General features: G+C 45.4%; 2 protein-coding genes across 2 annotated transcripts; both read left to right on the top strand.

Moving 5' to 3' along the window:
* The first annotated feature begins 35,684 nt into the window (after positions 1-35,684).
* LOC126215108 (uncharacterized) lies at positions 35,685-142,225 on the top strand. The gene is made up of 6 exons (XM_049941763.1): positions 35,685-35,813; positions 72,142-72,336; positions 83,119-83,425; positions 116,652-116,844; positions 130,200-130,350; positions 140,289-142,225. The coding sequence occupies exons 5-6, from the start codon at positions 130,225-130,227 to the stop codon at positions 141,108-141,110; spliced, it is 948 nt and encodes a 315-aa protein (XP_049797720.1). The 5' UTR covers positions 35,685-35,813; positions 72,142-72,336; positions 83,119-83,425; positions 116,652-116,844; positions 130,200-130,224; the 3' UTR covers positions 141,111-142,225.
* On the top strand, positions 47,470-127,534 carry LOC126214961 (platelet glycoprotein V-like). The gene is made up of 5 exons (XM_049941596.1): positions 47,470-47,499; positions 72,142-72,336; positions 83,119-83,429; positions 116,652-116,844; positions 127,463-127,534. Exons 1-5 carry the CDS (start codon positions 47,470-47,472, stop codon positions 127,532-127,534), a joined length of 801 nt encoding a protein of 266 aa, XP_049797553.1.
* Positions 142,226-144,179: the final 1,954 nt, after the last annotated feature.

Raw genomic sequence — 144,179 nt, 5'->3', positions numbered from 1 at the left:
AAATCTCTGGCTGGTCCTTCGTACTGCAACGGTTTCCATTTCTTCACTGTACGGATTAATACTGCAGACAGACGGCGAACTCACGCTATTGACCGACGCGAAGGAATTGCCCCCTTTTTGCAGCGGTGTACCGTAGGTCTCTAGAAGAGCGTAGCGTTGCAAAGGATTGGAAAAGGGCACAGGTCATCCCCGTTTTCAAGAAGGGACGTCGAAAAGATGTGCAGAACTATAGACCAATATCTCTGTCGTCGATCAGTTGTAGAATTTTGGAACACGTATTATGTTCGAGTATAATGACTTTTCTGGAGACTAGAAATCTACTCTGTAAGAATCAGCACGGGTTTCGGAAAAGACGATCGTGTGAAACCCAGCTCGCGGTATTCGTCCACGAGACTCATAGGGCCATAGACACGGGTTCACAGGCAGATGCCGTGTTTCTTGACTTCTGCAAGGCGTTGGATACAGTTCCCCACTGTCGTTTAATGAACAAAGTAAGAGCATACGGACTATCAGACCAATTGTGTGACTGGATTGAATAGTTCCTTGATAACAGAAGGCAGCATGTCATTCTCAATGGAGAGAAGTCTTCCGAAGTAAGAGTGATTTCAGGTGTGCCGCAAGGGAGTGTCGTAGGACCGTTGCTATTCACAATGTGCATAAATGACCTTGTGGATAACATCAGAAGTTGACTGAGGCTTTTTGCGAATGATGCTTTAGTATATCGAGAGGTTGTAACAAAGGAAAATTGTACTGAAATGCATGGGGATCTGCAACGAATTGACGCATTGTGCAGGGAATGGCAATTGAATCTCAATGTAGACAAGTGTAATGTGCTGCGAATACATGGAAAGAAAGATCCTTTATCATTTAGCTACAATATAGCAGGTCAGCAACTGGAAGCAGCCAATTCCATAAATTATCTAGGAGTAGACATTAGGAGTGATTTAAAATGGAATGATCATACAAAGTTGATCGTCGGTAAAGCAGACGCCAGACTGAGATTCATTGCAAGAATCCTAAGGAAATGCCATCCGAAAACAAAGGAAGTAGGTTACAGTAGACTTGTTCGCCCACTGCTTGAATACTGCTCAGCAGTGTGGGATCCGTACCAGATAGTGTTGATAGAGAAGATCCAACGGAGAGCAGCGTGATTTGTTACAGGATCATTTAGTAATCGCGAAACCGTCACGGAGATGATAGATAAACTCCAGTGGAAGACTCTGCAGGAGAGACGCTCAGTAGCTCGGTACGGGCTTTTGTTGAAGTTTCGAGAACATACCTTCACCGAGGAATCAAGCACTATATTGCTCCCTCCTACGTATATCTCGCGAAGAGACCATGAGGATAAAATCAGAGAGATTAGAGCCGACACAGAGGCATACCGACAATCCTTCTTTCCCCGAACTATACGAGACTGGAATAGAAGGGAGAACCGATAGAGGTAGTCAAACTACCCTCCACCACACACCGTCAGGTGGCTTGCGGAGTATGGATGAAGATGCAGATGTAGATGTCCCGTTTCATACGTGCAGTTTGTGTGCGACGGACCGGCGCTCCGTGTGAACGCGTCGGCGTGTGTCGGGGCGTCTGCGGTGACTCACAGCGACTAACTGCGCGGTGGCCACGGTCCGACGCGTGGAAGTGTGGGTCGCAAATTGCTCGCGCTGCAGGCTGGACAGAGGTGACGCACGGCTTTTGCTTCCCTGGTGTTGGCAGCGCCTGTCCACTGTGTGAGAGGCCTAAACCTGGTACGTCTCAATTAAGCCATTATGTTTACAGTAAGACGACAGCCAGTCTGCATGTGCTAAACCAATTACACTACTGGCCATTAAAATTACTACACCCCGAAGATGACGTGCTACAGACGCGAAATTTAACCGACAGGAAAAAGATACTGTGGTATGCAAATGATTAGCTTTTCGGAGCATTCACACAAGGTTGGCGCCAGTGGCGACACCTACAACGTGCTGACATGAGGAAAGTTTCCAACCAATTTCTCATACGCAAACAGCAGTTGACCGGCGTTGCCTGGTGAAACGTTGTTGTGATGCCTCGTGTAAGGAGGAAAAATGCGAACCATCACGTTTCCGACTTTCATAAAGGTCGGATTGTAGCCTGCCGCGATTGCGGTTTATCGTATCGCGACATTGCTGCTCGCGTTGGTCGAGATCCAACGACTGTTAGCAGAATATGGAATCGGTGGGTTCAGCAGAGTAATACGGAACGCCGTGCTGGATCCCAACGGCCTCGTATCACTAGCAGTCCAGATGACAGGCATCTTATCCGCATAGCTGTAACGGATCGTGCAGCCACGTCTCGATCCCTGAGTCATCAGATCGGGATGTTCGCAAGACAATAACCAACTGTACGAACAGTTCGACGACGTTTGCAGCAGCACGGACTATCAGCTCGGAGACCACGGCTACGGTTACCCTTGACGCTGCATCACAGACAGGAGCGCCTGCGATGGTGTACTCAACGACGAACCTGGGTGCACCAATGGAAAAACGTAATTTTTTCGGATGAATCCAGCTTCTGTTTACAGCATCATGATGGTCGCATCCGTGTTTGGCGACATCGTGGTGAACCCACATTGGAAGCGTGTATTCGTCATCGCCATACTGGCGTATCACCCGGCGTGATGGTATGGGGTGCCATTGGTTACACGTCTCGGTCACCTCTTGTTCGCATTGACGGCACTCTGAATAGTGAACTTTTCATTTCAGATGTGTTACGACCCCTGGCTGTACCCCTCATTCGATCCCTGCGAAACCTTACATTTCAGCAGGATAATGCACGACCGCATGTTGCAGGTCCTGTACGGGCCTTTCTGTATACAGAAAATGTTCGACTGCTGCCTTGGCCAGCACATTCTCCAGATCTCTCACCAATTGAAAACGTCGAGTCAAATGTGGACGAGCAACTGCCTCGTCAAAATACGCCAGTCACTACTCTCGATGAACTGTGGCATCGTGTTGAAGCTGCATGGGCAGCTGTGCCTGTACACGCCATCCAAGCTCTTTTTGATTCAACGGCCAGGCGTATCAAGGCCGTTATTGCGGCCAGAGGTGGTTGTTGTGGGTACTGATTTCTCAGCATCTATGCACCCAAATTGCGTGAAAACGTAATCACATGGCAGTTCTAGTATAACATATTTGTCCAATGAATACCCGTTTATTATCTGCATTTCTTCTTGGTGTAGCAATTTTAATTCCCAGTAGTATAATTTACATAGTTCTCCGTCTCTTCTTGGTAGGACAGTTTCATATTTGAGGCTGAATAACAAGTAAACTGTTTTTGTTCTGCTTATTTTTCTTTATTGCTAACTAGTTTTCGTGTTATCGGGCCATCGTCACGAAACAACTGACTAGCGTCCACAAGGTACAGTAGTTCACAGGTAACCAAATATTACACTGAGACGACAAAAGTCACCAGATACCTCCCAATGCCGTGTCGGACCTTGCTTTTTATAGGTGTAGAGCATTAGCTCAACGTGGCGTGGACTGGAGAAGTCGTTGGAAGTTCACTCCAGAAATACTGACCCATGCTGCCTCTACGAGATGCATTCAAGTTCTAAGGCCTCCGATTTTTTTTCTAATTAACTACTCACCCGAAATCGATGAAACTGGCGTTACTTCTCGACGTAATCGCCCTGCAGACGTACACATTTTTCACAACGCTGACGCCATGATCCCATGGCAGCGGCGAAGGCTTCTTTAGGAGTCTGTTTTGACCACTGGAAAATCGCTGAGGCAATAGCAGCACGGCTGGTGAATGTGCGGCCACGGAGAGTGTCTTTCATTGTTGGAAAAAGCCAAAAGTCACTAGGAGCCAGGTCAGGTGAGTAGGGAGCATGAGGAATCACTTCAAAGTTATCACGAAGAAACTGTTGCGTAACGTTAGCTCGATGTGCGGGTGCATTGTCTTGGTGAAACAACACACGCGCAGCCCTTCCCGGACGTTTTTGTTGCAGTGCAGGAAGGAATTTGTTCTTCAAAACATTTTCGTAGGATGCACCTGATACCGTAGTGCCCTTTGGAACGCAATGGGTAAGGATTACGCCCTCGCTGTCCCAGAACATGGACACCATCATTTTTTCAGCACTGGCGGTTACCTGAAATTCTTTTGGTGGCGGTGAATCTGTGTGCTTCCATTGAACTGACTGGCGCTTTGTTTCTGGACTGAAAAATGGCATCCACATCTCATCCATTGCCACAACCAACGAAAAGAAAGTCCCATTCGTGCTGTTGTTGCGCGTCAACATTTCTTGGCAACATGCCACACGGACAGCCGTGTGGTCGTCCGTCTCATTCGTAGCACCCACCTGGATGACACTTTTCGCATTTTCAGGTCGTCATGCAGGATTGTGTGCACAGAACCCACAGAACTGCTAACTCTGGAGGCGATCTGTTCAACAGTCATTCGTCGATCCCCCAAAACAATTCTCTCTACTTTCCCGATCGTGTCGTCAGACCGGCTTGTGTGAGCCCGAGGTTGTTTCGGTTTGTTGTCACATGATGTTCTGCCTTCATTAAACTGTCGCACCCACGAACGCACTTTCGACACATCCATAACTCCATCACCACATGTCTCCTTCAACTGTCGATGAATTTCAATTGGTTTCACACCACGCTAATTCAGAAAACGAATGATTGCTCTGTGTTCAAGTAAGGAAAACGTCGCCATTTTAAGTATTTAAAACAGTTCTCATTCTCGCCACTGGCGGTAAAATTCCATCTGGCGTTTGGTGCTGCCATCTGTGGGACGTATTGGCAATGAACGCGGCCTCATTTTAAAACAATGCTCATGTTTCTATCTCTTTCCAGTCTGGAGGAAAAAAATCGGAGGCCTAAGAACTTGAATGCACCTCGTATAGGCGTCCGCAATTGAGAAAGTGCTGCCGGTGCAGGATTTTCTCCACGAGGTGACCTCTCGATTATGCTCCATAAATATTGTATGGGATTCACGTCTGACAATCTGAGCGGCCAATCATATTCTTCAAACAACTCGCGAATAGTTGTGACGTAAGAATACCATTGAGAATGTTTTAGATGGCGGTGTGTCAGTCAAGCTGGGGCGGGTATGTGCGGCTGTGGGGCGCTCAATTGTGTGGACATCAGAGCCTGTACATAGTCTCAATTTTTACACAGTCCAACTTTGTGCACAGTCCAATACGAGGTGCATTGAAGTTCTAAGGCCTCCGATTTTTTTTCTCCAGACTGGAAAGAGAAACATGAACATTGTTTTAAAATGAGGCCGCGTTCATTGTCAATATGTCCCAGAGATGGCTGCACCGTACAGCAGATGGAATTTTACCGCCAGCGGCGAGAATGAGAACTGTTTTAAATACTTAAATTGGCGACGTTTTCCTTACTTGAACAGCGTGTAATCATTCGTTTTCTGAATTTGCATGGTGTGAAACCAATTGAAATTCATCGACAGTTGGAGGAGACATGTGGTGACGGAGTTATGGATGTGACGAAAGTGCGTTCGTGGGTGCAGCAGTTTAACGAAGGCAGAACATCGTGTGACAACAAACCGAAACAACCTCAGGCTCACACAAGCTGGTCTGACGACGTGATCGAGAAAGTGGAGAGAATTGTTTTGGGGGATCGCCGAATGACTGTTGAACAGATTGCCTCCAGAGTTGGCAGTTCTGTGGGTTCTGTGCACACAATCCTGCATGACGACCTGAAAATGCGAAAAGTGTCATCCAGGTGGGTGCCAGGAATGCTGACGGACGACCACACGGCTGCCCGTGTGGGATGTTGCCGAGCAATGTTGACACGCAACGACAGCACGAATGGGACTTTCTTTTCGTCGGTTGTGACAAAGGATGAGACGTGAATGCCATTTTTCAATCCAGAAACAAAGCGCCAGTCAGCTCAATGGAAGCACACAGATTCACCGCCACCAAAAAAATTTCGGGTAACCGCCAGTGCTGAAAAAATGATGGTGTCCATGTTCTGGGACAGCGAGGGCGTAATCCTTACCCATTGCGTTCCAAAGGGCACTACGGTAACAGATGCATCCTACGAAAATGTTTTGAAGAACAAATTCCTTCCTGCACTGCAACAAAAACGTCCGGAAAGGGCTGCGCGTGTGCTGTTTCACCAAGACAACGCACCCGCACATCGAGCTAACGTTACGCAACAGTTTCTTCGTCATAACAACTTTGAAGTGATTCCTCATGCTCCCTACTCACCTGACCTGGCTCCTTGTGACTTTTGACTTTTTCCAACAATGAAAGACATTCTTCGTAGCCGCACATTCACCAGCCTGTGCTGCTATATCCTCAGCGATTTTCCAGTGGTGAAAACAGACTCCTAAAGAAGCCTTTGCCGCTGCCATGGAATCATGGCGTCAGCGTTGTGAAAAATGCGTACGTCTGCAGGGCGATTACGTCGAGAAGTAACGCCAGTTTCATCGATTTCGGGTGAGTAGTTAATTAGAAAATAATGGGAGGCCTTAGAACTTGAATGCACCTCGTAGAGCCACTGCCTAGAATGATGATGATGATGATGAAATGATGAGGACAACACAAACGCCCAGTCCCAGGGCAGAGAAAAATCCCCAGCCTCGCTGGGAATCGATCCCAGGACTCCGTGATCCAGAGGCAGCAACGCTAGCCCCTAGACCACGAGCTGCGGACTCGAGTAGTTGTGGCCCGGTAACATGGCGCATCGCCGGCCATAAAAATTCCACCGTTGGTTGGGAAAATGAAGTCCATGAATGATTGCAAGTAGCCGAATATAACGTGTTCCAGACAGTAACAGGTTAAGATGGACCAGAGGACAGTATGGAGTGACCATCAGCTTGTGCAGTGCCTTGTGACAACCTGTTGCTGAAAGGCGTTATCGACCAGGTTCGCTAGTTCAAGTGTCGCCCGAGTTAACCTTTCTTACTCATTCAATTTAAATTACCTACGCCTCATTATTGTAAAATTTCATCATTTTTTTATGAATACGCTACCGATTCCGCTATGCACGAAATGTGTGCTAGAGTCTCAACTGATACAGTTGCTCGGAAAATTTCATAGCAGATTATCTCTGTAAATGTATGAGAAACATTAAGAACAGTCTATTTGTCGGCACTTTATGACCGTGTTCCACACGCGTGTTTCACTACGGAAAACAAAGCAGCCTCAGCCACTTTCGTACTGCGTATTAACAACGCGACAATCAGACGCCAACAGCGCAGAGGCTGTGACTATACACGATTTTCGAAATAAAAACTACATAATTAAAGCGTGATTACGAAAAACGTTGATGGTAGCTAATATATTTGGAAAACTCAAAGTTTCAAAAATGGTTCAAATGGCTCTGAGCACTATGGGACTTAACTGCTGTGGTCATCAGTCCCCTATAACTTAGAACTACTTAAACCTAACTAACCTAAGGACATCACACACATCCATGCCCGAGACAGGATTCGAACCTGCGACCGTAGCGGTCGTGCGGTTCCAGACTGTAGCACCTTTAACCGCTCGGCCACTCCGGCCGGCCTCAAAGTTTCATTTAACGTAAATTAGTAATAACATATGTGATACACTAAGCGATAAAAAGTATCCAGACACCTCCAGAAACATACGTTTTTCATACTAGGTGCATTGTGCTGCCACCTACTGCCAGGTACTACGTATCAGCGACCTCAGTAGTCATTAGACATCGTGAGACAGCAGAATGGGGCGCTCCGCGAAACTCGACGACTTCGAACGTGGTCAGGTGATTGGGTGTCACTTGTGTCATACGTCTGTACGCGAGATTTTCACACTCCTAAACATCCCCAGGTCCACTGTTACCGATATGATAGTGCAGTGGAAACGTGAAGGGACACGTACAGCACAAAAGCGTAGAGGCCGACCTCGTCTGTTGACTGACAGAGACCGCCGGCAGTTGAAGAGCGTCGTAATGTGTAATAGGCAGACACCTATCAGGACCATCACACAGGAATTCCAAACTGCATCAGGATACACTGTAAGTGCTATGACAGTTAGGTGGGAGGTGAGAAAACTTGGATTTCACGGTCCAGCGGCTGCTCATAAGCCACACATCACGCTAGTAAGTGCCAAACGACGCCTCGCTTGGTGTAAGGAGCGTAAACATTGGACGATTGAACAGTGGAAAAACGTTGTACGGAGTGACGAATCACGCTACACACTGTGGCCTTCCGATGGCAGGGTGTGGGTATGGCGAATGCCCGGTGAACGTCATCTAAAAAAATGGCTCTGAGCACTATGGGACTTAACATCGGAGGTCATCAGTCCTCTAGAACTTAGAACTACTTAAACCTGACTCATCTAAGGACATCACACACATCCATGCCCGAGGCAGGATTCGAACTTCCGACCATGAACGTTATCTGCCAGCGTTTGTAGTGCCAACAGTAAAATTTGGAGGCGGTGGTGTTACGATGTGGTCGTGTTTTTCATGGAGGGGGCTTGCACCCTTTGTTGTTTTGCGTGCCACTATCACAGAACATGCCTACATTGATGTTTCAAGCACCTCCTTGCTTCCCACTGTTGAAGAGCTATTCGGGGATGGCGATATCATCTTTCAACACCATCTAGCACATATTTATAATGCACGGCCTGTGGCGGAGTGGTTACACGACTATAACATCCTTGAAATGGACTGGCCTGCACAGAGTGCTGACCTGAATCCTATAGAACAAAAATGGTTCAAATGGCTCTGAGCACTATGGGACTTAACTTCTGAGGTCATCAGTCCCCTAGAAGTAAGAACTACTTAAACCTAACTAATCTAAGGACCTCATACACATCCATGTCCGAGGCAGGATTCGAACCTGCGACCGTAGGGGTCGTGCATCTCCAGACTGTAGCCCCAAGAACCGGTCGGCCACTCCGGCCGGCTCCTATAGAACATCTTTGCGATGTTTTGGAACGCCGACTTCGTGTCAGGCCTCATCGGCCGACATCGATACCTCTCTGCAGTGCAGCACCCCGTTAAGAATGGGCTGCCATTGCCCAAGAAACCTTTCATCACCTGATTGAACGTATGCCTGCGAGGGTGGAAGCTGTCATCAAGGCTAAGGGTGGGCCAACACCATATTGAATTCCAGCATTAACGATGGAGGGCGCAACGAACTTGTAAATACTTTTCAGCCAGGTGTCCAGATATTTTTGATCATATAGTGTACATACGTAGTACCTACTTGCAAGTGCGTAACTGCACCAGTGTACGTGTCCTACGGCTTTTGACCAATCATCGCCTTTGTGTTGTTTACATCAGGTTTATTCTTACAAGGGAACCTCCCCATCGCACCCCCCTCAGATTTAATTATAAGTTGGCACAGTGGATAGGCCTTGAAAAACTGAACACAGATCAATCGAGAAAACAGGAAGAAGTTGTGTGGAACTATGAAAAAATAAGCAAAATATACAAACTGAGAAGTCCATGCGCAAGACAGGCATCATCAAGGATACTGTGAGCTCAGGAGTGCCGTGGTCACGTGGTTAGTTTGAGCAGTTGCGGAATGTGAGGTCCTTGGTTCAGATCTTCCCTCGAGTGAGAAGTTTAATTTTTTTTTTCAGACAATTATTATCTGTCCGTCCGTCCGTCCGATGCGAGGTAACTGCGCCGTAGTATGGGGACGCTACACCTAAACAAACATCGAAACATCTAAATCGGGCAAGGTAGAAGAATCTTTTTACCCATTCGCCATGTGTACAAGTTAGGTGGGTCGACAACATATTCCTGTCATGCGACGCACATGGCGTCACCAGTGTCGTATATAACATATAGACGTGTTTTCCTGTGGAGGAATCGGTTGACTTATGACACTGCGATCAAATGTTTTCGGTTCCCATTGGAGAGGCTCGTCCTTTCGTCTACTAATCGCACGGTTTTGCGGTGCGGTCGCAAAACACAGACACTGAACTTATTACAGTGAACAGAGACGTCAATGAACGAACGGACAGATCATAAGTTTGCGAAAATAAAGAAGGTAAATTTTTCACTCGAAGGAAGACTTGAACCAAGGACCTCTCGTTCCGCAGCTGCTCACGCTAACCACGGGACCACGGCGCTCCTGAACTTACATCGTCTTCTTCCTGTTTTCTCGATTGATCTGTGTTCAGTTTTTCAAGGCCTATCCACTGTGCCAACTTGTAACTAAATCTGAGGGGGGCGCGATGGGGAGGTTCCCTTGTTAGGATGGACGGAGTAGGGGAGTGGTGCAGGGTACCCTCCGCCATGCACCGTATGGTGGCTTGCGGAATATTTACGCGTATGTGGCGAAGCCTGGGAGGGTCGCCATTTAGGGCTTCAGAACAGAGTAGCGTACGGCGCAGTACGCCATGTGTGTGTGTGGAGGTGTGGCGTGGACAGGAGAGCAGAGAGGAGAGACAAGTGTCCCACTTGTGCAACAATTAGCGGCAGCGATTGGCCGCTTCCTCGCGCCGCTCCGACTGCCGGTGAGTCGTCGCCGCCTGCCGAGTGTCCACTCGGGCTGCAGTCCGGCACCTCTGTGAACGTGAACGTGTCTGCCGGCAGCGGCGCCAACTCCGAGATCGTGTCCGCGCGACAGTAGTGCGAACGTGTGCGCCCGCCGGCACCTGTGTGAACTGTTCTGTTGACAGTGCCGAGAAACGACTCTGCCGACAGTATTATGACCGTATCAGGTGACAGTGGTACAAATGTATGTGTCTGCTGAAGGCAGTATGGACGTCCCTGTTGAAATTACTATGAAGGTGAGTACCAGCTGGCGGTGATGTGAAAGTGTTTGCTGACTCTGGTACGAATGTATCAGCTGGTAGTGTTAGAAACGTATCAGCTGATAGTGTTATGAATGTATTTGCTGAGAGTGATATAAATACAGACACGCTGAGTCCCGACGGAGGTTCGAGTCCTCCCTAGGGCATGGGTGTGTGTGTTTATCCTTAGGATAATTTAGGTTAAGTAGTGTGCAAGCTTACGGACCGATGAACTTAGCAGTTAAGTCCCATAAAATTTCACATACACAGACACGCGATCACGGCAGTTCTAACTGTACAAATTGGTGTTAAGGGAGGTAGGACGTCAATAGAGCCGACTTGGAGCAGGAGAGGCACCACAGGACATTTTAATTTCCACTGTCTATACTTACAAAAATAAATTCATAAAAATTTGTCAGCATTACCAGGAATGATCCAGGATTCACACTCATAGCAGTGGAAGTTCAAAAACATAGCAATTTTTTTTATTTTCAAGTGAAATTTCATCATTTATCACTTACTATTGGCTGCATTTGTTGCTATAGGTACACTTTTCTTCGTAAGTGAGAGAGATTCTTCCATGAATTTTGCACAAGATAGAAAAAATACTTACAGGTGTATGAAACTCTAGAATTTTCTGGATCTATTAAAAACTGTGGTGAAAATTACGATAATTATCTATAAAATTCGAGTTATCTGTAAACATGAAGTTTACAATGTAAGAGCTCATTTATTTTTTCATAAATTAAATAAATTCAAGAGTTTCATATACATCAAGTATGATTTGTATGCTGTGCAAAATTCATCGAAGAATCTCTCTTATTTACCAAGAAAAGTGTACATAGCAACAAATGCAGCCAATAGTAAGTGAAAAAAATGATGACATTTCACAGGTAAGAAAAATTTATTTTGTTATGTTTTTAAACTTCCACTCCTATGAGTGTGAATCGTGAATCCTTTCTGAGCATGCTGACAAAGTTTTATGAATTTATTTGTAAAAGTATAGACAGTGGAAATTAAAATTTCCTATGGTGCCTCTGCTGCTCCAAGTCGGCTCATTTTAAGTCCTACCCCGCTTAATGTAAAAATCTGGCGACAGTGGTGTGTATGTGAAAGATAAAACTTGTATCACTGTGTTATTTTAGGTGTCTCCTGATGCTTATAGGACACAACGGAAATCTATTAACACTGAAATCTATTGACAACAATAAAGATCTCTCCTGATTAGTAATACGGATTTCTTGGTTAAAGTAGAACAGGTTAATCTGCTGACCATATGGCAAATGGCTCTGTGCACTATGGGACTTAACTTCTGACGTCATCAGTTCCCTAGAACTTACAATTACTTAAACCTACCTAATCTAAGGACAGCACACACATCCATGTCCGAGGCAGGATTCGCACCTGCGATCGTAGCGGTCGCGCGGTTCCACACTGAAGCGCCTAGAACAGCTCGGCCACACAGGCCGGCTATATGGCAAATGTACAGGGCGATTCACGAAGATATGCAAATATTTTAATATGTTACTCTACAAGTACAACTAAAGAAAAAACGGCTGGTCCCGGCGGAGCTTCGAGTCCTCCCTCGGGCATGGGTGTGTTTGTCATTAGGATAATTCAGGTTAAGTAGTGTGTAAGCTTAGGGACTGATGACCTTAGCAGTTAAGTCCCATAAGATTTCACACACATTTTTAAAGAAAAAAGTTCCTGTAAACATAGATCCGCAAATGTTTAGTTACGGCTAATAAAAGATTTAGCCTGAAATTTAGCAGCTTCGGAAACATGAATTCATCGCAGAACTGTCGTTCTATGTCTTTGTGATAAGTCTGAATTAAGTTATGTTATTTAAAAAGTCTCTGTTCCGTTATATCTGGCCTAATACAAGAATCCGATCCAAATTGGTTTGCTTCAACAGCTTAGAGTTATTTGAGATAGTAGGACATCTAGATGCCCAGAAATACGTCCGGAAGTGAGACGACAAACACGGGATGCTGTTGCGATGGCTCTGGCCACATTACCCACACAAGTAGGCGAAAGTGGTCAGTGTGGAATCCTTCAGAAAAATGCATGTACACTCCTGGAAATTGAAATAAGAACACCGTGAATTCATTGTCCCAGGAAGGGGAAACTTTATTGACACATTCCTGGGGTCAGATACATCACATGATCACACTGACAGAACCACAGGCACATAGACACAGGCAACAGAGCATGCACAATGTCGGCACTAGTACAGTGTATATCCACCTTTCGCAGCAATGCAGGCTGCTATTCTCCCATGGAGACGATCGTAGAGATGCTGGATGTAGTCCTGTGGAACGGCTTGCCATGCCATTTCCACCTGGCGCCTCAGTTGGACCAGCGTTCGTGCTGGACGTGCAGACCGCGTGAGACGACGCTTCATCCAGTCCCAAACATGCTCAATGGGGGACAGATCCGGAGATCTTGCTGGCCAGGGTAGTTGACTTACACCTTCTAGAGCACGTTGGGTGGCACGGGATACATGCGGACGTGCATTGTCCTGTTGGAACAGCAAGTTCCCTTGCCGGTCTACGAATGGTAGAACGATGGGTTCGATGACGGTTTGGATGTACCGTGCACTATTCAGTGTCCCCTCGACGATCAGCAGTGGTGTACGGCCAGTGTAGGAGATCGCTCCCCACACCATGATGCCGGGTGTTGGCCCTGTGTGCCTCGGTCGTATGCAGTCCTGATTGTGGCGCTCACCTGCACGGCGCCAAACACGCATACGACCATCATTGGCACCAAGGCAGAAGCGACTCTCATCGCTGAAGACGACACGTCTCCATTCGTCCCTCCATTCACGCCTGTCGCGACACCACTGGAGGCGGGCTGCACGATGTTGGGGCGTGAGCGGAAGACGGCCTAACGGTGTGCGGGACCGTAGCCCAGCTTCATGGAGACGGTTGCGAATGGTCCTCGCCGATACCCCAGGAGCAACAGTGTCCCTAATTTGCTGGGAAGTGGCGGTGCGGTCCCCTACGGCACTGCGTAGGATCCTACGGTCTTGGCGTGCATCCGTGCGTCGCTGCGGTCCGGTCCCAGGTCGACGGGCACGTGCACCTTCCGCCGACCACTGGCGACAACATCGATGTACTGTGGAGACCTCACGCCCCACGTGTTGAGCAATTCGGCGGTACGTCCACCCGGCCTCCCGCATGCCCACTAGACGCCCTCGCTCAAAGTCCGGCAACTGCACATACGGTTCACGTCCACGCTGTCGCGGCATGCTACCAGTGTTAAAGACTGCGATGGAGCCCCGTATGCCACGGCAAACTGGCTGACACTGACGGCGGCGGTGCACAAATGCTGCGCAGCTAGCGCCATTCGACGGCCAACACCGCGGATCCTGGTGTGTCCGCTGTGCCGTGCGTGTGATCATTGCTTGTACAGCCGTCTCGCAGTGTCCGGAGCAAGTATGGTGGGTCTGACACACCGGTGTCAATGTGTTCTTTTTTCCATTTCCAGGAGTGTATTTCCCATTTTTTCAAAAATTGGTTTGTGCTATTACGGACCACGTGAAATAACTTAAGTCCTCTTTCCTTTCTCCTATCTTTCTGTCCCTATGGTTTTTTTTCTTTCTTTTTTTCTCACCTGTCACTGTATTTGTTTTGTCCTGTACAAAGGGAGGAGGATTGTGAAATAGCAATCTGGGACGTACTACCTCAAGTTCAAGTGTGAACTGGCACACACTAATTCCCCAACTGCATTACTTCCCATTTATTAGTTTCTTTTCATCTTAGAATATGTGGTATGTTGCCCTATGATATAGAGATTTAAAATGTGTAAATGGTAAGATCCTACTAGTAACCGTGGTTTCTTGAAAATTCCGTTTCCCTTAGACTGTCCACGTTACGCCACCTTCCCCTACGAATCTACGTCCCGACAGTAATGTCAATGTTCTGCTGACAGTACTGTGAAGACAATATTCGACGGACAGTTGGCCGCGTGGGATTAGCCGAGCGGTCTGGTGTGCTGCAGTCATGGACTGTGCGACTGGTCCCGGCGGAGGTTCGAGTCCTCCCTCGGGCATGGGTGTGTGTGTTTGTCCTTAGGATAACTTAGGTTAAGTAGTGTGTAAGCTTAGGGACTGATGACCTTACCAGTTAAGTCCCATGAGATTTCACACACATTTGAATATTTTGCACGGACAGTTGTACAAACATAACTGGCGTCAGTGGTATAAAAGTGACTACCCACATGTTCAGAAAGAAATGGACTACATTTTTATACTTTTTAGAAAAATTGCATTTGAAAAACAGTCACAGTACATTGTTGATACATTTGCTGACTACTTCTCTACATAGTCTCCATCCCATTAAGTGCATGTGGTGAGCCATGGCACAAGCTTGTTTATGAACTTCTTGAAGAACTCTTTCGCCAGTTGTTTCACCCACTTCAGAATCTCTTTCTTCACCTCGTCATCGGCTGGAAATGTAATTCCACCCACGTCTGCCTTCAGGGAGGCGAAGAACTGATAATCTGAAGGCGCCAAGCGACTAGGTGACTAAGGGTCTGTGAGGCGTTATTGTGCGACAAACACACTTCTCTGGTCAGCTTTCCCCTCTTTTTGTTTTTAATTGTCTCACAGTATCGTTGTGCATTTGTGCACTGATGGTCTCCCACTGACCGAGCGAGGTGGCGCAGTGGAGCACACTGGACTCGCATTCGGGAGGACGACGGTTCAATCCCGTCTCCGGCCATCCTGCTTTAGGTTTTCCGTGATTTCCCTAAATCGTTTCAGGCAAATGCCGGGATGGTTCCTTTGAAAGGGCACGGCCGATTTCCTTCCCAATCCTTCCCTAACCCGAGCTTCCGCTCCGTCTCTAATGACCTCGTTGTCGACGGGACGTTAAACACTAACCACCACCACATGATGGTCTCCCACTGAGGCAGAAATTCGATAAAATGTCTTTTCGATGGCAAGACACTGAGATCGTGAAATTTTTGCCCGAAATTGTGATTTCGAATTTTTTGGTAGATTGGCAATTGATGTAACGACACTGTGACGTCTGTATTTTTCTCTCAGGCGTGTAAAGAGTCACCCACGTATCGTCGCCAGTCACAGTAGAGCTCAGAAAATCCTCACACCTCCAGTCCAGGTAGCTCAAGAAACTGGCGGACTCCAGTGATTCAATCTTTCTCGTGCTGTTGTGTCAGAGGTTTCAAGACATATTGTGCGTACGGGTTCCGATACCCCGGAGTTACTGTGGGTGTCTCGTATAAGAGAGTTATGGAGAGTTGTGGAAACATCGCGGAAACGTCATACATTGTCATTCGGCGGTCTTCGCGAACGTTTTCCTCGATTTTTTTGCACCAATGAAACAGTTCAACATGCAGGGTCTTCCAGTGCTCTGTTCGACACGGACACTTTGTTCCCTCTGCCCTAAACTCGGGACACATCTTAAGTGGGTTAGGACGTCAAACGGGTCGACTTGCAGCAGGACAGGCGCTACAGGACATTTTAATTTCCACTGTCTATACCTTTACAAATACGTTCATAGAATTTTGTCAGCATTAACGATTCAGGATTCACACTCGTAGCAGTGGAAGTTCAAAAACATAGCAAAATAAATTTTTTTTACATGTGAAATTTCATCATTTTTTTCACTTACTATTGGCTGCATTTGTTGCTATAGGTAAACTTTTCTTCATAAGTAAGAGTGATTCTTGGATGAATTTTGCACAGCATACAAACCATACTTACAGCTGTATGAAGCTCTAGACTTCATTTAATTTATGAAAAACTGAGTGAACTGTTACATTTTAAACTTCATGTTTAGAAAAACTCAAATTTAATAGAAAATTATCTCAATTTTTACCACAGTTTTCAATATACTTGGAAAATTCTAGAGTTTTGCGTTAAGGAGTTTGTGTTTAGTAAGCATACCAAGTTTGAAAGTAATAGGATATTTATTTTGGATGTTACATGTACCTAAGTACAGAAACTTGTGTTTTGCGGAAAATGACCGTTAAAGTTTTAGAACTGTGCAGCACCATAAGCAGATCCATTTCATTTTCTAAATCAGTTTCCTTCCTTTTCGCATTCTTGTGATCGACTCTTCTTCATTTTATTACCTTCATAAATGATCTACCTGCTTTGAAAATACGCTGTCTGTCGCATACAAAGCTTTGATGCAGTTCACTCCGGGATTAATTCCCATTTTCTCTGAAACATTTTTTTCTGCTCTGCACACCATCATTAAAACATGAAACTGCATCATAGACGCCAATAGCAAGTGCATTTCTTCCCACAAAAATGGTTTTTGGCAATCTTTCCCATAGAAATTGGTTAAAACTTTCATTTGGGTTATGGGTACCGCCATGAAGACATTTCTTTAACAAATTTTCATTTGCAAGGTCCGTTTGTTTCACGTATGACAACCGCTGACGCAAATATAAACATTCGAATTCTACAGAGCGAACTGACAAGAATACTGTGGAAAGGGGTGTGGCGCTGCATCTTGGTACACTTAAGACTAAATAGTGTGCCTTATAATCTCTCAAATATATATGTTTTACGCATCGACCTATTCAAGAAGATGAACGCTACAAAATAGGCATATTTTTGAAAAATCGAATTTTTTCAAATTTTTGACCTCCTTCTGTTCGTAAAACTTGCACCGTTAACCGCTTGCAGCGGCGGAAAAAAATTCGGTAGGTGTTATTTCTTCCGCGAGTAGGATGCGGGACACAGAACGTGGCTCGCACTTGGCGGTATTTCTTACCGATATCTTCCACGCAACTGAACACCATTGCATCAGTTTATGTACTGCCCCGTCCCTGCGATGCTCTGTCTGGTATGGGGATTCCCCCCTCTACCACTCAGTCTTGCCAACCCTCGAAAAACAAAAAACCACATCTCCTTATGCTCACAGCACACTTAATTTCTGAACGCGCACCGTATTAATCTGCTGACAATACTATGAACATAGGCATCAATTAGCTGCAGCATGAACATAGACATCTTCTAAGAATAGTAGTAATTTATTATTATTATTATTGCTGTTATTATTATTATTACCATTATTTTAATGTTATGACCCATACGGACATAACATCAGGGATGTGTCAGTTACAACTATATGGACGTAATTGCAACACAACATCCAGTCCCTGACCAGAGAAAATTTCAAACCTAACTGGGTATCGAACCGAGGCTCCTCTGGTTAGCAATTCGCCACGCTGACCGTACAGTTACCGAGACAGACAAATATTAATTCAATGGCCAAAACTAATATTAATTTTGTCCATGGACAATAATACACGTGTATCTGTGACTGTAACACGAGGGTTGTTCGGAAAGTAAGGAATGATCGGTAGCGAAATTGAAACCACAGTGAAAATCAGAAACATTTTATTTGCAAGAGTTAGCTACACTTTGCAGATACTTCTCTACATAGTCGCCGCTCCGACTTAGACATTTGTTGAAGTGTTATACCTTCGTCATGGTAGGCAGCCGCCTGTGCTTTCCGACAATTCTCTATGCTGGTCTATAGCGCATAGCCTGTGCCCAGCTGTTGTCTTCGTATGCAGCGTTTCATGTGAACAAAGATGATACTCAGGCCAAGCCAATTAGGGTGGTGTTGTGGGAGATCAAACACTTCCCATCGAAAAGGCTGCAGGAGCGCCTTCGCTGCCCCTGCAGAGTGTGGCTGAGAATAGCTGTGAAGAAGGAAGTGCGTGGCAGTTGTGTTAGGCGGGCTGCATTCATTAAGGCGAAGCCTCTCAGTGGGCTCTCCTACTTGGCGGGAGACATCGTTGTTCTGGGCGCCTTAGTCGCTCACAGTGCGCTCACAACTGAAAAGAGCGTCCTGATGCGGTCGACGGGCATACTAGAGACACTGCCCAAAACGTCTGTGAGCAGCCTCATCGGATTTTCACAGTGGTTTCCATTGCGCGACCGATCGGAACTTACTTCCCAAATAGCCCTCGCATGAAGACAGGTATCTGCATACAACAGTACGCACATATCTGCCACCGAGCGAGGTGGTTCAGTGGTTAGCACACTGGACTCACATTCGGAAAGACGACGGTTCAAACCTGTGTCCACTCGCATTCATTACTTCATTTTCCGTAGACACAAACGGACTGACTAAAAGAAGTATTTCTCGTGGCGTATTAGCACACATTTATCTGTCGACAAAGATTCTCTGTTCATAGATTTTGGAAAGCGTTTCACACGGTTTCCACTGCAGGCTGTTAACAAAGGCCCCACGATATGTCATAGGTCCCCAGCTAATAAGGACTTCATTAGGAAGTGGAGTTTATTATGACAGTTTTTGGGAAGTCTACAAAGGAGTACCGCTCAAGTGTTCGGGATCCGCATCAGGTAAGAAGACGCCAAAGCAATTCAGAAGAGTGCTGCTGGATTCGTCACTGATAGGTTCATTCAACACCCAAGTGCTAGCGACTTGCTTCATGAACTCAAATGGGGTCGCTGGAGGAAACGCGACGTTCTTTTCGCGAAACACTCTTGAGAAATTTTAGAGAACAGGTGTCTGTAACTGACTGCACATCGAACCTACTGCCGGCGATTTACACTTCGTCTAACGACAGCCAATGCAAGATAAGTGAAATTAGGGCTTGGGGCCGGAGGCATATAGGCAGTAGTTTCTCCACTTGCCAGTAGAATAGGAAAGGAAATGACTTGCAGTGTGGGAACAATTTGAATACTGCATTGGCATATGCCGTGCATCTCAAGGGGGGCATATTGAACGCCTATGAAAAGGTATGGAAAAGAACTTTTTCAGTTTTCTGTTCGTTGTATATCAAATGTTTTTTATTGCAGTCTTTGATCACAATATTAAGTGCTTCGACCATGACCGGTTTCACTCAGTAATGACCATCTCCAGATCTATAATATAAAAAATATATAACTAGTGGGCACTATGTCTTTCAAAACAATACAGTATTTCGTATCACGATACACTTTCGTAGAACTAAAATATGGTGTAAAATAGGCCACGTCGTCCACACAGACATTTTTCAACTGACGTTACTGCACAAAACATACTGAAGTACAGTAGCTACCAGAAATACGTTTTCCTATATGCTTCATGGATGTCGCTACTGTGGGCTTAGCTGTATTCTTAATGTATGTAAGAAGAGGAATATGATGAAAATAGAGTACGTAAAGTACATGTAGCCAACTTACAAATTTCGATAAGTATTATAGAAACCAATTGTCAAAGAGGAATACAGCTAAACACAGAAAATTATTTAAAGCAAATACACTTTTATGGTGAATTTACGGTCAAATATGAAATATACGTAATACACTGCCTAAAGCAACCTATAAATTACTTATGACAGATAAATTGTCTATACGACCAAATAACTGTATGGAACAAAATCAATGATCAGCGCCCTCTGTTGGCTTGGCTGCCAGGATGTTACGAAGACATGCAGGGATCGTAAGAACATAACCGCTAGAGAGCTTTTCGTGCATCATGATATGTTTCCCACAGGAAAGGTTTATACAACATATTAACAGTCAATAAATAAGATAATATAGTCTTTTCCGTACAATCCATGAATAAGTAGGATACAATCAGTTACATGATTAGTGCGACGAGTGTATGGAAGTAAGGCAAAATCATACTGTTCTCGACATTAATCAGCAACAAGGCTATAAATAAATAAGCGAGGCATTAAGTGGTTACTCCCTTCTCGACACCCTCATCTAAATCCCTGTCATGGCGCGACAGCACTCTATCCTGTTCAACAACATCCGTTCCCTTCGCGCCAACAAGAACCTCTTCATGCACACTCTTGCAACCCACCACGTGGATGCCTTCCTCCTCACTGAAACCTTCCTCCAACCCCACCACACGTCGCCCTACCTTCTCCACCACTCCAATAATCCCCTCCCGATTGCGCGTGGCGGAGTTGCCATTGGCCACAACCGCCAGATCCCGGTTCGGCTCCAACCTCTCCTTCCCGACCCCACCGAACACCTGATCCTTAGTCTCATCTTCCCCGGCCTTACCGTCACCTGCGCCACCATCTATGTCCACCCTAACGCCCCTATTCCCTTCGACTTCCTCTCCCACATTGATCGTACCTTCTCCTCCTACGTGATCGCCACCGACCTCAACATCCATAGTCGTTCCACCGCCCAGTTACGGCGGTGGCATCGGTTCCTCTCCTGCCTTCAAGGTGACCTCGTCTACATTCCCCAGCACACCTGCCCCGAATCCAACTCCACTCCCGATGTCATCCTCTCCTCCCCCAACCTCCTTGGCCGCATAGCGGTGGATGTCCTGGACGCCATTGGTAGCGACCATCTCCCTGTCCTCCTCACCGTTTCAGACGGTCGTCGCCCCCGCCCCGACCCTCGTAATGACCCTCCCCCGAAGTACGTCCATGATTATTCCCATGCCAACTGGAATGCCTACCGGGATACCCTCTCCACCCAGGTCGAAGGCCACCCCTTCACCTACCACCACTCTGACGATGTTACCCATGCCGCCTCCTTTCTCCAGCAGATCTTGTCTGAGGCCGTGGAGGCCCATGTCCCTACTGTCGCCATCCACCCCCACCGTCCTACCTTACCCCCACAGGCCGTACTCCTCCTCCGTGAATCCCGCCGTCTCTACCGTGCCTTCCTGGACACGCATGACCCGGACACACTACGACGCCACCGGCACCTCCAGTGACACATCCGAAACCTGCTCGCGGCTAAGAAACGCCGGGACTGGTGATAGACATGCACCCATTTAAATGCTACCTTACCTATACACTCGTCCAAGTACTGGTCAGCCTTCCGTCACCTTACCGGAACTAAACCCTTCCCCTACTATCCTCTTCTCCATGATGATCACCCCTTCCGTGACACCCTTAGTAAGGCCAATCACTTCGCCTCCTACCTTTCCGATGTCTTTTCCATCACTGATGATCCCCAGTTCAGTTACTCCCTCTTCCCGGATGTCCACGATCGAACTGACACCACTGTCCCTCCCCTCGCACCTGGTTTGCAGTACTTGGACAACATTGCACACACGGAACTCATTGCCCCCATCACTACACAGGATCTCATTGCTACACTCCGCACAAAACGCAACACCACTCCTGGTCACGATCGTGTCACCTACCGCCACCTTCGTGAAGCTCCTGTCTCTTTCCCCTCCACCCTGGGCAGGCTCTACAATGTAGTCCTGTCCACCGGCTACTACCCTGACCTGTGGAAAACCTCCTGCATCCTGATGTTCCTTAAACCCGGTAAACCGCCGTCCGCCATCTCCTCCTACCGTCCCATCAGCCTTTCCTCGGTCTTCAGCAAGGTCCTGGAATCCATCCTCACCCGACGCATCCACCAGCATCTCCGCCAGCACCGCCTCCTTCCTGTTACCCAGTGTGGCTTTCGACCGTCCTGCTCTTCCGATGACCTTCTCCTCCACCTCACTCATCTCCTTTCCGAACAGCTAAATTCCCGTCGCTCCGCAATCTTCCTCTCCCTGGACCTCGAACGTGCCTATGACCGCGTATGGCATTCCGGTCTCCTCTTCAAGCTCCAAACCTTCGCCCTTCCCATTAACTACGTCCGCCTGATCGGCTCCTTTCTCTCCCACCGTCCTTCCTACGTCATCATCCATAACACGGATTCCTACACCTTTTTTCCCTCCACCAGTGTGCCCCAAGGCTCCGTCCTCTCCCCCCTTCTGTACCTTTTGTATACGGCAGACATGCCGCCGCCGTCACCCCCTGTCCACCTTCTCCAGTTTGCCGATGACACCGCCTTCCTTGCCCTCGCCCCCACCCTGCAGCGTTCCCAATACCTTCTTCAATCCCATCCTGCCCGGTTCACCAGTTGGTGCAACCAGTGGTTGCTCAAGGTCAATCCCTCCAAAACCCAGGCGATCATTATAGGCAAAACCACCCCTTCCTTCCGCCTCCTTAATTTCTATCTCACCATCTATGGCCGTCCTATTGCCCTCACACCCACCCTTAAGTACCTTGGTGTCACCCTTGACCGTCGCCTCTCCTGGACCCCCCCATCTCCGGACAATCCAAGCCAAGGCACGCTCCCGACTCCGTCTCCTCAAGCTCCTTTCCGGCCGTACGTGGGGTCTGGACCCCTTCACCATCCTCCACACCTATAAATACCTCATCCGCCCTATCCTCTGTTATGCCCATCCTGCATGGATCTCTGCCCCCCCCCCCTACCTTTTACAAATCCCTTTACATCCTTGAACACCATGCTCTCCGCCTCGCCTATCCCACCCATCTCCCCTCCCCCATGCGGATCCTGTACGACCTCATTCCGTTCCCCCACCTCCTCCTTTTCCTCGAACGGATACGGATTCTGTACACCTCCCGAAAACTCGATCCTCCTCACCCGCTTGTCTCCCCCATCCTCTCCCACCCCCACCTGCTGCCGCGCCTGTATTCCCACGTCCCACCAGGTCTCCATCTCTCCACCCTCCTTACCCTCTCCCAAGGTGGCTTCCGCCAGCTCCCCCTCCCTGATGATGCCCTCCTCCCCTCCATCTACCCCTCCTACCAACTTTGATCCTCCCTCCCTCTTCCTGTGATTGCTCCTTTGGGCACCCTCCCTCCCTTCTCTCCCTCTTCCCTCCCTCCTCCATTTCTCCACACTCCTCCCCTGGGCTCCCCCTCCCCTGTCCCTCTACTCCTCCTCCCATCTCCTCAGCCATTGGCATCTTTGTTCTCCCCTCTCCCCCCTCACCCTTCTTCCCCTCTTGGCAGGTCCCCGGACACGCACACGCTACGTGGACATTCGCGCGCCGGAGATCATCGCCATCAGTGTCTCGTGTGTGTCGTTGTATTTAGTGTTCAGTGTTCACCGTCACACTCCATCGTTCACCAGTGCCATCGACATCTTCAGTGTTTGTGCGTCGTGTCAACAGTTTGTAGTGTGAATTGTAATCGAATGTGAACGGCTTCATGTTTTGTATGTTCATGTGTCTACTGTTTTTTCCCCGCCGTTTTGTTCCAACTCATGTGTCTTCTCTGTTTTACCATTGTAATATCTTTGGCTGAAGAGCGGCGTATTGTGCTGCTGCCAGCCTACCTGTTTTTATACAGGTATTAAAATCACAATAAAGAAAAAAAAAGTGGTTACTCATTCGAGGGTTGGATTCCCTCACTTCTTCATCAAGTGCTCGCACTGCCTGGGCTACTCTCATGGTGTATCTTCGACATGGAACAGCCCCACCTTTTTCTTGCTGTGTCGTCTGCTCGCCATCCTTACTGCTAGCCGTACGGTCCTCCTCGCCGCCGCCGCCGCCACCTGCAGGTGCTCGCCGCGCCGCCGCCGCCGCCGCCGCCGCCGCCGCCGAAGCCTGGTCGCCGACGTCACCGCCTGCCGCCGCCGCCGCCGGCGCCTCCGCCGCCGCTCGGTTGCCGCCTGCCGGTGCTCGCCGCCGCCGCCGCCGCCGCTGCCGCCACCATCACCGCCATTCTCGCGCGCCGCCGCCATGTCCCAACCCACCACCACTATCATTTTCACCTCTCCCTCCACTGCTCCAACCACCATCACATGGAGCTCATCCTCCACCCTCCTTCCCGTCCTTCCTTCTCTCCCTGTCCACCCCAACCCGGCGCCATTTTCGGCTGTACCTATCCCCAACTCCCCCTCCCCCATCACTGTCGCCCCATCGACAGCTACTGACTTTCTGCCGCTCCCTGCACCGCCTCCGACAGGCTCCAAGCCAGCATGGATTTCGGCTCGACATTCCACAGTCTCTGTGACACCCATGCCCCCTCCCTCTGCGTAATCCGCTGCTCAGGGTGGTACTGCCCCCCGCCATCTCCCCCTGCAACCCATTCCCCAGCTCCACCCTGTCATGACCACGAAACCTTCAAAGCGCCCGAATGGTTGACCCTTCCCCTGACATCTCCTCCAAGAAAACCCCCAATCCCCATGACCCACCCACCCCCATGGACGCGCCCCGACCCCCGCCCCTGCCACGCCCGCCACCCACACGTTTGTCCTCTCCAATCATGACCCTCAATTCCTTGATACCCGCTCCCTCACCCTCGCCATCCAGAAATACTACCCCAATGCCCCCATCTCTCTTCTGATTCCTCGCAAGGACTCGGTCCTCATCAAATCCCCTAATGCCTCCTTCCACACTGATCTCCTCTCCCGCATCCCCCGCATCCAATTTGGCCAATGTGTAACCCTCACCCCTTACCACACCTCGTCCTCTCCCCGTCAGCCTCATCCTCCCCGACGTCCGCCAACCTCTGTGATCACGAAGCTTAGCCCCGTGATCATGGAGGCTGAGGTGTTGGCAGAACTCACCTCAAGCACCTCCCTGTCCGGCCCCAACCTCTCCTTAACAATCCTGCTGGGCATCTCACCCTCAGCCTCTTCTTCCCCACCCTTACCATCACCTGTGCCTCTATTTATGTCTGCCCTCACACCCCCATCCCATAAGATTTCCTGACCCACATTGACCGCACCTTCTCCACCTACGTGATTGCCACCGACCTCAATATCCACAGCCGTGATCCTGCCGACCTCCAGCGGTGGCATCAGTTTCTCACCACCCTCCAGGGAGACCTGAATCCCCTGCCTCAGCACACCTGACCCGAATCCAACACCACTCCCAATGTGGACCTTGCCTCTCCCAACCTCCTTGGGCGCATCACTGCAGATGTCCTTGACCTCATTGGTAGTGACCATGCTCCTGTTCTCCTCACTATCTCTAATGGTCGCCATCCCCACAACGCTCCTCGCCCCGACGTCCCTCCTAAACTTGTCCATGATTACTCCCTTGCCAACTGGGATGCCTACCGGGACTCCATTCACACCCAAGTTGACAGCCACAACCTTACCCTCCAATCTCCTGATGACATCACTCGCACTGCTGCCTTCCTGCACCAGACCTTGTCTGACGCCGTCGCCACCCATATCCCCACCAAATCCATCCACCCTCACCGCCCCGCCCTGCCTCCACAGGCCGTCCTTCTCCTTCGAGAGTCCCGCCGCCGCCTCTACCGCTCTTTTCTCCGCACTCGTGACTGGGATACACTTCCAGCAATTACGACACATCCGCAACCTGCTTACAGCGCAGAAACGCCGTGCCTGGCGCCAGACATGTACACAACTCGCGCTCCCCATAAACTCTTCCAAGTATTGGTCTGCTTTCCACCACCTTACTGGGAACCGCCCCACCCCCCCCCCCCCAGTACCCTCTCCTCCTTGATGACCGTCCCTTTCCTGACAACCTCAGTAAGGCCAACCACTTTGCCTCTCACCTCTCAGATGTTTTTCCATCCCAGATGATCCCCACTGATTATTCCCTCTTCCCTGACGTCATGGACTGTACAAATACCTCTGTTCCTCCCCTTGCTCCTAGCTTCCAGTACTTGGGCCACACACCTCCATCTGAACTCAACACTCCCATCACTACACAGGACATCAGCCTCACACTCCGCACTAAATGCAACACTGCTCCCGGCTACGACTGCATTACCTACCACCACCTCAAACACTGCCCTCCCTCCTCCCTTTCAGTCCTTTCCACCCTCTACAATGTCATCCTTGCCACTGGCTTCTATCCCAACCTGTGGAAAACCTCCCATATCCTGATGTTCTCCAAACCCAACAAGCCTCCATCTGATGCCTCTTCCTATCGTCCTATCTCACATCGGTGTTCAGCAAGCTCTTGGAATCCGTCCTTTCCCGGCGCTACCATCACCACCACTGCCAAAACCATCTCCTCCCCAACGCCCAATGTGGCTTTCGACCTTCCTTCTCTGCTAATGACCGACTCCTCCGCCTCACTCATCTCCTCTCCCTCCAGCTTAACTCCCGTTGCTCCGCCATTTTTGTCTCCCTCGACCTCGAAAAGGCATACGGCCATGTCTGGCATCCCGGTCTCCTGTTTAAACTCCAAACCTACGCCCTTTGTGTCAACTACATCCGTCTGATGGCCTCCTTCCTCTCCCACCGCCCCTCCTATGTTACCATCCATAATGCCAATTTCCACACCTTCTAGCCCCAGGGCTCTGTCCTCTCCCCTCTTCTCTACCTCCTGTGCACGGCAGATATGTCCCAACCCCCTCCCCTCCAGTACACCTCTTGCAATATGCTGATGACGCCCTCGCTCCTACCCTCCAACAGTCCCACCGCCTTCTCCAGAATCACCTTGACCTTTTTGCTGCATGGTGTAACCAGTGGCTCCTGCAAATCAATCCTTCCAAGACTCAGGCAATCATCGTAGGTTGTACCACTCGCTCTTTCTGGCTCCTGTATTTCTCCCTTACTGTCTGCACCCGTCCTGTCCACCTCACCCCCACCCTCACCTACCTTGGCCTCACCATTGACCTTCACCTTACCTGGATCCCTCATCTCCGCTCCATCCAATCCAAAGCCCACAATTGCCTCCAACTCCTCTCTGGCCGGACATGGGGGTTGCACCCCTCTACCATCCTCCACACCTACAAATCCTTAATCCATCCCATCCTCTGTTATGCCAGTCCTGCCTGGATATCTGCCCCCCTCAAATTCTATAAGTCCCTCCAGATCCTTGAGCGTCATGCACTCCGCCTCGCCTTCTGTATATGCCTCCTGTCCCCCACGCGGATCGTCTATGACCTCATTCCTTTCCCCCATCTGCTCCTATTCCTCAAACATATCCGCATCCTCTACACCTCCCGCTGCCTTGATCCCCCTCACCCCCTGGTTGCTCCTCTCCTCTCCCAACCCCACCCCCTGCCACGTCTTCACCGTTGTGTACCCCCTACCCTCCATATCTGCGCCCTTCATCTCCTTTCCCAAGGTGGCTTCCGTCAACTCCCCCTCCCGGATGATGCCCTTTCTCCCTCCATTTATCCCTCCTATCAACTCTGATCCTCACTCCCCCTCCTTTCCTCTGTCCTTTTCCCGGGCTCCCTCTTCCCCCCTTCCATCCTCTTTTTTCCCCACCTCCCCTCTCTCTGCCCCATTCTCTCCCCCGAGTCCTTTTGCATCTCCCTCCTCTGCCTCTTCTCATTTCCTCTCGCGTCTGCCCTGCCCCTCTCCCCCCTTATGAGTCCTCTCCCTCCTTGGTTCCCCCCCTTTTTTTTGCTCTCCTCCCTCCTTGTTTTTCCCCCTCCTCCTGGTCCCCCCTCCCCCCCCCCCATCTGCCTTTGGCTCAGGAGTATCATCTTTGTGCCGCCGTTTTCGTGCAGTGTTTTACAATGAGTGTTTTTACAGTGAATGTTCCGTGTTGTGTCTTTTGGGAAGTGTTGCAAACGGCCATCATACTGTCGATGGGTGTGATTTTTTATCTCTTGCGAACAGAAACCAGACTGTCGCCATGTTTTTTTAATTGTGTGTCTACTATGTTACTTGTTTGATTTCTGTGTATGTTACTAGCATTGCCGACCCCTTTTGATTTCTGTTTTAACTCTCTGCATTTTTCCGCCATTTTACACTTTATGTCACTGTTTTATCGCCTGTTTTTCTTGTTTCTTTTCTTCTTCCGTTTTTAAAAAGTCTGTAGGCTGGAGAGCAGCGTACTAAACTGCTGCCAGCCTGCCCCCTACGGGGGAACTGAAAAGCAATAAAGAAAAAAAAATTGGTTACTCCAGGCGATCATTGTAAGCAAAACCACACCTTCCTTCCGTCTCCTCGATTTCTCTATCACCATTTATGGCCGTCCTATCACTCTCAGTCCCACCCTCATGTATATTGGCGTCACCCTTGACCGTCGCGTCTCCTGGACCCCCCATCTCCGGACAATCCAAGCCAAGGCACGCTCCCGACTCCGTCCCCTCAAGCTCCTTTCTGGCTGCACATGTGGTCTGGACCCTTCCACCATCCTCCACACCTATAAATACCTCATCCGCCCTATCCATTGCTTTGCTCATCCCACCTGGCTCTCCGCCACTGCTACCTTTTACAAATCCCTTCAAATCCTAGAACGCCATGTCCTCCACCTCGCCTATCGCATCCGCCTCCCCTCCCCGAAACGGATTCTATAAGTCCTCATCCTTTTCCCACACCTCATCCTTTTCCTCGAACGGATACGGATCCTCTACACCTCACCCGCTTGTCTCTCCCATCCTCTCCCACCCCCGCTCACTGACGCGCCTGTATTCCCACGTCCCACCCGCTCTCCATCTCTCCACTCTCCATAACCTCGCCCAAGGTGGCTTCCACCAACTCGCCCTCCCTGATGATGCCCTCCTCCTCTCAATCTACTCCTCCTACCAACTTTGATCCTCCCTATCCACCCCTGTGTTTTTTCTCTCCTCTCCCTCCTCCCTTCTTCCTCTCCTCTGGGCCTCCCATAACCCCCCCTACCTTCTTTCCTCCCCCTCCCATCTCCTCTGTCACTGGAGTCTACACCCTCCCCCCTCTCTCTCTCCCTCACCTTTTCCCCTTTCTGGCAGGTCCCTGGTCTCGTACACGTACAGTGAACTTTCGCGCACCAGAGATCATCACCTAGTATTTGCGTGTGCCGCCGTGTTTGTGTTCCAGTGTTCCATCGTTTGTGGTCCAACGTTCGCGTGTGTCATCTCTGTGTGTACCTACATTTCTGAACGTTTTTATTTTGGACTCTGCGCCCGTGAACGGCTCCGTGTGTTTTAATTTTGTACGTCTACGTTTGTGTATCCACCATGTCTGTTCTGCGATTGACTCCTTTTGTATCATTAGTCATATCCGTGGCCGAAGAGCGGCGTAGTATGCCGCTGCTGGCCTACCTATGTCAGGTGTGAAATTAACAGAAAAAAAGTGGTTATCCCAGTATGTTACCATAGTATATGTTCATTAGTTCGTGAAATATAGACATCCCAAATCGGATGATTCATTTGATAACCACTGTATATGGGGTTGTCCATTGATAGTGACCGGGCTAAATATCTCACGAAATAAGCATCAAACGAGAAAACTACAAAGAACGAAAGTTGTCTAGCTTGAAGGGGGAAACCAGATGGCGCTATGATTTGCCCGCTAGATGGTGCTGCCATATGTCAAACGGATATCAACTGCGTTTTTTTTTAATAGGAACCCCCATTTTTATTACATATTCGTGTGGTACGTAAAGAAATATGAATGTTTTAGTTGGACCACTTTTTCGCTTTGTGATAGATGGTGCTGTAATAGTCACAAACGTGTAAGTACATGGTATCACGTAACATTCCGCCAGTGCGGACGGTACTTGCTTTGTGATACATTACCCGTTTTAGAATGGACCATTTACGAATTGCGGAAAAGGTCGTTATCGTGTTCATGTATGGCTATCGTGATAAAAATGCCCAACAGCCGTGTGCTATGTATGCTGCTCGGTAACCTGGACGACATCATCCAAGTGTCCGGACCGTTCGCCGGATAGTTATGTTATTTAAGGAAACAGGAAGTGTTCAGCCACATGTGAAACGTTAACCAGGACCTCCAACAAATGATGATGCCCAAGTAGGTGTTTTAGCTGCTGTCGCGGCTAATCCGCACATCACTAGCAGACAGACTGCGCGAGAATCGGGAATCTCAAAAACGCCGGTGTTGAGAATGCTACAGCAACATCGATTGGACCCGTACCATATTTCTATGAACCAGGAATTGCATGGCGACGACTTTGAACGTCGTGTACAGTTCTGCCACTGGACCCAAGAGAAATTACGGGACGATGACAAATTTTATGCACGTGCTCTATTTAGCGACGAAGCGTCATTCACCAACAGCGGTAACGTAAACCGGCATAATATGCACTATTGGGCAACGGAAAATCCACGATGGCTGCGACAAGTGGAACATCAGCGACCTTGGCGGGTTGCTGTATGGTGTGGCATTACGAGAGGAAGGATAATTGGCCCCCATTTTATCGATGGCAATCTAAATGGTGCAATGTATGCTGAATTCCTACGTAATGTTCTACTGATGTTACTACAAGATATTTCAGTGCATGATAGAATGGCGATGTACTTCCAACATGATGGATGTTTGGCATATAGCTCGCGTGCGGTTGAAGTGGTATTAAATAGCATATTTCATGACAGGTGGATTGGTCTACCGAAGCCCCATACAACGGACCGCAGGATCACCGGATCTGACGTCTCAGGATTTCTTTCTGTGGGGAAAGTTGAAGGATATTTGCTATCGTGATCCATCGAGACCGACTGACAACATGCGTCAGCGCATTGTCAATGGATGTGCGAACATTACGGAAGGCGAACTACTCGCTGTTGAGAGGAATGTCGTTACACGTATTGCCAAATGCATTGAGGTTGACGAACATCATTTTGAGCATTTATTGCATTAATGTGGTATTTACAGGTAATCACGCTGTGACAGCAAGCGTTCTCAGAAATGATAAGTTCACAAAAGTACATGTATCACATTGAAACAACCGAAATAAAATGTTCAAACGTACCTACGTTCTGTATGTTAATTTAAAAAACCTACCTGTTACCAAGTTGTCATCTAAAATTGTGAGCCATACGTTTGTGACTATTACAGGCCATGTATCACAAAGCGAAGAAAGTGGTCCAACTAAAACATTCGTATTTCTTTGGGCACTACACGAATATGTAATAAAAAAATGGGGGTTCCTATTTTTCAAAAAAGCAGTTGATATCCGTTTGACCTATGGCAGCACCATCTAGCGGGCCAACCATAGCGCCATCTGGTTTCCCCCTTCAAGCTAGACAACTTTCGTTGTTTGTAGTTTTTTCGTTTGATGCTTATTTCGTGAGATATTTGGCCCGGTCACGATCAATGGACCATGCTGTATAGCGTGAGTGTATTATTGATACTCTAAACTCAAAAATACGAGATGAATTTTCGGAGGGATGAGGGAGATGTTACTCCCCAGGATAGTATCCCTGGCGGACACTAAAAACTCGTCGAAGTTCTATTTTGCCAGCTCCTGGAAGCCGAACCACATGTTTCAATGGCCAATACACTACCAGGTATGAGGAAAGTGGTGAGCAAGTTGTCGCAAACATGGAAGCTACATCGGGAAACGATCGAGAGCCCAAATTTGCAAAATGGCTCAAATGGCTCTGAGCACTATGCGACTTAACTTCTGAGGTCATCAGTCGCCTAGAACTTAGAACTAATTAAACCTAACTAACCTAAGGACATCACACACACCCATGCCCGAGGCAGGATTCGAACCTGTGACCGTAGTGGTCGCTCGGTTCCAGACCCCAAATTTGCAGGCGAAGCATAATGACATCACGGAAGCAGTGACAAAGCAGTGTTTCGTAAGAAAGGCTAGGTACAACGTAAAAATAAGTATTCAGGTGCCGAGCCTTGAAACGTGAAGTCACTAGAGGAGCTGACAGCGAGGTAAAACAAGGACACAGTAACGTCATAGCGACTCCTACCGCCATAGAGTGCAATGGAAGCGCCATCATAAATACCTCAACCTTGTTAGCAAATGTCTCACTGCTGAGTGCTGACTGTCCAGTGTGTAGTCTCAGCCCATGAGCCAGTTGCAGCTGCAGAGTGACAGGGGAGGCTGTGGAGATCGACCCTCCGCACGCCTGGCCATCCCCTACAGAACCGCAAGGGCACTGCTGGTACCAGCTGCTCTACCAAATTCCGAGGCCACACGGGGTGCGTAGGCAGCCGCCATCCCGCAGGTCTGCTGGGTCGATTCAGGCGCCACATGGACGACGAATGAAGAGAACTCCTTTATTAGTTCGCAGCTATGCCATCTATTTACGCTCCTTCTATAGGACTCAAAACTCCTCTTTTTCGTTTATTCGTCGTGCAAGCTCCAGTGGCATACCTGCTGTACGATTTCCGCATGGAGACCTCCCTCACTCGCGGCCTGGAGCACTTGCTCAGCATACAATGGCCTCAGTGTCCTCATATCTATACAGGCGGTTCTAAATCTGAGGGGGCGTTGGATATGCCCTCTACAGCCCTTCTAGTGGCGCCTGCCAAATGTTTGCGCTTCCACCTTAATCTTCTACCTACACGGCGGAGCTAGGGTACCCGGACATTCAAGTTCGTCCTGATACTTACGGACTCGAAACTGCAAAACCCCACTTTTGATAAACAGACATGTTCTGGACGTCTTGGTGGCCATCAGAGACGTGTAGTCCTTGGCCATTGTCGTTCAGTTACTCTGGATTAAAGGAGCATTACAGAAGGGCAGTTACACCCAATGCCGATCCCTTATAAGGATCTCACACTGACAATACAGTAGGCTGCTTATCACTCTTAGAACTTTGAATGGTATGTCTCTCACCATACTAAGTGTGGCAATACAGCTGAACATTTCTTCTCCACCATGGTTCGCCTCGGTGCAGCTTTGTAGTCATCATGTGACTTCCATCATTTGCATGAGCCTGGGACATAGGAGTTACCCCGAGCACATGTAATGGTTGAAGATTTTCATGTCTGGACATTGTGACAATGACACAACAGCCGTAGTGGATCTAACCACATCACATTGGCATGTTAAAAGTACTCGACGTCACAATCAGACTTGTACATGAAACTGATTGCCAGAGGTTGCCCCCTACCCACCAATGTTCCTGTTTCATTTCACCGTCTTGATAAATATAACTTACTCACAGATTATTTGAAAGTCACTGGCATCCAAATTTAATTCATGAGCTGCTGAGGTCTTCATTTTCACATTGCACCAGCGCAGTTCGTAATTGGGTATGTAATTTTGCGTTTTAATTTGCATACAATCGCCATTTGCACATACAATTTTCATTACTGTTCGCTTGTGCATTTTATGTGACTGTTATCCTAGCGCTATTATTCATACTGTTGGTTGTATTGTATTTGTCATTTTGTGTTTTTCTTTTGCTTTAAGTAAGTCTGTCCGTATGCTACATTTTTCATGTTGTTATATGATGTTATTTGCAGTTTTGCTGTTCAGCTACTGTTGTATTTTTTGTATGTTGTACGGTGTTTGCCCTTTCATGTTTTCTCTTTTACACTAAGAGCATATGTATATTTGACATAATGTTGCTGTATGCTGCTGTTCATCTAACTGCACTTTTATTATATGTAAGGAATGTGCTAGTATGCTAATTTCATAATTTTGTGCTATTTCGCTTTTTGCAATTGTGTTTCTTTGGCACTTTATAAGTTTTGTTGGCTGTGTGGTCCTTGCTCAGGTCAAATGTAAAAGCCATCCTGATAGTTTTCTTTCGCTTTGAAGGACTTTCAGTTTGAATTCGTGAATCAGGTACAAACAGTTAATCGATAATACTATCAGGACATGTTACGACCCTTGTTAGAAAACATGAGAAGGAAACTGCCTGAAATGTGGCGAGACAATTCATGGCTCTTGCATCGCGATAATGCACCCACACATTCATCTACATCTACATCTACATGATTACTCTGCAATTCACATTTAAGTGCATGGCAGAGGCTTCATCGAACCACAATCATACTATCTCTCTACCATTCCACTCCCGAACAGTGCGGGGGAAAAACGAACACCTAAACCTTTCTGTTCGAGCTCTGATTTCTCTTATTTTATTTTGATGACCGTTCCTACCTATGTAGGTTGGGCTCAAAAAAATATTTTCGCATTCGGAAGAGAAAGTTGGTGACTGAAATTTCGTAAATAGATCTCGCCGCGACGAAAAACGTCTTTGCTTTAATGACTTCCATCCCTACTCGCGTATCATATCTGCCACACTCTCTCTCCTATCACGTCATAATACAAAACGAGCTGCCCTTTTTTGCACCCTTTCGATGTCCTCTGTCAATCCCACCTGGTAAGGATCCCACACCGCACAGCAAAATTCTACCAGAGGACGAACGAGTGTAGTGTAAGGTGTCTCTTTAGTGGACTTGTTGCATCTTCTAAGTGTCCTGCCAATGAAACGCAACCTTTGGCTCGCCTTCCCCACAATATTATCTATGTGGTCTTTCCAACTGAAGTTGTTCGTAATTTTAACACCCAGGTACTTAGTTGAATTGACAGCTTTGAGAATTGTACTATTTATCGAGTAATCGAATTCCAACGGATTTCTTTTGGAACTCATGTGGATCACTTCACACTTTTCGTTATTTAGCGTCAACTGCCACCTGCCACACTATACAGCAATTTTTTCTAAATCGCTTTGCAACTGATACTGGTCTTCGGATGACCTTACTAGACGGTAAATTACAGCATCGTTCCCTTCGAGGTGATTCATAATGTTTGAATACAGTATATGCTCGAAAACCCCACTGCAAACCGACGTCAATGATACAGGTCTGTAGTTTAATGGATTACTCCTACTACCCTTCTTAAACACTGGTGCGATCTGCGCAATTTTCCAATCTGTAGGTACAGATCTATCGGTGAGCGAGCGGTTGTATATGATTGGTAAGTAGGGAGCTATTGTATCACCGTAATCTGAAAGGAACCTAATCGGTGCATGGCTATTGCACAAAAACCGAAATCACTGTGCTGCCTGATCCTCTGTATGCTCCAGACCTGGCCCCTGAAGACCTTTTTTTTTATTTCCAAACTTGAAAACCCCCTTGGGAGGACGAAGATTTGCAACTATAGACGAGATAAAAGAAAATTCTCAGACGTCACTTTGCGCGATCCGGCAAGAGGTGTACCAGTACTGCATCCGGAAGTCGAAACGGCGTTGCGGAAGAGAGTATTTCTAAGGAGACCACACAGAATAAGGGAAAGGTAAGTGCAGAAAAATGTTGTGCATAAAGCTCCGGAATTTTTTGAACAGAGCTGGTAGAGCGAATCAGCCACGCGGTGCGGAGTGTCTCGAGTGATGGAACATTTGGCTCCTGTGGCGTTTCGACCCACGCGCTCCTCCTCAGGTGTGGTCAGCCGCGGCCGGGGCGCTGGTGCTGGCGGCGGCCGCGGCGGCGCTGGCGGCGTGCGACGGCGCGGGGGCCACTCCTGCGGGCGGCTGCCCGTGCTTCGTGTTCGGCTGCCTGGCGGACTGCTCGCGCGTCGCGTCCCCCCTGGCGGTGCCCCCCTGCGTGCCCCCCGGCGTCGCGACGCTGCGCCTCTCGTGGCGCGCCGCCCCCCTCGTCGCGCTGCCCGCGGACGCCCTCTCCAGGACGCCGCTGCTGAGGCGCGTCGAGGCGAGGGCGGTCGCCGACCTCGCCACCGTCGACGAGAGCGTCTTCTCCGTCACTCCCCACCTGGAGTACCTGCAGCTCACAGGGAGCAAGGTACGTACAGTTCCCACTTCTGCTCATTCATTTGTCCAACAAGAAGAGAGACCTCTCACTATCCTGAAGCTGCACTTTCAGTATTATGCTGGCCTCCTCATTTCACAACGAGAGGTCTCCAGTGGTCTGATCGACTTCTATACTGCGATATACACTGAAGAACCAAAGAAACTGGTATACCTGCCTAATATAGTATAGGGTCTTCATGAGCAAACAGAAGTGCCACAACACCACGTGGGATGGACTCGACTAATGTCTCAAGTAGTGCTGGAGGCGACTGACGCCATGAATCCTGCAGGGCTGACCATAAATCCGTACGAGAGGATGGAGAACTCTCCTGATTAGCATGTTTGAAGAAACAAAAAATGCTCAATAATGTCCATGTCTGGGGAGTTTGGTGGCCACCAAAAGTATTTACAGTCAGAAGAGTATTCCTGGAGCCACTCTGTAGCAATTCTGGATGTGTGGGATGTCGTATTGTCCTACTGGAATTGCCCAAGTCCGTCGGACTGCACAGTGGACATGAACGGAAGCAGGTGATCAGACAGGATGCTTACGTACGTGTCACTTGTCAAAGTCGTATCTAGGCGTATCTGTTGGCCCATATAACTCCAACTGAACATGTCTCACACCATCATGGAGCCACCACCAGCTTGAACAGTCCCTTGCGGGGCTCATGGCTTCATGGGGCTGTCTCCGCACCCATAGACGTCCATCCACTCGATACTGTGTGAAACGAGACTCGTCCGACCAGGCAACATGCTTCCAGTCATCAACAGTCCAACATCGGTGTTGACGGGCCCAGGCGAGGTGTAAAGTTCTGTGCTGTGCAGTCGTCAGCGGTAGACGAGTGGGATCTTGGCTGCGAAAGTCCATATTGATTTCTTGTTGAATGGCTTGCACGCTGAGAATTGTTGATAGCCTAGCATTTAAATCTGCGGCAATTTGCGGAAGGTTGCACTTGTGTCTCTTCAATCGTCGTCGGTCCCGTTCTTGCGGGATCCTTTCCTGGCCACAGCAATTTCAGAGATATGATGTTTTGCCTTATCCTAAAATCCTCACCTCATCGCTACCTAGGATATGCTGTGTCCTGTCGCTCGTCTGCCGACTATAACACCACGTTCAAACTTATTTAAATCTTGATAACTTGCCACTGTATCAGCAGGAACCGCTCCTACAACTGCATGACACTTGTTGTGTTATATAGGCGTTGCCGACGGCAGGGCCGTTTTATATCTGTTTACATATCTCTGTATTTGAATACCCATGCCTATAACAGTTTTTTGGCTCTTCAGTGTAGGTTACAATTCCATCACACGCATATCCCTTTATTTGAATACCCATGCCTATACCAGTTTTTTGGCGCTTTAGTGTAGGTTAAAATTCCAAGTATCACACGCTGCAACCAGTCAGTAATTGAGGAAAAAATCGAAATTCTGTGTGACACTCAATAGCGTCATAAGAGTTTACTTGTACGGTCTTGTGTTGCCCATTGGATAGCATAACAGCGTCAAATGCACTAAGTTGCGTGTTCCAACCTTGTCCAGTGTTCTAAACTTCTTTTATTTTTAAATCTTTATCAGAATTACTTTGATCATAATTTTTATTCAATTAATTAATGCAAATGTAATCTTTAGTTCCATTCCTTTGTCCCATTATTTTTTTCATAATGTCAACTTCGTTTGTTCTCATTTTGTTGCTATCATTCTTTCTCCGCTTGAAGTATTTGTTCATGTGGTTTTTTTATTAATTTCTTTTGTTTTATCACCCTGTTTATTTGTCGACCTAATGGCGTTCATCTATGTCTCATTTTGCACGAATTTCGTTTTACTTATAAACCCATTTTCCACGCAATTTTCATCGGTATTATTTTGTCCCCAGTGCAACAGATATTTAGGTTATATTTTAAATGTTTGTGTGCTGATTGCTGTTGGTTTCATACCGTTCCACAAATAAAAATAGATTATTTCATCTTTTGTTTTTAGCAGATATATCGGAATTTTTAAGTAATTGAATATTATAATAGACAAATATGAAGAAATTTAGCTGGTACTGAGCAAAGAATAATATAAGGAAGAAATGAACGAAAAACTTCGTATGGTGATTAAACCGATATGACAAAGGAAAAGAAATTTAAGAAAATTACATTTAAACCAATTAATTGAACAACAATTATGATCGAAGTCATTTCGATGAAGATTTCAAAATAAAGGAAACGTTAGTACGTCTGACGAAATTCGAACCCACAATCTCCTGGAGCAGAAGCTCTTATGTTACCCGTTACACCTTGCAACGATACTATTTACTGCACTTTTTTAACGCTATTCAATGTCACACAGAATTCTAATTTTTTTATTTTTTATTTTATTATATTTTTTATTTGCATCATGTTGAGTGGCTCCCAGCGTGTTGTACATGGGATCTTAACCCGCATCACTGTATAGATAGTTTCAAAAAGTCGATCGCACCGCTACTGTGACACTAACAGAGGGGCAGACAGTACGAATAATCCAAGTGCTTGCTGAAACAAACTGAGTAAGTGACTGCCAAAGTTAAATAGCTGTTTATAAATTATGTGTCGTACTGTCTAAACATCTGATACTTTTTTTCCTAATAGCCAATTAGTCCTTGTATAGTAGTATGCATATAGTTGTCTTGAAAGTAGGATATAAGATAAACATCGAGAAAAGCAAAAGGAGGGAAATGGAATGTAGTTGAACTAAATCAGCTGGTGCTAAGGTAATTAGGTAAAGAAATGACCTAAAAGAAGTAGATGAGTTTTCCTATTTGGACAGCAAAATAACTGATGATGGCCGAAGAAGAGAGGATATAAAATCTAGACTGACACTGGCATGAAAACTGTGTCTGAAGAAGCGAAATTTCTTCACTTCGAATACACATTTAAGAGAGGCAGTCTTTTGTGGAATATTTGTGTGGAGTGTAGCCGTGAATGGAAGTGAAATATGGGTGATAAACAGTTTGGACAAGAAGCGAATAAAAGCTTTTAGAATATGGTGCTACAGGAGAATGCTCAAGATTAAATGGCTGTATCACGTAACTAATAGAAGAGTCTGCGGGACAAAAATGTAGGGGAAGACCAAGGAGGAATACAGTAAGCAGTTTCAGAAGGATGTAGGTTGCAGTAGTTATTCAAAAATGAAAAGTCTTGCACAGGATACAGTAGCATGGAGAACGGAATCAAACCAGCCTTGAGACGGAAGATGACAAAAACAATAACAATCCAGTTTTAGGTAGTATATATTATAAAAATATATTATATATAATATATATCATATATATACTTATATAATATATCTTAAGACTTTTTAAACTTGTACTAGTGCAAAAACATTTCATTTGCTGTGTTATGCCTTGAAGACTTTTTGGTACAACACACATGATATACATAGTACAATACATGTCGATTATAAAACAACAATAAGTCAGTATATATAGCGAAATTCATATAACAAGCTGAAAAACGATAGATAAATAGTAAATAAAATTAAAATACCGACACGAAAATACATTGGTGTGGGTCCAAAATGTACAAGAGATTATTCATAGGCACTTTCAATAACCCCCTGACAGCCAGTGTCAGTAGAATCTAAATCACGTCCTTCTACGGTATTTCTTGAAGATAGCCTCCTTGGCAACACGCGTGATGCACATTTTTCAGCCTTTCTTGTCCCCCTCTCTGACCACGCCGTCTTCTTTCTCCGCATCTTCTTCTTCTTACACCCACGGTAACTGCTGCTTGTGAGGGGAATATATTCTTATACAACTCATGACTATGTGGAAGAATGTACTTGTACGTCTTTATAAGATTTTTCCATTTTTCCAATTTTATTGAAAATGCTTCTTGATACAAAGGCTACCGAAGAGATATTGATGGGGCGCTCCTAAAGTCCGCTCCTATGAACTCGAGATCACGGGTTACCGAATATTTGAACTGCAGTATTAGAGGATTTTGTTGGCTAATACTGATACGTCTGGTATTCCTGTGTTGTATTGTATTTCCTTCCGTGTCTGTAGCAACTTCCTCCTATGGTGTAACACAAATGGCTTTAGTAGAAATACAGTGTTGTGCTTTCATTTCCACTACGGAAAACATTCTGCTGAGCTGCTTCACTGCTCCTTTCTGTCGTGGGGAACAAACAGATATTTGAAGTGCGTCTGTGCCTTTTCAGAGAGATCAAACATTTTATCACATTCCGCATATATATATATATATATATATATATATATATATATATATATATATATATATATATATATATACAGGGTGGTCCATTGATCGTGACCGGGCCAAATATCTCACGAAATAAGCGTGAAACGAAAAAAAACTACAAAGAAGAAACTTGTCTAGCTTGGAGGGGGAAACCAGAAGGCGCTATGGTTGTTCCGCTAGATGGCGCTGCCATAGGTCAAACGGATATCAACTGCGTTTTTTTAAATAGGGTTCAAATGGTTCAAATGGCTCTGAGCACTATGGGACTTAACATCTGTGGTCATCAGTCCCGTAGAACTTAGAACTACTTAAACCTAACTAACCTAAGGACATCACACACATCCATGCTTGAGGCAGGATTCGAACCGGCGACCGTAGGAATCACGCGGTTCCGGACTGAGCGCCTAGAACCGCTAGACCGCCGCGGCCGGCTTAAATAGGGAGACGGTCGATGTGGCCAGGCGGTTCTAGGCGCTACAGTCTGGAACCGCGCTGGTTCGAATCCTGCCTCGGGCATGGATGTGTGTGATGTCCTTAGGTTGGTTAGGTTTAAGTAGTTGTAAGTTCTAGGGGACTGATGACCTCAGAAGTTAAGTCCAATAGAGCTCAGAGCCATTTAAAAAGGAACCCCTATTTTTATTACATATTCGTGTAGTCCGTAAAGAAAAATGAATGTTTTAGTTGGACCGCTTGTTTCGCTTTGTGATAGATGGCGCTGCAATAGTCACAAACATATGGCTCACAATTTAGACGAACTGTTAGTAACAGGTAGGTTTTCTTTTTAAATTAAAATACAGAACATAGGTACGTTTGAACATTTTATTTCGTTGTTCCAATGTGATACACGTACCTTTGTGAACTTAGAATTTCTGAGAACGCATGCTGTTACAGCGTGATTACCTGTAAAAAAAATGGTTCAAATGGCTCTGAGCACTATGGGACTTAACTTCTGAGGTCATCAGTCCCCTAGAACTTAGAACTACTCAAACCTAACTAACCTAAGGACATCACACACATCCATGCCCGAGGCAGGATTCGAACCTGCGACCGTAGCGGTCACGCGGTTCCAAACTGAAGCGCTTACAACCGCACGGCCACACCGGCCGGCCGATTACCTGTAAATACCACATTAATGCAATAAATGCTCAAAATGGTGTCCGTCAATCTCAAGCGTTTGGCAATACGTGTAACGACATTCCTCTCAACAGCGAGTAGTTCGGCTTCCTTAATGTGCTCACATCCATTCACAATGCGCTGACGCATATTGTCAGGCGTTGTCGGTGGATCACGATAGCAAATATCCTTCAAATTTCCCCACAGAAAGGAATGCCGGGACGTCAGATCAGATCCGGTGAACGTGCGGGCCACGGAATGGTGCTTCGACGGCCAATCCACCTGTCATGAAATATGCTATTCAGTACCGCTTCAACCGCACGCGAGCTATGTGCCGGACATCCATCAAGTTGGAAGTACATCGCCATTCTGTCATGCAGTGAAACATCTTGTAGTAACATCGGTAGAACATTACGCAGGAAATCGGCATACATTGCACCATTTAGATTGCCATCGATAAAATGGAGGACAGTTAACCTTCCTCCCATAATGACGCACCACACATTAACCCTCCAAGGTCGCTTATGTTCCACTTGTCGCAGCCATCGTGGATTTTCCGTTGCCGAATAGTGCATATTATGCCGATTTACGTTACCGCTGTTGGTGAATGACGCTTCGTCGCTAAATAGAACGCGTGCAAAAAATCTGTCATCGTCCCGTAATTTCTCTTGTGCCCAGTGGTAGAACTGTACACGACTTTCAAAGTCGTCGCCATGCAATTCCTGGTGCATAGAAATATGGTACAGGTGCAATCGATGTTGATGTAGCATTCTCAACACCGACGTTTTTGAGATTCCCGATTCTCGCGCAGTTTGTCTGCTACTGATGTGCGGATTACCAGCGACAGCAGCTAAAACACCTTCTTGGGCATCATCATGGGTTGCAGGTCGTGGTTGACGTCTCACATGTGGCTGAACACTTCCTGTTTCCTTAAACAACGTAACTAACCGGCGAACGGTCCGGACACTTGGATGATGACGTCCAGGATACCGAGCAGCATACATAGCACACGCCCATTGGGCATTTTTATCACAATAGCCATACATCAACACGATATCGACCTTTTCCGCAATTGGTAAACGGCCAATTTTAACACTGGTAATGTATCACGAAGCACATACCGTCCGCACTGGCGTAATGTTACGTGATACCACGTACTTATACGTTTGTGACTACTACAGCGCCATCTATCACAAAGCGAAAAACGTGGTCCAACTAAAACGTTCATATTTCTTTACGTACTACACGAATATGTAATAAAATGGGGGTTCCTATTTTAAAAAACACTTTTGATATATTTTTGACCTATGGCAGCGCCATCTGGTTTCCTTCTTCAAATTAGACGAGTTTCGTTCTTTGCAGTTTTTTTCGTTTGATGCTTATTTCGTGAGATATTTGGCCTGGTCACTATCAATGGACCACCCTATGTATACAGGGTGAGTCACCTAACGCTACCGCTGGATATATTTCGTGTACCACATCAAATACTGACGAATCGATTCCACGGACCGAACGTGAGGAGAGGGGCTAGTGTAATTCGTTAACATAAACCATAAAAAATGCACGGAAGTGTGTTTTTTAACACAAACCTACGTTTTTTAAATGGAACCCCGTTAGTTTTGTTAGCACATCTGAACATACAAACAAATACGTTATCAGTGCCCTTTGTTGCATTGTAAAATGTTAATTACATCCGGAGATATTGTAACCTAAAGTTGACGCTTGAGTACCACTCCTCCGCTGTTCGATCGTGTGTATCGGAGAGCACCGAATTACGTAGGGATCCAAAGGGAACGGTGATGGACCTTAGGTACAGAAGAGACTGGAGCAACACATTACGTCCACATGCTAACACCTTTTTATTGGTCTTTTTCACTGACGCACATGTTCATTACCAAGAGGGGTTAGGTACACGTACACACGTGGTTTCCGTTTTCAATTACGGAGTGGAATAGAGTGTGTCCCCACATGTCAGGCCAATAGATGTTCAATGTGGTGGCCATCATTTGCTGCAAACAATTGCAATCTCTGTCGTAATGAATGTCGTACACGCCGCAGTACATCTGGTGTAATGTCGCCGCAGGCTGCCACAATACGTTGTTTCATATCCTCTGAGGTTGTAGGCACATCACGGTAGACATTCTCCTTTAACGTACCCCACAGAAAGAAGTCCAGAGGTGTAAGATCAGGAGAACGGGCTGGCCAATTTATGCGTCCTCCACGTCCTATGAAACGCCCGTCGAACGTGTACCTCACCCCTCATGGTAATGTACATGTGCGCCAGTGAAAAAGACCAATAAAAAGGTGTTAGCATGTGGACGTAATGTGCTGTTCCAGTCTCTTCTGTACCTAAGGTCCATCACCGTTCCCTTTGGATCCCTACGTAATTCGGTGCTCTCCGATACACACGATCGAACAGCGGAGGAGTGGTACTCAAGCGTCAACTTTAGGTTACAATATCTCCGGATGTAATTATCATTTTACGATGCAACAAACGGCACTGATTACGTATTTGTTTATACGTTCGGATGTGCTAACAAAACTAACGGGTTCCATTTAAAAAAAAGTAGGTTTGTGTTAAAAAACATACTTCCGTGCATTTTTTTATGGTTTATATTAACGAATTACACTAGCCCCTCTCCTCACGTTCTGTCTGTGCAATCGATTCGTCAGTATTTGATGTGGTATACGAAATATATCCAGCGGTAGCGTTAGGTGACTCACCCTATATATATATATATATATATATATATATATATATATATATATATATAGCCACATCCAAGAACCTTCTCATGTACCGTGTCAGTATTCTGATGTTGCTTCGAGATGTACAAGCGGTATTTCAAAATATGGCCAATTTAAAGATGCATAAATACTACTATGAGTACTCGTAAAAGCATACAGTTAGTCTATTTCTGTACTTTCAAAAAAGTGCATACGGTATCTGAACCTTTATTAAAGATACAAGCAAATCTCCTTCTATCCACTATTTCAGTTCTCTTAGTTGTATTCTGAATGCAGTCCGGGCAATGGCTTAGAGCTTAAATTTTATCGTCACAGGGTACAGCAGTATGCATGAAATCGCTTGCTCTTCGTCTACCCAGAACAGATCCTCACTTTGCCTTTCAGAATGTCCATTCAGATCATTTTCCTTATGAAATTCACTTGTACCACTTGTATTTCCACCCCTCAGTTGTACAGAACTTAGCGTACTAACAACTGCGACAACAGTTATTAATTAATTTATTTATTAATGATTAGATGAGGAATGCAACTTTAATGGCAATTTTAAAGCGTCAATAGTAAACTATTGCTTCCATGTGACATGACGAATACTTGTCTCCCGCAGCCAGCAAGATGAAGTTCCAACCATCTTTCATTCTTTTCTCGTAAAGAAGTGAGACCTATCACTAGTTTGAGGCTGAGGTTTCTTAACTCAAAGCACCTCCAACAGCACGAATAATACGAAATTTGTTTATTCAAACTGGCGACAATGGCCGTGTCACGGTCGCCACTTAGAGTTTTCGTGATTATTGCAGCTTCTTCGTCTTATTTAAAAAGCGCATGGAAATGGGACCATTGTTTAATATAGACAAGTTGGATTGGTGAAAGCATCTCGTAGCAAAGTGTAATGACCTTTACCTTTACAAAGTAGTCATCGTATCATTCAGATTAAATAAGCAAGGCAAACGAAAATCTCTAAAGCCAGGTGAGAATCCGATTTTACCTCCTTCCGCATACATGGCCAGGAGCCTAACCTCTAAACTTGTGTGTCAGAGCATTTCTCGCTTCTTCAACATGCACGGACCAGTCGCATTAATCTGACCATCTGTCAAGAGGGTGAATAACCACCTTTTGCAGCATGGATATTCAGGAAGACAGTCAGTGGGCTTCTTGAGGGTACTGACAGGGATATGGAGCCGTGTCAATTCCAGTACCATGTCCAGCTGCAGTAGGTTTCTCAGTCGAGGATCCACGACGTTACGAGTCCGTTTGTGGTGGTCTCACAGATTCTGGACTGGGTTTAAATGCGGGAAGTTTGGTGGCCAGGAGAGTATGGTAAACACACCCTGGTGCTCTTCAACCCACGCCCGTACACCGTGAACAGTGCTACTCTTTGCATTGTTCTGCTGACAGATGCCATTGTGCCAAGGAAAAACAAAGTCCGTGTAGGTGTCGAAATGGTCAAGGATAATTATGTTGACCCACTGTGCCTTCCAGAATGACGAGATCGCCAGGGAATGCCACAAAAACATTCCCCATACCATAACGCTCCCTCCTCCAACGTGCACCCTTCTTCAACATGCACGGACCAGTCGCATTAATCTGATCATCTGTCAAGAGGGTGAATAACCACCTTTTGCAGCATGGATATTCAGGAAGACAGTCAGTGGGTTTCTTGAGGGTACTGACAGGGATATGGAGCCGTGTCAATTCCAGTACCATGTCCAGCTGCAGTAGGTTTCTCAGTCGAGGATCCACGACGTTACGAGACCGTTTGTGGTGGTCTCACAGATTCTGGACTGGGTTTAAATGCGGGAAGTTTGGTGGCCAGGAGAGTATGGTAAACACACCCTGGTGCTCTTCAACCCACGCCCGTACACCGTGAACAGTGCTACTCTTTGCATTGTTCTGCTGACAGATGCCATTGTGCCAAGGAAAAACAAAGCCCGTGTAGGTGTCGAAATGGTCAAGGATAATTATGTTGACCCACTGTGCCTTCCAGAATGACGAGATCGCCAGGGAATGCCACAAAAACATTCCCCATACCATAACGCTCCCTCCTCCAACGTGCACCCTTCTTCAACATGCACGGACCAGTCGCATTAATCTGACCATCTGTCAAGAGGGTGAATAACCACCTTTTGCAGCATGGATATTCACGAAAACAGTCAGTGGGTTTCTTGAGGGTACTGACAGGGATATGGAGCCGTGTCAATTCCAGTACCATGTCCAGCTGCAGTAGGTTTCTCAGTCGAGGATCCACGACGTTACGAGCCCGTTTGTGGTGGTCTCACAGATTCTGGACTGGGTTTAAATGCAGGAAGTTTGGTGGCCAGGAGAGTATGGTAAACACACCCTGGTGCTCTTCAACCCACGCCCGTACACCGTGAACAGTGCTACTCTTTGCATTGTTCTGCTGACAGATGCCATTGTGCCAAGGAAAAACAAAGCCCGTGTAGGTGTCGAAATGGTCAAGGATAATTATGTTGACCCACTGTGCCTTCCAGAATGACGAGATCGCCAGGGAATGCCACAAAAACATTCCCCATACCATAACGCTCCCTCCTCCAACGTGCACCCTTCTTCAACATGCACGGACCAGTCGCATTAATCTGACCATCTGTCAAGAGGGTGAATAACCACCTTTTGCAGCATGGATATTCACGAAAACAGTCAGTGGGTTTCTTGAGGGTACTGACAGGGATATGGAGCCGTGTCAATTCCAGTACCATGTCCAGCTGCAGTAGGTTTCTCAGTCGAGGATCCACGACGTTACGAGCCCGTTTGTGGTGGTCTCACAGATTCTGGACTGGGTTTAAATGCAGGAAGTTTGGTGGCCAGGAGAGTATGGTAAACACACCCTGGTGCTCTTCAACCCACGCCCGTAGACCGTGAACAGTGCTACTCTTTGCATTGTTCTGCTGACAGATGCCATTGTGCCAAGGAAAAACAAAGCCCGTGTAGGTGTCGAAATGGTCAACGATAATTATGTTGACCCACTGTGCCTTCCAGAATGACGAGATCGCCAGGGAATGCCACAAAAACATTCCCCATACCATAACGCTCCCTTCTCCAACGTGCACCCTTCTGACGGTTCTTGCAGGGCCTCGCACACCGAAGACCATGTGAAAAGGCCACCTGTCATCACTCAGTGGAGTCCAGTTGTGATATTGGCGTTCAAGTTCTAGCCCCCATCGCTGATCAAAAGCAGTCAGCAAGCGTGCATGAACCAGACAGAGAACAATACACAGCAACGTTCCGTGAATAGTCATTGAGGAGAGTCTGTTGGTAGTCCCTTGGTTCATCTGAATAACCACTTGCTCAACAGCTGCCCATCAGTTCTCCTGTACACATCTCTGCAGCCGTCGCTCACCTCAGTCACTTGTGTCCCATCGTGCACCGCATTTGCCTCGGCGCCGGTTTTCGATAGCGCCATTTTGCAATGCACTGTATAGTTTAACCACGGCCGCACGCGAACAGTGTACAAACTTAGCCGTTTCTGAAATGCTTCCAGCTTTGGCCCAAAAGCCAATGATCAGGCCCTGTTGGAAGTCGGGTAGATCGCTCCATTTCCGCATTACGACAATGATAGCACTAGAGAAGGTAGAAGACGAGGTACTGGCAGAAGTGAAGCTGTGAGGACGGGGCCTGAGTCGTGCTTGGGTAGCTCAGATGGTAGAGCACTTGTCCGCGAAAAGCAAAGGTGCCGAGTTCGTGTCCCGGTCCGGCACACAGTTTTAATCTGCCAGGAAGTTTCACTGGTAGCACTGTTTTCCGGTTCCACGCGACTGCTAGTGCTCCCACATGCCAGATGTGAGAGGTTATTGCACGTTGACATCGAACGTAGGTGGTGATTGCATTAATGTGACCTGACTGTTTAGAAATAGTGCTAAGACGTACCATAACCTAAACATGAACAGATTCTTCTTGACCTTCAGGTAATATAACTGTGAACTGATTTTCATAAACGTTATACACTCCTGGAAATGGAAAAAAGAACACATTGACACCGGTGTGTCAGACCCACCATACTTGCTCCGGACACTGCGAGAGGGCTGTACAAGCAATGATCACACGCACGGCACAGCGGACACACCAGGAACCGCGGTGTTGGCCGTCGAATCGCGCTAGCTGCGCAGCATTTGTGCACCGCCGCCGTCAGTGTCAGCCAGTTTGCCGTGGCATACGGAGCTCCATCGCAGTCTTTAACACTGGTAGCATGCCGCGACAGCGTGGACGTGAACCGTATGTGCAGTTGACGGACTTTGAGCGAGGGCGTATAGTGGGCATGCGGGAGGCCGGGTGGACGTACCGCCGAATTGCTCAACACGTGGGGCGTGAGGTCTCCACAGTACATCGATGTTGTCGCCAGTGGTCGGCGGAAGGTGCACGTGCCCGTCGACCTGGGACCGGACCGCAGCGACGCACGGATGCACGCCAAGACCGTAGGATCCTACGCAGTGCCGTAGGGGACCGCACCGCCACTTCCCAGCAAATTAGGGACACTGTTGCTCCTGGGGTATCGGCGAGGACCATTCGCAACCGTCTCCATGACTCTGGGCTACGGTCCCACACACCGTTAGGCCGTCTTCCGCTCACGCCCCAACATCGTGCAGCCCGCCTTCAGTGGTGTCGCGACAGGCGTGAATGGAGACGTGTCGTCTTCAGCGATGAGAGTCGCTTCTGCCTTGGTGCCAATGATGGTCGTATGCGTGTTTGGCGCCGTGCAGGTGAGCGCCACAATCAGGACAGCATACGACCGAGGCACACAGGGCCAACACCCGGCATCATGGTGTGGGGAGCGATCTCCTACACTGGCCGTACACCACTGGTGATCGTCGAGGGGACACTGAATAGTGCACGGTACATCCAAACCGTCATCGAACCCATCGTTCTACCATTCCTAGACCGGCAAGGGAACTTGCTGTTCCAACAGGACAATGCACGTCCGCATGTATCCCGTGCCACCCAACGTGCTCTAGAAGGTGTAAGTCAACTACCCTGGCCAGCAAGATCTCCGGATCTGTCGCCCATTGAGCATGTTTGGGACTGGATGAAGCGTCGTCTCACGCGGTCTGCACGTCCAGCACGAACGCTGGTCCAACTGAGGCGCCAGGTGGAAATGGCATGGCAAGCCGTTCCACAGGACTACATCCAGCATCTCTACGATCGTCTCCATGGGAGAATAGCAGCCTGCATTGCTGCGAAAGGTGGATATACACTGTACTAGTGCCGACATTGTGCATGCTCTGTTGCCTGTGTCTATGTGCCTGTGGTTCTGTCAGTGTGATCATGTGATGTATCTGACCCCAGGAATGTGTCAATAAAGTTTCCCCTTCATGGGACAATGAATTCACGGTGTTCTTATTTCAATTTCCAGGAGTGTAGATTATCAGTGAATCTTTCTCTCCTTCTCAGCGTTTTTTGTCAGTACCTTCGTAAGGTAAGAATTACCTGTGTGAGTCCCTGTTCATTTGGCTGGTACATGATCTACAATCTGCAGTTACCCTGGCTTTCACCAGGTGGTCAGAGAAATGTGTACAGGCTTTTCCAGACTTATATTACAACTAATTAGTACAATGTCAAGCATTATCTGCCGTTTTTCATAGACCTTCCAACTCTATGCCCTTCAGCTTAACCCGGAATCAGAGACACATTTAAAATGTTTTTGATATTCAGAAGCTCGTCAGATTCCTACGTATGAATTGCTGTCTCACAATGTTCTTCAAACTGAAGTCTGCGATTTTCTTCTAATAAAATTATTATCTAACGAAATTCTTCCAATCCATCTGTGGCATACAGGGAACCAGTGCTTAACAGTATTGGTTGAAAACAGTCCTGGTTGCAATTTTAGTTTTTTATTTTTCAACTATGCGTTTCACCTCATTTAGGCACCTTCAGGTTGATCTTACTTTGGTATTTCTTAGAACGATCCTTTAGACAGTGTAGCCAAAGGGCATCGTCGAATACATCAGACCAACATCGCGACTTCGTTAAACTCATCTAGAAAGTTTTTACTCAGTTTAACGAAGGCGTTGTTGGCCTGATGTATTCGGCGATGCCATTTGGCTATACTCCCTAAGGGATCGTTCTAAGAAATACCAAATTAACATCAACCTGAAGATTCCTAAATAAGGTATAATAATGTCGTGTGCCTAGGGACCTCCCGTCAGGTAGACCGTTCGCCGGGTGCAAGTCTTTCGAGTTGACGCCACTTCGGCGACTTGCGCGTCGATGGGGATGAAATGATGATGATTAGCAAAACACTACACCAAGTCTCTGAGCGGAGAAAATCTCCGACTCAGCCGGGAATCGAACCCGGGCCCTTAAGATTGACATTCTGTCGCGCTGTCCACTTTTTTTTTTTTTTCTAATGAACCGCTGCAGGAGCAGGACGACGGGTAGGGCAGGGGTCGACACCCGAAGCCTGGCCATCCCGCCGCCACGCCCAAGCAACGTGTTCGAGTTAGTGGATCGAAGGATCAGGAAGAGGATGTAGTGGGTTTGTCGATGTTGTTTTATTTATTTATTTATTTAATTTTTATAACTTTTTTTTGTATTATAGATTTATTTTTGTTTCATTACAAAGAAAGATCCTACAACTGCCGTAGCCGAGCGTCCGAGTCGTCTTCTCGTCTGTTGGGAGGGGTTCCCCCCTATTCCGTCCGTAGAGGATCAATATGCTCCAGGATTCTTCTTCATTTTCAGCGTCTCGTACCCGGAACGCCCCAGTGAGCAGGAGGATCCGCAAATAAGGAACCTAAATAATTTGCGAAACGAGTTTTGTACTTCGGGTGGCGGCTGAAAGCTGCATGTGTCGTCATCAATAGGGACCAAAAATCGAGTGTGCCTTTGGGAGCATCGCAATATATGTAGTAAACGGCCATGACTTTTAGCCAGTTAACGGCGTTCGTTGTGTTTGATGGAAAGTATACGACGTCGGGGGAGATAGACTCCGGCAATCGCCGCAAGAGTAATGCCAGCATGCGCTGCGTCAGTAGCCAGCACTCGCTGGTCGCGGCACACGTCAGACGGTGTGCATCCGAGTCAGCGACTGAGCATGTCGGACACAAGGGGTCGTCCGTCAGATGTATGGAATGTAACCTCTGGCGAGTAGCGAACTTCCCATTCACAACCACGTACCACAATGAACGCACCGTCGTAGGTAGAAAAGGCGTGTGTACCGCTCGCCACACCGCGTTCCAGGCAACTTCAGGATGTCTGTGGGTGACCGTATTTACAGGTTGCCGCTGTCGATAGAGGCGATAATAGTCTTTTGTGGTGGGCTTCCGTGTCGTCGGAAGTTCTGACCGTAAGTAGCTGAAGTCAATAAAGAACTCTCTGATGTGGGTGAGTGCCGGTGAAATGTGTCCTACAGAAACCGGGGGATGCAGAGAGTGTCCACTCAGCTACCGGGGGCGGACCCTAAATAAGGTGAAACGCATAGATCAAAAACAAAAAAACTAAAATTGCAACAAAGACTGTTTTCAACCAATACTATTATCTAACGGGTTAGGATGATGATTGGTTTGCGGGGCGCCCAACATGCGCGATCATCAGCGACCGTACAAAATCCCGATTTTTTCACAGTCCACTCTAGCCACTGTCACGAATAATGAGGTTGATCATCAAACGATGATGACCACATAAACACCCAGTCCCCGGCCAGAGAAATTCCCCAACCAGGTCGGGAATCGAGTCCGAGAACCTGTGATCCAGAGGTAGCAACACTAGCCACTAGACCATGACTCAGCAAGAATTTAATGTTGAGCACTGCAATGCCTGGAATTGATGCTAAACTGAAACAAACGAGGTACAACTGACAAAATCAAATGAGGAAATAGTAAAAACTTACAATCCTTGGAAATAATTTTGTACACTAAGCAATTAAAAATCAATAGTTTAAAAACACGAAACTAATAGTTTCGTTTTCAGATAATTACAAAAGAATGCATTTTCCAGTGCTGGTCTTAGTATCTGATAGTTTTTTTCTTAGGTTGCCACACACACATTAAATAAATATTTTCCTTGTAGGTGGATCGGCAGCTGGGTTGCCACACAGACGTTAAATAAATACTTTCCTTGTAGGTAGATCGGCAGAGGGTAATCAGGTTCAACTGACGCTCCGAAATTTTTCGTGGACATAGAAGAGGGACACAGTGTATGAATATTGTTTTACTGGAAGACGTGATGTAATACATTAAATTCAACAACAGTACCAGATGCCTGGATAAACTGACTAAACCAGAGGTTGTACGGAGTTTCAGGGAGAGCATAAGGGAACAATTGACACGAAATGGGGAAAGAAATACAGTAGAAGAAGAATGGGTAGCTCTGAGGCATGAAGTAGTAAAGGCAGCAGAGGATCAAGTAGGTGAAAAGACGAGGGCTAATAGAAATCCTTGGGTAACAGAAGAAATATTGAATTTAATTGATGAAAGGAGAAAATATAAAAACGCAGTAAATGAAGCAAGCAAAAAAGAATACAAACGTCTCAAAAATGAGATCGACAGGAAGTGCAAAATGGCTAAGCAGGGATGGTTAGAGGACAAATGTAAGGATGTAGAGGCTTATTTCACTAGGGGTAAGATAGATACTGCCTACAGGAAAATTAAAGAGACCTTTGCAGAAAAGAGAACGACTTGTATGAATATCAAGAGCTCAGATGGAAACCCAGTTATAAGCAAAGAAGGGATAGCAGAAAGGTGGAAGGAGTATATAGAGGGTCTATACAAGGGCGATGTACTTGAGGACAATATTATGGAAATGGAAGAGGATGTAGATGAAGATCAAATGTGAGATACGATACTGCGTGAAGAGTTTGACAGAGCACTGAAAGACCTGAGTCGAAACAAGGCCCCCTGAGTAGACAACATTCCATTGGAACTACTGACGGCCTTGGGAGAGCCAGTCCTGACAAAACTCTACCATCTTGTGAGCAAGATATATGAGACAGGTGAAATACCCTCAGACTTCAAGAAGAATATAATAATTCCAATCCCAAAGAAAGCAGGTGTTGACAGATGTGAAAATTACCGAACTATCAGTTTAATAAGTCACAGATGCAAAATACTAACCCGAATTCTTTACAGACGAATGGAAAAACTGATAGAAGCAGACCTCGGGGAAGATCAGTTTGGATTCCACAGAAATGTTGGAACACGTGAGGAAATACCGACCCTACGACTTATCTTAGAAGAAAGGTTAAGGAAAGGCAAACCTACGTTTCTAGCATTTGTAGACTTAGAGAAAGCTTTTGACAATGTTGATTGGAATACCCTCTTTCAAATTATGAAGGTATCAGGGGTAAAATACAGAGAGCGAAAGGCTATTTACAATTTGTACAGAAAGCAGATGGCAGTTATAGGAGTCGAGGGGTATGAAAGGGAAGCAGTGGTTTGGAAGGGAGTGAGACAGGGTTGTTGCCTATCCCCAATGTTATTCAATCTGTATATTGAGTAAGCAGTAAAGGAAACAAAAGAAAAATTCGGAGTAGGAATTAAAATCCATGGAGAAGAAATAAAAGCTTTGAGGTTCGCCGATGACATTGTAATTCTGTCAGAGACAGCAAAGGACTTGGAAGAGCAGTTGAACGGAATGGACAGTATTTTGAAAGGAGGGTATAAGACGAACATCAACAAAAGCAAAACGAGGATCATGGAATGTAGTCGAATTAAGTAGGGCGATGCTGAGGGAATTAGATTAGGAAATGAGACACTTAAGGTAGTAGATGAGTTTTGCTATTTGGGGAGCAAAATAACTGATTGTGGTCGAAGTAGAGAGGATATAAAATGTAGTCTGGCAATGGCAAGGCACATGGTTCTAATGGTTCTAAGCTCTATGGGACTTAACATCTAAGTTCATCAGTCCCCTAGACTTAGTACTATGTAAACCTAAGTAACATCACACACAACCATGCCCGAGGCAGGATTCGAATCTGCGACTGTAGCAGCCGCGGGGCTCTGGACTGAAGCGGCAGTGGCAAGAAAAGTGCTTCTGAAGAAGAGTAATTGTTAACATTGAGTATACCCTTAAGTGTCAGGAAGTCTATTCTGAAAGTATTTGCATGGTAGCCATGTATGGAAGTGAAACATGGACGATGAATATACTAGAAGAGAATAGAGGTTTTCGAAATGTGGTGCAACAGAAGAATGCTGAAGATTAGATGGGTAGATCACGTAACTAATGAGGAGGTACTGAATAAAATTGGGGAGATGAGGAATTTCTGGCACAACTTGACTAGAAGAAGGGATCGGTTGGCAGGACATGTTCTGAGGAATCAAGGGATCACCAATTTAGTATTGGAGTGCAGTGTGGATGGTAAAAATTGTACAGGGAGACCAAGAGATGAATACGCTAAGCAGATTCAGAAGGATGTAGGTTACAGTAGGTACTAACTAGGAGACGAAGAAGCTTGCGCAGGGTAGAGTAGCATGGAGAGCTGCATCAAACCTATCTCTGGACTGAACATCACAACAACAACAGTATATCTGAATATTGCAACCTACATCCACTTGTATCTGTTTAATGTAGTCATTCCTCAGTCTCTTGGTTCAAATGGCTCTGAGCACTATGGCACTTAACATCTGAGGTCATCAGTCCCCTAGAACTTAGAACTACTTAAACCTAACTAACCTAAGGACATCACACCCATCCATGCCCGAGGCAGTATTCGAAACTGTGAGCGTAGGGGTCGCGCTGTTCCGGACTGAGCGCCTAGAATCGCGAGACCACCGCGGCCGGCCCCTCAGTCTCTCTCTGCAGTTTTTTTCCCTCACAGTTCATTCCATCGCCAAACTGACGATCCCTAGGGATCCAAGATGTGTCTTCTCAACCAGTCTCGTGTTTTAGGTACACTACGTTAGCAAATCCTTTTCCTCACAGTTGGAGTTAGTGCCTCTTCGATACTTGTCTACCCATACAATCTTCAGCATATACGAGGTGTGTCTAGAAAAAAACCGGACTAGTACTGGTGAAACAATAAAACGAATGCAATAGGGCTGAAAGTCGCGTGGCCAGTCACGTGACTCTCGCTCCGCCTGCTGCTCGAGTTTCATCTGCCTCCTGCACTCAGTCTGCCCGTGGCGTCTGTTTTAAGTAGTTGACGTTTTGTCTGTGCGTCGGAAAATGTTGAGTGTACAGAAAGAACAGCGTGTTAACATCAAATTTTGTTTCAAACTAGGAAAATCTGCAAGTGAAACGTTTGTAATGTTACAACAAGTGTGCGGCGATGATTGTTTATCGCGAACACAAGTGTTTGAGTGGTTTAAGCGATTTAAAGATGGCCGCGAAGACACCAGTGATGACACTCGCACTGGCAGACCATTGTCAGCAAAAAGTGATGCAAACATTGAAAAAGTCGGTAAACTTGTTCGACAAGATCGCCGTTTAACAATCAGAGCAGTGTCTGAGTTAACAGGAGTTGACAAGGAAAGTGTTAGGCAGATTCTTCATGAAAGTTTCAACATGAATAAAGTGTGTTCAAAAATGGTTCCAAAGCGTCTCACAATTGAACAGAAGGAACGCCGAAGAATGATTTGTTCTGACATCCTGGAAAACATTGAAAGTGATCCCACCTTCTTACAAAATGTTATTACTTGCGATGAATCGTGGTTTTTTACTTACGATCCCGAAACTAAACGCCAATCGATGCATTGGAAAACTCCTGGTTCTCCACGACAAAAAAAAAGCACGAATGTCAAAATCGAAATTCAAGGCAATGATGATTGTTTTTTTTTTGACATCAAAGGGATTGTGCACATTGATTGGGTACCAGAGGGACAAACAGTGAATCAGCATTACTACATTAGCGTCCTGGCTACCCTATGTGAGCGAGTACGGAGAAAACGGAACGATTTGTGGAGAAAAAAGTCACGGATCCTTCACCAAGACAATGCCCCAGCTCACAGTGCGTTGTCAGTGAAGACGTTTTTGGCAAAACACAACATTCCCATCTTAGATCATCCACCCTACTCACCTGATTTGGCCCCCTGTGACTTTTTTCTTTTCCCTAAAGTCAAGTCAGCTTTGAAAGGAACTAGATTTGAGACTGTTGAAGCAGTAAAAGAAAAAGCGACGGAAGTAATGTATGGACTTACCGAAAATGATCTGCAGCATTGCTATGAACAGTGGAAAATTCGTATGGAGCGGTGTAGAGACCGAGGAGGAGAGTACATTGAAGGAGATAACATGAAATTGTAAATAATTGTAAATAAATGTTTTTTCCAGCATCAGTCCGGTTTTTTCTAGCCGCACCTCTTATCTATTGCACCAGACTTCAAAAGTTTTCGTTCTCTCCATTCCTGCAGTGTTTCCTGTTCACGTTTCACTTCCTTACAAGGCTCAACGCTATGCTCCAGGAAAAAAACGTCAGGAATGACATCCTAAGACTTAAGTTTTATGATGATGATGATAATGATGATAATTGGTTTGTGGGGCTCTAAAATGCGCGGTCATCGGCGCCTGTACACTTTCCCAATCTTAACAAAGCCCAGTCTCGCCACTTTTCATGAATGATGACGGAATGATGAGGAAAACACAAACAGCCAGTCCCCGGACAGAGAAAATCCCCAGCCCGACCAGCAATCAAATCCGTAACACCGTGATCCAGAGGTAGCAACGCTAGCCACTGGACCATGAGCTGCAGACCTGAATTTTATGTCTAAAGTATTATGTATCGATGCTACCTGATGGGCCGCATTACGTTGGAACCGCAATTGCAAATTTCTGTTGGATCCCGACAGCGGTCGCGCGGAATCAGCCAGACCCAATGGTGTGCATCCACAGAGCCACACCTCCAGCGGCTCTGTACTTCGGGCGCCTCGATTTAGCATTGGCGTCGGCGGCGATGCGGCGCATTCGCACTCGGAGACTCATTGCTACAAGAAGCTACACAGACACATGCTACTCACGGCTCTCAAATGTGTATTCATACAGGAGAACTATCCAAGGAGATCCGGAGTTCCACACAATAATATCCAAACAGCAGACTCTGTACACAATTTATTAAATTGCCAATACTAAACTCTTTTCAATAACAACAAATTCATATAACTTACAGAACTTAACAAATGGTTAAAAGAGTGAGATTTAAAAACAATAACGGCGGCTTGCCGCCATAAAATCAAATATGGCTCTGAGCACTATGGGACTTAACATCTATGGTCATCAGTCCCCTAGAACTTAGAACTACTTAAACCTAACTAACCTAAGGACATCACACACATCCATGCCCGAGGCAGGACTCGAACCTGCGACCGTAGCAGTCGCGCGGCTCCGGACTGAGCGCCTAGAACCGCTAGACCACCGCGGCCGGCCATAAAATCAAGAACCTTTTTTTACAATAGTGCTTTTAGAGTTTACCCAAAAGAGATAATCCAATAATAAGTTAACTTGGCATTACAATTTAAAATGATTTATATAAAAAAAAGACTTTTAGAAAGATAATGGCGCTTGGCACCGTAAAATGAAAGAAGCGCAACACACAACCAATAAATACAGGGTGATTCAAAAAGAATACCTCAACTTTAAAAATGTGTATTTAATGAAAGAAACATAATATAACCTTCTGTTATACATCATTACAAAGAGTATTTAAAAAGGTTTTTTTTCACTCAAAAACAAGTTCAGAGATGTTCAATATGGCCCCCTCCAGACACTCGAGCAATATCAACCCGATACTCCAACTCGTTCCACACTCTCTGTAGCATATCAGGCAAAAGTTTGGATAGCTGCTGTTATTTCTCGTTTCAAATCATCAATGGTGGCTGGGAGAGGTGGCCGAAACACCATATCCTTAACATACCCCCATAAGAAAAAATCGCAGGGGGTAAGATCAGGGGTTCTTGGAGGCCAGTGATGAAGTGCTCTGTCACAGGCTGCCTGGCGGCCGATCCATCGCCTCGGGTAGTTGACGTTCAGGTGCTTGAACCAATTTCAGACAATAAGGTTTCATAACTAACCTTTTTCGTAGGACTCTCCATACAGTTGATTGTGGAATTTGCAGCTCTCTGCTGGCTCTGCGAGTCGATTTTCCTGGGCTGCGAACAAATGCTTGCTGGATGCGTGCTACATTTTCATCACTCGTTCTCGGCCGTCCAGAACTTTTCCCTTTGCACAAACACCCATTCTCTGTAAACTGTTTATACCAACGTTTAATACACCACCTATCAGGAGGTTTAACACCATACTTCGTTCGAAATGCACGCTGAACATCTGTCGTCGATTCACTTCTGCCGTACTCAATAACACAAAAAGCTTTCTGTTGAGCGGTCGCCATCTTAGCATCAACTGACGCTGACGCCTAGTCAGCAGCGCCTCAAGCGAACAAATGTACAACTAAATGAAACTTTATAGCTCCCTTAATTCGTCGACAGATAGTGCTTAACTCTGCCTTTTGTCGTTGCAGAGTTTTAAATTCCTAAAGTTGTGGTGTTCTTTTTGAATCACCCTGTATAATAACAAAGTAATAATTTGATACAACCAAAGGGCGAGGGCAACTCCCAACGCAATCACAGACGAGCGAGCTCTCAACACTTGGGAGCCTTGCCTCTATAAACGGCCCCAGAAATAAACCGCTGAGAGCTCCCCGACATGCCTACCACAACTGCCCACCACTTACGCACCTTGGTTATGTTCTGTAACACACGACAGATAATATCAACACAAGACAAAAATTCAAAAATACAGTATAACATCCAGACAGCACATGATAACCATAGCGCCGTTAACTCGGGCGCTCTTAAGTACCGGAAGCCAACACACACAAATCTCTATAAACAATTCTCGCTTCTTAAAACGAAACAATAAAAGCCAAGCGCACATGAATAGTCAAACCACAGTCTTAGAAGTGCCTTAACGACACCAAACGCGACTATTCCACCAAGTTAATAATAACACAGTGAGAAAAATACAGAACATACCACTAAATGCTGTTACACAACCAAATTGACGAGATCGTGTTGTTCAGGTCCCAGAAGACAACATATACCAAGCAGCAGTAATTCACTATGTATATACTGTATAAATCCGCCATTCTTAGGCACACTTTACCTAACACATCGAATTCCAAATATACAGCGTGATTCAAAAAGAATACCACAACTTTAGGAATTTAAAACTCTGCAACGACAAAAGGCAGAGCTAAGCACTATCTGTCGGCGAATTAAGGGAGCTATAAAGTTTCATTTAGTTGTACATTTGTTCGCTTGAGGCGCTGCTGACTAGGCGTCAGCGTCAGTTGATGCTAAGATGGCGACCGCTCAACAGAAAGCTTTTTGTGTTATTGAGTACGGCAGAAGTGAATCGACGACAGTTGTTCAGCGTGCATTTCGAACGAAGTATGGTGTTAAACCTCCTGATAGGTGGTGTATTAAACGTTGGTATAAACAGTTTACAGAGAATGGGTGTTTGTGCAAAGGGAAAAGTTCTGGATGGCCGAGAACGAGTGATGAAAATGTAGCACGCATCCAGAAAGCATTTGTTCGCAGCCCAGGAAAATCGACTCGCAGAGCTAGCAGAGAGCTGCAAATTCCACAATCAACTGTATGGGGAGTCCTACGAAAAAGGTTAGTTATGAAACCTTATCGTCTCAAATTGGTTCAAGCAATGTCTGCAGCTGATAAGATTAAAAGAATCGATTTCTGTGATTTTATCCTTGCTCAAATGGAAACAGATGAATCTTTCGTTTCAAAGATTGTGTTTAGTGATGAAGCAACTTTCCACACTAACGGGAAAGTCAACCGTCACAATGTCTGTATACGGGGCACTGAGAATCCGCAGGAAACAACTCAGTATGAACGTGACTCGCCTAAGGTGAACGTTTTCTGTGCCATTTCAGCCAATAAAGTTTTTGGTCCCTTTTTCTTCGAAGGTGCTACTGTAACTGGACTACAGTATCTGGAGATGTTAGAGAATTGGCTGTTCCCTCAGCTCGAACAAGAAGCACAACAATTCATATTTCAGCAGGATGGAGCGCCACCACATTGGCACTTATCTGTCCGTAACTACCTGAATGTCAACTACCCGAGGCGATGGATCGGCCGCCAGGCAGCCCGTGACAGAGCACTTCATCACTGGCCTCCAAGAAGCCCTGATCTTACCCCCTGCGATTTTTTCTTATGGGGGTATGTTAAGGATATGGTGTCTTGGCCACCTCTCCCAGCCACCTTTGATGATTTGAAACGAGAAATAACAGCAGCTATCCAAACTGTTACGCCTGATATGCTGCAGAGAGTGTGGAACGAGTTGGAGTATCTGGTTGATATTGCTCGAGTGTCTGGAGGGGGCCATATTGAACATCTCTGAACTTGTTTTTGAGTGAAAAAAAACCTTTTTAAATACTCTTTGTAATGATGTATTACAGAAGGTTATATTATGTTTCTTTCATTAAATACACATTTTTAAAGTTGTGGTATTCTTTTTGAATCACCCTGTACTACCATACATGAACGCAACTCCGGGCAAGACTCCAGTTGCCGGGCGCTGGTGGCCGAGCGGTTCTGGCGCCATAGTCTGGAACCGCGCGACCGCTACGGTCGCAGGTTCGAATCCTGCCTCGGGCATGGATGTGTGTGTTGTCCTTAGGTTAGTTAGGTTTAAGTAGTTCTAAGATCTAGGGGACTTATGACCTCAGCAGTTGAGTCCCATAGTGCTCAGAGCCATTTGAACCATTTGACTCCAGTTGAGAAAATAAATTAGTATCAACAAATATCATAACGAGCCACACACACACACAGCAAAAACTTCCAACAACGCCGCCCCACATCGGAATGAAGTTCAGAAATCGCTGCTGGAGCTTCCATGGGAAAATCTGAAGAGCCAACCGAGCCCACACCCTAACCTGGCAGACGACTCCAAAATTCAGCAACTAGTCGTCTCCGGGCCTGAGTATCACAGGACCCCACCGGACCTCCACATCGGACAGGCAGGCAGAACAAGTACGCCGACTCCAATTAATCAGCACCGCATGGCCCGCACAGCGGCGAGTCGCCTCCGCCCCAGACCACTCTGCTCATACTGCGGGGCACAACAACCTTAGCGTTAGTCACCAGCAGGTCAGGCAGAGCGAACTTCACGTTATGTGCAGTCCCGGAAAACCAACTACACTCTCGCTTTCCGCCGGCCACCGCAAACACACGCCAGTGACGTCATAGCAAATCACCACCAGAGCGCCACCCGCACCAGGACAGCGAACTATAGTCGATTACAGGGCGAGCTCTGAACAAGATCACAGGATAGCGGCGCGCGCCGTTTCAGGCTCCATCACGACTGTTGTAGTTGTTGTAATTGCTGGACCCTGATTCTTGCCAAGTTGTCTGCAATGAGTTATCATACACTTGGAGAAATACAATTTAAGTACACACTGACCAGCAAGAACATTATGAACACCTGCCTAGTAGATTGTATGTCCACCTTTGGCTCGAATAACAGTAGTGACACGTCATGGCGTGGAAGCAGTGAGGCCTTGGTAGCTCGCTGGACGGATTTGGCATCATATCTGCATACACAAGTCACCTAACTCCTGTAGATTCCGGGAAGGGAAGCAATGAGCTCTGACACCACGTTCAGTTACATCTCAGATGTGTTGAATCAGGTTGAGATCTAGCGAGATGGAGGGCCAACACACCAACTGGAACTCGACACTGTGTTCCTCGAACCACTCCATCACACTCCTGGCCTGGTGACATGACACAATGTTGAAAAATGCCACTACGCTCGGGCGCACGATACTTTTTTAAGCCTGTACTATAGTAAGTTGACGGGCTTCACCTTAAGAGAAAAGGATTTTTGTATAGACGTTGACCGCGTGTACCTGAATGGAGGCAAATCAGACTTACACCCACTCAGTAAGAACAATGATACGTCAAGCAAGTCCGAAATGCAACTACACGTCAGGACGGACCAGAAACAACACAGAAGATGTTACCAATTTGTTAATAATACAGGCGCCAGCCTAATTAGGCATTAACTGAGTTTCCTCCCTGTACAAGTTGATGTACGTTCGAGCATAACAACACGTAGTAACACCGCATAATATGGTAAATTTTAGAACCAGAAAATCTACTGAACTGATAATTTCACTTTCTGTACCAATATGGATAAACCATAAATACACAACATTACACTATAAGGTTTACTACGAAACTTCGTACTGTCTATTGATCTGATTAAAATCGGGCATAGGTTACCCTAGAAATAGCACTTTCGAAACACACACACAATGTCAATTTTGATAAATGTAAAACACTGATAAATTTTGGGTTTTATATTGGCTTTAACTTTACTGGTCTAATCAGTTTAGAACAGTTCAGAATTCAAATGAATAAAAAAAGGGGGGGGCCTGAATCTGTTATGATCACTGTATTGAAACTATTAACTATTGAAAGCATTAAGCACTCAAGATTTCCAGTATATGAATTACTACTCTTTTTATCTTATTTCCTGCTCATTAAAAATACCATTATATCTGCCTCAAAATAATTAAACTTCATTACTAAACCAATTTCAAAATTATCTTCCCACTTTGTCAGACCATTGTTATTTACCTATAGATTCATTAACAAAACAGTTCTTTAAACATCATTCTAACATAGCTAGGTTTGCAAGTAATTATTATTAACATAAACTTTAAATCTTCATTTCGGGACACTCGGATTGCACAACATGTGGAAAGGACCCTGTCTAGGTTAGTGATGAGGATGATTAAATGATAGGACATTTCTGGTAAAAGTTAAGTTGTTATTGAACAGTCAGGAACAAAAGTAACACTGGTCCACACGAATACAGTACTAAAAGATTCAACCTGTTCGTATCGATGCGGTGGTTGGCGGGCGGCGAGATGGCGAGGCGCAAAGCACACATAGAATCACAGCTTTGGCTCTTGATGTATCAGCACTTTGCTTCTTCTTAGCGTCGCAATACTTTTCCATTTAGTGCCTATGGATTATAGCCATGCTGTATAGTCGTCGGAAACGGCACATCCGAGGCTCAATGAAATCACGTTTTCCAGGAGAGCCTCCTCGATCCATAGCGTGTTACTCAGACCGATGCCCAACTCCGACTACTACTGCTGAGCCCGTTATGCCGTGCAGTGCCCGTGTGCATTTTCCCGCGCTCGCCTGCCATCCACCTTTTACCGCTCCCCTACAGACAGGGTATTCACCAAAGGTTTTGCATTTCACATATCCAAATACATTGCCTACGTATGGACCAGGCGCATAATTACAACTTTAACATCTTACAACAGTCTCAACATTTCTTACATTTCCATTTTGTTATAATATTGCTTGCAAATTGACATAAACATTAATATTCACATCGAAAATTGGTTACAGTTCCTTTAACATCATGGCATGAAAAGAAAAAGAAATGAAATCAGAACATCGATTACACTAATTTAACGAAAATCAGAAGAAAAAAATTATTATATGTACAGTTGTTGTTGTTACACTGTCAGGAAACATGATGGTCTTGAGCGGGTGTCTGCAACCAATGCACGATGCTCCTTTGTCGTCATGGTGCCTTATACGATCTCCACTGGACCTATGGATGCCCACATGAATGTTCCCCAGAGCATTATGGAGGCACTGCCAGCTTGTCTCCGTCCTGCAGAAGAGGTGTCAAGGAGCTGTTCCCCTGGAAGACGAGGGATTCGCGACCTACCATCGGCATGGTGGAGAAGGTATTCGGATTCATCAGACCATGCAACCCTCTACCAGTGCGCCAACGTCCAGTGCCGTTTGTCGTACCGCCATTTCAGTCGTAGTTGCTGATGTAGTGTTAACACTGGCACATTCATGGGTCACCAGCTGTGGAAGCCCATCTTTCGGAGTGTTGGGCGCACTGTATGCTCAGACACACTTGTACTCTGCCCAGCATTAAAGCCTGATGTTAGGATCACCCCAGTTCACCACCTGTCCTGTTTTACCAGTCTGCTCAGCCTACGACATCTGACATCTGTAATGAAGGGTGGCCACCCAATGCCATGACGACTGCACGTGATTTCACCTTGGTCTCCCGCCAGTTGAAGACAATCACCACAGCACTCCTCGAACACCTGACAAGTCGTTCGGTTTCCCAAATGTTCGTGCTGAGTGTCCAGTCCATCACAATCTGCCCTCGGTCAGACCAGACTGATCACACTCCTTACCCGTTCTACACATGGACAGCTTGCTCACTGATATCGCATGCACTGTGGGTGTGCCTGGCTAGCAGTCATTCCCTGCCAGGTGACTCCGCAATCGCCTGGACGTCTTAATCGATAGTAGGTCCGTGGTGATAATGTTCTGGCTTATTAGTGTGTCTTCTGTTCGCTGTGTTACTTCCTCACTAATCATTTCTGCTCCTGCTCACCTTTCCTTCGATGACAGTTGCCACACCACTGTACACACCACCACTCCTTACCGCTGCATGCGACGTCATACACAAGAATGTCCTACCCTGTTCTGGCCAGGATCAGTTATTTCTCCGCCTATATGTGAACTTCAAATGGTTCAAATGGCTCTAAGCCCTATGGGACTTAACATCTGAAGTCACCAGTCTCCTAGAACTACGTAAACCTAATCTAACCTAAGGACATCACACACATCCATGCCGGAGGCAGGATTCGAACCTGTGACCGTAGCGGTCACGCGGTTCCAGACTGAAGCGCCTACAACCGCTCCCCCACATCGGCCGCTTAAGATGTGAACTCGCCATTACATTTCTGATGTGTTAACGCAGACAGGCGAAATACCCTCAGACTTCAAGAAGAATATAATAATCCCAAAGAAAGCAGGTGTTGAAAGATCTGAAAATCACCGAACTATCAGTTTAATAAGTCACAGCTGCAAAATACTAACACGAATTCTTTACAGACGAATGGAAAAACTGGTAGAAGCGGACCTCGGGGAAGATCAGTTTGGATTCCGTAGAAATATTGGAACACGTGAGGCAATACTGACCTTACGACTTATCTTAGAAGAAAGATTCAGGAAAGGCAAACCTACGTTTCTAGCGTTTGTAGACTTAGAGAAAGCTTTTGACAATGTTGACTAGAATACTCTCTTTCAAATTCTAAAGGTGGCAGGGGTAAAATACAGCGAGCGAAAGGCTATTTACAATTTGTACAGAAACGAGATGGCAGTTATAAGAGTCGACCGGCATGAAAGGGAAGCAGTGGTTGGGAAAGGAGTGAGACAGGGTTGTAGCCTCTCCCCAGTGTTATTCAATCTGTGTATTGAACAAGCAGTAAAGGAAACAAAAGAAAAATTCGGAGTAGGTATTGAAATCCATGGAGAAGAAATAAAAACTTTGAGCTTCGCCGATGACATTGTAATTCTGTCAGAGACAGCAAAGGCCTTGGAAGAGCAGTTGAACGGAATGGATAGTGTCTTGAAAGGAGGATATAAGATGAACATCAACAAAAGCAAAACGAGGATAATGGAATGTAGTCGAATTAAGTTAGGTGATGCTGAGGGAATTAGATTAGGAAATGAGACACTTAAAGTAATAAAGGAGTTTTGCTATTTGGGGAGCAAAATAACTGATGATGGTCGAAGTAGAGAGGATATAAAATGTAGACTGGCAATGGCAAGGAAAGCGTTTCTGAAGAAGAGAAATTTGTTAACATCGAGTATAGATTTAAGTGTCAGGAAGTCGTTTCTGAAAGTATTTGTATGGAAGTAAAACATGGACGATAAATAGTTTGGACAAGAAGAGAATAGAAGGTTTCGAAATGTGGTGCTACAGAAGAATGCTGAAGATTAGATGGGTAGATCACATAACTAATTAGGAGGTATTGAATAGAATTGGGGAGGAGTTCGTGGCACAACTTGACGAGAAGACGGGACAGGTTGGTCGGATATGTTCTGAGGCATCATGGGATCACAAATTTAGCATTGGTGGGCAGCGTGGAGGGTAAAAATCGTAGAGGGAGACCAAGAGATCAATACACTAAGCAGATTCAGAAGGATGTAGGTTGCAGTAGGTACTGGGAGATGAAGAAACTTGCGCAGGACAGGGTAGTAAGGAGAGCTGCATCAAACCAGTCTCAGGACTGAAGACCAAAACAGCAGCAACGCAGATGGCTGTGCCCTATCTTTGACGTCTTTGAGGAGTTATCTTTCAACAAGATGACGCCACACCGCATGTTCACCGTTCAGTCATGACCTACCTCGGTAGATGAGGTTCTGCACCATTGCCTTCGCCAACACAATTTCCAGACCTCTGACCTCTGTCCGCCGAGAGACTGTCAGGCCAGCTACTGCAGTTGATGAATTCTGGCACAATGCTGGAGCAGCATGGACAGACATCATTGTGTCTATCATACAAGCTCACTTTATCCCGATGTTCAGTGAGATTAGATCAAAACGACTCACAGATTTAGTCATTGCTCACATCTTACGTTATTGTATTCCCAATTTACGTTATCTACTATTATTCCTAGCGTTACAGCTTTAATGGCTATCTGCTAACTTATAGTCGCTTGTCACTTCACAACTATTGTTTGGCCTTCAAACGTGTTTCTGCAATGAGTCTGGATTCGCCTGCTTTTCAGATGGTGCGACGCCCGAATGAGGCGTTCAACACTTAGTGTGTGTGAAGGGCGCAGGTCCTGCTTGAGTTTGATCTGCGGTGTTTTGAGGGTGTGTTTCGTGCCATCATTTCGCCCCATTCATTCAGGTCACTGTGAGTAAGTTCTGTTATGACTGTTTCAAAATTCTCAACGATCAAATGTTGCCCTTTCTTTTATATCTTTGTGATGAATAGCACGTGGATACTCCCATCTTCCAAGATGACAACAGCCATCTTACAAAGTCATAATTCAGTAATTTCGACAACAGACTTAAGCCTATATGGAATGTAGTGAAAGGAGAGACAGAACAGCCAGCCACAGTCCAGGATAACATCACTACCATACTGAACAGAAGGGCTATAAATGATGAATCACTGCTACAAAATATATTTAGTAATCATTTCTTAAATACAGTAGAAAATATGGGGACAAACAATTCAAGAGAACTCATAAAATTCAGTCATATGAATTTATTACAAACTTCTACTTCTGTAATTCAGAAAGTTGTACATTTTCTCAAAAATAAAAGATCATCTGGTGTTGATGGTAATTACAATACAATACTAAAGATTTGTTGCCCATATAATAAGCCTGACCTTATCTGAAATATGTAATGCATTATTAACTCAACGCTTTTTTCAGAGGGACTGAAATTCAACGTTGTCAAAATCCTATTTAACAAAGGTGATAAGATAGATTTCTATAACTGCCATTCTCTTTCACTGCTGTCATCATTTTCCAAACTTTTTAAAAGGTGATGTATTCTAGAACAGTATCTACCCCGAGCATCAATAATATCGTCAGCGAGTCACACTTTGGATTTAAGGAGAGTTGTTGTACTGTGAACACCGTTTACATGTTCACCCGCCAAATCACACGACAATTAAACAATAACATAGCGCCAGTTGCTATTTTGTACGAGCTGTTGTGTGCCTGAATCACAGTATTCTCCTAGACGATTTAATGTTTTGTGGAACTGATAGTATAGCAATAGAATGGACACTGTCATATCTAGCCAAAAGATTGCAGAAAGTTGTAGTTAGTAAATCAACTACACTCCTGGAAATGGAAAAAAGAACACATTGACACCGGTGTGTCAGACCCACCATACTTGCTCCGGACACTGCGAGAGGGCTGTAAAAGCAATGATCACACGCACGGCACAGCGGACACACCAGGAACCGCGGTGTTGGCCGTCGAATGGCGCTAGCTGCGCAGCATTTGTGCACCGCCGCCGTCAGTGTCAGCCAGTTTGCCGTGGCATACGGAGCTCCATCGCAGTCTTTAACACTGGTAGCCTGCCGCGACAGCGTGGACGTGAACCGTATATGCAGTTGACGGACTTTGAGCGAGGGCGTATAGTGGGCATGCGGGAGGCCGGGTGGACGTACCGCCGAATTGCTCAACACGTGGGGAGTGAGGTCTCCACAGTACATCGATGTTGTCGCCAGTGGTCGGCGGAAGGTGCACGTGCCCGTCGACCTGGGACCGGACCGCAGCGACGCACGGATGCACGCCAAGACCGTAGGATCCTACGCAGTGCCGTAGGGGACCGCACCGCCACTTCCCAGCAAATTAGGGACACTGTTGCTCCTGGGGTATCGGCGAGGACCATTCGCTACCGTCTCCATTAAGCCGGGCTACGGTCCCGCACACCGTTAGGCCGTCTTCCGCTCACGCCCCAACATCGTGCAGCCCGCCTCCAGTGGTGTCGCGACAGGCGTGAATGGAGGGACGAATGGAGACGTGTCGTCTTCAGCGATGAGAGTCGCTGCTGCCTTGGTGCCAATGATGGTCGTATGCGTGTTTGGCGCCGTGCAGGTGAGCGCCACAATCAGGACTGCATACGACCGAGGCACACGGGGCCAACACTCGGCATCATGGTGTGGGGAGCGATCTCCTACACTGGCCGTACACCACTGGTGATCGTCGAGGGGACACTGAATAGTGCACGGTACATCCAAACCGTCATCGAACCCATCGTTCTACCATTCCTAGACAGGCAAGGGAACTTGCTGTTCCAACAGGACAATGCACGTCCGCATGTATCCCGTGCCACCCAACGTGCTCTAGAAGGTGTAAGTCAACTACCCTGGCCAGCAAGATCTCCGGATCTGTCCCCCATTGAGCATGTTTGGGACTGGATGAAGCGCCGTCTCACGCGGTCTGCACGTCCAGCACAAACGCTGGTCCAACTGAGGCGCCAGGTGGAAATGGCATGGCAAGCCGTTCCACAGGACTACATCCAGCATCTCTACGATCGTCTCCATGGGAGAATAGCAGCCTGCATTGCTGCGAAAGGTGGATATACACTGTACTAGTGCCGACATTGTGCATGCTCTGTTGCCTGTGTCTATGTGCCTGTGGTTCTGTCAGTGTGATCATGTGATGTATCTGACCCCAGGAATGTGTCAATAAAGTTTCCCCTTCCCGGGACAATGAATTCACGGTGTTCTTATTTCAATTTCCAGGAGTGTAATACAGTCTAGGAACATTAACCTGACTCGGGGCTAATCACATATGGGCTATCCAAGGCTAATTCTTAGGTCTACTATTGTTGCTCAGATACTCAAACGATCTTCCATCTAATATACAACAACGGGGATTAGTTCTTTTGGCAGATGACCGTTGTGTCGCAATCCATCCAAGCATACGTACAGAAGCATAAGAAATAATAAAGAATGTTCTTAAAAGTATTATTGAATGGTTTTCTGTGAATGGTCTCACTCTTAATTTTAAAAAGACCCAACAGATTCTGTTCTGCAAATCTATGGGTACTACACCAATGAGAAGTGTAACTCTTGGTGAGGAAACTTCAAAATTCTTAGGTGTCCATATTGATGGGAGTTTAAATTGGAAAAAACACATTTTGGAACGCCTAAAACAACTTAGGTCAGCCACTTTTACACTTAGAACCAATGAAAATCTTGGGGAGAGGCAAATCAGCAAGTGTATGTACATGCTTTATATACACTCCTAGAAATGGAAAAAAGAACACATTGACACTGGTGTGTCAGACCCACCATACTTGCTCCGGACACTGCGAGAGGGCTGTACAAGCAATGATCACACGCACGGCACAGCGGACACACCAGGAACCGCGGTGTTGGCCGTCGAATGGCGCTAGCTGCGCAGCATTTGTGCACCGCCGCCGTCAGTGTCAGCCAGTTTGCCGTGGCATACGGAGCTCCATCGCAGTCTTTAACACTGGTAGCATGCCGCGACAGCGTGGACGTGAACCGTATGTGCAGTTGACGGACTTTGAGCGAGGGCATATAGTGGGCATGCGGGAGGCCGGGTGGACGTACCGCCGAATTGCTCAAAGGGGGGGGGGTGAGGTCTCCACAGTACATCGATGTTGTCGCCAGTGGTCGGCGGAAGGTGCACGTGCCCGTCGACCTGGGACCGGACCGCAGCGACGCACGGATGCGCGCCAAGACCGTAGGATCCTACGCAGTGCCGTAGGGGACCGCACCGCCACTTCCCAGCAAATTAGGGACACTGTTGCTCCTGGGGTATCGGCGAGGACCATTCGCTACCGTCTCCATGAAGCTGGGCTACGGTCGCGCACACCGTTAGGCCGTCTTCCGCTCACGCCCCAACATCGTGCAGCCCGCCTCCAGTGGTGTCGCGACAGGCGTGAATGGAGGGACGAATGGAGACGTGTCGTCTTCAGCGATGAGAGTCGCTGCTGCCTTGGTGCCAATGATGGTCGTATGCGTGTTTGGCGCCGTGCAGGTGAGCGCCACAATCAGGACTGCATACGACCGAGGCACACAGGGCCAACACCCGGCATCATGGTGTGCGGAGCGATCTCCTACACTGGCCGTACACCACTGGTGATCGTCGAGGGGACACTGAATAGTGCACGGTACATCCAAACCGTCATCGAACCCATCGTTCTACCATTCCTAGACAGGCAAGGGAACTTGCTGTTCCAACAGGACAATGCACGTCCGCATGTATCCCGTGCCACCCAACGTGCTCTAGAAGGTGTACGTCAACTACCCTGGCCAGCAAGATCTCCGGATCTGTCCCCCATTGAGCATGTTTGGGACTGGATGAAGCGCCGTCTCACGCGGTCTGCACGTCCAGCACGAACGCTGGTCCAACTGAGGCGCCAGGTGGAAATGGCATGGCAAGCCGTTCCACAGGACTACATCCAGCATCTCTACGATCGTCTCCATGGGAGAATAGCAGCCTGCATTGCTGCGAAAGGTGGATATACACTGTACTAGTGCCGACATTGTGCATGCTCTGTTGCCTGTGTCTATGTGCCTGTGGTTCTGTCAGTGTGATCATGTGATGTATCTGACCCCAGGAATGTGTCAATAAAGTTTCCCCTTCCCGGGACAATGAATTCACGGTGTTCTTATTTCAATTTCCAGGAGTGTATTTTCATTCAATAACGTCATATGAAATATTGTTCTGGGGTAACTCACTTTTAAGAAAGAAAGTGTTCATTACTCAAAAACGTGCTGTAAAAATAATATATGCTGCTCGTCCACGACCATCTTGTAGACGTTTGATTAAGGAGTTGAGAGGTCTAACTACTGCTTCACACTATATGTATTGCCTCATGAAGTTTGTTGTAAAGAACCCACTACAGTTAAAATGGACGATCATGTACATTATTACAATACCAGAAGGAAAATGACCTTCATTACTCCACAGTAAGGTTGTCATTAGCACAAAAAAGGAGTGCACAATGCAGAAACTAAAATATTTCATCACTTACTCAGTTATACAAAATTTCTGACACAGAGCAAAGTGAAATTTGAAAACAAACTAAAATCTAGTTTCACTCCATAGAAGAATTTCTATTACTGTAATGTGTAATGGGTGGTGGAAATTACTAACGCCATCTTACATTAAAAAACGCTTGTAGAGGTTTAGCATTTAACCATATTTACAAATTAATATGAGATATGAATGTAAAATGAGTCATTCCACATCATGCAAAATGATCCATGCAACAAGAAACTAACTAACCAACCCAGGGCAGCATGCGTACGATCCTGGTCTGATGAACACTCAGGCACCACATTGCATTTATACTAGCCTGCTAAATCACTCGGTCTTAAAATGGTTCAAATGGCCGAGCACTATGGGACTTAACTTCTAAGGTCATCAGTCCCCTAGAACTTAGAACTGCTTAAACCTAACTAACCTAAGGACATCACACGCATCCATGCCAGAAGCAGGATTCGAACCTGCGAGCGTAGAGGCCGCGCGATTCCAGACTGTAGCGCCTAGGACCGCTCGGCCATCCAAGCTGGCCACTGGATCTTAATCTCACATAAAATGTCTGGGGTTATATGGAATATAATAAATCATCCAGTCTTAATCTCATAGAAATTGTCTGTGACTCTGTGGAGCAGTAGCAATGAACATACCTCAATTTGGTATTTTTTGGGACCTATCACCAGCGAATGGTCTCAGCTGGAATCGGCATCCCATGAAATCCTTGTCGAATCGCTTCCGCGCCGAAATGAAGTCCAATCATGGCATGAGGCAGTGTTACACGTTACTAGCTTGATGTCGGCTGGTGATGGCAGATATTTTTGTACGCTGTGGTAAGTTGCTCATCAACTTCTCTGCTTTCGTTGAGGCAGTGACAGTGGCTCACCACGTTCCTCTATAGCATATTTCGCACCACACAGCACTTTTTGGAAGTCAAGGGTTTTTGGGTTTGCTTGCAGGTGTCACAGTTGCTACCAGGCACGTTCGCAGCGAATCGAAACCTGTCAGCGGTGGACCTGAGTGACAACCAGCTGGACGGACTGCCCGCTGAACTGTTCAGACACAACGCGCTGCTCACCCAGCTGAAGCTATCCGGGAACCACATCGAGGCCCTGCACGTGGACACCTTCAAGGCCAACAGGCTGCTCCAGGAGGTAGGTTGTCATCACCATTAGGCGTTACAACCTATTCAGCCATATAAAGAAAGCAGTACGAGGTGTGGCTAGAAAAAAACCAGACTAGTACTGGTGAAACAATAAAACGAATGCAATACGGCTGAAAGTCGCGTGGCCTGTCACGTGACTCTCGCTCCGCCTACTGCTCGAGTTTCATCTGCCTCCTGCACTCAGTCTGCCCGTGGCGTCTGTTTTAAGTAGTTGACGTTTTGTCTGTGCGTCGGAAAATGTTGAGTGTACAGAAAGAACAGCGTGTTAACATCAAATTTTGTTTCAAACTAGGAAAATCTGCAAGTGAAACGTTTGTAATGTTACAACAAGTGTACGGCGATGATTGTTTATCGCGAACACAAGTGTTTGAGTTGTTTAAACGATTTAAAGATGGCCGCGAAGACACCAGTGATGACACTCGCACTGGCAGACCATTGTCAGCAAAAACTGATGCAAACATTGAAAAAATTGGTAAACTTGTTCGACAAGATCGCCGTTTAACAATCAGAGCAGTGTCTGAGTTAACAGGAGTTGACAAGGAAAGTGTTAGGCAGATTCTTCATGAAAGTTTCAACATGAACAAAGTGTGTTCAAAAATGGTTCCAAAGTGTCTCACAATTGAACAGAAGGAACGCCGAAGAATGATTTGTTCTGACATCCTGGAAAACATTGAAAGTGATCCCACCTTCTTACAAAATGTTATTACTTGCGATGAACCGTGGTTTTTTACTTACGATCCCGAAACTAAACGCCAATCGATGCATTGGAAAACTCCTGGTTCTCCACGACAAAAAATGCACGAACGTCAAAATCGAAATTCAAGGCGATGATGATTGTTTTTTTTTTTTACATCAAAGGGATTGTGCACATTGATTGAGTACCAGAGGGACAAACAGTGAATCAGCATTACTACATTAGCGTCCTGGCTACCCTACGTGAGCGAGTACGGAGAAAACGGAGCGATTTGTGGAGAAAAAAGTCATGGATCCTTCACCAAGACAATGCCCCAGCTCACAGTGCGTTGTCAGTGAAGACGTTTTTGGCAAAACACAACATTCCCATCTTAGATCATCCACGCTACTCACCTAATTTGGCCCCCTGTGACTTTTTTCTTTTCCCTAAAGTCAAGTCAGCTTTGAAAGGAACTAGATTTGAGACTGTTGAAGCAGTAAAAGAAAAAGCGACGGAAGTAATGTATGGACTTACCGAAAATGATCTGCAGCATTGCTATGAACAGTGGAAAATTCGTATGGAGCGGTGTAGAGACCGAGGAGGAGAGTACATTGAAGGAGATAACAAGAAATTGTAAATAATTGTAAATAAATGTTTTTTCCACCATCAGTCCGGTTTTTTTCTAGCCACACCTCGTATTTACACTATGTGGTCAAAAGTATCCGGACACTCCTGAAAACATACGTTTTTCATATTAGGTGCATTTAACTTGATTTGGTGCTTTAAACCTGGCAAGGAGATAAAGGACCCCAAAAGCTAAAGACCAGTGTCACTTCTATGCCATCTCTATAAGTTACTGGAGCAGATGATTCTCAACCGAGTGGCAGAAACTATAGATGGAAAGCTCATAAAGGAAGAAGCCGGTTTCAGACCAGGAAGATCTTGTTGTGGGCAAATACTTAATCTGACGCAACATGTAGAAGATGGGATTGAAGAAAAATTAATAACTGGAGCAGCTTTCATAGATCTTACTGCTGCATACGACACGGTAAACCACAGAAAGCTATTGCGCAAATTATATCACCTCACAGGGGACTGTAGGTTGACGATGGTTATTCGTAGTCTTCTGCAGAATCGAAGATTTTATGTCTCCCTAAATGGTAAGAACAGTAGATGGCGACTGCAGAAGAATGGCTTACCACAAGGAAGTGTACTTTTCTCCCATCCTTTATAATGTGTACACTAATGACCAACCTATACCTCAAGATGCAAGACTGTTCGTACAGGGTGTTTGAAAAATGATCGGTATATTTGAAACGGCAATAAAAATTAAACGAGCAGCGATAGAAATACACCGTTTGTTGCAATATGCTTGGGACAATAGTACATTTTTAGGCAGACAAACTTTCGAAATTACAGTAGTTACAATTTTCAACAACAGATGGCGCTGCGGTCTGGGAAACTCTATAGTACGATATTTTCCACATATCCACCATTCGTAGCAATAATATGGCGTAGTCTCTGAATGAAATTACCCGAAACCTTTGACAACGTGTCTGGCGGAATGGCTTCACATGCAGATGAGATGTACTGCTTCAGCTGTTCAATTGTTTCTGGGTTCTGGCGGTACACCTGGTCTTTCAAGTGTCCCCACAGAAAGAAGTCACAGGGGTTCATGTCTGGCGAATAGGGAGGCCAATCCACGCCGCCTCCTGTATGTTTCGGATAGCCCAAAGCAAATTACACGATCATCGAAATATTCATTCAGGAAATTAAAGACGTCGGCCGTGCGATGTGGCCGGGCACCATCTTGCATAAACCACGAGGTGTTCGCAGTGTCGTCTAAGGCAGTTTGTACCGCCACAAATTCACGAAGAATGTCCAGATGGCGTGATGCAGTAATCGTTTCGGATCTCAAAAATTGGCCAATGATTCCTTTGGAAGAAATGGCGGCCCAGACCAGTACTTTTTGAGGATGCAGGGACGATGGGACTGCAACATGGGGCTTTTCGGTTCCCCATATGCGCCAGTTCTGTTTATTGACGAAGCCGTCCAGGTAAAAATAAGCTTCGTCAGTAAACCAAATGCTGCCCACATGCATATCGCCGTCATCAATCCTGTGCACTATATCGTTAGCGAATGTCTCTCGTGCAGCAATGGTAGCGGCGCTGAGGGGTTGCCGCGTTTGAATTTTGTATGGATAGAGGTGTAAACTCTGGCGCCTGAGACGATACGTGGACGTTGGCGTCATGTGGACCGCAGCTGCAACACGGCGAACGGAAACCCGAGGCCGCTGTTGGATCACCTGCTGCACTAGCTGCGCGTTGCCCTCTGTGGTTGCCGTACGCGGTCGCCCTACCTTTCCAGCACGTTCATCCGTCACGTTCCCAGTCCGTTGAAATTTTTCAAACAGATCCTTTATTGTATCGCTTTTCGGTCCTTTGGTTACATTAAACCTCCGTTGAAAACTTCGTCTTGCTGCAACAACACTGTGTTCTAGGCGGTGGAATTCCAACACCAGAAAAATCCTCTGTTCTAAGGAATAAACCATGTTGTCTACAGCACACTTGCACGTTGTGAACAGCACACGCTTACAGCAGAAAGACGACGTACAGAATGGCGCACCCACAGACTGCGTTGTCTTCTATATCTTTCACATCAGTTGCAGCGCCATCTGTTGTTGAAAATTTGTATCTACTGTAATTTCGAAAGTTTGTCCGCCTGAAAATGTACTGTTGTCCCAAGCATATTGCAACAAACGGTGTATTTCTATCGCTGCTCGTTTAGTTTTTATTGCCGTTTCAAATATACCGGTCATTTTTGAAACACCCTGTTTATGCTGATGACACAGCTGTGGTGGTCCGGAGGTCCAAGTTTGATGCAACATCTGGAAATCCCTCTAGAGCGTTTGAAGAACTGGCTCGATACTACGACGCCAATCACCTCAAGCCAAACCCTGACAAAACCCAAGTATGTGCTTTCCATCTGCGCAATAGATATGCTGGAGTTGAGCTCGACGTTACATGGCAAGGTAAGAAGCTAAAGCACTGTCCAACACCTAAATACCTTGGGGTTGTACCTGACAGAACGCTTTCCTTCAAACAGCATTGCCAAAACACCGAGGCTAAAGTCTGCTCCAGGAATAACATCATCCGCAGGCTGACAAACTATGAATGGGGAGCTCATCCATCAGTACTGAGAACATCAGCACTTGCTCTGTGTGTTTCAGCAGCAGACTATGCAGCGCCAGTATGGGAAGCATCTGCACATGCTAAACAGGTTGATGTAAGCGTAAATGAGACAATGTGAATTGTTACAGGCTGTCTCAGACCCACACCAACGGGTAAGTTTTACCTACTTGCTGGAATTGCCCCATCCAAGATCAGAAGGCAGGTGGCAGCAGACGCTGAGAGAACAAAGAAAGATTCTCGACACCCACTGAATGGGCACCTCACTCAGGCTCGGAGGCTTAAGTCTAGAAATAGCTTTATTGCAAGAACCGAGATCCTTGACGGTTCACAGGAAGATAATAGAGTCCGTAAATGGGAGAATGAACAAACCGCACTGCAGATAATACCAAAAGAGCAAATGGCACCTGGAAACAAACTTCCTCATACAGTGTGGAGAACACTAAATAGGCTGAGGGCTGGTGTACCCAGATGCAAAACTAATATGAGCAAGTGGGGACTGCTGACTAACGACGACGTTCTTTGCGGATGCGGAGAGGTACAAGACGAGGCACATCTGCTCGTGTGCCGACTACTGCCGGAGCCCTGCAGTTTTAGTGACCTGCTACAAGCCAACGACAAAGCCGTAGCGGTGGCTAAATATTGGAAAAATAAAATTTGATCTGGACACGGAAAAGTAAAAAAAGTACTAGTTGCATTGACCTGACACCTACTGCTAGCGACCTCAGAGTGATTAGACACCGTGATAGGGCAGAATGGGGCGCTCTGCGGAACTCACGGACTTCCAACGTGGTCAAGTGATTGGGTGTCACTTGTGTCATACGTGTGTACGCGAGATTTCCACACTCCTAAACATCCCAGGGTCCACTGTTTCCGATGTGAAATTGAAGAAGAAACGCGAGGGAACACGTACAGCACAAAAGCGCACAGGCCGACTTCGTCTCTTGACTGACAGAGACCCCCGACAGTTGAAGAGCGTCGTGATGTGTAACAGGCAGACATCTATCCAGACCACCACACAGGAATTACAAACTGCATCAGTATCCACTGCAAGTACTACGACAGTTAGGTAGGAGATGGGAAGACTCGGATTTCATGGTCGAGCGGCTCCTCATAAGCCTCACATCACGCCGGTAATTGGCAAACGACGCATCGCTTGGTATAAGAAACTTAACCTTGGACGATTGAACAGTGGGAAAACGGTGTGTGGAGTGACGAATCACGCTACAAATCGGGCGAACCGATGGCAGGGTGTGGGTATGCCGAATGCCCGGTGAACGTCATTTCCCAGCGTGTGTAGTGCCAACAGTAAAATTCGGAGGCGGGGGTGTTATGGTGTGGTCGTGTTTTTCATGGAGAGGGCTTGCACTTGTTGTTTTGCGTGGCACTACCACAGCACGGGCGTACATTGATGTTCTAAGCGCCTTCTTGCTACCCACTGTTGAAGAGCAGTTCGGGGTTGGCGATTGCATCTTTCAACACGATCGAGCACGTTTTCATAATGCACGGTCTGTGGTGGAGTGGTTGCACGACATTAACATCCCTGTAATGGACTGGCCTGCACAGAGCCCCGACCTGAATCCTATAGAGCAACATTGGGATGTTTTGGAACGCCGATTTCGTACCAGGCCTCACCGATGAACATCGATACCTCTCCTCAGTGCAGCACTCCGTGAAGAATGGGCTGCCACTGCGCAAGAAACCTTCCAGCACCTGACTGAACGTATGCCTGCGAGAAAAGCAGTTGTCATCAAGGCTAAGGGTGGGCCAAGAAAGATGGCTCTGAGCACTATGGGACTTAACATCTGAGGTAATCAGTCCCCTAGAACTTAGAACTACTTAAACCTAACTAACCTAAGGACATCACACACATCCATGCCCGAGGCAGGATTCGAACCTGCGACCGTAGCGGTCGCGCGGTTCTAGACTGTAGCGCCTAGAACCGTTCGGCCACTCCGGCTGGCGGTGGGCCAACATCAAATTGAATTCCAGCATTACCAATGGAGGGCCCCACGAACTTGTAAGTCATTTTCAGCCAGGTCTCCGGATACATTTGATCACATAGTGTACATATGGTTTTAGGTTTCCGAAGATCTCTTCACTCAATATCACATCTATATCTACTACATTCACTGATGTCGCGAAACACTATGATCACAGCCCACTGGGAGTTTAAATGTCACCTGCTGGGTTTATGGGCATCTGAAATAGTAAGGAGGAGATACAAGCAGAGCAGAGACAAATTGGGGAATCATTCCCACGATGATACTGGTTACGGTTAAGGAAATCAGCTGACGTAATCGAAAGTTTTGAAGATGGCTGTGTGGTCAGCGAACCATTACAAAGTAAAATTAAAGCAATAGCAGTGCTCGGCCGCAAAACAGGAGTCTTTTGACCTACGTTTCGGCATTGCTATGAGTGCCTTCATCAGAAGTAAAACACTCAAACTAGCATGATACATATAAAAGTAAAAATCAAGCCAGTTACAAAATTTTTAAAACAGAATCCATAGGAGGCAAGCCACTATGGGGTGTTCACACGCGTCGAGCTACGGCCCATCACTCTGTTATTCTAAACTACGATACAAAGTTCCTTCGGACATGGATGCATGGATGCCAGCGAATTTCAAGTAAAATGTGTCCCCTGTAAGGGGATATACAGGGTGGTCCATGGACGACATCATCCAAGTGTCTGGCCCGTTCGCCAGATAGTTACGTTATTTATGGAAACGAGAAGTGTTCAGACACATGTGAAACGTCAACCACGACCTGCAACAAATGATGATGCCCAAGTAGGTGCTTTAGCTGCTGTCGCGGCTAATCCGCACATCAGTAGCAGACAAATTGCGCGAAAATCGGGAATCTCAAAAACGTCCGTGTTGAGAATGCTACATCAACATCGATTGCATCCGTGCCATATTTCTATGCACCAGGAATTGCATGGCGACGACTTTGAACGTCGTGTACAGTTCTGCCACTGGGCACAAGAGAAATTACGGGACGATGACAGATTTTTTGCACGCGTTCTATTTAGCGACGAAGCGTCATTCACCAACAGCGGTAACGTAAACCGGCATAATATGCACTATTGGGCAACGGAAAATCCACGATGGCTGCGACAAGTGGAACATCAGCGACCTTTGCGGGTTAATGTATGGTGCGGCATTGTGGGAGGAAGGATCATTGGCCCCCATTTTATCGATGGCAATCTAAATGGTGCAATGTACGCTGATTTCCTACGTAATGTTCTACCGATGTTACTACAAGATGTTTCACTGCATGACAGAATGGCGATGTACTTCCAACATGATGGATGTCCGGCACATAGCTCGCGTGCAGTTGAAGCGGTACTGCATAGCATATTTCGCGACAGGTGGATTGGTCGTCGAAGCACCATACCCTGGCCTGCATGTTCACCGTATGTGACGTCCCCGGATTTCTTTCTGTGGGGAAAGTTGAAGGATATTTGCTGTCGTGATCCATCGGCAACGACTGAGAACCTGCGTCAGCGCATTGTCAATGCTTGTGCGAACATTACGGAAGGCGAACTACTCGCTGTTGAGAGGAATGTCGTTACAAGTATTGTCAAATGCATTGATGTTGACGGACATCATTTTGAGCATTTATTGCATTGATGTGGTATTTACTGGTAATCGTGTTGTAACGGCATGCGTTCTCAGAAAGGATAAGTTCACAAAGGTACATGTATCACATTGGAGCAACCGAAATAAAATGTTCAAACGTACCTATGTTCTGTACTTTAATTTTAAAAAAACCTACCTGTTATTAACAGTTCGTCTAAATTGTGAGCCACATGTTTGTGACTATTACAGCGCCATCTGTCACAAAACGAAAAAGGTGGTCCAACTAAAACATTCATATTTCTTTACGTACTACATGAATATGTAATAAAAATGGGGATTCCTATTTCAAAAAACGTAGTTGATATCCATTTGACCTATGGCAGCGCCATCTAGTGGGCCAGCCATAGCGCCATCTGGTTTCCCCCTTTAAGCTAGACAAGTTTCGTTCTTTCTAGTTTTTTCGTTTGACGCTTATTTCGTGAGATATTCGGCCCGGCCACGATCAATAGACCACCCTGTATATAATGGATGCACGAGCGCAGGTTGTAGAGTCGTGGTTCACGAGAAATGGAACTTTGGGTATGACGGTGGGTCGCGCACGGATAGTCAAACGGTAAGGTGACCGCTGCCGATAAACGGGAGATATGGGTTTGAGTCCCGGTGGGACACAAATTTTCATTGTCCTGATTCCATTATATAGCTGATGGTTGTCCATATGCATCCTTGTAATTCTTTCCAGGCCACAATGAATTCTTCTGACCTCGCGTGTCCTTTAACTCGAGGAGGGATAAAAGTGCTTTCCCACACTTTGTATATAAATGTCTTTAGCAGGATACCTATCCATAAGAGGTAACCTCCCATTCCAAAAGAACCCGGAAATTTGTGTATCAGTTTATAAATAAAAGTTTCATTTGATTTTCTTAAATTTTGCAATAAATAATACTTTCCGGTCGTTTAATGTTTTTCTGACACTAACTAGCAATACTCCAGTACCCAAGTATCCCACTAGTTACGTAAGAAAATTGAATATTTTTGTCTCTTCTTCTTCAGCGGACGACTCCAGTCGATATTGATTGCTGAAAGTTTTTCAGGCATTTCTTTTTGGTACGTTAGGAGCGTCTGTCCGACTTCTGTAGTAGTGTGGGGTGGAAATTGTTTCTTGCAGGAGCTAAAATGTACTTGTCAGATCAATCCGTTGTGCAACTCGTCAACATAATACCCACATACTGACAGCCACATGACGCAATTTTGGCCTTATATGTGTCGATGCCATTAACAATTTATCGGCGCCTAAGGCGGACCCTGTGCCTACTAGGCAACAGGACACATGCTGAACCGAGATGACTAAAATGCTAATCATTTCTGGAGAACATACTAATGTACATGTCCTGTGAATATGAATGTCTTGTCAGTAGTCGTCCAAGGTGTTCTGTTTTTCTCATTTTTTTCAAATTTGAGTGTAGAGCCTTCGGCCTTGCCGAAGTGGTAACACCGGTTATCGTCAAGTCACCGAAGTTAAGCGCTGTCGGGCTGGGCTAGCAGGGGGATAGAAAAACAATTAAAATCGCTCAGAAGAGGAAAAGCCGCTGGACCTGATGGGATGCCAGTTCGATTTTACACAGAATACGCGAAGTAACTTGGCCCCCTTCTTGCAGCGGTGTACCGTAGGTCTCTAGAAGAGCGTAGCGTTCCAAAGGATTGGAAAAGGGCACAGGTCATCCCCGTTTTCAAGAAGGGACGTCGAACAGATGTGCAGAACTATAGACCTATATCTCTAACGTCGATCAGTTGTAGAATTTTGGAACACGTATTCTGTTAGAGTATAATGACTTTTCTGGAGACTAGAAATCTATTCTGTAGGAATCAGTATGGGTTTCGAAAAAGACGGTCGTGTGAAACCCAGCTCTCGCTATTCGTCCACGAGACTCAGAGGGCCATAGACACGGGTTCCCAGGTAGATGCCGTGTTTCTTGACTTCCGCAAGGCGTTCGATACAGTTCCCCACAGTCGTTCAATGAACAAAGTAAGAGCATATGGACTATCGGACCAATTGTGTGATTGGATTTAAGAGTTCCTTGATAACAGAACGCAGCATGTCATTCTCAATGGAGAGAAGTTTTCCGAAGTAAGAGTGATTTCAGGTGTGCCGCAGGGGAGTGTCGTAGGACCGTTGCTATTCACAATATGTATAAATGACCTAGTGGATAATATCGGAAGTTCACTGAGGCTTTTTGCGGATGATGCTGTAGTATGTCGAGAGGCTGTGACGATGGAAAATTATACTGAAATGCAGGAGAATCTGCAACGAATTGACGCATCTTGCAGGGAATGGCAATTGAATCTCAATGTAGACAAGTGTAATGTGCTGCGAATACATAGAAAGAAAGATCCCTTATCATTTAGCTACAATATAGCAGGTCAGCAACTGGAAGCAGTTAATTCCATAAATTATCTGGGAGTACATATTAGGAGTGATTTAAAATGGAATGATCATATAAAATTTATCGTCGGTAAAGCAGATGCCAGACTGAGATTCATTGGAAGAATCCTAAGGAAATGAAATCCGAAAACAAAGGACGTAGGTTACAGTGCACTTGTTAGCCCACTTCTTGAATACTGCTCACCGGTGTGGGATAAGTACCAGATAGGGTTGATAGAAGAGATAGAGAAGGCCCAACGGAGAGCAGCGCGCTTCGTTACAGGATCATTTAGTAATCGCGAAAGCGTTACGGAGATGATAGATAAACTCCAGTGGAAGACTCTGCAGGAGAGACGCTGAGTAGCTCGGCACGGTCTTTTGTTGAAGTTTTGAGAACATACCTTCACCGAGGAGTCAAGCAGTATATTGCTCCCTCCTACGTATATCTCGCGAAGAGACCATGAGGATAAAATCAGAGAGATTAGAGCCCGCACAGAGGCATACCGACGATCTTTCTTTTCACGAATAATAAGAGACTGGAATAGAAGGGAGAACCGATAGAGGTACTCAAACTACCCTCCACCACACACCGTCAGGTGGCTTGTGGAGTATGGATGTAGATGTAGATGTGGGACCGACCGGCCGCCGTGTCATCCACAGCCCACTGGCTTCACTGGATGCGGATATGGAGGGGTTCTACCAGCCCTACGTCAGTTTCCGAGACCGAAGCCGCTACTTCTCAATCAAGTAGCTCCTCAGTTTGCCTCACATTGGCCGAGTGCACCCCGCACTGTATTTATATGTGGAGCCTCAATGTTACACTGTGTGTGAACAGATGTTGATCTGTGGACTGCCGTAACTACAGGTACGAGTAACTGGGACTGACACCGGTGCCGCCGCTTTTCCAGCTGGATCTTTCGGACAATCCACTGCTGGAGCTTCCAGCGGGTCTCCTCCAGCACTGCCCGCACCTGCGCTCGCTGAACTTCTCCAGGACGCGCGTCTCGGCACTGCACCGCACGGCGTTCTCCAGGAACGCTGCCCTGGAGTCGCTGGACCTCTCCAGCAACAGCCTCCAGGCGCTCCCTGCGGCGCTGCTGCCCAACCACGGCCGCCTCTCCAGGCTGGACCTGTCCAGCAACCAGCTCCGCTCCATCCCGGAGAAGCTCTTCAGCGCCGCGGGCGGTCTGCGGCTTCTCAACCTCAGCCACAACGGTGGGTCGCTCGCGCATCGCTGCACCGGTTCCATGGTTCGCACAGTGGCCTTTGTCAAAAATAAACATAACGCATTCCACGTATTTAGGCGAAGCACATTCTGTTTCCTTTGATTACTCGACCGCCGACAATAAATGGTGTCGCATCCGTTAAATATCTGGTAGTATGGTATCGAGTTATGTAACACGAAATAATCGCCGATGAGGCAGATGACAGACTGAAATTTATTGGAGGAATCCTCAGTAAATGTAGTCAGCCCATGAAAGAGGTAGCTTGCAAACCACATCTGTAACTGATAGTTGGGTACTGATTCCGTGTCTGAGACGACTACCTGGTAGAAATGATAGAGGAAGCGCGGAAGATACAAAGAAGAACAGCCCGTTTCGTTACAGGTTTGTGTAGGTAGCAAGGTAACTAGCTCCTGGCCAGGATAACTTACTTTCTCTACGTACCTCGCTACTGATGTAATGAGCGTTCTCGTGACTATACTTTGCTCATCGTAAGAATAAACCTGATGTAAACAAACACAAGCGCGATGATTGGTGAGAAGCCGCAGCACACGTACGCTGGTGTTGCTACGCTCTTGGAAGTAGGTCCTACTTGTGTATTAGATGTCTTATTACTAAGTTATGTTGAATGAAACTTTAAGACAATCTAATGTAATAACAGCCATCAACGTTTTTCTTAATGAGGCTTTAGCTGCGTAACGTCTTTCAGAAATTTACAGAAAAAAATCGGCTTTCAAATTTTTCGAGGGACTGTATTTAATATACACTACTGCCCATTAAAATTGCTACACCACGAAGATGATGTGCTACACCAATTGAAGACGCCTGGTCAATGGTGGCCGAGCTACTGGCTCGTCACAATACGCCAGTCACTATTCTTGATGAACTGTGGTATCGTGTTGAAGCTGCATGGGCAGCTGTACCTGTACACGCCATCCAAGCTCTGTTTGACTCAATGCCCAGACGTATCAAGGCCGTTATTACGGCCAGAGGTGGTTGTTCTGGGCACTGATTTCTCAGGACCTATGCACCCAAATAGCGCGAAAATGTAATCACATGTCAGTTGTCGTATGTTTGTCCAATGAATACCCGTTTATCATCTGCATTTCTTCTTGGTGTGGCAATTTTAATGGCCAGTAGTGTATTATTAGACATTCTGTACATCAACAAGCTGGCAGCCTGCGTATCCCTCTCAAATAACTGAAACGAAAACGATGCATGTTAACGCTTGGCTGTAACCACTTTGCTACCAATGTTAACTGCATGTAAGTGGCACAATAAAAGGTGTCCGATAGATCCATCGTTCGGTTTCACCACGTATCGGATTTGTCCGGAACACTTCGTGTCGACTTCCCTGTTTTATTCATTTCTGCAAACGCCAGCAACCTAGCAGTTGTAGGGTCAAAACTGCGTTGCGAAGCTAACCGTTTCAGTTTCTGTTAGCAGCGCCGAGCGCCTATTACGTCAGCATTTCCCCTCACACGTCTTCGCCCGCCGCAAAACCAATCTTGCCATTTAGATTATTGCTCATCAACTTCAGCAACTGTTTTTGAAAAAAGCCGATGTGAAGAATCTAGCGCACTAGTTGCGTTAAAAATTGTGTTTTAACCCAACTGGTGTGCTATTTCTTCATATCGGATATTTTGTTACTCCGTTCGCACCGCCATCCCACAGTGCAATTGGACTTCTTTGCGCCATCTATACTTGCTTCACACTGTCAAATAGATAGACTGGACGTGATAAAAACTGAAAAAGTAGTAAGACTCTCTCACGCAGCGAAAGTAAAACTATGTTCTACTACAATTTCAAGAGAACAACTTCAAATATCTTTCGAAATTGCGGAAAAAGTATGATATAAAATAAAAAAATATCGGCACTCGATATGGCGGTTTCGTTATCGATATTTTTTAGCTCTGACACTGAGATAATACTTTGCCACTTTTTATTTATATCTATTTCATGTACAGAATCTATATTTACACCAGAAAGGAAGGATAGGGATTTGAAATGAAATGTCAGAAGGAAGCAGCATTGGACAAGGTATTAGACAAGGTTATTGCCTTTCCCCGCTGTTATTTAACGTATACCTTGAAGAGATTATTGCAAAAAGCTTAGATGGAAAAAGAGGAACATATATTGGTGGAAAGAGAATAGAATGTACAGGGTGTCCAGAAAAGGACTCCCTGATTTCAAAATTAAATATCTCGAAAACAAAGATCGATAGAGGAATGCAGTAAACGGTATGTTTATTGTGAAAGCTGTAAGAAGTTTATACAGCAGTTTGAAATAATAGTTACAAAAGCTGCTAACAGATGGCTCTGTACGCTGTACAGCTCATATCAGCATACATAAGTGAAATAATCGTATGAAAACAATCTTTGCAAACAGTCACATCACAATGTTTTCAAAATGTTCACCATTGGCACTACAGAGGTGGCGCAAACGAAGAATGAAATTCGCCATCACTTTTCGTAGTGTCTCAACCGAAATTGATTCACATGCCACAGAGATCGCCGATTCAAGCTCGTCCAGCGTGGCGGGATGCTTCGGGTAGACCATGTCTTTCACTGTGCCCCACAAAAAAAGTCACAGGGAGTCAGATCCGGCGAATATGGAGGCCAATCCATGCCTGCACCAGTAAATTTTGGATATTCCAAAGTGATGACTCGATTCCCGAAAGCAAGAAAGCGAAACACTTGTTCGGTCCGATGTGGTCGGTCTCCATCTTGCATAAACCATTCAGTACCTGGTCGATCCTCTAACGCTTGCTGTGTGGCGACAAATTGTTCCAAAATTGCAACGTAACGTGAACCAGTGACCGTTTCTCGAATGAAAAAAGGGTCAATAATGCCTCTGCTGCATACTGCAGCCCACACAGTAACTTTAGGAGAATACAGGGGTTTCGCTTCACACCAATATGGCTTTCCGTAACCCCAAAATCGCCAGTTCTGCTTATTCACGTATCCATTCAGGTGGAAGTGTGCTTCATCTGTAAACCAGATGCAGCCAACATCAAATCCTTCACTATCAATCATTGTGAGCATCTGATTAGCAAAGGCAACCCTTTGTTGCACAGCTCGATCGAGTATGGCCAGGTGCGTTTGAATTTTGAATGGAAACATGTGTAAGCTCTATCTCAGTATTTTCTGCGTGCTGGAACGCTTCAAACCAGTCTCAGATGCAATTCTACTGACGGATGATATTGGATTTCGCTGAATAATTCCAGAAACTGTGGCGATATTTTCAGGCGTAACTGCGGTTTGCTTGCGGCCAACATGCCCCACTAGATCATCAGTTACGCTGCCTGTTCGTTGAAATTTTGCGAAGAGCGTACGAATGGTTTTCGCATCGAGTCCTTTTGGAACATTAAATCGTGCTTGAAAACTTCGCCTTGTTGCCGTAGGACTCTCTTCTAACCTGTGGTACTCTAGCACCAGAAAAACGCGTTGTTCAATGGAGTACACGGTTTTAATCTCTTCCTTCGGTACGCTAACCTCCTTTCACGTTTCAATAGTGGAACTGGTCGCTCTGGGCTTCGGATCACTATTTATACTGGGCATTACGTATGGCGATTACAGCGCCATCTGTTAGCAGCTTTTGTAACTATTATTTCAAACTGCTGTATAAACTTCTTACAGCTTTCACAATAAACATACTGTTTACTGCATTCCTCTATCGATCTTTGTTTTCGAGATATTTAATTTTTAAATCAGGGAGTCCTTTTCTGGACACGCTGTATAAGATTTGCTGATGACATGGTATTAGTGGCAGAAAGTGAGCGGACAGTGAATAACATGCTGAAAGATCTGAATGAAGTTTGTGTGGAATATGGGATGCAAATAAACACAGCAAAAACAAAGAGTATGGTCATCAGTACAAGACGCAGACTGTCCAATATTAAAATAGGACAATCTACCATTAGCCAAGTAAGTGAATTTAAATATCTTGAAAGCACAATAACTGAAGACTTGAGATGTCACCAGGAGGTGAAAACTCGAATTGCCATAGCGAAGGAGGTATTCAACAGAAAGAGGAGACTCTTATGTGGCAAATTAGATAAAGGACTAAGGAATAGGCTTGGCAAATGTTTTGTCTGGAGCGTCGCACTGTATGGGGCAGAAACATGGACGCTGGGACGAGAGGATGAAAAAAGGTTAGAAGCATTTGAGATGTGGATGTGGAGGAGAATGGAAAGAATAAGCTGGATGGAAAGAGTGAGTAATTAAAGAGTATTGGAAAGTGTTGGTGAGAGAAGATGTCTGCTGAAGGTTGTAAGAGAAAGGAAAAAGAACTGGTTGGGGCATTAATTGATAAGGCAGTGCTTGCTAGCAGATGCTTTGGAAGGATTGGTTTGTGGGAGAAGACTGACAAGGGGAAGGCCTCAGACACGGACCCACCGATTCGGCTCAAATTTGGCAGGTCGCTTGTGTAGAACCTAAAACGACGGAATCTAAGATATTTTGGGTCAACACCCCCGCGTTTTTGAGAAAATCATCCCTAAAGGTTATGACGAGCAGCCGACCCAAAATTGGCGGGATCGATAGATAATTGCAAATAAAGCATTTTTCATCATCAGGGATGGAGTCCGAAAACGCATGCTTTTCCAGAAATCGAGCTAAGAAACTTTTACAGCTGCAGCTTCTGTACCCACATGGTAAACGTTTTTCGCTGACAGCACGGATAGCGCAACGGACCGGCTCCGTGTGTTCGGTCAGAGAGCCGGTTGGCCTCTTAAAAAAAAAAAATAAATAAATAAAAAACAAAAAAAAAAAAGAAACTGAGTGGAACTATCAACAAACGAACTTGAACGGATGTCATGTGACGTCCGCAACGACCAAACACAGGCCAAGGTAACTGGCTGGGAATTGCACAATCGCACGGATGCAATAACTATTCACAGCATAATTCATAACCAACTTTCAGCACCGATTTTTCAGGCAATAATATCGTATGCGTGGTACGCATCAAAATTAATTACCGAAAAAGACATATTTTTAAATGTAAACCAAGTTTGTTTTCCGCCAACTCTTCGGAAGGAACAGTGCAGCTGTCGAAAGATTGCATTCATTAGATGTTCTTGGTGCCGTGAGTATAATTGTTTCGAATATTTATATGACATTTATCATCCGTCTAGTTGTTCGAAGAAAAGTGAGGACACGTACCAGTGATTGGAAGAGCGAGTGTAAAGTGGCCTGGAGTAACATTTTAGTTGTTTACTATCCCAAGAGGTTTGAGAAATTTATTTGCCTACCTTATTATTATCATTCCTTATTGATTTACTTACCTTATTAATCCTCCTATCCCTATCAATTGAGATATGGAAACATACAAACGAAAAGAATAACATCCGCTAGGTTTCTTCGAGATTCGAACACGGTTTTTCGCATTCCCAGCCAATTACCTTGGCCGTTACGCTATCGGCGCAGTCGGCGAAAAGCGTTTAACATGTGGGTGCAGAAGCGGCAGTTGTAAAAGTTTTCTTTCCTCGATTTCTGGAAAAGTTTGCGTTTGCGGACCCCATACCTGATTATGAAAAATGCTCTATTTACAATTATCTTTCGATCACTCCAATTTTGAGTCGATTGCTCGTCATAACCTTTAGGGGTGATTTTCTCAAAATTGTGAGGGTGTTGACCCAAAATATCTTAGAGTCCTTCGTTTTAGGTTGTACACAAGCGACCTGCCAAATTTGAGCCGAATCGGTTGGCCGTGTCTGAGGCCTTCCCCTTGTGAGAGGAAGAAGGAGATACAAGATGACAGAAAGGGAAGAGGAAATTATGCAGACCTGAAGAGGATGGCAAAAGACCGAACAGCCGGTATAACTACCATGTGACAACCTGCATTTGGCAGAACACTGATGATGATGATACATCATGCACTACGACTAGCGTCTGCCTTTTGTCCTTAAAGTAAATGCAGTGTCAGGTGAAACAGCGGTACTAGTTTCAAACATGTCGCAGCCAATGGTTAATGGGACATCCTATTTAATATTTTTTCTGTTTGATGATTATGGACTACAAGTTTTCTAACGACTTTTATATTAGCAACAAATAATAACAAAAATAAATAGTTTTCTGATAGTTCTATTTTAATCAGTTCCAACTATATAAAAAAATGAAATAAGGTGTAAAAATATCTATTTCGTTCCTTTGTTAAGAACAGTTCTTTTGTCGCTTCGTGATATTCACAAAAGGTGCTTCAGTTTCCTCGGGGCGACCTTAGTGTCTATCACCAACAATTTCACGTGTCTCACCTGGGTGTCTTCCCCCATGAACCATGGACCTTGCCGTTGGTGGGGACGCTTGCGTGCCTCAGCGATACAGATGGCCGTACCGTAGGTGCAACCACAACGGAGGGGTATCTGTTGAGAGGCCAGACAAACGTGTGGTTCCTGAAGAGGGGCATCAGCCTTTTCAGTAGCTGCAGGGGCAACAGTCTGGATGATTGACTGATCTGGCCTTGTAACATTAACCAAAACGGCCTTGCTGTGCTGGTACTGCGAACGGCTGAAAGCAAGGGGAAACTACAGCCGTAATTTTTCCCGAGGACATGCAGCTTTACTGTATGATTAAATGATGATGGCGTCCTCTTGGGTAAAATATTCCAGAGGTAAAATAGTCCCCCATTCGGATCTCCGGGCGGGGACTACTCAAGAGGACGTCGTTATCAGGAGAAAGAAAACTGGCATTCTACGGATCGGAGCGTGGAATGTCAGATCCCTTAATCGGGCAGGTAGGTTAGAAAATTTAAAAATGGAAATGGATAGGTTCAAGTTAGATATAGTGGGAATTAGTGAAGTTCGGTGGCAGGAGGAACAAGACTTTTGGTCAGGTGATTACAGGGTTATAAATACAAAATCAAATAGGGGTAATGCAGCAGTAGGTTTAATAATGAATAAAAAATAGGAGTGCGGGTTAGCTACTACAAACAGCATAGTGAACGCATTATTGTGGCCAAGATAGACACAAATCCCATGCCTACTACAGTAGTACAAGTTTATATGCCAACTGGGTATGCAGATGATGAAGAAATTGACGAAATGTATGACGAGATAAAAGAAATTATTCAGGTAGTGAAGGGAGACGAAAATTTAATAGTCATGGGTGACTGGAATTCGTCAGTAGGAAAAGGGAGAGAAGGAAACATAGCAGGTGAATATGGATTGGGGGGAAGAAATGAAAGAGGAAGCCGCCTTGTAGAATTTTGCACAGAACATAACTTAATCATAGCTAACACTTGGTTCAAGAATCATAAAAGAAGGTTGTATACCTGGAAGAATCCTGGAGATACTAATAGGTATCAGATAGATTATATAATGGTAAGACAGAGATTTAGGAACCAGGTTTTAAACTGTAAGACATTTCCAGGGGCAGATGTGGATTCTGACCACAATCTATTGGTTATGAACTGCAGATTGACACTGAAGAAACTGCAAAAAGGTGGGAATTTAAGGAGATGGGGCCTGGATAAACTGACTAAACCAGAGGTTGTCGAGAGTTTCAGGGAAAGCTTAGGGGAACAATTGACAGGAATGGGGGAAAGAAATACAGTAGAAGAAGAATGGGTAGCTCTGAGGGATGAAGTAGTGAAGGCAGCAGAGGATAAAGTAGGTAAAAAGACGAGGGCTAATAAAAATCCTTGGGTAACAGAAGAAATATTGAATTTAATTGATGAAAGGAGAAAATATAAAAATGCAGTAAATGAAGCAGGCAAAAGGGAATACAAACGTCTCAAAAATGAGATCGACAGGAAGTGCAAAATGGCTAAGCAGGGATGGCTAGAGGACAAATGTAAGGATGTAGAGGCTTGTCTCACTAGGGGTAAGATAGATACTGCCTCCAGGAAAATTAAAGAGACCTTTGGAGAGAAGAGAACCACATGTATGAATATCAAAAGCTCAGATGGCAACCCAGTTCTAAGCAAAGAAGGGAAGGCAGAAAGGTGGAAGGAGTATATAGAGGGTTTATACAAGGGCGATGTACTTGAGGACAATATTATGGAAATGGAAGAGGATGTAGATGAAGATGAAATGGGAGATAAGATACTGCGTGAAGAGTTTGACAGAGCACTGAAAGACCTGAGTCGAAACAAGGTCACGGGAGTAGACAACATTCCATTAGAACTACTGATGGCCTTGGGAGAGCCAGTCATAACAAAACTCTACCATCTGGTGAGCAAGATGTATGAGACAGGCGAAATACCCAGAGACTTCAAGAAGAATATAATAATTCCAATCCCAAAGAAAGCAGGTGTTGACAGATGTGAAAATTACCGAACTATCAGTTTAATAAGTCGCAGCTGCAAAATACTTTACAGACGAATGGAAAAACTGGTACAAGCGGACCTCGGGGAAGATCAGTTTGGATTCCGTAGAAATGTTGGAACACGTGAGGCAATACTAACCTTACGACTTATCTTAGAAGAAAGATTAAGAAAAGGCAAACCTACGTTTCTAGCATTTGTAGACATGGAGAAAGCTTTTGACAACGTTAACTGGAATACTCTCTTTCAAATTCTGAAGGTGGCAGGGGTAAAATACAGGGAGCGAAAGGCTATTTACAATTTGTACAGAAACCAGATGGCAGTTATAAGAGTCGAGGGGCATGAAAGGGAAGCAGTGGTTGGAAAAGGAGTGAGACAGGGTTGTAGCCTCTCCCCGATGTTATTCAATCTGTATATTGAGCAAGCAGTGGGGGAAACAAAAGAAAAATTCGGAGTAGGTATTAAAATTCATGGAGAAGAAGTAAAAACTTTGAGGTTTGCCGATGACATTGTAATTCTGTCAGAGACAGCAAAGGACTTGGAAGAGCAGTTGAACGGAATGGAGAGTGTCTTGAAAGGAGGATATAAGATGAACATCAACAAAAGCAAAACGAGGATAATGGAATGTAGTCAAATTAAATCGGGTGATGCTGAGGGGATTAGATTAGGAAATGAGACACATAAAGTAGTAAAGGAGTTTTGCTATTTAGGGAGTAAAATAACTGATGATGGTCGAAGTAGAGAGGATATGAAATGTAAACTGGCAATGGCAAGGAAATCGTTTCTGAAGAAGAGAAATTTGTTAACATCGAGTATAGATTTAAGTGTCAGGAAGTCGTTTCTGAAAGTATTTGTATGGAGTGTAGCCATGTATGGAAGTGAAACATGGACGATAACCAGTTTGGACAAGAAGAGAATAGAAGCTTTCGAAATGTGGTGCTACAGAAGAATGCTGAAGATAAGGTGGGTACATCACATAACTAATGAGGAGGTATTGAATAGGATTGGGGAGAAGAGAAGTTTGTGGCACAACTTGACTAGAAGAAGGGAACGGTTGGTAGGACATGTTTTGAGGCATCAAGGGATCACAAATTTAGCATTGGAGGGCAGCGTGGAGGGTAAAAATCGTAGAGGGAGACCAAGAGATGAATACACTAAGCAGATTCAGAAGGCTGTAGGCTGCAGTAGGTACTGGGAGATGAAGAAGCTTGCACAGGATAGAGTGGCATGGAGAGCTGCATCAAACCAGTCTCAGGACTGAAGACCACAACAACAACAACAACAACACCTGGGTGTAAAGTATGTACACCAGAACCTCCAGAGTGTTTACCACGAAGCATTGTTTTGGAGCAAAATCACCACATCCATGGTGGCTACTAACGTTAATGGAGATGTCGAAGTGCACCCTTGATGACCGCATGACGCAAACATCCACGCCTCGCCTAGGTCCCTCAACATTGGTTCAAAAGGCTCTGAGCACTATGGCACTCAACATCTGTGGTCATCAGTCCCCTAGAACTTAGAACTACTTAAACCTAACTAACCTGAGGACATCACACAACACCCAGTCATCACGAGGCAGAGTAAATCCCTGACCCCGCCGGGAATAGAACCCGGGAACCTGGGCGCGGGAAGCGAGAACGCTACCACACCACCACGAGCTGCGTACCCCCCTCAACATTGCCATTGGACTGTTGATCACTGGAAACATGTTGCCTGTCGGGTGACTCTCGTTTCAAATTGTACCGAGTGGATGGACGTGTACGGGTATGGAGAGAACCTCATGAATCCAAGGACGCTGCATGTCAGCAGGGGAATGTTCTAGTTGGTGCAGGCTATGTAATGGTGTTGGCCGTGTGCAGTTGCAGTGATATGCCCTCCCCCCCCCCCCCCCCCACCTCCCTTCGCACGTCTAGATACGACTCTGAAAGGTGATACATACATACGCATCCTGTCCGTTGTGCATTCCGACGGACTTGGGCGATTCCAGCAGGACAATTCGACACCCCACACGTCCAGAATTGCTACATACTGGCTCGAGGAACACCCTTCTGACTTTAAACACTTCCGCTGGCCACCAAAGTCCCCACCCATGAACATTATTGTGCATATCTTTGATGCCTTGAAGCGTGCTGTTCAGTACAGATCTCCACCCATCGTACACTTCGAAACGTCCCCTTAGAAAAATTTTACATGACTGTGCTTAAACTGACGCACAATATTTTTGGCGCAACGCAATCTGACTTTCAAATATCCCTACAAAAGAATGGCCCTGACTAACATTAACCTATACGTTTCACAAATCACTTACCTCACAAAAATCTTCGTTACTCGAACTACTGCAATACAGCGAGCGCCACTACTGCCAGCTAAATAAAAGATTAAAACTACGGAAGGCACTAACTACTGATAGGCATAGTTAGCAAATGAAAAATTTCAATAGAGAACAAACAATGTATTTACCTTAATAGTCATAATATATATAGCAGTTCATGACATCCATTCTTACAAATGTACTGTTTCTGATGCTCTCAAAAATCCGCCATCTCACTTCCCCACATCCACCACTGCTGGTGGCTCACCTCCAACTGCGCAACGCTACGCGCTGTTCACATCCAGCTGCCCAACACTACAATGGCAGACAACAATGCAAACTAGCCACAGACTGCACACAGCACAGCCAGTGATTTTCATACAGAGCGCTACGTAACGTTGCCAATAAGAAAACATAAACAGCCTACTTACAACTTCATCTACGTCTACATCCATACTTAGCAAGCCACATGATGGTATGTGGCGGAGGGTAGTTTGAGTACCTCTATCGGTTCTTCCTTCTGTTCCAGTCTCGTATTGTTCGCGGAAAGAAAGATTGTCGGTATGCCTCTGTGTGGGCTCTAATCTCTCTGATTTTATCCTCATGGTCTCTTCGCCAGATATACGGAGGAGGGAGCAATATACTGCTTGACTCCTCGGTGAAGGTGTGTTCTCGAAACATCAATAAATGCCCGTACCGAGCTACTGAGAGTCTCTCCTGCAGAGACTTCCGCTGGAGTTTATCTATCACCTCCGTAGCGCTTTCGCGATTACTAAATGATCCTGTAACGAAGCGCGCTGCTCTCCGTTGGGCCTTCTCTATCTCTTCTACCAACCCTATCTGGTACTTATTCCACACCGGTGAGCAGTATTCAAGAAGTGGGCGAACAAGTGCACTGTAACCTACGTCCTTTGTTTTCGGATTGCATTTCCTTAGGATTCTTCCAATGAATCTCTGTCTGCCACCTGCTTTACCGACGATAAATTTTATATGGTCATTCCATTTTAAATCACTCCTAATGCCTACTCCCAGATTATTTATGGAATTAACTGCTTCCAGTTGCTGACCTGCAATATTGTAGCTAAATGATAAAGGATCTTTCTTTCTATGTATTCGCAGCATTGAGATTCAGTTTCCATTCCATGCACCATGCATCAATTCATTGCAGATCCTCCTGCAATTCACTACAATTCTCCATTGTTACATACTCTCGATATACTACAGCATCATCCGCAAAAAGCCTCAGTGAACTTCCGATCTTATCCACAAGGTCATTTATATATATTGTGAATAGCAACGGTCCTACGACACTCCCCTGCAGCACACCTGAAATCACTCTTACTTCGGAAGACTCCTCTCCATTGAGAATGACATGCTGCGTTCTGTTATCTAGTAACTCTTCAATCCAATCACACAATTGGTCTGATAGTCCATATGCTCTTACTTTGTTCATTAAACGACTGTGGGGAACTGTATCGAACGCCTTGCGGAAGTCAAGAAACACGGCATCTACCTGGGAACCCGTGTCTATGGCCCTCTGAGTCTCGTGGACGAATAGCGCGAGCTGGGTTTCACACGACCGTCTTTTTCGAAACCCATGCTGATTCCTACAGAGTAGATTTCTAGTCTCCATAAAAGTCATTATACTCGAACATAATACGTGTTCCAAAATTGTACAACTGATCGACGTTAGAGATATAGGTCTATAGTTCTGCACATCTGTTCGACGTCCCTTCTTGAAAACGGGGATGAGTTGTGCCCTTCTCCAATCTTTTGGAACGCTACGCTCTTCTAGAGACTTACGGTACACCGCTGCAACCAGGGGGGCATGTTACTTCGCGTACTCTGTGTAAAATCGAAGTGGTACCCCTTCAGGTCCAGCGGCCTTTCCTCTTTTGAGCGATTTTAATTGTTTTTCTATCATGTCATCTATTTGAATATCTACCATTTTTTCATCTGTGCGACAATCTAGAGATTTATGCACAGCCCTGCAGTATTCATAGTATCAGTTCCCTCCAGCACTTCTTCACACATTATTCGGGTCCATGCCACGTCGTGTTGCAGCACATCTGCATGATCCCAGGGTCTTACACGATATTAGACAGGTTTAGCATTCTCTTTGACTCTTCAGTGTTACTTTTTTTGCATTGAGATGGAGCAGTAAGGGTCTAACCGTTTCGCTATTTCTACACGAGCGGCAATCATTGCATTTAACATCCTCCCTAAAGGCTACACGGAAATGTAGTGATATGGTTCAAATGGCTCTGAGGACTATGGGACTTAACATCTGAGGTCATCAGTCCCCTAGAACGTAGACCTACTTGAACCTAACTAAGCTAAGCACATCACACATATCGATGCCCGAGGCAGGATTCGAACCTGTGACCGTAGCAGTCGCGCGGTTCCAGACTGAAGCGCCTAGAACCGCTCGGCCACTCCGGCCGGCTGTAGTGATATGTTCATCTTGTCTACAGCTGTGTTTTTTTACGCTACTGTAATATCTCGAGGTTGTACCGTGTGTATGACACGGAAACTCGCCGGACACTGAGGGTTTTGTTTTCATCCGCAGATCGGTCCGTGCTGAAACTGGGAGCGGGGTGACTCTTGCTAACCCCTCGGACTGGGGCTCCCACCCTCACGGGAGAAAGTTCACCCTGTAAAATACTGCCGGGCATTAAGACGAAACGGCCCTTAATTGCACCGGAAATTACTCTCTCGCTGCGGAAAATGGACTCTGTGCCGGCGAGGACTCTTCCCGACGCCTGCCATTTCCTTAATTTCCGCGACTTTTCCCCTGCCCTCGCCGTTACTGCGCGGAGGATTATGCGCCGGTCGTCGAGACCCGCTCCATCTTCTCTTGCAGGCCGTGCGTCGGGGCTGCCCCCCAGGGAAAGTTACGCGCGTGTTCCCGATCTAGGGGAATTAAAGGAGCTACTTATGATAAAAGCAAAGTAAAAAACAGGAAAATTAAAAAAAACAGCTGATTGATTATAAATAATAAACAAATTGGCGTAACAAATAATGTTTAGGTGTTTTCTGTAGTATTAGTCATCAAATTTACGAAGGTTGAAGAGTCGCCGGCCGTAGTGACCGAGCGGTTCTAGGCGCTTCAGTCCGGAATCGCGCTACTGTTACTGCCGCAGGTTCGAATCCAGCCTCGGGCATGGATGTGTATGATGTCCTTAGGTTAGTTAGGTTTAAGTAGAATTGGAAGGAAAATCAGCATTGGCCGTATTTTGTTGTTTCATGGCATTTGAATTGTTGCTTAGTGGCATTTTTCGTTATATATTTGACTCCTCAGTTTTAACGTAATATTTTACGTGAATTAACAACGATATACTTCTAACTTCCCACGCCAAATTGTGGGTGCTATGTTTACATTAAGCAACCGTGTATGTTTGATGTCATGTCTGTATGGGTTCTGACCCAGTGCTTATGCGGAAGCGTATAACCATTGTTATAATAATGTTAGCTTGTCCAAAGGGGCAAACGAGAAGTATATCATCATGTCGGTTAAATGTTGTTGTGGTCTTCAGTCCTGAGACTGGTTTGATGCAGCTCTCCATGCTACTCTATCCTGTGCAAGCTTCTTCATCTCCCAGTACCTACTGCAACCTACATCCTTCTGAATCTGCTTAGTGTATGCATCTCTTGGTCTCCCCCTACGATTTTTACCCTCCACGCTGCCCTCCAATACTAAATTGGTGATCCCTTGATGCCTCAGAACATGTCCTACCAACCGATCCCTTCTTCTGGTCAAGTTGTGCCACAAACTCCTCTTCTCCCCAATCCTATTCAGTACCTCCTCATTAGTTATGTGATCTACCCATCTAATCTTCAGCATTCTTCTGTAGCACCACATTTCGAAAGCTTCTATTCTCTTCTTGTCCAAACTATTTATCGTCCATGTTTCACTTCCATACATGGCTACACTCCATACAAATACTTTCAGAAAAGACTTCCTGACACTTAAATCTATACTCGATGTTAACAAATTTCTCTTCTTCAGAAACGCTTTCCTTGCCATTGCCAGTCTACATTTTATATCCTCTCTACTTCGACCATCATCAGTTATTTTGCTCCCCAAATAGCAAAACTCCTTTACTACTTTAAGTGTCTCATTTCCTAATCTAATACCTTCAACATCACCCGACTTAATTCGACTACATTCCATTATCCTCGTTTTGCTTTTGTTGATGTTCATCTTATACCCTCCTTTCAAGACACTGTCCATTCCGTTCAACTGCTCTTCCAAGTCCTTTGCTGTCTCTGACAGAATTACAATGTCATCGGCGAACCTCAAAGTTTTTATTTCTTCTCCATGGATTTTAATACCTACTCCGAATTTTTCTTTTGTTTCCTTTACTGCTTGCTCAATATACAGATTGAATAACATCGGGGAGAGGCTACAACCCTGTCTTACTCCCTTCCCAACCACTGCTTCCCTTTCATGCCCCTCGACTCTTATAACTGCCATCTGGTTTCTGTACAAATTGTAAATAGCCTTTCGCTCCCTGTATTTTACCCCTGCCTCCTTTAGAATTTGAAAGAGAGTATTCCAGTCAACATTGTCAAAAGCTTTCTCTAAGTCTACAAATGCTAGAAACGTAGGTTTGCCTTTCCTTAATCTTTCTTCTAAGATAAGTCGTAAGGTCAGTATTGCCTCACGTGTTCCAATATTTCTACGGAATCCAAACTGATCTTCCCCGAGGTCGGCTTCTACTAGTTTTTCCATTCGTCTGTAAAGAATTCGTGTTAGTATTTTGCAGCTGTGGCTTATTAAACTGATTGTCCGGTAATTCTCACATCTGTCAACACCTGCTTTCTTTGGAATTGGAATTATTATATTCTTCTTGAAGTCTGAGGGTATTTCGCCTGTTTCATACATCTTGCTTACCAGATGGTAGAGTTTCGTCAGGGCTGGCTCTCCCAAAGCCGTCAGTAGTTCCAATGGAATGTTGTCTACTCCGGGGGCCTTGTTTCGACTCAGGTCTTTCAGTGCTCTGTCAAATTCTTCACGCAGTATCGTATCTCCCATTTCATCTTCATCTACATCCTCTTCCATTTCCATAATATTGTCCTCAAGTACATCGCCCTTGTATAGACCCTCTATATACTCCTTCCACCTTTCTGCTTTCCCTTCTTTGCTTAGAACTGGGTTGCCATCTGAGCTCTTGATGTTCATACAAGTGGTTCTCTTATCTCCAAAGGTCTCTTTAATTTTCCTGTAGGCAGTATCTATCTTACCCCTAGTGAGATGAGCCTCTACATCCTTACATTTGTCCTCTAGCCATCCCTGCTTAGCCATTTTGCACTTTCTGTCGATCTCATTTTTGAGACGTTTGTATTCCTTTTTGCCTGCTTCATTTACTGCATTTTTATATTTTCTCCTTTCATCAATTAAATTCAATATTTCTTCTGTTACCCAAGGATTTCTACTAGCCCTCGTCTTTTTACCTACTTGATCCTCTGCTGCCTTCACTACTTCATCCCTCAAAGCTACCCATTCTTCTTCTACTGTATTTCTTTCCCCCATTCTCGTCAATTGTTCCCTTATGCTCTCCCTGAAACTCTGTACAACCTCTGGTTCTTTCAGTTTATCCAGGTCCCATCTCCTTAAATTCCCACCTTTTTGCAGTTTCTTCAGTTAGTCGGTTAAATATGATAATGAAATTGTTTGTCTACACCTTCAAAACTTTTTTGTAATGAATATTGTGTTTCACGGCATTTTAATTATTACGTAATGGCATTTTCGTACTATTACTATTTTTATATATTTGACTCCTTGGTCTTAACGTAACATTATACGTAAATCACAAACGCTGTACTTCTAACTTCCCACGCCAGATGTTTTTTTAAAAAACTGTGTTATCCATCATTACATATTATTCATATACTATTCTTTTTCGTTTGCTTTTTCTCTTTTACTTGTCCTGCACTCTGACAACTTATTATCGATCTGTTTTATGTTTTGTAAGTTGGTTTTTTAAAAACAATACGCCAGTGTAATTTAGATGTTTCCTTCCCCCTTCGTCTGCTATATGTTTTACGTACATTTTAATATGAATTACTTCATGATTCACAAATGCACAAGAGGTATTTTGTGTTAATATCTTGCAAAACCAGTAATATTAACTCTTCACGTGACACATGTCACATAGAGGGCGTTCCAATCCCTGTCATACCGAGGTCTGCTGAACAGGTGCTTGTAAACAGCGGCCTCAGTTTATGTGATGGCTCTAAGCTTGTTGATACCAACGCCTACCAATTTTAATTGTATATTACAGGTATGTCCCTACCAACTGTTATGTTCATACGCAGGTGTAGTAGTGATTTTCTGTTTTATAGTCTCTGATCTTTATGTGAAAATTTTTAACTTCTAGTTAAAATGGTCACTAAGTGACTGAAAATCGATTTAAATGCTGACAATAAAACAACAAAATACGGCCAATGCTGATTTTCCTTCCAATTCTATCCACTATTTGGTCGTGGTGCACACAACACTCCATGGAGTCGCCAGTCAATAAAGTTTTAAGTAGTGCTAAGTCTAGGGGACTGATGACCTCAGATGTTAAGTCCCATAGTGCTTAGAGCCATTTGAACCATTTGAATGAAGAGACATAGCACTTTTTGCAACAGGAACAATGAAGATAAACGAGTATGCAACATCGAAACAGGTACGAATTCGGTGCCAATGCGTGGTTTCAGAGTGGCATATACTGATAAAATTTTCTGGGGCTTCCAAACGTGTCGAGAGCTTGACGGGAGGTTCTAGTAGAGACAGATGAAAAATCGATTTTTTACGTAATTTGTACTCCTCAAGCATATAGATTATGGCTGCAAAAGGTATTTTTGATTGTGAAAGTATTTTAGCACTTACAGCGTGCTGAATGGAGTCGTCCGCCGACCAAAATACACTACTGACCATTAAAATTCCTACACCAAGAAGAAATGCAGATGATAAACGGGTATTCATTGGACAAATGTATTATACTAGAACTGACATGTGATTACATTTCCAAGCAATTTGGGTGCATAGATCCTGAGAAATCAGTACCCAGAACAACCACCTCTGGCCGTAATAACGGCCTAGATACGCCTGGGCATTAAATCAAACAGAGCTTGGATGGCGTGTACAGGTACAGCTGCGCATGCAGCTCCAACACGATACCACAGTTCATGAAAGGTAGTGACTGGCGTATTGTGACGAGCCAGTTGCTCGGCCACCATTGACCAGACGTTTTCAATTGGTGAGAGATCTGGAGAATGTGCTGGCCACGGCAGGAGTCGAACATTTTCTGTATCCAGAAAGGCCTGTACAGGACCTGCAACATGCGGTCGTGCATTATCCTACTGAAATGAAGCGTTTCGCAGGGGTCCAATGAAGGGTAGAGCCACGGGTCGTAACACATCTGAAATGTAGCGTCCATTGTTCAAAGTGCCGTCAATGCGAACAAGAGGTGACCGAGACGTGTAACCAATGGCACCCCATACCATCACGCCGGGTGATACGCCAGTATGGTGATGACGAATACACGCTCCCAATGTGCGTTCACCGCGATGTCGCCAAACACGGATGCGACCATCGTGATGCTGTAAACAGAACCTGGATTCATCCGTAAAAACTACGTTTTGCCATTCGTGCACCCAGGTTCGTCGTTGCGTACACCATCGCAGGCGCTCCTGTCTGTGATGTAGAGTCAAGGGTAACCGCAGCCATGGTCTCCGAGCTGATAGTCCATGGTGCTGCAAACGTCGTCCAACTGTTCGTGCAGACGATTGTTGTCTTGCAAACGTCCCCATCTGTTGACTCAGGGATCGAGACGTGGCTCCACGATCCGTTACAGCCATGTGGATAAGATGCCTGTCATCTCGACTGCTACGAGATACGAGGCCGTTGGGATCCAGCACGGCGTTCCGTATTACCCTCCTGAACCCACCAATTCCATATTCTGCTAACAGTCATTGTATCACGACCAACGCGAGCAGCAATGTCGCGATACAAAAATTGCGAAAAGAAATGTGTGATTTGTGAAAAACTTTCCGTGTATTGTGATGACAAGTGTATCATGTGTTATATAATCGCTAATGTTGCGGAAAAAAGAAGTATAAATGCAGTAAACTCTGTTAATGAAGCCATGTGCTCAGCGTCCACTTCGTTACAAGATCGAACATGTGCAACTAAGGAACTGATAGAAATTAATTACTGCTATTGCAATATGTGTTTAAAGGTGTTTCCTGCATTCAATGCAGGACTGTTTATCATTACAGCTGTACGAATGTTAGCGAAAAGTAAAAAATCTGGCTATGTCGAAGATGCTGTAAACAAGGAAAAGGTCAAACGTTTAACAGTAAAGACGAAGTTATCTCCATAATATTCGACGAGTTTCAACTTCTCAAACATCAATATGATGCATTACTGGAAAAATACCTACAAAGTGAACCTGGAATACATAACACTCGCACTCTTCTTTCTACACTCCTGGAAATGGAAAAAAGAACACATTGACACCGGTGTGTCAGACCCACCATACTTGCTCCGGAAACTGCGAGAGGGCTGTACAAGCAATGATCACACGCACGGCACAGCGGACACACCAGGAACCGCGGTGTTGGCCGTCGAATGGCGCTAGCTGCGCAGCATTTGTGCACCGCCGCCGTCAGTGTCAGCCAGTTTGCCGTGACATACGGAGCTCCATCGCAGTCTTTAACACTGGTAGCATGCCGCGACAGCGTGGCCGTGAAGCGTATGTGCAGTTGACGGACTTTGAGCGAGGGCGTATAGTGGGCATGCGGGAGGCCGGGTGGACGTACCGCCGAATTGCTCAACACGTGGGGCGTGAGGTCTCCACAGTACATCGATGTTGTCGCCAGTGGTCGGCGGAAGGTGCACGTGCCCGTCGACCTGGGACCGGACCGCAGCGACGCACGGATGCACGCCAAGACCGTAGGATCCTACGCAGTGCCGTAGGGGACCGCACCGCCACTTCCCAGCAAATTAGGGACACTGTTGCTCCTGGGGTATCGGCGAGGACCATTCGCAACCGTCTCCATGAAGCTGGGCTACGGTCCCGCACACCGTTAGGCCGTCTTCCGCTCACGCCCCAACATCGTGCAGCCCGCCTCCAGTGGTGTCGCGACAGGCGTGAATGGAGGGACGAATGGAGACGTGTCGTCTTCAGCGATGAGAGTCGCTTCTGCCTTGGTGCCAATGATGGTCGTATGCGTGTTTGGCGCCGTGCAGGTGAGCGCCACAATCAGGACTGCATACGACCGAGGCACACAGGGCCAACACCCGGCATCATGGTGTGGGGGGCGATCTCCTTCACTGGCCGTACACCACTGGTGATCGTCGAGGGGACACTGAATAGTGCACGGTACATCCAAACCGTCATCGAACCCATCGTTCTACCATTCCTAGACCGGCAAGGGAACTTGCTGTTCCAACAGGACAATGCACGTCCGCATGTATCCCGTGCCACCCAACGTGCTCTAGAAGGTGTAAGTCAACTACCCTGGCCAGCAAGATCTCCGGATCTGTCCCCCATTGAGCATGTTTGGGACTGGATGAAGCGTCGTCTCACGCGGTCTGCACGTCCAGCACGAACGCTGGTCCAACTGAGGCGCCAGGTGGAAATGGCATGGCAAGCCGTTCCACAGGACTACATCCAGCATCTCTAGGATCGTCTCCATGGGAGAATAGCAGCCTTCATTGCTGCGAAAGGTGGATATACACTGTACTAGTGCCGACATTGTGCATGCTCTGTTGCCTGTGTCTATGTGCCTGTGGTTCTGTCAGTGTGATCATGTGATGTATCTGACCCCAGGAATGTGTCAATAAAGTTTCCCCTTCCTGGGACAATGAATTCACGGTGTTCTTATTTCAATTTCCAGGAGTGTAATTCAAAACAAAATGCAGTAACTAATAGTGCTGCAGTGCACAATTTGAAACCAGCAACCGTTAGCGTCAATATGCGGCCAAAAAACAATACTGCTGCAAAAAAAGGCGCAACAGAACGGAGTGGAACGTCCCTCAACTGCACGAAAACAGTTACTGGTAGTCAAATGATTCAGATCAAGCATAAAAACAATATACTGCTGTTATCTGATAGTCATGGGCGTGGGTGTGCATCACCCTTAAATGCATCTTTCAATTACAGCACGTCAGCAGTAGTAAAACCAAATGCATGCTTTGAAAATGTTGTCAGGGAAGCAGTCGAGCTCTCCAAGGGCTTCACTTCGGACGACTTAGTGGGAGTTATTGGAGGTTTTAATGACAGTAACAGAAGCACAGCAGTTTTTGAAACGAGTGTACAAAGATGTATTTCAAGAATGCGTCGTACTAGGCTGCTACTGTGTACAATCCCATAAAGATATGGTAAGCCAGAAAACAACTATATGGTGTACAATCTTAACTGTATTACAATGGACCTGGCATCTCCATGTACAAACGTCACTGTAATCGACTTGAACCAACTTCTACATGGAGAAGACTACACAAAACATGGGATGCGTCTCAACGCAAAAGGAAAACAGAAAGTGTGCGAAACTATCGCTACTTCTGCTAGGTGCACACGGAGGGCAACATTGACAAAGGTATTTTTTTCCTCTTGAATTGCAGCTATCATGCAATCACGTTAACGTAATGCAGCATCCCTGGTCCATAACATTATCGCTGTCGCTACAACACTCTGCCATCGCCACTGATATCTCATGCGTAGTAATAAACATGCAACATAAAATATAACAACAATGAATATATATTTAATTGCAAATGGTTCAAATGGCTCTGAGCACTATGGGACTTAACATCTGAGGTCATCAGTTCCATAGACTAAGAACTACTTAAACCTAACTAACCTAAAGACATCACATACATCCATGTCCGAGGCAGGATTCGAACCTGTGACCGTAGCAACAGCGCGGTTCGGGACTGAAGCGCCTAGTACCGCTCGGCCACAGTGGCCGGCATTTAAATGCAAATTCACGAAATTTACATAGGTTATCGCAGGAAAATACATTTAATGAACAGTTAGATATTTTGATGGGTCGAAACGTGTAGTAGATCAAAGTGGCATATAACAAGATCAAGTATACTACCCGATTAAAAATACCCGGTGAGCTGTCAGTAGACCTTAATATCGGATATGTCCACTCTTCACCTTTATGAAGGCTTTAAAACTTTTGGGGACACTTTCAATAAAGTGTTTGAATATCTGTGGAAGAATGGAAGCCCATTCTCCCTCAAGAACCCAAACGTTTACATTAGGGTCTTGAGCGAAGTCGACATTCTTATTCATCTCAAAGATGTTCTGTTGGGTTCAGTTCGGTACGTTGGGCAGATCAGTCCATTTCAGGAATGTTATTTTACACAATCCAGATGCTGCTTTACGACATGGTGCATATGCATACTTATTAAAACACTCGCAGTCCACGAACTGTTTCTTTGCATCAACTTCACTAGTCCTGTCTTCCTCAGTTACGTGAAATATTACGATATATTGATAATTTTTACTTTTTGGGCCATCTGACTACAACTGAATGAAACGCAATTTTCGTGCCATACGCTTTTCGCCTTTATTCTCTTCAAGGCATCTTCAGTGACTTGGAATATGTACATATTTTACTATTTAGTTTGCAGTAGGTACATTGCCCTAAAATGTAAACTAAATAGTAATATATGTACATTTCCAAGCCACTGACGATGCCTTGCAGAGAATATAGGCGAAACGCGTACGGCACGAAAATTGTGTTTCATTCAGTTGTCTCTATTGAGATGCAGTCAGACGGTCCAAAAAGTAAAAATTATCTACATACAGTAATGTTTCTTTGCTGTGTGCAGTACGGAATGCTGTAAATTGTGTTCATATCCTTCCATATTTAGCGTTTTCTTAACTTTCCTCAGTAAACTGCTGTCATATGATGACACCAGTTTTGGGATAGGGTGTTCATATGATAAACAGAAGTGACACTGTTATCCAGTTCACTTCTCAGTCGAGAAGAAAGTCACCAGAAACTGTCAGCGCACCAACTACACATATAAACATAAGTGAAACCATTATCCGGTCCACTTCCCAGCAAAGAAGAAAGTCTCCAGGAACTGTCAGCACATCATCTACACATATAAGTGTCATGTTGTCATCTCCAGGTCAAGTGGGTCAGTTAAACGGAAGTTATCAGTCAGTGAATAAGAACATTCAAAGAGCAGATGATTTAAATGTAAGTGTTCAGCCAGTGAGTGTAAGCAATCAAGTTGTAAAAGTGAGAAAAGCAAGTACTTAAGACATGAGTGAAAACAAACAAGCTACTGTACGTGCATCTTCTAGAGTAAGAAAAGTTCCACAGAGGAGCAGTGATTTTTTATGGATGGCACCAGGGAAATCATCTACATCTACATTTATACTCCGCAAGCCACCCAACGGTGTGTGGCGGAGGGCACTTTACGTGCCACTGTCATTACCTCCCTTTCCTGTTCCAGTCGCGTATGGTTCGCGGGAAGAACGACTGTCTGAAAGCCTCCGTGGGCGCTCTCATCTCTCTAATTTTACATTCGTGATCTCCTAGGGAGGTATAAGTAGGGGGAAGCAATATATTCGATACCTCATCCAGAAACGCACCCTCTCGAATCCTGGACAGCAAGCTACACCGCTCTTGCAGAGTCTGCCACTTGAGTTTGTTAAAGATCTCCGTAACGCTATCACGGTTACCAAATAACCCTGTGACGAAACACGCCGCTCTTCTTTGGATCTTCTCTATCTCCTCCATCAACCCGATCTGGTACGGATCCCACACTGATGAGCAATGCTCAAGTGTAGGTCGAACGAGTGTTTTGTAAGCCACCTCCTTTGTTGATGGACTACATTTTCTAAGGACTCTTCCAATGAATCTCAACCTGGTACCCGCCTTACCAACAATTAATTTTATATGATCGTTCCCCTTCAAATCGTTCCGCACGCATACTCCCAGATATTTTACAGAAGTAACTGCTACCAGTGTTTGTTCCGCTATCATATAATCATACAATAAAGGATCGTTCTTTCTATGTATTCGCAATATATTACATTTGTCTATGTTAAGGGTCAGTTACCACTCCCTGCACCAAGTGCCTATCCGCCATCTCCATCTCGTCATCATCTGGATCCAACACGATCAAGAAACTAGCCAGAGATGTAAGTACACAATCAACAAGTGACAGAAGAATGTACAAGCAAAGTGAACAAGCTGATATATTGCTACAGAGTAATCCAGACCTACCCCTTTGTGAGGATGATTCATTATTATTTGTACATATAAATACCAGGTCATTAAGAAACAAAACTGATGACCTGAGTTTTTTGGTAGGACTGAACAAGAATATTATATTATGTATCAATGAACAATGGTTTAGTGAAGACCAACTGCAGTTATATGTACCCCCAGGCTTTGATTTAGTAACGGGTTATTGTAGACCAACACACAACTATGTGGGAGCCTCTATATATGTTAGTAGTGGTATAGACTTGGATTACAGCGCCCTTACAAGGGGAGGCCGCCAATTGTGAAATTCAAATTCGATTCATACTGCGCATAATAAAAGCTCATGGCCAGAGGTGTAATGTGGCAATGCACCAAGATGCACTTCTCAGCCGTTGTCGAGAAAATCGACAGTTAAAAGAAACCGTTGTGGTGAAATACTCTCTACGATGAATAGTTTTCTACAGCGTCGTGGCGCAGCGGTAAGCACTAGGGTTCGTAATCCGAAGGTCGCCGGATCGAATCTCGCGCTATGCAATTTTTTTTATTATTAGTTTTTTGTATAATTCAAATATATATATATATATATATATATATATATATATATATATATATACTATTAATGAATTGCTTATGCATGTTGGTGAAGGCGGATCGCTCTCCAATTGTACCGGCCCAATTTTTCCGTTTTTTTAACAGGGTGTACCAAAGCTCTCCCGTCCGCACTGATTTTCGACGATGTTATAAGTTGCGCTAGGGACCGCATCTACCTTCTTTCGAAGTTAGCAGGCAACTACGCTGTTATGCGGCTGCTCGTTTCGGCCCATTCAACATCTGTCCTTCAAGTGTAACGAGCGAGTAACGGAGTTTATATTTCATACCTGCCACAGCGAATTTGTGTTCGTGGGGTCTCTATTCTAATTTGAACGTTTGACTTACGCTATACGTATTCGTTTCGCAATATCGTTTCTACGTCTTCCGTTAACTATACGTGGTTAACATATGAAGACAATTAATAACATTTGTGAAATACAACTTTGTTTGCGGAAAACGTAATGATGTTCGAAGTCGCCAGTTTTTCCACGACAAACGACTTTCAACAACTTATTATATGCATAATTGTTGCAACTGATTGTGTGTGTGTGTGTGTGTGTGTGTGTGTGTGTGTGTGTGTGTGTGTGTGTGTATACACACATTTGAATTACAAAAAGCAAATACTAAAAAAAAAAGTTGCATGGTGCGAGACTCGAACCGGCGACCTTCGGGTTACAAACCCGAGCGCTTACCGCTGCGCCACGACGCTGTGGAAAATCATTAATCGTAGAGTGTATTTCACCGCAACGGTTTCTTTTAACTGTCGATTTTCTCGACAACGGCTGAGAAGTGCATCTTGGTGCTTTGCCACATTACACATCTGGCCATGAGCTTTTATTATGCGCAGTATGAATCGAATCTGAATTTCACAATTGGCGGCCTCCCCTTGTTAGTGTTAATGATTACTGTATAGAAAATGTACTGGAAATAGCAGCAATGTTACTGCCCATGTTAAAACTCATGATTGTGTCTGTATACCGCACACCTGATAATGATGTTGAAGTATTCGCACAGACCTTACAGAAACTGGTACTACACCTCGATAAGTGGGCTAAATATAGGATTTTAATTTTTGGTGACACAAATATTGATATAAGGCAGAACACACCGAAACAACTTAATCTTCTGAATATGCTAAGATCACATGACCTGCACTGCATTAATGAAAACCCAACAAGACAGTCTGCCTGCCTTGATAATGTAATCACAAATGTTGAGACAAATCAGTATGAACTAGGGCTATTCAATACTCACTCTTTATCAGACCATAAAGGTATTTGGTTAAAATTTATAACAAAAGAGCCAGCATCTGTCTCAAATAAAATTAAGTACATTAGGCTTTTGAATGAAGAGAACGTTGATAACTACAGAACACAAATAAAGATGACAAATTGGAATTACATTCTGCTGGAAAGTAATCATATTGAAAAAGCGTTTAAATTATTCATTAGTGCATTGTCAGATGCATTTAAAACTTGCTGCCCTAAAGTAATGAGAAAAAATAAGGCAACTATGAGGAAACATGGTCTCACATCAGTGCATAACTGGTTCACACCTGACCTACAAAGGCTCAGAACTCTGTTAATGATTTCCTGTGACAAATCAAAAAATAGTGAAGCCAAAAAAGCAAACTACATAAGTTTGAGGAACAAATACAAGGCAGAAATTAGATTAAGCAAATGCAAGGCAAATGATGATTATATTAATAAGTCCCAAAATAAATGCAAAGCAGCCTGGACTGTTATCAAGACTCATGTGGGTAGAAATAAAGATGTTAACAAAAATAATTCATGGGATGCTTGTATCACACCGGATGATTTCAACACCTTCTTCATTAATGCTGCCAGTGTGAGTGACAGTGCTGCAAATGAACATATCCATAAATGTGACAATAACCATATCTCAAGTAATGGAAATTCATTTCTACAAAATTTTGAGGAAATGGTTCCTGTGTTTAAATGGAAACAAGTAAAAGTAACAGATATTAAAACTGCAATAGCAAAATTAAGTTACTCAAAATCAGAAGACATTTATGGTCTCTCCAATATTGTGATAAAAAAATAGCAGATGTAATAGTACATCCACTCTGTTCTCTTATGAACCGGATGTTTGTCAGTGGATATTACCCTTCATCCTTAAAAATGGCAATCGTTACTCCACTGCACAAGAAAGGTGACAAGTCTTGTCCTAATAATTACTGTCCAATCTCCCTTGTACCCATCATATCAAAAGTAGTATTGCATACAGCTCCAAATCAGTCAACATCTGTCTGTGAATAATATTGTTAGTGACTCTCTGTATGGCTTCAGGTTCGGCCTGTCAACGGGAAAAGCAGTTGAAGATGTTGTTTCATATATATTGTCATCATTCGAATCAGGATTATCAGTTAATGCCACTCTTGTGGACCTCAGCAAGGCATTTGACTCTGTCAGTCACAGGATACTACTAGAAAAACTGCTCTGCTATGGTATTAGAGGCTCAGAACTATCTCTGATCAGATCCTATCTGTGTGACAGAAAACAAATTGTGCATTTTAACAATTTGAGGTCAAATGTCTTGTGTACCACAAGGCTCTGTGTTTGGACCTTTATTTTTTATAATATATGTAAATGACTTTCCCAGCACCATGTTGCGTAAATCCACACTCTATGCAGGTGTTACAACTTTTGTTACAGCAGGGAAAAATTTAGGAAAATTAAACGAGGAAAGTGAGGCTCATCTCAGAGCAGCCATCAAGTGGTTCCAACTCAATGACTTGCATATAAATCATGATAAAACTGTAAATATTCTCTTTAGCTTGTGTGTTAAGAGTGATAAGATTGATTGTGTCTCAGCTAAACTACTTGGGATCCATCTTCACTCAAAATTAACGTGGAAGAGTCATACCGATTATATTTTTACTAAGTTAGCACGTGTGACATATTTGTTAGGTAAACTAAGGTCATGTGTTAGTGGTAAGTTATTACTCAATGCATACTATGCCTTTTTCCACATCCATTTAACATATGCCACTTTGTTGTGGGGAAACTCACCTGGAGCAAAACAAGTTTTCATTTGGCAAAAGAAGGCAGTCAGATGCATCCATGGAGTCATAAATAACGAGTCTTGTAGACCATATTTCAAAAATCTAAAAATACTAACAGTTGCAGCCCTCTTTATACTAAGTTGTCTGATACACACAAAAGAAAACCAACACAGTCACAAACTACGACAATCTATCCATCACCATGACACATGTATAAAACGGCAAATGAGATCCCAGTTGCTAGACTAAAGAAAACTCAAGATAGTTACAGGTACATGGGAGTAAAACTATTTAACATGTTGCCAATAGAGGCACATAATGTGTCACTGAATGAGTTTAAAAGTGTCACAGAGAAATGGCTTAGAGAAAAAGTTTTTTATACAATAGAAGAGTTTATAATGTGCACTAAAGATGATCTTGATCGTTACAGCTTAGACTAATGTCCTCCTGCACTTTATGAGATCCATGAAAATGAACGTTTTGAGTTTTTTAAAATTTAAAATCAGACCATTGCAGATGAACAAGTTATGCAGTTCAGTGAACAGAAAGTTAGCATATGTTGCAATATCACTGCCAGGTGTTTTTTCGACAAAAAGATCTGTAAAGAGAGTAAATTTGGCAGTAGCTTTTGTACAGAGTGAAGGGTCATTAATACAAATAAGAATGAGCAAGGGGCCAAGCACAGAACTTTGCGGCACCCCTGTACTTACTGTTCCCCAACCAGATGAGGCTATTGTGCCATCTCTGTAATTAAACGATGCCCTCCGCTTTCTGTCAGTTGAGTATGATCGAAGCCACATACCCATTGTGCCACTTAAAACCCCAGAATACAATTTATCCCTTAATAAGGCTCTACTGCATTTATAAGTGGTTTGTACTTTTTTTTCTGAGGACCACGTTCCAATTGCAGTTCTTCATTCTTTGTTCTTTCTTTTTCTTCCAGTAAGCTTTCATCTGTACACTATGTTTCTTCTTTCTGTCTTCAGACCGTTTTGAACCAGTCTTTCTAGCTACGCTGTCTTGGAATCCTTCCATTTTCAGTACTTCTTCCCGAAAGGCTTCTCTATTGTTTAAATTTTCGGTTCTTATATTTATTTCTAAATCCTTTTTACCTCTTTGACCCAGCTTGTTGTGGACTTCTTACCCCATAAATATTTGAATATCTTATTAGTTAACCTTGCCTTAGAACTATATGGCTAAAAAGCATGTCTCCTTTTTCTCATTAAGTTTCAGATATTTAATTTTTTTGGTATACACTCCTGGAAATTGAAATAAGAACACCGTGAATTCATTGTCCCAGGAAGGGGAAACTTTATTGACACATTCCTGGGGTCAGATACATCACATGATCACACTGACAGAACCACAGGCACATAGACACAGGCAACAAAGCATGCACAATGTCGGCACTAGTACAGTGTATATCCACCTTTCGCAGCAATGCAGGCTGCTATTCTCCCATGGAGACGATCGTAGGGATGCTGGATGTAGTCCTGTGGAACGGCTTGCCATGCCATTTCCACCTGGCGCCTCAGTTGGACCAGCGTTCGTGCTGGACGTGCAGACCGCGTGAGACGACGCTTCATCCAGTCCCAAACATGCTCAATGGGGGACAGATCCGGAGATCTTGCTGGCCAGGGTAGTTGACTTACACCTTCTAGAGCACGTTGGGTGGCACGGGATACATGCGGACGTGCATTGTCCTGTTGGAACAGCAAGTTCCCTTGCCGGTCTAGGAATGGTAGAACGATGGGTTCGATGACGGTTTGGATGTACCGTGCACTATTCAGTGTCCCCTCGACGATCACCAGTGGTGTACGGCCAGTGTAGGAGATCGCTCCCCACACCATGATGCCGGGTGTTGGCCCTGTGTGCCTCGGTCGTATGCAGTCCTGATTGTGGCGCTCACCTGCACGGCGCCAAACACGCATACGACCATCATTGGCACCAAGGCAGAAGCGACTCTCATCGCCGAAGACGACACGTCTCCATTCGTCCCTCCATTCACGCCTGTCGCGACACCACTGGAGGCGGGCTGCACGATGTTGGGGCGTGAGCGGAAGACGGCCTAACGGTGTGCGGGACCGTAGCCCAGCTTCATGGAGACGGTTGCGAATGGTCCTCGCCGATACCCCAGGAGCAACAGTGTCCCTAATTTGCTGGGAAGTGGCGGTGCGGTCCCCTACGGCACTGCGTAGGATCCTACGGTCTTGGCGTGCATCCGTGCGTCGCTGCGGTCCGGTCCCAGGTCGACGGGCACGTGCACCTTCCGCCGACCACTGGCGACAACATCGATGTACTGTGGAGACCTCGCGCCCCACGTGTTGAGCAATTCGGCGGTACGTCCACCCGGCCTCCCGCATGCCCACTATACGCCCTCGCTCAAAGTCCGTCAACTGCACATACGGTTCACGTCCACGCTGTCGCGGCATGCTACCAGTGTTAAAGACTGCGATGGAGCTCCGTATGCCACGGCAAACTGGCTGACACTGACGGCGGCGGTACACAAATGCTGCGCAGCTAGCGCCATTCGACGGCCAACACCGCGGTTCCTGGTGTGTCCGCTGTGCCGTGCGTGTGATCATTGCTTGTACAGCCCTCTCGCAGTGTCCGGAGCAAGTATGGTGGGTCTGACACACCGGTGTCAATGTGTTCTTTTTTCCATTTCCAGGAGTGTATTTCAGCATTACTTCTTAATTTCCAGCCTTTTGCTCCATTTTGTGGTCCTAATATTTTCCTTATAATTCACATTTCTAGTACTTCTAATTTATCTAAATTACAGTTTCATGTCAGGCATTCGCTGGCATATAGGGGTTCTCGTTTCACTGCTGTGCTGTTTTGCCTTATTTTTGCATTTTTGGATAGGCAACATTTCACTGTATTTTTGCATTTTTAATTAGGACCTAGCTTTCGGCCTTTTATGCCATTTTCAAGTGACTGAGTTCATGTCATTAACATATGTTTAAACCTGGGTCATAATTAAACAAACAACAATATAATGAAACAGTTGTGTGTTCGTATAAAAAGTATTGTATGACTGTTCCTCAAAAACATCAAAAACTATTATAGAGCTCCTTCGTGATACCACATGCTCCCCCTGTTTTATGCAAACTTTCCTCTATTGCAGATTTTTCCAAAGCATTTTCTATAATTATCTCCCCTGAATATTTGAATTTGTTTATCCTCTCTATTGGGCTAGTATCTATTTTCAGGAGTTTTGGAGTATGCTTAACGTTTGTTACAAATTTTGTTTCTCTGCAGAGGTTCTTAAACCAGTTTTTCTGGCTATTTCTTCCAGGAGATTTATTTATGTTACAGCAGACGCCACATTTTCGGAAAGTATAGTAAAATCGGCTTAAAATGCAAGGCAGTTGATTTCGACCTCTCTTCTTCCTCTTCCTAACCTTATAGGCGAGGTGTTGAGTTCAGTAAGTTTTTCTGTTTTCTCCAACACAGCATGTTTTTATCAATGGAGAGACATCTACAGACGTTAAGGTAACCTCTGGCGTGCCACAGGGGAGTGTTATGGGACCATTGCTTTTCACAATATATATAAATGACCTAGTAGATAGTGTCGGAAGTTCCATGCGGCTTTTCGCGGATGATGCTGTAGTATACAGAGAAGTTGCAGCATTAGAAAATTGTAGCGAAATGCAGGAAGATCTGCAGCGGATAGGCACTTGGTGCAGGGAGTGGCAACTGTCCCTTAACATAGACAAATGTAATGTATTGCGAATACATAGAAAGAAGGATCCTTTATTGTATGATTATATGATAGCGGAACAAACACTGGTAGCAGTTACTTCTGTAAAATATCTGGGAGTATGCGTGCGGAACGATTTGAAGTGGAATGATCATATAAAATTAATTGTTGGTAAGGCGGGTACCAGGTTGAGATTCATTGGGAGAGTGCTTAGAAAATGTAGTCCAGCAACAAAGGAGGTGGCTTACAAAACACTCGTTCGACCTATACTTGAGTATTGCTAATCAGTGTGGGATCCGTACCAGATCGGGTTGACGGAGGAGATAGAGAAGATCCAAAGAAGAGCGGCGCGTTTCGTCACAGGGTTATTTGGTAACCGTGATAGCGTTACGGAGATGTTTAATAAACTCAAGTGGCAGACTCTGCAAGAGAGGCGCTCTGCATCGCGGTGTAGCTTGCTCGCAGGTTTCGAGAGGGTGCGTTTCTGGATGAGGTATCGAGTATATTGCTTCCCCCTACTTATACCTCCCGAGGAGATCACGAATGTAAAATTAGAGAGATTAGAGCGCGCACGGAGGCTTTCAGACAGTCGTTCTTCCCGCGAACCATACGCGACTGGAACAGGAAAGGGAGGTAATGACAGTGGCACGTAAAGTGCCCTCCGCCACACACCGTTGGGTGGCTTGCGGAGTATGAATGTAGATGTAGATGTAGATGTATTAAGAAGAACTGGGGATAGGCCGTGACCTTATTGTATGCTCGTTTTTCTTTTTCTTTTTTTTTTTTTCTTCGTTAAATGCTGCGAAATTTATCTCATAAATTTTATTTTACAGGCGGTATCTATAACTATTTCACGGATTAGGATCGCAGGTTTAGACTTTAAGCCAAATTCTCGATTTATTTTCTCTATAGTTTCTCTGTCAACAGAATCAAAAAACTTTTTGAAATCCACAAACATTACAAAGTCGTATAAATTAAGTCAACTGTGGTGAATTGCTGAGTTGAGATTAAATATTTGTTCTGAGCTTGACCTTCCTAAAACTACCTTGATATTCCACTAACTGACTCTATTGTTGATGGTATTCTGATTAATAAAATCTTGGAAAATACTTTACACACTACTGGCAGAAAAGAGATTCCGCTGTAGTTGTTTACATCTGTTGGTTACCTTTTTTGAGGAGTTACTGTATCAAGGCTGATTTCCATTCCTCTGGGATTTTTTATGTTTTCCAGATTTCTTAAAAAGAGTAAATTTAACTCATTTGCTATATTTGGCCAGGGCCACTTCAAAAGTTCAGCTCTAACAGAATCTTTTCTACAAGCTATTTTGTTTTGAGAGTTTTAATTACTCCTTCAATATCTTCTATAGTGGTAGTAAATCTTCTTCCAAAATTTCTTTAATATCTAAGAATTCCAATTTATGATTAAGTTCAGGACAGTTTAGAAGCTGATGCCAATATCGTACTAGTATTTCAAAATTTTTAGTGTTGCTTGACGAATTTTTTGCTGTTTCCATTTTGTATTTGTTTTCAACCCACTTCGTTTAAAGATAAAACTACTTTTATAGGGTTGAAAAAATATTTTTAATTATACTCGATTTTTTCAGTTCTTAGCAACGCGGAAATTATTAATCCTACTGGAAAAGTGAATAACACGTGTTTTGTACGAAATGTAATTTCTAGAAGCAGCAGTTTTTTGGGTTGTTAGGGATAATCATGAAACAGTGACCTTTATACGCACCTCCTCCCCAACGATCACACCCCACAGGTCAGGATTTTTAGTGCGTCATTCATAATGTTCCCTACTAGTACTGTGTAAAAATTTACGACTGCACGATTCTTTCCCCTAATCCATCTTACCTCGTCTTCGTTGGCCAGACCGAAATTATGGTGCCTTTTTTCAGGAAACGCATTTCAGCCTCTCATCTCTTCACAGACACCCCTCGAGCGTGGTCGCACTAACGGTGTGGATATTTACTGTACCTTTTGTGACTGTGAACATTTCAGATGTGCACCATGTGAACGTGAGTAGACTATATGTTGCAGGTAGAAGCCGCATGACGTTCTATGACGTCACTCTGCCCTCAGATGTGCACTTCTTGCCGCCTGGAACCCTCCGGAGGACTCCAGAGCTGCAGGTGCTGGATGTTTCCTGGAACCAGCTGCGTACCCTGCCCAGGGAGTTGCTATGGTGGGCTCCAGCGCTGGAAGAGCTTCGTCTCGCTGGAAACCGTATTTCCAGTGTGCACCCGGAGACACTTTCTGGGAATCCCAGGCTCAGGTACAGTACAAAACGACCTCGCCAGTCCAGGCCATACCACATCTACATCCGCATGTATACCTACATATACATCTACATCCACATGTATACCTACATATACACCCACATCCACATCATCTGTGAGGTTCATCAGTGGTAAGACGCCAGAGTCATAAACGGGAGGACGGTGTTTCAAATCCCAAACCAGCCACCCTGATTCAATATTACCGTGATTTCTGTAAGTTGCTGAAGGCACAAGCCAGCATGGCCTCATTGAGAGGGCGTGGCCGGTTTGGTTCCCTGTGATTTCCTAATCCGAGCTGTCATCAATGAAATATTGACCCTAATCTTCATTCTACATCTATATAAATGTACATGTATGGACGACATAGTAATAAGCATGCCCTGCGAGGAGAAACAACTGAAAGATCTGAAAGCAAATAAGTCACCAGGTCTGGATGGAATCCCACTTCGACTTTACAAAGAGTACTCTATGGCAGCCTCTCCTTACCTAGCTTACATTTATCGCGAATCTCTCGCCCAGCACAAAAACCCAAGCGGCTGGAAAAAAGCGCAGGTGACACCAGTATATGAGAAAGGTAAAAGAGAGGATCCGAAAAATTACAGACCAATATCCCTAACTTTTGTTTGCTTCAGAATCCTTGACCATATTTTCAGTTGGAGTACCATAAACTTTCTTGAGACTGCGCTCATGTCCACGAATAAACATCACTGTAGGAAACATCGCTCGTGCGGAACTCAGCTTGCCTTTTTTCACATAATACACTGACAACTGTGGATGAACGGTAGCAGGGAGATTCCATATTTCTAGATTTCCAGAAAGCATTTTACACGGTGCCCCACTCCAGGCTGCTATCTAAGGAATGAGCATATGGAATAAACTCACAGATATGTGAGTGGATGAAAGACTTCTTAAGGGGCTCCGGAAAGGCTCAAAATCATGAAAAGTTCAATTTTTACTTTTTTGCGTTTTCTGAATCTGCACACTATTACCTTTTAATAGATATATAATTTATTCAATTCCGAAGACTACAACTATTTTTAAATTTTTTTTGAAATGTGTTCTACATGGGCGTGACCTACTGTGGCGCTGTTAAACTGCTGTCAAATGGTGTTATTATTAACGTCCGTGTTCATCAGGTACATTTTAGTGATGTGAGATAAAGTATGTGTTGTGGCTAACCTGTGATGGTTCAATATATATCGCTGGTGTGATTGTCGATTGTTTCATGTTTATTTACTCTGTCGTTATCTCGAAAATATTCGTAATTAATTCTGTTTCTTGAGTCTCTGTTTTGTTGAAGTATAATAATGAGTAAAAGTAAAGTTATTAGAAATCCTCTGAAGGCTTTTAAGAAAAGGAGAAATGTTGGAAAGCCAAAGGTATGTGTTATTACTGTAAACAATAAAGACGATGAAAATCCGCAACATAGTTTGTGTCCCAAAGAAGAAGACAGTTGGTGTAAATATAACAAAGGATTGCTAACTGGTGAAGTGTACACTCATAAGCATATTCTGCCTCATGCCATAATGGAGGTGATAAAACCTATTTTCAGAGACTTAGCAGCACCTGAACTGTTGAAAAAGTGTATTCACGGAAAAACTCAAAACCCCAATGAAAGTGTAAATAGTGTTATATGGTCGAGAATCCCCAAGACTGTATTTGTTGGAATAGAAACACTTCACTTTGGTGTGTATGATGCTGTTGCGACTTTCAGCGATGGCAACATTGTAAGGTGCAAAGGTATTTAGAAATATGGGAATGAAGATAGGTTCTAACATGGTACGAGCGATGCTTGCTTTAGACAAGGAACGCCTTCGGGCTGTAGACAGGGCTGTAAAGAGTCTAGAAATACAAACAAGAGTAAACAGGAGGAGGAACAAGAGGAAGCTGTAGGAGGAGTTTGCAGAGGATGAAGATAATCCATCCTATGGACCTGGAATGCACTAAAAAGTTAATCCAATCTTTGTCGCTCGATTCCCAAAACTTTTATTTTCTCATACTAATTACATGTTTTCTAAGGATCTTCCAAACATATTTGTTTCAAACTTTCAGTAAATGTTACACAGTACCTTCTGCATAATTTAACACAGCCTTTTTCCAAAAAACTGTATATTTTTGAATATATAATTAAAAAATTGCAAAAAAATGTTGTGAATTTTCATTACAATTGAAAAAAAATCATCTTTAATAACTGAGCTAAAATTTTGTAAAATCCCTGTGTTAAGTTGTAACCCATATTCCAATAAATAATCTGTAAAAAGTTCAACTTCCTACCTCAAATACTTTGTGAGGAAAGATGTAATTTATAAGCGTTATTTTAACATTGCAAGTGTAGGGCGTTCCGGAGCCCCTTAAATAATAGAACCCCGACGTCAGGGAAATGTAATATGACCACTATTATACTCTATACACACAAATGACCTGGCGGACGGGGTAGGCGGCAATCTGCTGTTGTTTGCTGATGATGCCGTGATGTACTGTAAGGTGTTGAGATTGAGTAGTACGTATGATGAAGGGCAGCTAGCCCTAAATGTGGAAAAATGTAACTTAATCCGGATGAATAGGAAGAGCAGACCTGTAATGTTCGGATGGAGTATCACCAGTGTCCTGCTTGACACAGTCAAATCGTTTAAATACGAGGGCAGTTCAATAAGTAATGCAACACATTTTTTTTCTCGGCCAATTTTGGTTGAAAAAACCGGAAATTTCTTGTGGAATATTTTCAAACATTCCCGCTTCGTCTCGTATAGTTTCATTGACTTCCGACAGGTGGCAGCGCTGTACAGAGCTGTTAAAATGGCGTCTGTAACGGATGTGCGTAGCAAACAACGGGCAGTGATCGAGTTTCTTTTGGCGGAAAACCAGGGCATCTCAGATATTCATAGGCGCTTGCAGAATGTCTACGGTGATCTGGCAGTGGACAAAAGCACGGTGAGTCGTTGGGCAAAGCGTGTGTCATCATCGCCGCAAGGTCAAGCGAGACTGTCTGATCTCCCGCGTGCGGGCCGGCCGTGCACAGCTGTGACTCCTGCAATGGCGGAGAGTGCGAACACACTCGTTCGAGATGATCGACGGATCACCATCAAACAACTCAGTGCTCAACTTGACATCTCTGTTGGTAGTGCTGTCACAATTGTTCACCAGTTGGGATATTCAAAGGTTTGTTCCCGCTGGGTCCCTCGTTGTCTAACCGAACACCATAAAGAGCAAAGGAGAACCATCTGTGCGGAATTGCTTGCTCGTCATGTGGCTGAGGGTGACAATTTCTTGTCAAAGATTGTTACAGGCGATGAAACACGGGTTCATCACTTCGAACCTGAAACAAAACGGCAATCAATGGAGTGGCGCCACACCCACTCCCCTACCAAGAAAAAGTTTAAAGCCATACCCTCAGCCGGTAAAGTCATGGTTACAGTCTTCTGGGACGCTGAAGGGGTTATTCTGTTCGATGTCCTTCCCCATGGTCAAACGATCAACTCTGAAGTGTATTGTGCTACTCTTCAGAAATTGAAGAAACGACTTCAGCGTGTTCGTAGGCACAAAAATCAGAACGAACTTCTCCTTCTTCATGACAACGCAAGACCTCACACAAGTCTTCGCACCCGAGAGGAGCTAACAAAACTTCAGTGGACTTTTCTTCCTCATGCACCCTACAGCCCCGATCTCGCACCGTCGGATTTCCATATGTTTGACCCAATGAAGGACGCAATCCGTGGGAGGCACTACGCGGATGATGAAGAAGTTATTGATGCAGTACGACGTTGGCTCCGACATCGACCAGTGGAATGGTACCGTGCAGGCATACAGGCCCTCATTTCAAGGTGGCGTAAGGCCGTAGCATTGAATGGAGATTACGTTGAAAAATAGTGTTGTGTAGCTAAAAGATTGGGGAATAACCTGGTGCATTTCAATGCTGAATAAAACAACCCCTGTTTCAGAAAAAAAATGTGTTGCATTACTTATTGAACTGCCCTCGTATCTGGGCGTTACGCTACAAAGTGTTATGAGGTGGAACGGGTGGTAGGAAATGTGAATTTTCGACTTTGGTTCATTGGAAGAATTTTAGGGAAGAGTAGTTTACATGCAAAAGAGGTGGCATGTAGAATGCTGGAGTGAGCTATTCTTGAGTACTCCTCAAGTGTTTGGCATCCGTACTAGTCGGATTGAAGGCAGACATTGAAGCAATTCAGAGGGCGGCTGATACATTTGTTATCGATAGTTTCGAACAACACGTAAATGTTATGGAGATGCTTCGCGAACTCAAATGGGAATCCCTGGAGAGGGCGCGACGTTCTTTTCGATAATATTTAGAGAAACGGCATTTGAGGCTGACTATCGAACGATTCGACTCACACCAGCGTGCACAGCGCGTAAGGACCACGAAGATAAGATGAGAGAAATTAGGGTTCATATGGAAGTACAGGGTGATTCAAAAAGAATACCACAACTTTAGGAATTTAAAACTCTGCAACGATAAAAGGCAGAGCTAAGCACTATCTGTCGGCGAATTAAGGGAGCTATAAAGTTTCATTTAGTTGTACATTTGTTCGCTTGAGGCGCTACTGACTAGGCGTCAGCGTCAGTTGATGCTAAGATGGCGACCGCTCAACAGAAAGCTTTTTGTGTTATTGAGTACGGCAGAAGTGAATCGACGACCGTTGTTCAGCGTGCATTTCGAACGAAGTATGGTGTTAAACCTCCTGATAGGTGGTGTATTAAACGTTGGTATAAACAGTTTACAGAGAATGGGTGTTTGTGCAAAGGGAAAAGTTCTGGACGGCCGAGAACGAGTGATGAAAATGTAGCACGCATCCAGCAAGCATTTGTTCGCAACCCAGGAAAATCGACTCGCAGAGCTAGCAGAGAGCTGCAAATTCCACAATCAACTGTATGGAGAGTCCTACGAAAAACGTTAGTTATGAAACCTGAACGTCAACTACCCGAGGCGATGGATCGGCCGCCAGGCAGCCCGTGACAGAGCACTTCATCACTGGCCTCCAAGAAGCCCTGATCTTACCCCCTGCGATTTTTTCTTATGGGGGTATGTTAAGGATATGGTGTTTTGGCCACCTCTCCCAGCCACCATTGATGATTTGAAACGAGAAATAACAGCAGCTATCCAAACTGTTACGCCTGATATGCTACAGAGAGTGTGGAACGAGTTGGAGTATCGGGTTGATATTGCTCGTGTGTCTGGAGGGGGCCATATTGAACATCTCTGAACTTGTTTTTGAGTGAAAAAAAAACCTTTTTAAATACTCTTTGTAATTATGTATAACAGAAGGTTATATTATGTTTCTTTCATTAAATACACATTTTTAAAGTTGTGGTATTCTTTTTGAATCACCCTGTATTTGCGAGTAGAACAGTGGGACAACCGCGATTCGTACCTGAACACACTAGAGCCCCATTTACCACAAGTCCGCGCTTTCCGGTCATGGTACTATCCCAAACGCAGCCGCCTGAGTTGTGGTGTTAACGTCAGCCTATGCATGGGACGGTATTTCCCTGGCCCGCCAGCTGCTAGTCTCTGAGCAAAGATGCTGAATGTCAGAGTGTTGCTGGGTGTCCATTGGTTGTTCCCTGACGGCCGGCGCAGATGAAAGGGCACTACGATCTGCTTGGCGCACAGCACAGTGATCCTTCCTTGAGGTGGTCAGACGCGCTCGGCTTGCATCATATTCCCATCATGTCCAGCACTGTGCCAGTATCACATCCGAATGTCCCACAAAACTGGATATTCCACCATTCGACCGGCTGGCCGAATGGAGATCCGCTATGACACCCCTTTCAGACCTCCGTCAGGTGCTGATAAAGCTGTCTCAAAATCAGTATAGGGGATCCCCACCTACTTCACACTGATCACTCAACATACTTATATCGTCTACCAGGCCTGTTAATGATACTAAAAGCTAACAACACTAACGCATCCTGATACCTGTTCTACCTACGACAGAGAACTGTGACCCCAATCATTTACATACTCGCCAATGGTATGTACCTACGAGATTATGTTCACATCCGATCACACCTTCTGGGTGCTCCCCTACTCTTGTCAGCCAATGCAAAATTTCTATCCACATTTTCCATATCCTCCAACACTCACTTGGAAATGACCCTCTCCCGTGCAATGCAGCGTCATCACCATACATACACTATGTGAGCAAAATACCCAAACACTTGGCTGAAAGCGATGTAGTTCGTGGCGCCCTCCATCGGTACTGCTGGAATTAAATATGGTTCAAAATGGTTGAAACGGCTCTGAGCACTATGGGACTTAACATCTGAGGTCATCAGTCCCCTAGAACTACTTAAACCTAACTAACCTAAGGACATCACATAGATCCATACCCAAGGCAGGATTCGACCCTGCTACCGTAGCAGCAGCGCGGTTCCTGACTGAAGCACCTAGAACCGCTCGGCCACCGCGGCCGGATAATTCAATATGGTTTTGGCCCACCATTAGCCTTGATGACAGCTTCCACTCTCGCAGGCATACAGTCAGTCCGGTGCTGGAAGGTTTCTCGGGGAAGTGCAGCCCATTTTTCACAGAGGTATCGATGCCGGTCGGTGAGGCCTGGCACGAAGTCGGCATTCCAAAACACCCCAAAGGTGTTCTATAGGATTCAGGACAACACTGTGCAGGCCAGTCCATTACGGGGATGTTATTGTCGTGTAACCACTCCGCCACAGGCCGTGCATTATGAACAGGTGCTCGATTGTGTTGAAAGATGCAGTCGCCACCCCCGAATTGCTCTTGAACAGTGGGAAGCAAGAAGGTGCTTAAAACATCAATGTAAGCCGATGCTGTGATAGTGGCACGCAAAACAACAAGGGGTGCAAGCCTCCTCCGTGAAAAACACGACCGCACCATAACACCACCGCCTCCGAATTTTACTGTTGGCACTACACACCCTGGCACAAGACGTTCAACGCGCATTCGCCATACCCACAGCCTGCCATCGGATCGCCACATTGTGTACCGTGATTCGTCACTCCACACAACATTTTTCCACTGTTCAGTCGTCCAATGTTTACGCTCCTTACACCAAGCGAGGCGTCGTCTGCGATTTACCGGGGTGATGTGTGGCTTATGAGCAGCCGCTCGACCATGAAATCCGAGTTTTCCCACCTCCCACCTAACTGTCGCAGTACTTGCAGTGGATCCTGATGCAGTCTGGAATCCCTGTGTCAAGGTCTGGATAGGTGTCTGCCTCTTACACCTCACGACCCTCTTCAACGGTCGGCAGTCTCTGTCATTCAACAGACGAGGTCGGCGTGTACGCTTTTATGGTGTACGTGCCCCTTCATATTTCCACATCACTGTCACATCAGAAACAGCGGACGTAGGAATGTTGAGGAGTGTGGAAATCTCGCGTACAGACTTATGACAGAAGTGACACCCAATCAGCTGACCACGTTCGAAGTCCGTCTACGATGTCTAATGACTACTGAGGTCGCTGATACAGAGTACCTGGCAGTAGGTGGCAGCACAATGGACCTAATATCAAAAACGTATATTTTTGGAGGTATCCCGATACTTCTGATCACATAGTGTACTCCGCAACCACCATACAGTGCATAGCGAAGTGTACCTTGTATCACAGCTAGCCATTCCGTTTCCTGTACCAACCGCAATCGTGTTGTAGCTGAAAGACTGATTGTCACGCTTCGAGGCTGCAATTGACGACCAGGAAACCAGTGCCGTCAGTAATGTTTGGAAATGTATTGTTTACTGTAAACAGAACAGTGAAGATATTAAAAATCCTTGAGGCACATCAGCAGCTGAGAGGAAAATGGCAGTTGTGACGTGTAAGCTCGTTGTATGCGAGGAAGTGTATTCAGGCACAACAGCAGCTTGCGATCTTCTCACAATGTACTAATTGAATTTGGTAGCGCGTATTTACAACAATGTCCTTGATGAAAATAGTACTGATAAAATAAAAATCAAATAATTAGAGTGAATAAATAGTAAATGCTTCCAGTTTCTCATTATAGGCATGTAACTACTATTGTACAGGGTGATTCAAAAAGAATACCACAACTTTAGGATTTTAAAACTCTGCAACGACAAAAGGCAGAGCTAACCACTATCTGTCGGCGAATTAAGGGAGCTATAAAGTTTCATTTAGTTGTACATTTGTTCGCTTGAGGCGCTGTTGACTAGGCGTCAGCGTCAGTTGATGCTAAGATGGCGACCGCTCAACAGAAAGCTTTTTGTGTTATTGAGTACGGCAGAAGTGAATCTACGACAGTTGTTCAGCGTGCATTTCGAACGAAGTATGGTGTGAAACCTCCTGATAGGTGGTGTATTAAACGTTGGTATAAACAGTTTACAGAGAATGGGTGTTTGTGCAAAGGGAAAAGTTCTGGACGGCCGAGAACGAGTGATGAAAATGTAGCACGCATCCAGCAAGCATTTGTTCGCAACCCAGGAAAATCGACTCGCAGAGCTAGCAGAGAGCTGCAAATTCCACAATCAACTGTATGGAGAGTCCTACGAAAAACGTTAGTTATGAAACCTGAACGTCAACTACCCGAGGCGATGGATCGGCCGCCAGGCAGCCCGTGACAGAGCACTTCATCACTGGCCTCCAAGAAGCCCTGATCTTACCCCCTGCGATTTTTTCTTATGGGGGTATGTTAAGGATATGGTGTTTTGGCCACCTCTCCCAGCCACCATTGATGATTTGAAACGAGAAATAACAGCAGCTATCCAAACTGTTACGCCTGATATGCTACAGAGAGTGTGGAACGAGTTGGAGTATCGGGTTGATATTGCTCGTGTGTCTGGAGGGGGCCATATTGAACATCTCTGAACTTGTTTTTGAGTGAAAAAAAAACCTTTTTAAATACTCTTTGTAATGATGTATAACAGAAGGTTACATTATGTTTCTTTCATTAAATACACATTTTTAAAATTGTGGTATTCTTTTTGAATCACCCTGTATTTAAACTTGACATCCTTGGTATGAGCTATGTCCACTGAATGGCTTAACCTTTGTACAGGTTTAGTCACCATCAATTCTATAAAGCTGTATGAAACATTCAGAACAAATGTCGAAACGGAATTATCATTAGGGATGTTATACCAGAGTCAAGGTAGCCCCTGATGGCCGGCAACCCATATAACACCACAAAAGACAAGGTTGTCTATGCCCAAGGCGAACCCAAAAGGACCATGGTAAACACCGACTATTTACCTACAAGATAATGGAAACAGACATGCCGAGCTCTACTTCCTGCAAGGGGAGCTCGAGCCACGGCCTGCAGGAAGTGTCACTATGGCTAAACCTGACTGACCGGAGACAACTATTTAGGAGCTAGAACCAGGCCCGAAGTTCAGTTCATGCCGGATATCGAGCTCGTGTACTGCGACCGTTGAAGTTTACGTCTTCGTCTCGGAATTGGACTGTTACTAGTGTGTGAGTGTGTTACAACGAATCTTTGTTGAAAATTAGAAGTGAACTTTTGTTTGCCTCAATTAGGAGACTTTTTTCGTTCTTGTTACCTTTAGTTTGTCTGATCAGTCATCAACCTTGTGAACTTACATCAATAAAAGTTGTGTTTGTGAAAAGCTGCGAATTGTCAGTCACAACAAGGGGTTATAGGTTATTTCGCTCTGTCGTCTTCAGTCCCGAGCACATATTAAAATGTTAGTGAGTTACTGGGAGCTAATGCTAGTCAACAATAAATAACCCTCAAAAAATTGAAAGCATAGTGAATTTTTTATAGATGGTATCATACGTGATACCTTAGGACCTGAGCAGAACAATTACACACGCAATTTGGCAGCTTTTTGTTATACACATTACACAGATTCCTCATATTTCCCATGGATTTCAAAGTAGGTCACAATACATGCTTGGTATTAAAACTGTAAGTAATTGTAAGTAAACAGTTTGAAATACTTTAAAAAATGACCACAGATAATTTTTTTCAAAATATTTCTGCTTTTCGTTGAATTACTACACGGATGGTATTAAGTCACCACTACTTGTCCCAGTTTATTTTTGTCTTATTTTTTGTGGACTGTATAAAGCAATTTCTGTCAGTGGTGAAGCAAAGGAACACTTTTTACTGTTCGACTGTACACAGGTAAGGCCTCTAAAGTCTTCTGCCTGACACTTTGACCTGCTCTTCTCAACATGCCAGTGAAGCCCGGTAATCAAGTTAAGCAAAAATATTACTGCACATCCACTGACGTAAACGAAGTTGGCACTGAGACCTGAGGTATCATATCTGATACTGACAATTTTAAATTTTATAGCCGGCCGCGGTGGTCTCGCGGTTCTAGGCGCTCAGTCCGGAACCGCGCGACTGCTACGGTCGCAGGTTCGAATCCTGCCTCGGGCATGGATGTGTGTGGTGTCCTTAGGTTAGTTAGGTTTAAGTAGTTCTAAGTTCTAGGGGACTGATGACCATACATGTTAAGTCCCATAGTGCTCAGAGCCATTTGAACCATTTTTTTAAATTTTATAAATCCGTTATAACGTTAATTAATAGTTAGCTATTAACTGAGAAATGGCTGTGCACCTTTAGTAAGTTATTATTGCATGCGAAAACACCTGTAATTAGAAAAAAGATGGACTGATACATGCTGTGCAATTACAGACTCCAAAGATTGCAATCATGCTGGCACCTCGTGCTTCTCGGCAGAAGGATGAACAAGTGAACTGTACATGATACCACAGGCCAGAGAAGGTTCAGCTATGTAGGCGCCCGAGAGAAAATAAAGCCTGGAGGTATCGTTTACGATGCCAAAAAAAAATTAGAGCATCTGGAAAGACGATGTTGATATTGATCCGATGACGGCGCACGCCACCTGGGGAACAGTAGACGTACTGTAAGGGTTTCAACGTCTTCCGCCAACTGATGGGGTAGTGGCATAGGTACCAGAACGCCATCTGTGTCTATCTTTTAATAGGGAACGCTCACAGCCAGATGGCTCAGTGCGGTGCTCCCTACAGCCACCTGAGCGGGTTTGATAGGGATCAGATTGTGTCCTTCGGTGCAGCGGGATGGTCCTTCAGGGAAAATTCCTGCCACACAAGTTGGACGAGTTGCGCCAGTTGTGCAACGATGCTGGTGTCAGTGTTCATGTGGACATTCTCACACCCATTGTGCATTCCGACAGACTTGAGCAATTCCAGCAGGACAATGCGACACCTAACACCCAGAATTGCTACAGAGTGGCTCCAGGAACACTCTTCTGAGTTTAAACACTCCCGCTGGCCACCAAACTCCCCAGAGATGAACATAATTGTGTGTCAGGTTACCTTCCATTCAGAAGACTGTCGCACTCAGCGGCTGTTATATTGATCTGTACACAATAGATTTCAGCTATCAGTCGTCCTTTTTAAATTTTATAGGCAGATCTAGATTTCAGCTAGAAACCAGCCATTATCAATGCACTATCACTTTTCATCAATGCATGTAATGCCTGTTGGTCGGGCTTCATTGACCAAAAATGATAGTGCATTGATAATGTCTAGTTTCTAGCTGAAATCTAGATCTGCCAATAAAATTTAAAAAGGACGACTTATAGCTGAATTCTATTATTTACAAATTATTGAGTGTGTCAGGGATGCCTTGAAACGTGCTGTTCAGAAGAGATCTCCACCCCCTCGTACTGTTACAGATTTATGGACAGCCCTGCAGGATTCATGGTGTCAGTTCCCTCCAGCACTACTTCAGACATCATTCGAGTCCATGCCACGTCGTGTTTAGACACTTCTGCGAGCTCACGAAGACCCTGCACGATATTAGCAAGGTGTACCAGTTTCTTTGGCCCTTCAGTGTAAAAGAAATGGTAAAGGAAAACATAAAAAGTATTCCCAACTATGTTAAAAATGTACATGCTGTCGTGATATGAGAGTGATTTTGGGCAAAGTGCTTCATGTTCATCAGCTCTAAGATTAGTACGACCATGTTATAGTTTGGCCACCCACTTCTGAATTCTTACACGTGAAGGGACAGGAAAGTTTTGTTAGTTTTGGACGAATTTACATTGGCAGCAAACCGTGCAAAACAATGAATGTTTCAGAATGAGATTTTCACTCTGCAGCGGAGTGTGCGCTGATACGAAACTTCCTGGCAGACTAAAACTGTGTGCCGGACCGAGACTCGAACTCGGGACCTTTGCCTACCGCGGGCAAGTGCTCTACCAACTGAGCTACCCAAGCACGACTCACGCCCCGTCCTCACAGCTTTACTTCTGCCAGTATCTCGTCTCCTACCTTCCAAACTTTACAGAAGCTCTCCTGCGAACCTTGCAGAACTAGCACTCCTGGAAGGAAGGATATTGCGGAGACATGGCTCAGCCACAGCCTGGGGGATGTTTCCAGTATGAGATTTTCACTCTGCAGCGGAGTGTCCGCTGATATGAAACTTCCTGGCAGATTAAAACTGTGTGCCGGACCGACACTCGAACTCGGGACCTTTGCCTACCGCGGGCAAGTGCTCTACCAACTGAGCTACCCAAGCACGACTCACGCCCCGTCCTCACAGCTTTACTTCTGCCAGTATCTCGTCTCCTACCTTCCAAACTTTACAGAAGCTCTCCTGCGAACCTTGCAGAACTAGCACTCCTGGAAGGAAGGATATTGCGGAGACATGGCTCAGCCACAGCCTGGGGGATGTTTCCAGTATGAGATTTTCACTCTGCAGCGGAGTGTCCGCTGATATGAAACTTCCTGGCAGATTAAAACTGTGTGCCGGACCGAGACTCGAACTCGGGACCTTTGCATACCGCGGGCAAGTGCTCTACCAACTGAGCTACCCAAGCACGACTCACGCCCCGTACTCACAGCTTTACTTCTGCCAGTACCTCGTCTCCTACCTTCCAAACTTTACAGAAGCTCTCCCGCGAACCTTGCAGAACTAGCACTCCTGGAAGGAAGGATATTGCGGAGACATGGCTTAGCCACAGCCTGGGGGATGTTTCCAGTATGAGATTTTCACTCTGCAGCGGAGTGTCCGCTGATATGAAACTTCCTGGCAGATTAAAACTGTTTGCCGGACCGAGACTCGAACTCGGGACCTTTGCATACCGCGGGCAAGTGCTCTACCAACTGAACTACCCAAGCACGACTCACGCCCCGTCGTCACAGCTTTACTTTTGCCGGTATCTCGTCCCGAGATCGAGTCTCGGTCCGGCACACAGTTTTAGTCTGCCAAAAAGTTTCAATGAATCTTAAAGTTTCAGAGTATGAGTGTATTTACTACGCATAAAAAGAGTAATACTTCGATAGCAATGCCATACGTGTGCCAGGCACAGAAGTTTTGAATTTTGCTCTTTCACGTATATGACCGTACAGTGAATAACTGTCGTTCTCGTTCCACTTCACAGGCTTCTCGACCTGTCACACAACCTGATGGAAGAGCCTCCTGCTGACTCCACACTCAACCACAACACGGCGCTGCGATCGCTGGACCTGTCCCACAACCAGCTGACGCGTCTCTGCCGGCGCCTGTTGGAACCTGCGTGGAACTCTTTACAGGTACATTCCTTGGCCTTTTCACGAAATACAGGGTGTTAGAAAAAGGTACGACCAAACTTTCAGCAAACATTCCTCACACACACAGAAAGAAAATATGTTATGTGGACATGTGTCCGGAAACGCTTACTTTCCATGTTAGAGCTCATTTTATTACTTCTCTTCAAATCACATTAATCATGGAATGGAAACATACAGCAACAGAACGTACCAGCGTGACTTCAAACACTTTGTTACAGGAAATGTTCAAAATGTCCTCCGTTAGCGAGGATACATGCATCCACCCTCCGTCGCATGAAATCCCTGATGCGCTGATGCAGCCCTGGAGAATGGCGTATTGTATCACAGCCGTCCACAATACGAGCACGAAGAGTCTCTACATTTGGTACCGGGGTTGCGTAGACAAGAGCTTTCAAATGCCCCCATAAATGAAAGTCTAGAGGGTTGAGGTCAGGAGAGCGTGGAGGCCACGGAATTGGTCCGCCTCTACCAATCCATCGGTCACCGAATCTGTTGTTGAGATGCGTACGAACACTTTGACTGAAATATGCAGGAGCTCCATCGTGCATGAGCCACATGTTGTGTCGTACTTGTAAAGGCACATGTTCTAGCAGCACAGGTAGAGCATCCCGTATGAAATCATGATAACGTGCTCCATTGAGCGTAGGTGGAAGAAATGGGGCCCAATCGAGACATCACCAACAATGCCTGCCCAAACGTTCACAGAAAATCTGTGTTGATGACGTGATTGCACAATTGCGTGCGGATTCTCGTCAGCCCACACATGTTGATTGTGAAAATTTACAATTTGATCACGTTGGAATGAAGCCTCATCCGTAAAGATAACATTTGTACTGAAATGAGGAACGACACATTGTTGGATGAACCATTCGCAGAAGTGTACCCGTGGAGGCCAATCAGCTGCTGAAAGTGCCTGCACACGCTGTACATGGTACGGAAACAACTGGTTCTCCCGTAGCACACTCCATACAGTGACGTGGTCAACGTTACCTTGTACAGCAGCAACTCCTCTGACGCTGACATTAGGGTTATCGTCAACTGCACGAAGAATTGCCTCGTCCATTGCAGGTGTCCTCGTCGTTCTAGGTCTTCCCCAGTCGCGAGTCATAGGCTGGAATGTTCCGTGCTCCCTGAGACGCCGAGCAATTGCTTCGAACGTCTTCCTGTCGGGACACCTTCGTTCTGGAAATCTGTCTCGATACATACGTACCACGCCACGGCTATAGCCCCGTGCTAATCCGTACATGAAATGGGCATCTGCCAACTCCGCATTTGTAAACATTGCACTGACTGCAAAACCAATTTCGTGACGATCACTAACCTGTTGATGGTACGTACTGATGTGCTTGATGCTAGTACTGTAGCAATGAGTCGCATGTCAACACAAGCACCGAAGTCAACATTACCTTCCTTCAATTGGGCCAACTGGTGGTGAATCGAGGAAGTACAGTACAAACTGAAACTTCCTGGCAGATTAAAACTGTGTGCCCGACCGAGACTCGAACTCAGGACCCTTGCCTTTCGCGGGCAAATGCTCTACCAACTGAGCTACCGAAGCACGACTCACGCCCGGTCCTCACAGCTTTACTTCTGTTCGAGTCTCGGTCGGGCACACAGTTTTAATCTGCCAGGAAGTTTCATATCAGCGCACACTCCGCTGCAGAGTGAGAATCTCATTCTGGAAACATCCCCCAGGCTGTGGCTAAGCCATGTCTCCGCAATATCCTTTCTTTCAGGAGTGCTAGTTCTGCAAGGTTCGCAGGAGAGTTTCTGTAAAGTTTGGAAGGTAGGAGACGAGATACAGGCAGAAGTAAAGCTGTGAGGACCGGGCGTGAGTCGTGCTTCGGTAGCTCAGTTGGTGGAGCACTTGCCCGCGAAAGGCAAAGGTCCGGAGTTCGAGTCTCGGTCGGGCACACAGTTTTAATCTGCCAGGAAGTTTCATATCAGCGCACACTCCGCTGCAGAGTGAGAATCTCATTTTGGACAGTACAAACTGACGAAACTAAAATGAGCTCTAACATGGAAATTAAGCGTTTCAGGACACATGTCCACATAACATATTTTCTTTATTTGTGTGTGAGGAATGTTTCCTGAAAGTTTGGCCGTACCTTTTTGTAACACCCTGTATAGTTCCTAGAGTGCGTTTCTGGCTGGAGATGACATTCAGATGTGCAATGGTTCCTATGAGGAGGAGTGCGCATGAACATCCACTCGCCGTTACTACTGGGCGAGTCCACCCCTCTGTTCCAAAGGGGGGGCCGCCTTAGCTGGCAGTCGCCTGCTGGCTGACCTGCGCAATTCCAGAGTTCGCACTGATCTCTCTTTGCTTTGACGCGAGCAGCACTCAAGGTGGCACGAAAGTCCTTCATAATCGCGAATAAACGTATGGCAGAAGAGAAAGCAAAAATCCCATTACTCACTGTGCATCAGAATATAGTAGAAACCTCTAGCTATTACAGTCGCTCAGTAAAGAGAGTAAAGGACACAGGGAACATAATTGCAAGTAATTCCCAAGGCTTCATTTCTTCGGGTAAGCTACAGAAGGAGAAGAAGGAAGTTTTATACACTACTGGCCATTAAAATTGCTACACCACGAAGATGATGTGCTACAGACGCGGAATTTAACCGACAGGAAGAAGATGCTGTGATATGCAAAGATTAGCTTTTCAGAGCATTCACACAAGGTTGACGGCGGTGGCGACACCTACAACGTGCTGGCATGAAAGTTTCCAACGAATTTCTCATACACAAACAGCAGTTGACCGGCGTTGCCTGGTGAAACGTTGTTGTGCTGCCTAATGTAAGGAGGAGAAATGTATACCATCATGTTTCCGACTTTGATAAAGGTCGGATTGTAGCCTATCGCGATTGTGGTTTATCGTATCGCGACATTGCTGCTCGCGTTGGTCGAGATCCGATGACTCTTACCAGAATATCGAATCGGTGGGTTCAGGAGGGTAATACGGAACGCCATGCTGGATCTCAACGGCCTCGTATCACTAGCAGTCGAGATGACAGGCATCTTATTCGCATGGCTGTAACGGATCGTGCAGCCACGTCTCGATCCCTGAGTCAACAGATGGGGACGTTTGCCAGACAACAACCATCTGCACGAACAGTTCAACGACGTTTGTAGCAGCATGGACTATCAGCTCGGAGACTGCGGCTGCGGTTACCCTTGACGCTGCATCACAGAGAAGAGCGCCTGCGATGGTGTACTCGACGACGAATCTCGGTGCACGAATGGCAAAACGTCATTTTTTCGGATGAATCCTGGTTCTGTGTACAGCATCATGATGGTCGCATCGGTGTTCGGCGACATCGCGGTGAACGCACATTGGAAGCGTGTATTCGTCATCGCCATACTGGCGTATCACCCGGCGTGATGGTATGGGGTGCCATTGGCTACACGTTTCGGTCCCCTCTTGTTCACACTGACGGCACTTTGAGCAGTTGCCGTTACATTTCAGATGTGTTACGACCCGTGGCTCTACCCCTCATTCGATCCCTGCGAAACCCTACATTTCAGCAGGATAATGCACGACCGCATGTTGCAGGTCCTGTACGGGCTTCTCTGGATACAGAAAATGTTCGACTGCTGCGCTGGCCAGCACATTTTCCAGATCTCTCACCAATTGGAAACATCTGGTGAATGGTGGCCGAGCAATTGGCTCGTCACAATACGCCAGTCGCTACTCTTGATCAACTGTGGTATCGTGTTGAAGCTGCATGGGCAGCTGTACCTGTACACACCATCCAAGCTCTGTTTGACTCAATGTCCAGGCGCATCAAGGCCGTTATTACGGCCAGAGGTGATTGTTCTGGTTACTGATTTCTCAGGATCTATGCACCCAAATTGCCTGAAAATGTAATCACATGTCAGTTCTAGTATAATATATTTGTCCAATGAATACTCGTTCATCATCTGCATTTCTTCTTGGTGTAGTAAATTTAATGGCCAGTAGTGTATTTAGGTAATATTTTTGAACAGATTTTCAGTATCCTGATCATTAATTCCCATGCAATCCCTATTCTTTATTTCATATTGTAAGTCTTGTAATAAGCGGCATTGTCCACTATGCTTCTTACACCAACTTATTAACGTAACGGACGCGTAACTGAGATATTCTTTCCATGATTCGGATTACAAAATGCATATGTAATCCCGCATGTTGCGAGCGGTCAAGCTAGGAATTAAATTAACTGCCTGATTCGGTTTACGAGAAGCCGTATTTTTCTGTTTATTCGGCACGCAGCCTAGCAGAAAGAGACGGCGGTGGGCTCGCGTGCATTCGCTCTTCGCCACGGCCACAAATGTTTCGGGGGTGTTCATTTCAGGTTTTCTTGATGATCACGTGCTGGTCGTCCTTCGACATCTTCGCGACGAATTTTCCATCAACACTACCGCTCTTCAAGATGACACGTCTGCAGATGCACGTCTCTGGTTTCAGGCATCATAACGAACCTGGACTGGCCCGCTAAAAACTCCGATGGTCCGCAGCTCCTGGTCGTGCGGTAGCATTCTCGCTTCCCGCGCCTGGGTTCCCGGCGGGGTCAGAGATTTTCTCTGCCTCGTGATGACTGGGTGTTGTGTGATGTCCTTAGGTTAGTTAGGTTTAAGTAGTTCTAAGTTCTAGGGGACATAGATGTTAAGTCCCATGGTGCTCAGAGCCATTTGAACCAAGCCAAACTCCGACGTTAGTCCCATAGTTTGCTCTCTGGAACTATTTTGAACAGCAGGTGAAATGCACCAATCCTATTTACAGTTCCGTGCCTGCACCGGCAAAAACTGAACCGTTCCAAGATCATATTGTTGTCTATCTCCCTGTCTTTCCGTCAGAGTGTTAAACACCCTTTTTCTCAGGAGCGTTTACACGTATCATGTAGAAATTTGTGTCGTAAACTAAGGTGTACAGTCACTTTGTGATTGAAGAGATTTGAAGCAATGCAAACAAAAGATACGGCCATTTATGTTACATGCGTAGATACTCAGACCCTACACATCAAATTTATAGAGTACCTCTCGGTGACCTAGAATCATGAAATTTGGCAAGAAGCAAGATATCACAGTAAAACTAAAGGAAACAAATGCGAACATTGTTAATTTGTAATTATAACACACAAAATTCTTTTTGTTGATTTGTCAACCGACTGCCTGTCCATCCGTCGATAACATATTTAGAAACTCACAAAGTCACTCATTACAGTCTGCAGTGTAATTCCATATGATGTAGAATGAAGAAATTCGGCAGGAAACGAAATTTAGCAGTGAAAATAAAGGAATACACCCGAAAAGGATTAACCTGTTATTATACCTCGCGAAAAAAATATTTCTTTTGTCATTTCTTGTCCGACTGTCCGGGCATCCATCTGTTAAGACGCCACTTTTCTCACGAACGGGTAGACCCATCAAGTTAAAATTTACGTCACATATTGAAGCCCATGTTACCTTGGTGCTGTAAAAGACTTAAGTTTCTAAGTAAATGCAGTCAAAAGGTACCGGAATTTATTCACATATTTTGATAATTGCAGACTCACTCCTTAAAACTTACAAGGTAATTCCCGTTGATCTACAATAATAAAATTTAGCAGGAAGCAAGTTTGACGGTATAACTGAAGGAGAAATTACAACATTGTTAATCTGTACTTATATCTAAAAAAAAAAAGGTCCTTCTTCAATTTCTTATCCGACTCCAGAATAAAAACTGGAACGTTCTCTAAAATCTTAGAATATAAATTGAACTGTTTCATAGTCAATACGAAAAGAATCCCAAAATCCTCTATAAAACCCATGAAAACCTAATTTTACCCACTGGACTGCCGGTTTTTAAATACCCAGATTTTTCTCAACCGTGGTAGAGTTTCCCAACAAAATTAAACCTGTATTGCAGTAGCGCCCAAGCGATGCATCTAGCCCAATCGATCTTTGTCTCTGTACAAATAGCAACACTAGCTCAAAACTCTACCGTGTTGTCATGGGTCTGATCAGCGGAGAAGCGCCTCCTAAATATAACGCATAAACAGACTTTTTGTACATAGCCAAAGACTATAGCGTCCCTAACAGATGTAACCTGTGTATGTCTTTGCACAGCACTCAGCGACTCATAAGCCGTATAAAGGTAAATTATACAACAGACGACTATCGCCTTTGAGCATACCCACAGTCTGGCAGCTCTGCAGAAGCTAGTCATTAATGAGGCATTCAGCTAGCTATGGAATACCTGAGGAAGAGTCAGGGACTATCATGTCCAGTGAACGAAGGCCTTCCCCCAGCCTAGTGGAGATTCTGCGCCACATTAGCGCGATGTCTCCTAGGATTGATTAATTTTTAATGTTCGTTGTGCCTACATGTATGATGCAGTCAAAAATACTCTCTGATGTAGACACTGTAGTGATTTCAAGAGTCCAAATGTACATAAAGCTATACAAGGTGGTTTTGTCAACGAGGAAAAACTGCGGGAAATGATTCCTGGCACGGTAAGGAGCAAAAACATTCAGTGCATCTCAAGGGAGACGCACCAAAATGAAGGTGGAGATGAAGGCGTTTGACAATGTAGGTTTCAAAGACTGAAAACACACATAAGAACACCAGGCAAGTGGGAATGTTCTGCTACTACCAGTGTCTTAACTCTACAGTCAAGGGCGCAGCACCATCATGTGAAACACCTACATCTGACGGAGGGTACTTCTAGCACCACTAACTGCTGCCCCATACCCTGTTCACTTGCGATTGGCATGTGGCTTTAAGTTCTCGTATTTTCTCACTATGGTCATTTCGTGGGAATCTTATTACAGAAAATAAATGACAATACTTAAACTTGAGAAATACATAGATGTGTCGCAAGCAAAGGGTGACATGCAATGTAATCAATGTCCTTCAGTATAACGATTCCAATACAAGTGGAGTAGTACAGTGGGTGCTTCTACCCAGGTCGCTGGTCTTGGCGCTTCTGTCGAACTGGGCCGCGACACGTTGGGATCGAGAGCTTATGTTCTCTTCAGCTAGAGGCCGCTGCTGTTGTGTTGTCGTCCTGGAAAGGGCGCTGCTGTTGTGTTGTCGTCCTGGAAATGGGTCAGTCAGCGTGCTACTGGCTGACGTCTCCTTCACAGCCCTCTCTGCTCTAACATTCCCGACTGGCGTGCCGGCACTTGACCTTATGCCGGAACAGAGCCAGTGTTGATCGTTTGTGGCCACCATCTACATCTACATCTACATGTATACTCCGCAAACCACCCAAAGGTGTGAGGTGGAGGGCACTTTCCGTGCCACTGTCATTGCCTCCCTTTCCTGTTTCAGTGGCGTGTGGTTCGCGGGAAGAACGACTGCCAGAAAGCCTCCATGCACACTCGAATCTCTATAATTTTACATTCGTGATCTCCTCAGGACGTATAAGTAGAGAGAAGCAACATTCGATACCTCATCCAGAAACGCACCCTCTCGAAACCTGGACAGCAAACTACACCGCGATGCAGACCGCCTCTCTTGCAGAGTCTTCCACTTGAGTTTGCTAAACATCTCTGTAACGCTATCACGCTTACCCAATAACCCTGTGGCGAAACGCGCCGCTCTTCTTTGGATCTTCTCTATCTCCTCCGTCAACCCGACCTGGTATGGATCCCACACTGATGAGCAATACTCAAGTATAGGTTGAACGAGTGTTTTGTAAGCCACTTCCTTTGTTGATGGACTACATTTTCTAAGGACTCTCCCAATGAATCTCAACGTGGCCCCCACCTTACCAACAATTAATTTTATATGATCATTTCACTTCAAATTGTTCGATACGCATACCACACATATTTTGCAGAAGTAACTGCTACCAGTGTTTGTTCCACTATCGTACAATCGTACAATAAAGGATCCTTCTTTCTGAGTATTCGCAATACATTACATTTGTCTATGTTAAGGGTCAGTTTCCACTCCCTGCACCAAGTGCCTATCCGCTGCAGATCTTCCTGCATTTCGCTGCAATTTGCTAATGCTGCAACTTCTCTGTATACTACAGCATCATCCGCAAAAAACAGCATGGAACCTCCGACACTATCTACTAGGTCAGTTACTGTGGCAATTATCAGTATCCAACAGGTGGGTGCTGTGAATGTTAATGATTCCGCCTCTGGTGAAGGTAGCCTCATCTGTCAGTACCACAGATGACAGAAAACTCAGCACTGTGGTGGCCTGTGCGATGAATCAGCAACAGAACCGTCGCTCTAGCAACAAATCCACAGTTAATAAGGACTGCATGCATTGTAAGTGATACTAGTAGTAGAATCCTCTTGGAGAATGTTTTGCACAGTCATCTGGCTTCCCACATGGTGGTGTGTCATGTGCCTGGCACCGAGCATGGTGCCACAGTGGTTATCACACTGGACTCGCATTCGAAAGGACGATGGTTCAATCCCATGTCCTGCCATCGTGATTTAGGTGTTCCATGATTTCCCTAAATCGCTGCAGGCTGTTCGTTTGAAAGGGCGCAGCCAACTTCTTTCCCCATCCTTACCTAATCTGATGGGACCGATGACCTCACTGTTCCACCCCCTCCTCCAAATCAACCAGCCAACCCTGGTGATACTGGGATTACTGTCAAACATCTCAAGTCCCCACTTCCAAGTGACTGCACCTTCCTTGGAAGTATTTCTGGCCACGTGGTCCTGTAGTGTTTTTGCCGCGTATTCTCTCACAGACACTTCCCTGCAATTTGACTACGAGGGGAACCCAAAAGAAACCGGATTGTTGTCATAAAAAATTTATTGATGAACCTTTTTACAAAAATAGGAAGAAGTCGCACAGGGTTAGGTCCGGCGAATATGGAGCGTGGGGAACAACAGACCATATCTGAGATGCCAAATAGTGGGTCACTCGTAAGGCCGTGTGTGCTGGAGCGTTGTTGTCGTGATGCAAAAACCGGTCACCGGATCGCCAAAGTTCCGGGCGTTTCCTCCTCACATCCTCTCGCAGACGCCTTAAAACATCCAAGTAAAAGCGCTGGTTAACAGTCTGGCCAGGGGGTACGAATTCCCGATGCACAATTCCACGAACATCAAAAAAGACAATGACCATCGTATTCACACTTGACCTCACTTGCCTCGCTTTTTTTGGTCTGGGAGAGTTGGAAGTCCTCCACTGGCTTGACGCTTGCTTGGTTTCTGTGTCATACCCATAACACCAACTCTCATCCCCTGTAATGACTTTGTTCAAGAAGTTTGGATCATGTGCAGTCTCTGTTTTGAAGTCCTGACACACATTCATGCGCATGGTTTTTTGCTCCTGTGTGAGAAGGCGCGGAACAAATTTAGCAGCTACATGTCTCATGTGCAAATCCTCAGTCAAAATCCGCTTGCACGCGCTCCAAATGATTCCTGTCTCTGCTGAAATTTGGTCGATCGTTTGGCGACGATCCTCGTTGATCTTTTGGCGGACCTTTCTCAATGTTCTCCTCATTTCGCGATGTTGAAGGGCGTCCAGAACGAGCTTGGTCTCAAACACACATCTCACCACATTTAAAGCGCCCAAACCACTCGAAAACCTGTGTGCGGCTCATAGTGTCCTCCTGGAAAGCTTTCTGAAGCCTTTGGTATGGCTCTGTTGCAGTTTTTTTAAGCAGGAAACAAAATTTCACACACACTCTTTGTTCTTTTAAAGTTGCCATAACGACTTCGCAGAGGTAACCCTCCAACAGTCAGAGAAACACAATACCACACTTGCACGTTCAGCTCTACACTGACGCCGTCAGCACAGCTGTTTCATGAAGGTCTCTACTAACACCATCTAGCGTGAGGACCCTGCACTACGTCTATAAGTGGCAGCGCCCTCGGAGTCCGGTTTCTTTTGGGTCCCCCCTCGTACATTTACCAAAGTCACCCTGTATTTGTAGATGCAGCAACAATTCTACTCGGATACCACTGCCACTCTCTTACAGGTTCTCCGCCTCGCAGGGAACAGAATCTCGGCCCTCACCTGGCCGAGCATGCGTCCGCGGTCGCTGCAGTCGCTCGAGATGGAAGGCAGCCCCTGCAGCTGCTCCGCGAAATTCGTCAGGCTCTTCACACCTCCGAAGATACCACAGATCAAAATAGAGGGCATCATCACCAAGCCGAGGGCGGCTAAGGGAAAGAAGAAAGGCTCCGTGAGCGCCGGGGAAATGGCGGACACTGCCGTGACTACTGGTAATGCCACCAACATGGCGGGCCTTCAGTCCAGCGTTAGCGCAAGTGGCGACCCCTCCAGGAGCGAGGCTGAAGTTGGGGGTTCTCCGTCCTCTGCAGCCACACCAACAGCAGGTAGTGAGGTGGATGACAGCGCGAAGAACGCCGTTTCCAGGACGAAGAGGGACGGCAAGAAGATCGTCTTCTGTCCTTATGGCACAGCGTTCAACGCCGCCGGCGCTGAAAGCTGGGCCACCGTCTGCAAGAGGAACGGGACGCGCAGGAACACCCTGAGGAGGAGTCCCAGGAGCGTCTGGGCTTCCCCGGTCAGTGGAGAACATTTCCCGACAGCAGAAGTTTCGGGCGCTGTGCCTCACTCTAGGCGTGTCACATTTAGCGTTTCGGCATCCTTCCCATCGTACGTCGTCAGGAGGCAGAGGCGTGCCGTTGTGGACGACTGCCCAGCCTCTTGCGGTGGCCTGCACGAGGCAGGCTGCGACAGCTCAGCTTGCAGTGTTGGCAGCCCAGCCACAAGTATCATAGTAGTTGGTGCTACGTTCGTTCTGGCGTCTCTGCGGACGCAACTTGCTGTGTGAACGAGCGGGTGCTGCAAAAATATCCACATGCTGGTCCTCTCGCTTAAGGGGGGAAGGGCGTCAAATGGGCTGACTTGGAACAGGAGTGGCACCACAGGACATTTTAATTTCCACTGTCTATGCTTTTACAAATAAATCCATAAAACTTTGTCACCATGACCAGGAAGGATTCAGGATTCACACTAATGGCAGTGGAAGTTCTAAAACATAGCAAAATAATTTCTTTTACATGTGAAGTTTCATCATTTTTTCACTTACTGTTCGCTGCATTTGTTGCTATATGTACACTTTTCTTCATAACTAAGAGAGATTCTTTGATGAATTTTGCACAGCATACAAACCATACTTACTGATGTACGAAACTTCAGAATTTGTTTAATTTATGAAAAAATGAATGAGGTGTTACATTTTAAACTTCATGTTTAGAGAAAACTCAAATTGTATAGATTTTTATCACAATTTTTACCGCAGTTTTTAATAGAATTGGAAAATTCTAGAGTTTCACACACCTGTAAGTATGGTTTGTATGCTGTGCAAAATTCATCGAAGAACCTCTCTTACTTATTAAGGAAAGCGTACCTATAGCAACAAATGCAGCCAATAATAAGTGAAAAAATTATGAAATTTCACATCTAAAAAATGTATTTTGTTATGTTGTTGAACTTCCATTGCTAATCCTTCCTGGTCATCCTGACACAATGTTATGAAGGTATTTGCAAAAATATATACAGTGTAAATTAAAATGTCCTGTGGTGTCTCTCCTGCTCCAGGTCGACCTGTTTGATGTCCTATCCGCATGTTTCACTTCAAATACCTTTTTGGGACAGGAAAGACTTTGACAATCCATTTTCATTTCGATATGTAATCACAAAGTTCTAAGAGTATAGTGACAGCCATGTTTTAGTAAGAAGCAGGGACTAGAGACTGTGGTTGAACCTATTGTTGCACCCACAACAGATGAGCCATTTGTACTCTTATGCTATCTAGCTAGTACATCTAGTTTCACTGAAATGCAGTTTCTAAAATTATATCTAGCAAAAATACAGACAAATAAAAGCAATGAACTCGACAGTAGCAATAAAAATAAAATTGATAACATTCGAGTTCAAGGATTTATGAATGTAAATTACAATATTTCCATATAAATGTCAATAAGATTTATTTATTAATTTGTCCTGGCAAGATTACTTTTATAATACCCGCTCTTACACCTGACCAGACATTCTACATGCATTACATTACGTTCACATATGACACAGTTGTTACATAAAAGAGCTCAATTTAACATGTGATAGAAAACATAGAACAAATAGAACAATAGTGAAAATTTACAGTAGATATAATCGTAGTTTATATTAGTTTATTAAAAGCTTTTTTCTGTAAATGATGTTATGGGTCCGTACAACAGGCTAAAGCAACAAAAATCAAACGCACACTCAGCCAGGAAACTGTAGTATTAAAGATAGAATGAAAAGCACCTCAGTGCAGTTTCACGGCGATATGTCCCAAATATGGAGAAATGTCTACCGTGATTTTCAAGTTAACTACACCGTACAACTTCGCTTAAGTCCAAAAGTGCACATGACAAATTAGACAACTGTGGTGTATGCAGGGCCGATTGTAATAACAGTGTTCAGTATTATAGCGACCAAACCGAACGTTCTTTTAATGTACGGTTTAAAGAGCATTTACAGGTAAGTAAAAAGACTATGTTTCGGTTACTCTTAGCAGAAGCCGGTCATACTACAGAGAATACTGAGGAAAGTATGTGTATTCTCCACAGACTGCAAAAAGGGGGTGCCCTCGATGTATTGGAAGAGTTTGAAATGTGTAAAACCAATAAACAGCAACTTATAAAAGCGGTCACTGGCAACACAGTCGTGCAGCCAACGGCTACTTTGCTTTATTTGATGTTTTACATTCAGTTTTTTTTTTCACACACTGTAAATCGAAGTGCCAACGCCGACTACGGCCCAGGCTTCGTGGTGGAACGTAATTAGGTACTCGGCTTCTGTTATCAACAGACGTTTGGGGTCAATTTCTTAGCGCCTGTATATCGCACCATAAGATACCGCCAGTTGTTGGAATGGGTTAGGATGTCATAGTACCAAGAAATGTGGTACTTATAACGATACCATTGGAGGGGTATTGTCCTGCCCAGAGTTCTTATGTGGTTCACCGAGCTACGCAAAGCGTCTACTTTGGTGTACGAGATCATCGTCCGTTTGCGAACTGCTTCCAGTACTGGATCCATATGGAGGACAGCGTCAACAATGCGGTTATAGCAGCTGGCACGAAGCATCAGTCTGAGTACCATATTTTGTAAAACTCGTAGACGGCCAATTTGTGTTCGACTGGCAAGACCTCAGACCGAGCTCCCGTACAGTGTCTTAGATAGCACCACCGCATTATACAGTGAAGAGCCAATGAAACTTGTACACCTGCCTAATGTCGTGTAGGGCCCCCTCGAGCAGGCAGAAGTGCCGCAGCACGACATGGCATCGACTCGACTATTGTCTGAAGTTGTGCTGAATGGAAATGACACCATGAATGCTGCAGGGCTGACCGTAAATCCACAGGAGTACAGGGGGGTGGCGATCTCTTCTGAACAGCACGTTGCAAGGCATCCCAGATATGCTCAATTATGTTCATTTCTGGGGAATCTGGTGGTCAGCGGAAGTGTTTAACCTCCGAAGAGTGTTCCTGCAGCCACTCTGTAGCATCTCTGGGCGTGTGGGCTCTCGCATTGTCCTGCTGGAATTGCCCAAATCCGTCGGAATACACAATGGACATGAATAGATGCAGGCGATCAGACAGGATGCTTACGTACATGTCACCTGTCAGAGATGTATGTAGATATATCAGCTTGAACAGTCCACTGAGAACATGCAGCGTCCATGGATTCATGAGGCAGTCTCCATATCCGTACACGTCCATCTGTTCGATAGCGAAACGAGACTCGACCAACCACACAACATTTTTCCAGTCGTCAACAGTCCAATGCTGCCGTTGACGGGCCCAGGCGGGGCGTAAAGCTTTGTATCATGCCGTCATGAAGTGTACACGAGG

The sequence above is a fragment of the Schistocerca nitens genome, chromosome 12, assembly GCF_023898315.1.
Source record: "Schistocerca nitens isolate TAMUIC-IGC-003100 chromosome 12, iqSchNite1.1, whole genome shotgun sequence".
Classification (NCBI taxonomy): Eukaryota; Metazoa; Arthropoda; class Insecta; order Orthoptera; family Acrididae; genus Schistocerca; species Schistocerca nitens.
Note: the sequence above shows the minus strand (reverse complement) of the source record. Positions and strands in the feature narration are given on the sequence as shown.

Excerpts from the sequence above, each read along its gene's own strand:
- LOC126214961 (XM_049941596.1), top strand. The coding sequence starts at position 47,470 with ATGATAGCACTAGAGAAGGTAGAAGACGAG. Across the intron at positions 47,500-72,141 it reads TAGAGAAGGTAGAAGACGAG|GTGTCACAGTTGCTACCAGG; the intron begins GTACTGGCAGAA and ends GTTTGCTTGCAG. Across the intron at positions 72,337-83,118 it reads CCAACAGGCTGCTCCAGGAG|CTGGATCTTTCGGACAATCC; the intron begins GTAGGTTGTCAT and ends CCGCTTTTCCAG.
- LOC126215108 (XM_049941763.1), top strand. The coding sequence starts at position 130,225 with ATGGAAGAGCCTCCTGCTGACTCCACACTCAACCACAACACGGCGCTG. Across the intron at positions 130,351-140,288 it reads CTGCGTGGAACTCTTTACAG|GTTCTCCGCCTCGCAGGGAA; the intron begins GTACATTCCTTG and ends ACTCTCTTACAG.